This window comes from Chenopodium album, chromosome 21 (genome assembly GCF_948465745.1).
Source record: "Chenopodium album chromosome 21, dcCheAlbu1.1, whole genome shotgun sequence".
NCBI classification, from domain to species: Eukaryota; Viridiplantae; Streptophyta; class Magnoliopsida; order Caryophyllales; family Amaranthaceae; genus Chenopodium; species Chenopodium album.
In genome coordinates this window covers 12,574,804-12,718,982 of record NC_137854.1, presented here as the reverse complement: position 1 = coordinate 12,718,982, position 144,179 = coordinate 12,574,804, and the positions used below count along the sequence as shown (strand labels likewise).

Sequence of the window (144,179 nt, the reverse complement as noted above, 5' to 3'; positions counted from 1 at the left end):
CTTCCTATTTTTGCATTGTTCATTTTATGGCAAAGACAAAATCCCACTTTTACCTCCCTTACCCTATCAAAAGGGTATACTTACAATATCGCCAAATTTCCCATTCTAACCCCCCCCCCCCCCCCTCCCCAAAAAAAAAAAAAAACAAAAAAACAAAAAAAAAAACCTTACATAATTTGGTTTTTGTTGTTACTGGAAAGAGGAAGATATAAAAGTGGAGGAAATACAAGTAGTTTTGAGGATCATTTGTAATATAAGATCTCAGAAAACATACCAGGGGAAAAGCATTCCAATGATGTGTGTTGGTTGCTCAGAAACGGTTAGTACAAGTATCTGAGTTGAAAGGGTGATAACTGCAGACTGAACAGGTGAGAAACAATGAGAAGCATACAATAGAAGCCAGAAAATTCACAACATTGCTGATCGTTGCTTAGTGCCAAAGATTAGTTGGCTTAATCAGTTAATCTAAATCACAACAAATAGGGTCATACGGCTCATACCAAAAAAGGAAATGTTCAAAGTACAAGACAGTGAAAATGGGAAGTGTTCATGGGATGGAGGGAATAAAAATTCACATTTTAAAAATTAATATTGAACACTAACTGCTTTTTCATGATTAGAACTGATTTGCTTTCACTTGTATTAATTATTGCTTGAGATTATTGATTAACTAGTTCATACTTATTAAGATTTATTTTTCCAATTAAAATTTAGTCATACAGAAACTTATTCTTTAAGGTGAATTGAACAAGGTCTTACATTAAAGTGGCCCTATTGTAAACTACGAAGTAAGAGTTGCAAGTAGTTATTAAAAATAATTATAAACTACAACACCATAACTTTACTTGCTATAGACGAAGAGAGTAGACAACGCCATAACTTTAGGCAACACTGGTATTTATAGATTAGTGTTATTTTAGTTTAGCCAAACACAAAAAGCTACTCTAAAAAGGTAATACCAAACACACCTATAGTTCATTAATGAATTTTTTTGTCAGTTACCAACAATAAAATGCGTAGTATTCTGAGTGTAGATTCAAAGAAATTAACTTAAGCACATACTCATAATGCAAGTTACTACAAAGATAAAGACACCATAGTCTTGAATAACTTACAAGCTTTTTAGCAAGCATCATCCTGATAAAATCATGTGGATCCATCACATTGAAAACCAGAAGAACTGCTTTCCCAACACTGTACCTAGAATTGAGAAGAAACTACATTAAGCAAAAATTACCAGACAGATATTTAAGAAAAAGAAGGAACAAGTGAGACTGTGCTTGAAAAGTGTTTATAAGTAATTTGTAAAGGCATTACTCATGATTTACGCGAGCCTGTGTAATCAACCGAGTAATTGTTATGGAGTCCGGCCAACCAACAACAGCCCTGAAAAGCAAGAAAAAAAAACAACATTCACTATCATGATACATCAAAACTCTTTAAGATAGGATGGATTCTGTATAATAAGTCATCACAGTACAGCTCTCAAGGAGCAGCAGCAACAAAACAATATGTTTCTCGAAAAAAAAAAAAGAAGAACAAATGATAGATCACAAAAATTGATAGAAGTTTCTAGGCTTCAAAGAGACTTAACTCTCAGGCAAAAGTTCTCTCTTTGCAAGCTAGAGGCTAGACTCTAGAGCATAACAGCTGGTCTCAATGGTTAAATCCCACCACTAGCTTATCAGTAGCAAACCCACACAACAATATGAAGCCACTCTCATCATATGAGACATTTTGAATTGTCATATTTCCTATTTGTACAGGCCCGAGACAGAAGTATGAGACTGCATAAGTTTATATGTATTCGACTACTACTATGCTGTCTGAGAGAATTTCCATTCTGATATAGTTATAGCTTTGCCATTTTTTGTGTTTCTGAATTTTTCTAGTGTGGTTGTAACTTTTGGTTATGTATTGTAACCTGTTGGCTATAAACAGTATTAGGGTTTGTTTGGCATCGTTTTCTGTTTTCAGTTTTCTGTTTTTTTTTTAAAAAAAAACAAAAAGCCAAAAACAGGAAACAAGAAAAAGGTGTTTCCACTTTTCTATTGTCAATTTTCAAAATTATCATGATTTAATAAGTTTGACTAATTTTTGTTTCATTATATGACTTATATCATATGAGTTTGAAAACCAAAAAACCAATAAACTGAAAACCACAAAAATTCCAAACAAGTTAGTTCTTCCTAAGGAAGATGGCTTTTACTTATCCCAAGTCAATTGTCCAGTACTTTGTTAGGGAAAATCTTTCCATAGGGCTTCTGCCTTCTCCCATAACTGGGGCTTCCGCCTGCAAGACCTTATCAAAAAGCAAAGGTGCTGCAATTATATTTCTGCAAGCAAAACATTAAAATGCAGGCATAGAATCACCCTACACCAAGTAGCCAAGATACCCAACTTAATTGATCCCTTACCGATCTGATCAGTGAGCTAGTCCAACTCCCTTTAGGCAATAAATAGGTAATACACCTTTTAAGTTTGGCCTAATACTACCTCCGGTCCATATTACTCGCAACTTTGGAATATTTTATACCTCACGAATAATACCTCAAAGTTGCGAATAATTTGGACCGGAGGTAGTATAATCCTTGTTAAGTGAGATCCGTGAGTCTGTGACATTATGACTAAAGCAAGCTAACCTTAAGGTCTGTGCCAAGCCACTTTAGACCTATGTAGCATGGAGATGGCATTTAGGTGGCATACCATGTACCTAATATGGGATGGAGATAGGTACGCCTAAGTATGATCTCAGAATATGTTGGGAGGGGAAAAAGGCTGTACAATCTCTCACCAATATTACAAATTATAATTCATCTGCTGCAATCCCAGTAAAATTCCATCTCAGCTATAAGGTATGCACATTCAAATTTATGAAATACTGCTGCTCTGTTGTCACAACTATTTTTTATAGGCATTAAAAAGTAATCATTCAAAAAGAATAAAATAATTTGCTGATGTGAAAGAATACAAATGAAATTTTTACTTACGCTGCAACACCCGAATTAATGTACGCCTGCCAAAGAAAATGTGGGTATGAACTTTTAAAATGAGTGTCACCAGGAAATAACACCTTTCTACATTATATAAATAAGGGTTCTTTGTTGATGCATTAAAACATACCTTCAATCTAGTAATAAAGACAGGATTCCCAAATCTTAAACAGAACAAATTTCCCTGCAGTAATGGCACCTGTTAATATGCAGTATATACACTTCCATTGTACTTTTTTTTTAGCAATAAAGGATTACAATGACACAGAAATAGAGTAAGAAATCACTTCTACAAATGAGAAATACTAAAAATAGTGTGCACATAGTGATGAATTAAAATTGAATTATTTTTTTTTTTTCAAGGACAAGAAGCTTTCGCATTTAAGATGGCCATAAAGTTATCTAACAAGTAAATGTCAAAATACACGAGCCAATTAATATAAGCTTTTAAACCCAAATCAGACTGCAAGGGTAAAAAAGAAAGAAGACAAGAAACAGCTTTATAGCATACATTCTATATTATTACCAGATAAATGCTCATCAATGGTACCAACTACCAAAGCATGCAAAATAATTTTGAGCACATAAGTTCAACTTCACAGCAAAGTTAGATGCCACAAACCTCCCATGCCATTTTATATTTGGAATTATCCATCGAATAACCAGGAAATCCCTGAATAGTAGGAATGCTAGGTGCAGGCATTCCCAGCACGGAGGATTCAGAGCTAAATGCTACATCTGTTGAACTATGGTTCATTGTTGTAGCCAAATTCATACCCAAACTGCCTTCATGTTGAGCGTTTACTGGATTCATGTTAGAGTTCATCTGTCCCATTTCAATATTAGTATTTCCTTGAAGATTGCTTGAAGGTTGAAGAAGGTCAATAGAGGAGACATTGGTTTCAATTTCAGTTGCTAAACTTGAACTCACTTCAGTATCCTTGACATTTGAAGTCCCTGTTGGAAAGAAGAAGATAGTTCATCAATTTAAAAGATATTCACTAACCACACAAATACACTTTAATTGGACAGGAAGACAGGGAAAAAAAAAAGGGCGGGGGGGAAGAAAGGGAAGGGGAAGGTGGAGCTCCATATTTCCCTGAAATCTCTCCAATTTTGGAGTGATAGTGTTGATTAAAGAGGGGAGGGAAATGGATCCTTCCCTCTTGTTGGAATATGCCTTTGAATCTGTTTTCCCTTTATTGGCTACAATTTTCGGTTTAGGCCTATCCCCTTTCTATTTTAGGAGTACTGTATAAACTAAGTTTTAACCTAGCCTATAATCTGTAACTTACTTAAAATAAAACATCCTCTTGCCTGCCCATGGACATAAGCACATCAATCTGTGTGTTCTTATTGACTTTCGTTAATCAATCATGCATCTGTTACAGGCTTACAGCTTACAACAACTCTCTCTCCCCTTCCTTTCCCCAACCTCTTACCCAAACATGGAGTAAAGGAGTAGATTTTAGATATTATGTAGTCTCCACTATACAATTGAATCACATGCCAAATTAAAAAAAAGATCAAGGATCCATTATTTATCAAGAGTGTAAGAAACCACTTCAATTGGAATAAATTAAAAAAAGCAAAACCAAATAAACTCACCTTGATTACTTGATAGCAACACGATACCTAGCAAGAACAAATAGACTATAGCTATACTCATCAAGGAAGAAAAGAGAGAACTAGGCTGAGTAAAAAAAATAAAAAATAATAATTATTATTATTATTTTTTAAAAAATAATATAAGGGGAAAAGGGGTTTTGAGTGATACAGTTTAAATTGCCTTTTTTACCCTTCTTCCAATAGACTAAAATACCCTAAGGTAATGAATTTTTTTTTTTAACAATTTTTTTAAAAAGTTGATTACTGATTTAAATATTAATTATACAAACAAACAAACAAACAAAAAAAAAAAAAAAAAAAAACACTATCCGTTGTAAACTTCTGAAATAAGGATAAGTCATACACGTCCATCCCATGCAATCTTCCACCGTTTGTTATAAAATAATATCAGTTATCTAATTATCTTCCCTAAAACTATAAGTTAAAAAATAAAAACCCACGGCAGTTAACTTTCTATGTGAACGAAACTATGAGTATTGAGTACTCCACTTTCTAACTACCCTATTTTCACAAATATTTTTGTGTTTGGTACAGTTTGAGGAAAAATCGGAAGATTACTTGAGATATTGATGCCAATCTCTTGAATATTAAAGCATCACATTTGTGCTCTTATTTCCAAATGAGAATGATAGATCAAGGTTTGACGTGTGCAAAATTTATCCAAATTGTCACCATCGGCTAAACTGACTGATCATTAATGATATAACCAAAAAAAATGCCCAAAATTAAATTTAAGAAATAATAGCAATGCCACATCGCCCACATGAGAGGAGAAAATCAATTGAATCATAACAAAGGTTAGAAACACATCTGCCAATTGAGTAGATTAAATTGAAGTAAAGAACACAGCATCAAGAGTCACAAAATATAGTTCTAAATTAATAGATATACAAGATAACCAACAAATGCATCAAACTGAAATTAAAAGTAAGTTAGTAACAACCTGTTGGATTAGTAGTATATGCCCCTGCCTGAGAATGTGACATTGACAATGGTTCCTGTTTCACTAACAACATTGTCGAATTTAAAGCATCTTGAGCCTCTTTGAAATCCTCCGATATCAGAACAAGATAATTAGGATGCTGATGCTGAACAGGTGGGTCTTCTGAATTAGAGTTGCGTTTTCCCTAAATTAACAATTTGGACCACTTTAATATCATCAAAACAGTTACTCCAAGCAAATATTATAGTTGCATTGTTACAAAGTTCACAATCCCATTTTTGTAGGAGAATAAAAATACTACGCAGTGCCTCTATTTTTTGTTCTATTCACTTTTCGACATTTTGTTTAGGGATAAGGTTTTTTTTTTCCCCTTTTTTTTTCTTTTTTTTTTCCTCCTTTTCTCTACTCAATTTCTATTCAGTGTTGACAAACTTCCTTTATTATATTACCCCCACATACCTTAAAATAACTACACTCTCTTCTTTTCCACTCTCTTACTTTATTTACCTTTTTCTTACACCACTCACCTTTTTCAAATTTTCTTAAACAACCTTCCTTTCCTTTTTACTCCCTCCGTCCTCCCTTGGGTTGGTTCTGCTTAACATAATGTCGTTTTGAGTTTCCTCCATTTTTGTTTATTCATCCCCACTACTCTCCTAAAACTATATGCCTAAGAGAGATGGCAAGTTTAATGGATGAAAGGGGTACCTAACAACCCATTTCTAATTTTCCTCTGACATCTATTGAGTAAATTGTTTTACCAACCACTTCCTCCTTACTTTCAATAATCTATCCAAATAACAGCATTATGAATCATTTCTACATTGTACAAACAGCAACAACAATACCAAATTTTCCCTAGGCCAGGACATAAATACAAATATAACTATCATGTCACCAAGCTTATACAATAAAAAGATTAAATTCTTATAACAGTTATCAATTATAGCATTTATCAATCATCTACTTGATATCTACCAACAATTTCTTCCCATTAAAGCAGCTAAAAGTTTCAAAATTATGGAAAAAATGGTTTGGCGTTCCAATGTTAGTTTAGCTGTAAAAACCAAAATCTCACAAGTAATGAATTCTTATCAGGTTTAATTGTTTCCCTTTCTTAGTTTATAACTTTATACTACTCCCTTGTTCCTTCTTAATCTTTACATTTGGTATCATGCATGTTAATTCACAAATAATAAAAGTGGGGATTATTTTTGTTTGGACATAAAGGATTTGACCATGAGTGAGTGTTTTAAAAATCTTGGGTCAATCATCCATAAGAATGATGACATTGATCAAGACGGTGGATTAAATGGAGAGCATCCACGAGAGTGTTAAGGAGAAATTCTATAAGACTGCCATAAATTTATTGTTGCTCTATGGTACAGAATGTTGGGTTTCTAAGGAGCACATTATTAAGATGGAGGTTACAGAAATGAGCATGTTAAAATGGATGTGCAGGTACACTCTAAGAGATAGAATCAGAGTTGAAGTTAGTCATAAGAAACGTAAGAAAGTGGGTGTCACAGGCATTGCAGACAAACTATGGAGAAATCGTCTCTGTCGGTTCATGCATGTAAGACGGAGACCCAATAAACCAGTACGAAGAGTGGAAGAGTGGGATTATGGAGAGATTAAAAGAGGTTTGAAAGGAGTTAGGAAGGATATGAAGCATCTGGATTTTCATAAAAATGAAGTATTTGATCGTAAGAGATGGAAGAGGAAGATTTTTGTGGATGACTATACGGTATAATCACTTTTGCTTCATGTAGCCAACCCGCTTATGGGATTAAGACTTTGATTGATTAATTGACTTATTGATTGATACAAATGATATATCCACTTTTATGATTACTTTAATCAAATAGAACCCTTGAGAGATTCAAAAAAATATATTTAATGAATAGAAAAAAAATTTAAAAAAAAAAAAAGGAATGGACACATTTTATTTGAAGGACATATAATTAGAATATTATGCATACTATAAAAAAAAATGTAAAGAATAAAGGGGAACACCAAAACCGAACACATAAAGAATAATAAAGAGTAGAGGGAGTAGTTGTTAAGCCGGTTCTTATGGTAGAGGTTTGTAAAATGTAGTAATTTACTTGTAACTAATAAGGATTTTGATAACAACACGGTCGCAATGTTATATACCTAACCAACAGTCATACTTTAAATAGAAGTCTTCTTTTCTCAAATGTAAAAATAATGAATCAAATTTGTTCAATTTCACCTTCTAACCTATTTACTTTAACCTAACGAATAGATTACGAATTATAAAATGTGGCACTTAATATATTTCAAAAACATTTCCCCTATAGATGATGAAAATGAATTAATGAATGTACATTTAAATTTATTTTTTAACTTTCAAAGTTGTGTTGAATTTTTCACTTTTAATTTTTATCATTATCTTATTTTAAACCATTATGTTATATTCTAATACTAAAAAAATTATAAAAAAAAATAATAAAAAATAATAATAATAACAATTTTGCTTAGGAAAAATGGAAAAGAAAAATCCAACCTTTGCACTTTTTTCTCCGAAAACTCCAACCTCATTCCAAATTAGTTCACATGTTTCTTAAATCACGTTTGCTAATGCATAATTTCAATTGTAAATATCTCTAATTATCAATAAGTAAAAATTATAAAAATAAAATAAAAAAAATAAAAAAAAATTGCAAATACACATTGAGGGGAATCTAATAAGACCTTACAAAACTATCTATACTTATCTATAAATCACAAAAGCTAGTCAAAGTAGAATTTGTGAATAGTGTCAAAAGTAAAAAAAAAAAAAAACGTGTCAACTAATTTGGAACAAAGGAAGTATTTATTTTAGCTAGCCATCGTTAGATGTTTAACCTGTTTATCATTATATTTATCATTAATGCCATGCATGGTTAAGAATTTTAAAAAAAAAAATTTAAAAAAAAATAAAAAACAGGGTTATCTATGATATTTTAAAACTTATTCTATTGACAAAAGACAATCATAAAAAGTTAATTGGTTATCAAAGAGAATTTCCCTTAAATTTCTCAACTGGATTTGGTCCTCACTATGTTAGACTTGCCTGGTTGACCTTTCCATGATATGATTCTAGCTTTTATAACAAAAAACCAGCCTAGAAGGAGATCAAAGAAGACAATGGAAGCTTACTAATTACTTAAGGTCTAGATGTTATTATGGTACCAAATTGTTTGTACATTCACAAACTAACCTGATGTTCATATCCAACTCCAAACACATCAAGATTTCTAGTTTCTATAGGATAACTAAGGCTCTCTTAGTGTAGCAGAAGTTATTTTGTATTAAGCTCTAACTTATTCTAACTTACTGCCTGATATATCTTATACTAATCTTGTCTAAAGTTATCTTAACTTTGTCTAAAATAAGTCAAATAAGTAACATTAAGTCAAAACAAACTGACCTAATTCCAAAAGCCTACATTCTAACATTAAAATTATCCACCAAGTATAAAGTCATAACCCTGAACTTCCACATACTAGCCCAACCTCAAAGTTCACAGAAATTCATAAACAATGAAAGGTCCTGATAATCATGTAAAGTGTGCAATCAGTTGCCAGACCAAACTAAACAAGAGCTATATAACAAAAGTTGCAAAGCAATGACCAACATACCGCTTCATAGAGTGCCCTTATTTTAGGTAACTTCCGTGGACAAATGACAGAGAGAGAAACAGAACACTGCACATGAAACAGAAAGTTAGGCAGGTGCAAATGGGAGATCATAAGAATGATTTCTTTTCATTTCTAATTTCCTAATCTCCTATGTTAATAAAAGATGAAAAACAAGCAAAGCAACTTCATACTTTTCCAAACCACCCAGCAACCGTCTCAGCATCATGACAAGGTGAAGGATCCCCACAGTTATCAAAATTTGGTCTATGAACTGGTACTGGTAATGGAAAGGGATTTGAACCAGCAACAAGAATACAGTGTCTTTTTCCAACCAAGTTCTCCTCGGTCATGAATCCATTTGGTGGTACAGCAAACATCTGTGAAATAAATTAAAAGATAATATACACATAAGTGACGTAACTCACTTTTGATTTCCTCTGCCTTAGAAAGGTGAAATATGAACTATCTCAACAATGAACAAATTACAACTCCAAGAAACCAAAGCCAAAGGTTACAAGATCCAGACACTTTTAGTAGCAATAGTGTAATTGTAGGTGTCACAATAACAAATGATGAAAAAAGATGAAAAATCAAAGAGTGCCTCCTTACAGCGTTATAATGCCAGAGTAACTTTACTTAAAAGTCCAAAATACAATTACATTATTGAATAGATCAACCTAGTGTTTCACTATACAATACACGAAGATATAAAGGTAAATTTATCAAAACTTGCTCCCTCCCCCAACAAGGCCACCAATATAAAACTCAAACTATAAGTTGATCTACGAACGGAAATTTAGTTCAAAGTCTTACAAGGTTACAAGAAATATTACCATCCAAATACAATCTATTCAATTTAACTACCCAATGACCAAAAATTATGAAAATTTCTAAGGAGCATATAGTGTTATTCTATTATACAAGAAATGAACCCTAGGGCACAACAACTAAAGCTGGTACAAATCAACAAGTTAATCTGATAATTAAGGTTGAACACAAAACCCGGGTTCGAAACCTGTTGTGAATCAATTAGCCTTTGCTCTTTGTCCACCCCCATATCCCCTCTAAACCAAAAGGTATAATTAGAGCTCCATGAAGATAAAAATTGCTACACCATCAAGGGAATTCTTAATGTAAACACAAAATAAACTTCAATCAAAGGATAATTCCAATATTTTAGACAGTTAATAAGCAATATAACATCAAATTTCTCAGTCATTTTTTTACAAGTTATCATATACTTTCCTCAATTGTGAGAAGATGTATAAAAATCAAAGAAATTTAGGAATTGTGTTGTATGTTGAATATAAAAAGAACCCACAAAAGAACATAATATGAATTGCAGAAACCAGCAGTTTTCAATCAGAAAATTCAGATTTTACCTCGGTTATAAACCCTCAAAATATGGGTGTTGAAAGCCATTGTTGAAGAATAACGTAATAGTTAAAACAAAGTATATTCCTTTTTCCCATGATTTTGTAGGGCAAATCTTCTGGGACATGGTATGGGAAGATGAAAAGCATAGCACAAGGTTGAAGATAGAAGCCATGGAATACAGCGTGCGCATCAAAGGAGATGCCTTAATTGTTTTTTTTTTTTTTTTTATTATTAGAACTATTTTCACCAAAATAAAACTACAATAGTATTAGAGTGGCTAACGCGTGCGATGTGTGCGCATAATTAGCTACATTTAAATATCTCTTTTAGTTTGGTTTTGTGTCTTGCTAAATTGGCAACATTAATGAGGAAAAAATAGAAGAAAAAAATTTAAGGTATGTATATCTGCACATTATTTTTAAGAGCTCACTAAAAGCGTAAAATAACACAAATGAGGGAAATGGATAAAAAAATTTAATGAGTATAATGATTTAAACACTATTAATAATAATTATCTCAAATTTTATATAAGGTAAGGAAGAAAGGCAAAAAAAAAAAAAAAAAAAAACAAGAAAAAAATACGCCACACATGTGGTAAAAATAGGTAAGGAAAAGGAAAAAATGTCATACATGTAATTCGCATACATAAATAGGGGTATTTATGTAATAGACATTTTAAGGGATAAAGTTGGCATAACACTATTCATAAGCGTTTGGTTCAACTTTTAATAAGGTAAATATAGGTATAAAACTGAGAGTGAGGGATATCTCAAGTAGTTAAAGCTTCCCTTCCAATTTTAGGATATCTTGGGATCGATTTTTATTTCCGCCCTTGTGGCTCTCTGGGCAATTTCTGGTGTGCCTAAATAAGTTTTAAAAGTGTTGTTTGGTTAACATAGGAAGTTGAAATCCACCATGGGAATTATAAAAAACCCTAACCCCCTCTCTCCTCTTTACCCCCTCTAAAACCCTAGCCTCCATTATTAAATTTTATAGGGTCTTTCATTAGTTTTTTGTAATGGAAACCCAAATCTTTGTTTCTTGCATGCTTTTCTCTTTGTTAGTTTTTAGGTTTATAATAACTCTTCCTCAAAATATTGGGTTTAGATTATTTACTTCTTCAATTACAAGATTTTTCTTCTGCTCTTTTGATAAACGATGTACTTTTTTGCTTTGGTGGATTGTCGTTAAATTGTTTCATTGGCAAAGAATTATGCGGGATTTCAAAATTTATCAAATTCTCAAATACAGTTAAAAATCATCTTCACAACTACAATAAATCGTTATATTGTCTCTTCAAAAAGGTTATAATCCAATGATGTAAGCGAAAGATTTTCCACAGTGCAAGATCTGCTCGATGAACGAAGTTTATATGAAGGATTTATTTAATTGATTTAGTATGTTATATATTTGTAGAGGTTGTATGTTGTAAATTATATATATGGCCGGATTATGGGGTCATACCTCAAAAACAAATTTACAAACAAGAAACTAGTTCTTATAAACTACAAAAATATAAGTTTGATAGTAGTATAAGTAGATGATTTAAAAAAAACATGAATTCATTTAAAAACAAAAAGTACCATTAAAGCATCAGCAAGACCATCAGTAGTAGCAGCATCATCCAAACTTCCACCAACAAATTGCATAGATTTCAAGTTATCCAAAAAATTGTCCATATGTCTCGTCCACCCGCTTCTCATAGGACCTATTAAAGTGCGAAGACAAGTTATAAAGTACGTAATACCTTCTTTTTTTTTTTTAACCGCAATCCTTTATTGTAATTAGGCAAACAACATTTTAAAAATTCTCACATCTCTCTCTCTCTCTCTCTCTCTCTCTCTCTCTCTCTCTCTCTCTCTCTCTCTCTCTCTCTGGAGAATTAATGTACAACATTTAAGTTTCTAACTATTTTTTTTTAAAATAAAAAATATATGTATTGTGCGTATTTTGATTATTTTTACTAAATATTTTATATATAAGAGCTAGTCATTTGTAAATTTTCTTGTTTATCATAAAGGAGAAAATTTTTGGTATTAAATATTATAAATGAACAAAAACTTTAAATAACAGATAACAAAAATCTCACAACTATTGCTCATATTTGACAATATATCCCTACCTTATAAAAAGTAGGAGATTGTTCTATGAATAGTGCACGGACCATTATAACCCTCAAAATATTTGTTTACTTTCTTACCCCATGTGTAATTTTGTAATATTTCTTAAGACCCATTAATCAATTAGAAATAAATGGAGGATGGAATAATAAAGTTGAAGGTTATGGTTTAATTACATGACAACATTAGTCACTGGATAACGAAAGGTTGTTGCTTTATGTGGGCGTTATTTTAAAGTAGCTCAACTAAAGTTTAGAAATTATACAACTACACAACATCCACCACATTTATCGCCTATATGCAAATAGTTTTGATAAATTACACAAACTGGCATAGGACATAAAGAACATCGATAATAATTCTTCTAAAAGACTAGCTATATCGCGCGCTTTGGAAACCCTAGTTGAGTAAAAGGTTTGAACATTAGAAATCCACATTCATAGCTACAAAACTACTATCCTTTGCTTTGAAAATTCTAATACGAGTACATCTTTCTTTCTTTCATTACTATATATTCTAATAAATAAATCATTTAACTAGTATTTCTTTATTCAATCTCTGATCAAATTAATTTTGCATACATTAAATCAAAATTCTCACAGATTACCCAATAATTGGACCCTAATTAAGTTATCATTTATTTTCTATAATTGAAAATTTTTCTCTTTGTTAATGTAGGTTCAATAATTAAGTTCAAGTAAGTTACATTCAAGGTCAATAATTAAACATAACCAAGCTCCATATATTTCTCAAAGTACACTACATTAAGTGTAGCATACATAATAACAACGTAAAAGTGCATGTGCAAACAGAGGCATTTTAAAGGTAGGAATAATATGCATTTACAAATACATAACAATGACTAAATTATTCTAAAAACACAAGATAGAGAGAGAAAAGATGAGAGAGATAGGAATAGAGACATTTGTAGGTGGACCCCACCTTTTTTTAGGTCAGATTGTCTCACGACTCACGTGATGGTGGACCACATGTTGATTGTTCCACTATAAGTTTATAGAGTACCGTTGAATCTTCAGTGGTACTATTTATACATAATTTAGTACAACTAAATGCATATATAATATCACTATCAATAACTATATATTAAAATATTCGCTAGAATTGACATGTGTCATCTTCTGGTGTGTCCTTAAATTTTCATTTATTTTTTTGTACTTTTATATTTATAAATAAAATTGTAACTTTTAAGGCCCTCAATTTAATTTCTAAGGAAATATTAATATTATCATATAATATCTTTTTTATTATAAAATCCTTATATATTTAGCTATGGGTAATGTTTTTGTAAACTAAAATATACTTTGTATTAATTTTCAGTTTACAATAATATTTTTTTGGAAAAAAATAATGGTTAAGATAGTTTTTTTTTTCAAAAAAAAGAATCTCCTTTGCTATGACTTATGGAACAAGTTTAAGTATCTTATAATCTTATATTATATTATATTATATTATATTATATACACACACACGTAATATTAGCAATATCATTTTTTTTTATTGAGCAAGTGCTACTTCAATTGTGATTTTGACTTGTCAAAATTTTGTTTCTAATATTTCAAAATAACATAAAAATGTGATTATTTTTATGTACATGTTAATGGGTCATAATAATAATTTCTATGTTATTTACTTATGAATTTAAAGATTTTAATGGTCAGAGGCCTCAAAGTTGTGTATTGGCATATGTGGCCGTCAAAGTGATATGATGCACTTCAAAAATGAAGAGAATTGTGTTGTTATATGTTATTTTAACTAATTAAAATAGCTTTAAAATAATTGTGCATGGCATTGGGCTTAAACTAGTATGCATATGTAGTATGACCGTATGTTCAGTGGTATTATTTGATATCCAATGATACCACTCTCGTATATATATATGATATTACATGAATGCTCCTTGTTATGCACTCCTTGTTATGCATTTCTACATTCATAACATTCCTTTATTACTACTTCTCTGTGCAAACATGTGTGCACACTTGTTCACTACTATTTTAACCATTTTTTTTTAAAGAGCCACAAGAGCGGGCCGGGTGATGTAAATCGATTCTAAGATATCCTGGATTCGAGAAGGAAGCTCTAACCACTTGAGCTGTTAGAGTCCTACATAGTTGGGTGATGACACTTATGTTATATAGCTCTATAAACTTTTGTTCAATACAGGACTGGGTCGCACCCGCAAACCAAAAAGAGATAGTCCACTTCATTCACAAGTCCAAAGGAGGTTCCATCCCAAAACCATATGGGGATAGGATGAGTAGCTCCTTAGCCTTATAAAGTGATTAACTCTCTCTTTTTCAACCAATGTGGGATACTTACATGTGGTGATACTTGGGAGGTCTACTCTTCAACACTTTCCCTCACATGTAAGGTCCCTTTTAATTTTATCTCATGTGATTTTTTTGGGCTAGAGTGCTTCTTCACTCTCCCTTACACGGACCTACTCTTGGCCCAGTGAACTTTAGTCATTTAAGGTCCTGTATTGTGGGCCTAACTCTGATACCATGTTAAATATGGGGTCTGGGCCGCACCCATAAATCAAGAGAGAGAGTCCACTTCACAAGTTCAAAAGAGGTTTCATCCCAAAACTATATGGCGATAGGAGGAGTAACCCCTTAGCCTTATAAAGTGATTAACTCTCTCTCTTTCAACCAATGCGAACACTAACATGTGTTGATACTTGGGAGGTCTATTCTTCAATAACTTTAGATAGCTACATATTTTAACGCATGTTATATTCACAAATCATGAAGATTCACATAGCAGCTTGTTCATAATTTGAAGTAGGTGATCTATGAGTAATTTCAATAATATCCCTGACCTTTCTCCCAAAATTATATGAACTTCAAACCAACTATATACCTATAAACCATGACTACATACATAGAAATTTTCTAAAATTTAATAAACATTAGTTTTCAACAATTAATAAAAATAGGAAAATTCTATTTGGTGAACTCCAACTTTTTAATTTTCTAAGTGGTAAACATTCTTAAAATTTATTATCAATGGTAAACTCTCGTTATCTTTAATAATTCATTGGTAACCTTAATGATATAATTAATTGATTCCTTAACCATGGTTAGCTTTTAAAATAAAATAAAAAAAATCAAAATGACTAAGAAGCCCCTAATTACTACCCTCAACCATTTACATATAAAAAAAAAAAATTAAAAACCCAAACTCCTCCCTAACCCCCTAACCACCGGCAGACCTCTCCTTGCCGGCGTTTAGGCACCCCCTCCCGGCCGGAGACGCCCGGCCTTCCCCACCCCACTCGGCGACTAAGCCTCCCTCTCCCCTACTGAAAACCACCGGTAAACCCAAATCAAAACCCCCAAATCCCCAACCCGAAACCCCTAAAAAACCGCCCCCACCACTTTAAACTCCGAACCAGGCCTTCCCCCACCCTCCAAACTTCATCGCCTAGGGTTTTGAGGGTGGGAAAGGGCCGAATTTGGGTTTTAACATGGTGGGGGAGGGTTTATTGAGGTTTCGAATTGGGTATTTGGGGGTTTCAGGTGATGGGTTTAGTGGGTAAGGGGGAGGGGATCGGAGGGGAAGGGGAATGGATCACCGGCGCGGGAAGAGGTCGTCTGGGCGCCGGCGGGGGTAGGCTTCCGGAATGGTGGGACGCTTGGCCGCCGGTAGAGGGAGGAGCTGCTGGTGGCTAGGTGGGGTAAGGGAGGAGTTTGGTTTTTTATTTTTTTAAAAAATTTATTTAAATAATTTAGTTTTATAATCTATAAGGTTAGATTAGTCATTAGTGTTGTAGTTAACTAGGGTTAGACAAATATTTACATAAAATCATCAATAATGTTACCAATGCATTAGTAAAGCTAATTAAGGTTTACCATTGATAATAAATTTTAAGAATGTTTACCACTTAGAAAATTAAAAAGTTGGAGTTCACCAAAGAGAATTTCCCATAAAAATAACATATAAAAAAAAAATTTAAAAAAAGAAGAAAGAAAAAACAGTACAATGTACCAAGCTAAGTTAAATGTTATATGTACCATAAGATCCATGCGCAAGGAACATAACAAGTTGAAGCTCATAATTAACCTTATTTGCATTACAAGTCTTAACCTGTATGCATGATAAAAAATATTAGTTAGATGAAATTATTGGTTATTCAAATCATTAATAAAATTAGCCTAATTTTTTTTGAAGAAATCACTGAGCTTAATTAATTAAATAGCTTTTATTTCAAGTTTTAATGTATTTTAACTTAGTTTACATGATGAAGTAATATATATTTATACAACATGCTAGAAAATAAGAAACCTTATAGAAAAAACCCCCAAAGAAATATTATTGGCTAATTTATTGAAATAAGTCTAGAAAAAAGGAGCACAATAATTTATTTTAAATGTTAAAATAAAAAATAAATACCTGCTTCATGGACTCACGTCCACAAAATTCCCTACATAAAAAAAATAAATAAATAAAAACCCTCTAATTAGTAAAGCGAAATCGGATCATAAAATGAAATAATTGTAACAATATAGTTGGTTATTCATTTGAAATTGTATTTAGAGTGAAGTATACTGTCCATTATCTTAACCAAAAATTGACTCTTTTTTTTTAACTTAATTGAACGTAGCTTCACTATACTCAATTACTCCATATTGACCTTAATTATCAGAACTGATCTCCGAATTCGAATTAGACTAAAAGGTGAACCGGGTGAAACACCCAAAAAAAAATTATTGACCTTAATTTAAAGTTATTGGTTTTAAACAATTTAACTTATCAAAATAAATACTAAAAACAAAATAACCATATAAAATAATTTATCATAATAAACCTATTGATGCAATTTTTTGTAAGAAAAAATAAATCTTATAATTTTAATTTTTTTTATTTTTTTTTTGGGCAAGAATAACTTAATCGAAATTTTTTTGTTAAAGAAACCAATTCTCTAACTTTCCAATGTTGTTGACTACTTTATTTCCAGCGTTGACTAATGTGAACAACTCTACCGAACACCCCCTTTGAGTAACTTGTTAATAAGTGAAAATGAATTAACCTAAGCATAAAAACTATTTATGGCATGGTGTCATTAGACTTTATTATTAATATAAATTGACAAGTTTTATTGGATTATATGTGGCAGAATTGAAGGCTACGCCATTTTATAAAATAAAACTAGTGAGTAGCTCGGGCGTTGCCCTGAGTTACTACTTTCATAGTTGTGCAACTACTAATTTTTAAAAGTATCTAACACTTCTTCCGTTTTCTTTTACTTGCAACAATTCCCTAAAAAGGAAATGTCACAATACTTGCAACACACTATAAATGGAAAGTTACTTTAGGGAAAAGCTATACTATTTCCCTTATTTAAAGCACATGGCCCACTAAATTACACTTCTAACAACCACTCATCCCATTTTAAAGTGTATTAAATCACGTGAACGCCACATTTCTTAGATATCGTGAAAAAGTGTGTGTTGCATCTAAAAGAAAACGGAGGAAGTATTTTTTATGTAATATGTGTCTACAATACTTTGTAGTGAGTATAATATTATTTATTGTGCAAGATTAAAGCATAATTGACAATAAGCCTAGATGGTTAATATATATATATATATATATATATATATATATATATATATATATATATATATCACGCGCGATATATATGTGTGTGTGTGAATATATACACACACACATATATAGGATCGTACGATCCCATCGATCCTACCTGATCCTACAAATTAACTAATTGGTGAGAAATTTCAGCCCAAGTATGGTAGGATCGGATAGGATTGCATAAGATCTATCATACGATTCTACTTGATCCTATGTGATCCTACTAAATTTATTGATTATTTAGTATTCAAAATAATTTTTTAGATTGTATTGTCTTAAATATGGTTAATTATTTCAAAACTATTGGTTTAGCATTAATTTTACCCCAAATCACATATAATAAGTGTTATTATATTCTTTTATTACCCTTTTACGAGTTTTTGTTTGATCTTACAATCCTACGATCCGATTTTACTGATCCGATCCTACCACCCCTTTCCGATCCAAAGTAGGATCCCAGTCATGACTGGTGGATTCGTTTTGCTAACCGCCTTCTCTCTTTTTTTGGTTCCTTTCCACTATAGAACGACTTAATTTTTTATGTGAAGTGAGTCATGAATTGAATCCGGGTTTGCCCAAAAGGTGAAATAAGTGGAACAAAAAAAAAGTTAAATTAATTCTTAATTTTCACATAATAAGTCAAAAGCTAAGTTTACAAATGATAAATTTACAACATATTTTTTTTATGAACATAAAACACTTAATCTATTTTTGTAAGGAAAATAGAAAGTAGTGATTTTACAACTTTATTATACTGCGCAATATTTTCTCATTGTCAAGTATATTAGATACAAAGATTCACAAAATTTTTATTAATTTATAAAAAGAATGGCATTACCTAACAATTTTCTCAAGATAATCAGAAATAATGGTTGACCAATGCATTCCCAAGAGAGCAGTCCCCTCAACAACGATGATTAATTGCTTATCGGCGGCCATTACTCCTTCAATTTTCAATCGCACTTATCACTCTTTGGTGTTTTTTTTGAAATACAAATCCCTCTGTGTCTATCTCTCTCCCCTTCTTATAATAATATAATATATAGCTTAACTATTTGTTGTGTATCATACATAATTAATCATTTAGCTTTTTAGACGAATATTATTCCTTTTCTAGCATAATTTGTATAACAACATGATTTTCTACCTTTTAAAAATATTTCATCTTATAAGATTTTATACAATTTTGAATTATAATTTTATAATGAAACTGTTATGCAATAATGGTCAAAGGTGTAGACTATTATAAGCCTTAATTACGTTCATACATACAAAGCATTTGTACCAATAAATTTCAAAAAAAAAAAAAAAAATTGAAATGGAAAAACTATGAATTATACATTTAAGGAAAAATACATTAAGGGAGGAAAAAAGTGTAGCATTAATTAATGCCTACAGTTACTACAGAATTAACGTAAACATTTATTAGTAAAATGACGCTCATACCCTTGCGTATGTGTAGACACCAGTCCTAATTGTGTCTCCGTGATCCAAACTTAGTGATGAATGATCTTTTATCGCTAATTGGTCAAGTTGCGCAATGACACTAAGAGTTGCTCGAAAATCTACCCTTAGCCTAATCCATTTTGCAACGACACTAAGAATTGCTCGAAAATCTACCCTTAGCCCAATCCATTTTCCCTTAATTCATATCCCTTTTAGCCTAAATCATAATACAAGCCTTTCTTCCTCCCGTTTTGTTCCCAAACTCGCCTAAAACCTGTTTTCACAACCCTCATCAAGCCCAACCACCTAAGCCCTAACCTAACCCTAATCCGTTATACACATTTAGTGTTGTCGTCAAGGTAATTATCTTCACAATCTTACAAAATTAGCAAAATTAAACATTTCGTATAACTGCATGTGCACCGCGCAACAACGCAATGCACCACGTCACAAAACTTTCACCATGGCACAACAGTTTTTTATTCTTGGACGGTGTTTTTATTTCTTGCACAACACCTCTTTTTCGCATCCTAGCCTATTAATACGGCCTTAATCCTAGGTTTTCAAACAACAACACACCACAATACGAACATAAACAGTAGAATTCGATCACATTATCATCGCACGACTAATTTCAAAAACTGTTTTCAAACAATTTAAATTTATTTTGCAACTAACGGCCAAATTCTCAAATGTTGAAACAACCCCCACTTCGCCTCGTTGCTTTACATCTTCCGACAACATTTTATCTTTCTCCTAAAATGCGCATATCAACAATGATTCTAGAATTGAAACCTTAGGATGATGATTGGAAAAATTTTATAAGCTGAGAGAAATGAACATTATGGAGTTTTTCGGGGGGTTGATTTCAAGGGTAGGGGAAGGGATGGGGTGGTTTCGAGGGTTGTGGACTTGTGTTTAGGGGAAGGGCATTTTACGAGGTGGTAAGGGAGTTTTTGAGAGTGGGGGAGGACCGTCCAGCGTTTTTCGGGGACGAAAGAAGGTGTTTGCCATTGGGAGGAGGGGTGGGGGCTGGTGGTGGTTTAATTAATTTGTTTTCATTTTTTGGACCAATCAGGGCTTAATACGTGTCAAGTATCTGTTACAATAGTTAGGACGTCGACTTTTGTTGATTGGTCATGACCTGATAGAAGAAAACAGACCCCAAAGTTGGGATTATTAGGAAATAATCGGTAGTTGGGATTATTAATATAGATAAGTGTCCCAAAGTTGAGATTAATATTACCAAATTTTCCTAAAACTTATATGTGTCATGACACACAATAAGACCCTTTCTCTTCACTTTATTTTTGCTGAATTGAAATCAATTTTAATTATTTTAGCGGACAAAAATTGCTTTACTAAACCAAAATTTATTTTGCGTATTATAACCTATTATATTTGATATTTGAAATTATTGTTTTATATCGATTAAAAATTATTTATACTAAACTAAAATTATTGAATTGAGTAATTTTTTAAAGCTAAAGGTAGATATTAGAGAACGAACAAGACCTAAGTGTTAAAACTGAGTACATTATTATGTTTTACTAGATTAGGTCTCGTGCCATGCACCATAATTTTAGTTTAACACTATATTTAATTTTACAAAATTATCTAATTGCAAATTAAGATGAAAAATTTGTAATTACTAAAATTAAAATTTAATTATATCACACCAAAGGAAATAGTGGAGTATTACATGCACGACTAATAAAAATATTTATAGATTACGTCACAAAGTTATATGTAGAAAAATATATTGCATAGTATAAAAAGGAATAAAGTATTTCTAGATTGTAATATATAGAAAAAAAAAAACAATTTCAGCAAATAATATAAATATTAGTAATAAGACTTTTTTTTTTTACAATTTCTACTATAATATACCCGAAGTATAATTTAAATTAAATATATATAATTTGTTGTCTTAAATAAGTTGTTAATATAAAAGGTATAAAAACAAAATCAAGTTAGAATATTTTTATATTTAGAAAATAGTTTTTGGAGGGAAAAAATGACATCAGGAAGTGACATGTGTCATTCCCGGTGTCTGTTTTAGTATTAAGTTATTGATTGATGTCGTTTCTCATCGGCCCATCTTGGATATGGCTTGTTTGATTGTTAGTTAAATTATTTGAGTTATTTGGACTAATTTCGATCAAAATATGATAAAAATAAAATAAAAATTAAATGTCACAAAATTAATCAATAATTTTTTTTTTGAAGAATTCCCATAAATTTACCTTTTTTGTTTCTTCTTAGGTGGTACGTTAATTTGTCAATGCACAGATTCAACTATTAATATCTTTAATTACCGATAAATAAAAATTATAAAAGTTGATATTTTGAAATAATATATCGTGAATTAGTGACGAATCTAACAAGATCCCACATGATTCTTTTAAATTTTTCATAAAGTATAAATCACAAAACACAATAAAAAAAAAGTGTGTGAATACATGAGGTTTAAATCCTCTGTCCCATTTTTCATGTTCCATTTGTGTTCCACTTAATATAATTGGTTGTAATAATTACAAGGTCCCACTTCTCAAATTTTAAAAGGCAAATAAATATTTTAAGAACCAATCATATTTAGTGGAACACCAATGGAACACAAATTATGGGACAGATGATTTTCTCCCGAATACATGAACAATGATAAATTCAAAACGTGTCAATTAAAAAAACGGAGGATTTATGTTAGAGTTATGAGACAATCAATATAATCGGAAAATATACATGTGAAATATTTTTTGTAAGGTGTATAATTCAAACTAGTTTTGTGCCCGGGCACTAAACTTTTTAGCTTAAATGTTAAATACGATCATTTAACCCCTTTTGATATTGTAAAATATTTAGATATACGATATCTTATCGCTTACATTTATATAATAGTATATTTTTTTATTTGTAAATAGATAAAATGTAATTATTAACTTGATATTTTTTTATTGCACTTAAATTAAATCTAATGAATTGAAAGTATTTTTTTTTTGTGAAACAATGACTGAAAGTATTTTAACCAAACTAAGCTTATTTTTTCTAATTAAAACTTATTTTTACTGATTATTTTTTAAAATGAATTTTATGATGGAGACTGAGCTATAAGATATTGATTAAAAGTTATAATTAATTTTGTATATATGAAATATTAGAAGTATATCAATAATAAAAAATTATACAACATTTTTATCTTTAAAAAACTATCCAAAATTCGTTTATTTATCATCCTATATGTCACAACTCACAATCTAATCTAATATATATATATAAAGGGGAGTTTTTCCCGAGATTTTAGAGCGCCACGTAGGATTTTTATTTTTAAAAAATTATTAGAGCGCCACATAGGATTAATATTTTTAAAACGCTACAATTGAATTACGCCACCTAAGACTAGTTAACATGCCACGTAAGATTATAAATTATACGTAGGATTTTTATTTTTAAAAAATTATTAGAGCGCCACATAGGATTAATATTTTTAAAACGCTACAATTGGATTACGCCACCTAAGATTAGTTAACATGCCACGTAAGATTATAAATTATAGTTATATCCAATAAATAATTCAAGTGCCACATAAGCACAAATGACCAATGAGATTTTAATGGTTACATTAATTAAATACGAAATATTATCTTTTGAGATTAGAAATTTTATCTAATACTTTAAAACAAATACGGAGAAAATGATATATTACATACAACTAATAAATAACAAATGTAATCGCATAAATTAGAAATTAAAAAATATATTTTGAATTAATGATTTTATTTAACTATCCGATGAATGAGATAATATTTATTTCAATTAATAAATTCAAGTTCTATATACGTAAAATTTGAATAAGAATAATTTAAAACTTAACAAAATATTTTACCTTAAATTAATGTTAAAATAATAGAATAGAAAATAAAAACAAAAAATATTAAGAAATTACAAAAAAAATATACAAAATGATTTATTTTAAAACAGTGCATTGCACGGGCTTCATCTAGTAGTACCTATTTGTCGCCTACGTGACTCGACATTCGGCGAAAAACGAAAATATCAAGTGTTAATATCTCGTGGCCTGGCTGCGAGACGAGCTTTATATACTACCTCCATTTCTTATTAGGTAGTATTAATTAGGGCTGTGCACGGTGCGGTTTGGGTCTCAAACCGCACCAAACCGTAAAATTTCGGTTTGTGATTTTTTCAAACCGCACCAAACCGCAATTCTATACAAACCACACCAAACCGCACCGCAATATACGGTTTGGTGCGGTGCGGTTTGCGGTTTTTCCACAATTATCATCTTGTTTAGGTTATGTCATATCCTCTCTCTCAAGAAATTCTTCCTCATTAACATCTTCAGCAAGGGGAGTCCCCGTAGAACTTGGACTCCGTTGTATGTATGAGACGAACAAACTAGACCAAAAAAAAATTAATAAATTAGTTGCACAAAATTTAAAATTAAATAGACTATACACAGATTACTTACATAAAATCTATGACTATGTATAAAACGAACATGAATATGATAGATTTCTAAACAAAGATTTAATTTTTTTTTTAAAAAAAAAGTACTACTTACTTTAGATGTCTTTGTGAATCTTATAGTGGAGGCTGACAATTAGCAATATGATTGCATGTGGTGGTCGATTGTCTGAATTTATATGGTCTTGAATCTATTGATCTCTCAAAAATTAAGTTTTGAAGGAGAAAGAAAGTAGAAATTGATACAGAGACTTAGAGAGGAAGAAGAAAGAGGGAGTGGAGGGAGGAGATGAGAATTAGAGATAGATGTCGGCTACTAGAAACTTCATAATAAAATTAGTTACCCTAAAAAAATTTATGGTCTTTTATTTTTATATTTGTTTATAAAAATATATATTATAATATCGTAAAACGGTTTGCGGTGTGGTTTGGTTTGAAATTTTTTTGAAACCGCATCAAACCGCAAAACCGCGGTTTGGTCAAATTTGAAAACCGCACCGCAATTTTCAAACCGCACCAAACCGCAGCGGTTTGGTTTGCGGTTTAAACCGTACTCTGCACAGCCCTAGTATTAATGATATGATTTAATACTTGATAAGTGTGTCCTCAATAAGGTTTAACTCTAGCTGATTATGTGAAGAGGGTCCCCACTCAACGAAATTCCCTCCCGCCTTCCACAACAGATCTTCCTAACGAAGTTCGGACGAAATTTGGAACTTTATTTATTTATTAATTAAATAAATATATCATCACAAATTCTTCTTCTTTCTTTGTCTCCTGATTTGGGTAGATTATCATCAGTATTCTGCCAAATTCTATTCAGTTTTCACTCCTCTAACACCCAGATTCTCTTTCGTTTTTTTTCTGGGATTACATTCAAATTTAATTTAATTGAAATTTTGGATTTTTGGGAAGAAAGGATAGAGAAAGTGACAGCTACGCCAGTGGAGAACTAAAGATGACGCTGCAGTATAATGGGTTTTCAGGGCTTAAGACAAAAAGGGTATTTTTCCTTTTTTATTTTTTTGTTGGCATTTAATATCTGAAATTTCATGGTGAATTGGGGGTTTTAATTTCTGCAATACATTGATCATTTTAAGTTTTGGGTGATTAAATTTCTTGTGGGATTAGCTGATTTTTGTAGATTATTAGGAAACCAAGATTTAGATGCTCTTTGTTTATTGCCTGAAATAGATAGCTTTTTGATTGGATTATTTAAGGTTTTTTTGGCTGTCTAATTTGTGTTATTAAGTTGGCAATCTTTAGAACATTAGTGGGGGTTTAGTGGTTTATGCAATCGAAATCGATTTCGCCTGCTGAATCATCATAGTTGGCTGTATTGGGTTGTTAAAGTGAGGTATGGAATGAGCTGAGGTATTGGCTAACAACAATGAATTGCACCTTCTGTTTGTTGTTTCACTGGAAAAAAAAAACAAACCAAGAAAGAACAATTAAAGCAAACTAAAAGGTAAAAAACTGAATTATGGCAGTAATGAAGGAGATGGTACATTTTGGTAGTACTAGAAATGGGAATTTATGAGTATGGACTATAGAATAGTATTCCGTAATCGAGCATTTTTGTGATCATGACTTGTCTTGCTCCCTTATGACAATTGATGTCTATTCATACAGCATAGTGGGTAGCACTATGAGGTTCTACATAATTTTGACATAATCTTGGTTCAAATCCTGTTTTATGAAGTGAAGCTATTAATGTGGTTTAAACTCAAGTAACTTAGCTTACTGGTAATCTTTCTGCTAGGGAGAAGAAGAAAATGATTTTTTTTGACAAAAGAAGAAATGATTGATTCTGTTGTAATATATAATTGCTGTTTGCCTGCAGATTGTGTTCGAAGATGTTTTCAGTGTGCTTGATTCTGCGAGTCTTGAGCATCTGAAAGAACTAACTGCAAGGCGTAGAGTGATTGAGGAATCTGTAAATGCAACCAGCTTCATCACAGAAGCTACTGCAAGGGAGATGTCTGGAGGGCTGACTTCTCGTAGTCAACAGGTTAGTTATTCAATGTAATTGTCTTGCCTGGTATAGTGGTATGTAACGATCTCTATTGTGCTTTTTTCCCAAAATCTTCTCTTTTACCTTTAGATCTTGGCTTATCGATTGTTTATTAAGAAACTCAGCTAGTAATGTATATCGTCCATTCTATGTTCCACTTATAGCTTAATATGCAAACACATTGCTTCTGTCTTGATTCCCCATAAGAGAGGGTTTGTCTGTTGATAGTTTTAAACATTGTGCCTCCTAGTGCTTTCAAGCCACCTGCCTGTTGCTGTTTTTCTGGTAGACAACAGGTTTTTTGTTGGTATAACCTTCAACTTTCATTAACTTCCCTAAAGAGAAGATGCTTTTATTCTAATCAGAGAGGGGAAGGGTTTTTGGGGTGGGTGGAGGGAATTGAATTTGTTAGTTACCTTATGAGGCTTAAAACTGAACCAGGGCATGCAACACGTCCAGTTATCGCCTACGTCCTGGAGAGGCCTAGTATCTTCAAGTAGAGAACATCATATGTTAAGCCACTATCCTGTCAAAAACTAGTGCACCAACCTGCAGCTCTGAGCCTCTGACCTAGCTAACGCAAGCAACAGCAATACAACATTAACGAGCTAAGAATGAAAGACGTAGAGATATAAGCAAGTTTAATAGCTTACAGGCTTAAAGCAGCAGCTGCAAGCTGCAACATAACTCAAAAGGCAGCTAATTTCACCCTTCTGTCAAAATCAGCAACCTCCTTTATTTTTATTTTTTTTGGTCTGAAACCATATTTAATCTGAAGCACCTAATTACTTTTCTGATCCATCCCTACACAAAACTACAAAATAGCATCAAATATCCTTTGGTTCTGAATCCTGGTTGTTATCTTTTCTTGAAGGCAATCTGTCTTGCAATGAAATTTTCAGGCATTCTCCTTGTCTATAAATTCTTACATACCTAATACCTCTCTTCCTACTTGTCACGAACAAGTTCATTTGCTATCCGGCCTTTCTTTCCTCTACATTTCAACAACAGGTCAAGCCCAAGCCAGCTGGGAGATCCTAATCAGCACAAACACTACAAAAATACAAACTAAACTCATCTAACTAAAAAACATTTAAAGACTATGTGCTACAAGTCTTTGGTATATCCATGCATGGGACACACTCACTACCAGAAGCAAAATATATCCTCGGTAACCTATCTGCAGTATGCAGCTTCTGTAACAAAATAAATTAAGCTTTTCAATACATGAAGCAATGACTTCCCACCTTAAAACAATAAGAGCAATATTGTGGTTTCAGAATTTCTGCTTAAATCTCCTCCTTGAAGGATCTGTTCTACCTCAGAAGGAAGTGGTTGACTAAGCCTTTTTGTATAACAATAAACAAGGTTGAGAAATTCGTGCTTGCAATCCTACTCAATGTAATAGCAATCCTATGATCACAAACAAGCTTAAATATAACTTCAAAATAATTCCTAAATATTGCATCTTCAATATTAGATCAGGTGACAAACTGACAACCCGTATGGTAGCCCTAGGGTCTCAACTTAAACTACTTATATATACCTATGCTGCTATCAATAAAGATGCACAAATATGTAGAATACCTTTCACAGTAAAACTTCTATTCCATCTCTTGATAAATATCTTGCTTTTGATAGCAGAGCTCTCTTAATTATCTTTATTTACACAAACATAAATACAGAACCATGGCTTCAACAAGTCAAACACTTCCTTCAGCACTGCATTTTGGAGACATGTTTTCTCTTGTATAAAGACAAAGGCTTTGTGGCAGGTCCTAGATTTAAGTGAGGTTGTATATCAGGGGTATTATTACCTAAAAATGGCAAAAAATCTCTGTTGATCAAGATGAAGGAGAAGATGTGAAAAGATGCTATAGCAAGCACTGGCGGATCCACATTGATGCCCGGGGGGGCACGTGCTACCCCCACAAAAAAAGAAAAAAAAAATTGCTGAAAAAAGAGTCTTTATATCTATATAAATATTATAATCTGTAATTATAGTAAATACCTTCAGCATTGCTTCAGTGGTAAGGGATGGGTGAAGTGGGTTTAATTTGTTCCTGAAGTTCAAGGTTCGAGACCCCTCGACATCATTTTTTTTTTTTTTTTGCTTTTAACTCAAATGATTTTCCACTTTCCTCCTATTTAATTAAAACAAGGATAAACTATTACTATCTTTTCATGATAAATTTCTTTTTTCCGTTTTCACATTTTTTATAAACTGTCCTTATTAATATGAAATACTCTCTCCGTTATATTTTATGACATTCTTCTTATTTTCATTACATAATATTTATTTCATTTATTTGGCCATTATTAAATCTTGTTTATAAAAGTATGAAAATTTACACTGAAATGAATATAAAATATCATATTCCATCTGTGTTTAAATAAATGAAACGTTTTGACTTTTTGCACAATTCGTCTAATTCACTTTAGCTAATATTTGTGATTTATACATAACAATAAATATAGTCATGTGGGTACTTGTTGGAACCGTCAAATTTATTAATATTCAATTGTTATAAGTTTAATTATTAAAGTTATTTTCAGTCAAAGTTTTACGTTAGCATATGTGCACAAGGAAAAATTTATACCAAAGATTTCAGTATAACTTCATATGCAACTTTGACAAAAATAAAAAATACACAAGTGGAAAGTTTATAATAGTATAATCGATATCTACAATATAATTAAATAATTAGTTATAAAAAAAAACATTGTCAATATAAATGTTTAAATTTGATTGTTAATTATTATATGACTACACAATGCATTATATCCATATTTGGCTGATTATATTATGTTACGTTACAACAATGTTTTGCTTTTTCTTTTTCTTATTGTCTAGTGCTACCCCTAGTTCGGATTCCTGGATCCGCCACTGATAGCAAGTGCTTATATGCATATATGCATTTGAGCAGTTAGACACTTAGACTTATCCTTCAAATAATCAGTGAAGTCTCCTCAAAATAGAATTGGGTCACTCTCAAGGCTCAAGTCTTTATGAGTAATTTACTTGTATGGCAATATCCTGCAGAATATCTTCAAATGTTCTTTGTAAAATACAAATCACCATTCTGAATCGTACTTATCTTATCATCTGCTCCTTTTGAAACTTGCTTTTTCTGATGAGGAGAGGTAGGGAACTAGGGATAATTAATATAGGCTTGATGTTGGCTCTCTTGACACTTAAAACAACATTTTGAATTTTTCCAAAATTGGCATATCATTTCCTTTAGATGTTACAGAGATCAGCATAATGTTTTTATGTCCCTGTTACATAACAATTGAAACAATTTTAATTTAAATTAAAGGAAAATTGGCTTGTATGGCTTTTACTGGGATCTATTTGTTTGCACTTTGGCACAAGGTTTAAAAAATAATCAAGAGTCAAGACAAGATGCTATGGAAAATTGGATATTGATCTATGCTTTACTTGTTACCACCAAGTAAAAACTTTGCTTATTCATGAATAAACCTTGAAAGTCTTATTTATATTGAAGTGGCTAAGATTTTTGATAGTTGCTTGGTTTCTGTAGACATAGTCCATTTTCATGATAATTCGGTGACCATTCTTTACTTCCTGGTGTGGTGCTTGTCTCATTCTGATGGCTCTCTGATAATAACAAATTGCCTCTTAACAAAGAAATTTTTCAAATGTCTCAGGATATTCAGAAACTTGAACAGTATCTGCCACTGTTGGAGAACTTTATTGTCCAGGTTGATTCGATAAGTCGAAATAAGGATTTGTTGATCTTAGAGCTGAGAATACAGTGGAGTAGCACCCTTAGCTCTATGAAGTTTAGATTTGGCGGTCCCAAGTTTTTTCAAATAAATAGTTTGAAGTATGAACTTGGGATGGTTCTATTTCTTTATGGTTTGACTATCCGTGAGAGAGCCTTTGAAGTTTTTTCAGAAGGTTAGTACTTAATCAGCATAATCTTAATTCACCCGCTCATCAAAAAAATTTATTTATTCCCACATCTGAATAAAATTTGAGCTATATCATTATCATAGATATGCAGCAATCTGCCAGCCTTCTGAGAAAAGCAGCTGGAATCTACAAATATTTGAGTGCTGAAGTCCTGCCACTGTTGCAGTCTATCTTGCCTCCAGAGAAGCCACCAGAAACTACAACCAATGTCTCTTCTGCCATGAATAATATTTGCTTGGCAGAAGCTCAGGTATGTTCTATAGCCTCAGTGTATGTTAATTATTTCTGTCATCTTCATATGTATAATAGAGGAATTCACTTAGATATTACATTGTCAATACTTCTTCAGTCAGATGTGATTATAAAGTTTGATGATTTTTTTTTTTTTTTTTTCAATTTATAATCTATAGGCAATAGCCATAAGCATTGCAGAAAAGCAGGGATTGTCCAATGGTGCTCTAGCAAAATTGCACTATGGTGTTACACAGTTCTTAGATGAAGCAAGTTCTGTTCTGCAATCAGAACCTAAAGATATTTCTCGCAAATTTTTGGTAAGTGCATCATTTCATTTCTGCACCTACTAAGTAACCAAAGAGCTTAATTCTGAATGTATAACTGTGGCTTCTGTCCATATTGTATCCCGTTCTTCTTTCTTGAGCCATAGCTGCAATTTTGTTGTATGCAGGAGTTTATATATACTTGCAGTACTCTACATGAATTGAAAAGTTATAGACGCCTTGCTGAAAGCTACAAACAGTCTGAACAAATGGGAGTTGCCATTGGTCTTCTTAACTGTGGAATGAGTAAATCAAAGAACTTGCCTGGAGAACAGTCTTGGCGAGAAGCTTTTAAAAGTGAAGTTTACAAGATATCTGATATGCTAAAAAAGTACAATGATGAAAATGCATTTGTCTGGCAGCAAAAGATCCCACTAGATTATGAGCTGCCATCCTTGGAAGGTAGAACGGTAGTGACCACCACCCCTTACGAGCCTCAAAGATGGGAAAGAGAAATTGCTTTCAGCAGCTGAAAGCAAACCGAATTTACTTGTACAGTATCATTTATTGTGTAAAAAATATTGATTCACTTCGCTACTTGTGTATACCAGGCTTACCAGCTGAGCCTGGAGTTTTGTTTCAGAAAGGAGTTTTGTTCCTGTCTTGCTGAAGTCAATATTCATAAGGCTAGGACGGTAGGCTGTAAAGGCCAATGTAGGATTTGAGTGTAAATGATGATTTCAAAGCTGGAGCTGCTGTTCAGTGTCCATGCTGATTTTTTGTTGCATCTTGCAGGACTAAATACCAAGGCACAATTTAAACCTTTTCAAGAAAATTGCATCTTTCAGTTGTTAATTGATGTTTTAATTGCTTTGTTTACAAATTGATAATCCAACCAATCCATTTTTACTTAATTTGGTTTCCAATTTTAAGATTGAAAACAAATACAATAATGACATTAGCGAATAACCCCACAAGAGGATATTGTTCTTGTACTAGGATTACTTAACACTAAGATCAAAAGTTCCATTTTTTAAGCATTTGAACGTCAAGTTTTCAATATAGATAGGAGCAAGGGTCATTGAAATCCCATTGTATAATTTTACAGTACCTACTCGCCAAAATAACAAAGAAAGGAAAAAAAGCACCAAATCTTTTTATGTTTGTAGGTAAGGAGAATGCGCTCTATTAAATTGAAACCTCGCACAGGTCAATCCAACTCATATAACAATTCACTTGTAAAAGATCAACTACTTTGCTAATTTGTATAAAACCTATTTTTAATGTACAAAAATATAAAATAATCTTTATACACTACAAGATACAACCGGTTGTATGAAAAACACACGTGCTACCGCGAAACAGGATCCGAACGACGTAGTGCCAAGTGGATTTGTCAGCACCACCCTTTTCCTGAACAAGTCTCTCAAAATGAAGCCAGTCTATTACTCTCTTTACGCCTAATGATCCATCAATCATGGCTGCTCTTCGATGCACTTTCACACCATTCACTTCGTATCATCAAAAACCCTCTTTAACCCCTATACAATTCTCCTCCTTCATTCCCTTAACATCATCTTCATCTTCTTCAATATGCAATTACCCCAGAAATACGCTATTCAATCCATCTTCTCACAATCACAGGTATATTAATTTTCATCTTTTCTTAACATTCTAAAGTTGCCAGTTTTTAGGTTTTTATTGTTGCTCATAGAATTGCCATTTTTTATTTTGTTTAACTGTAAACAGGTTAGGAAGGGCTATATCTGCTCTTGTTTCAGAAGATAGTGCAACTGGGTCTTTATCTTCTTCAATTACTGATAATGGGTTCAAACTCACTTATCTTGAGGTGGGTTTTTCTATCTTTATTTATCTAATTAAGATTCAAATTAATTTTCTTTTAATTTATTTCCTAATTTATATTAAGCATCATAACTTTTAATTTTGTTTGAGATTGTAGAGGTATCACAACCACTTACCATAACCCAAGTTTGAGTAGTAGATTAAGGGGAAGAGTGATAATAAGCTTTCCATGAAATATACTATTGTATTTGTGTGTGACATTGATCATGGATATTTCTTTAGACTTTCTTCTATTTTCGTCATTCAATTTTAGTAAAGGTATAAGGGTATAATATGTCATAGATCATTACCGTTCTGTGAAATGTGATAACTTTTTCGGACATCCTGTTGTAGCGTATGTGACTATTGGGAGTAGTATACTTCGTATAGGGACTTTGGAGGGGAGATATACTACTTACCCCGTTTTATATTTGTTGACACAATTTGACTTCGGACACTATTTACATAACATACTTTGACTCCAATTTGTGATTTATACATGGGGAAAAAAAACTTAGTCATATATAGGGTCATATTAAATTTATTTTAATGTATATTGTTCCAGAGATAAACTTTATAATTCTATCCTTTAAATAATGGTAGAAATTGAAATTTAAAATTGCACATTGGCAAATGTGTCTAAAGAAATGTGTCAACTAGAATAAACGGAGGAAGATTTGTTATTGAATATTGTTGAGTAGAATTGTTGATTAAGGTCACCATTTAATTTTTTTATATTATTTGTGTTTGTTATATTTCTCCTATGTTCCCAGAATTCCATTATAGTGAATATAACGTGGTATTGATAACTATTTGAATGTATGGGATGTGGCAACTAGAAAGCTTATCCTATCCCTCTCTAGTGTTTTTATGGATAGTTTGATTTATTATTGTTTGGTGGGTTTTATAGGGAAATAGCTGGTTGTGGGAAGTAGGTAATGTGAAGCTATTGGTGGATCCAATTTTGGTGGGTAGTTTGGATTTTGGCATTCCATGGCTTTATGATGCTACTAAGAAATTCTTGAAGAACTTTCAGGTATTGTGCTTCTGGATCTTGTTATTCAACTGCTGATGCTTAATCAGTTTATAGTCAGAATTTGTTGTTTCTCCTCCTACCTCTGCAGCTTAGCTGTTTAATGACCTTGACTCTGTTCTGCAGCTTAGTGATATTCCTGAAGTGGACTGTCTAGTAATCACACAAAGTCTGGATGATCATTGCCATTTAAAGACCTTGAAGCCACTCTCTGCAAAGTTCCCTAATTTAAAAGTAGTTGCAACTCCTAATGCCAAGGCGATGCTGGATTCTCTTTTCAGCAAGGTATTTATGTGTATATTCTCTTTCCTGCTTTAGAAATGAGGGTTGTATGCTTTTCCTAATTGCATTGGCTAGGAGATATAGACAGTTAGACACATAGATATCAGGGACAATTGTAGAAACTGCTGACGAACCAAAGCCTCTTCATCTCTCAAGTATTGACTTAAATTATTTAATTTGGTCATTGGACAGCTTCAGTCAATAAGTATAGGCATGTGAAGCATACTACAAGATTAATAGATTTTTTTTTTTTTTTTTTTTTGAAAACACAAGATTAATAGATCACTATGGGTTATGACATACATAAACAAACTCTCAGACTGCTTAGACCTTTAGTGAGAACCAACTCAATTTATACTCCCATTGAAAGGCACATATACACTTTTAACTTCTTATTGTAAATACACTTTTAAATAGTATGAAGACCTCCTTGAAAATATATGCATTTTGCAATGAAAGTTACCTGCCTTGGTACTTTGGTAGTAAAAGCTCCTGTTTGGATGTTGTAGTCCATGTCCAATCTTGTAAAGTTACTGGCAGATTAAGCTTTGGATATTTTTGACCAATCCATGCTTACTTATTTTTCAAAGGTACAAAGTCTCCCAACTTGATAGCTCTCACTTTTGATTCAAATTTATAGGATGAAACAAGATTTGCCTGGCTGCTTGGCTCTAGGATAGTGTTCATTTAATGTAGTCCATGCTAAAATTTACCTCATCTTTGTAATTATATTTGAAGTTAGGCTTTGGGATAGGGACTTGTAAGAGTTGTAACAATTTCATTTTATTTTAATTATATGTAGTATTTCTAATAAAGTTTACAAGCCTACGAGCCAAATTCAGTTTTATGTTCATTTTAGTAATCGAACTCTATATCAAATACAATTCTGGTTCATTCACAAAACAAGTCTAGCCGGACCGAAATGAGTCCAAACTGTTTACAAGCTGCTGTGATTATACCCACCCCTACTTCCGAGCTTTAAAACAATGGTAACATTGAGATGCTTTACTTCCTAGATTCCCTCAAATGTATTCCCTCCACCCCATAATAGTGCCCTATTTTTTCGGCACATAGTATTCTGTGATAAGATATGGTGTGGTTATCAATTGCTATGTTGGTGAAATATTAGGTATGATGAAAGATAGTGGGGTAACCTTTCATTGAATACGAAAGAGTAGGACCTAACTTTTAGTTTTGGGAAAAAAGAAGTATCTGTAACATAGTAGGCCCTTGTCAAAAATATAAAGGGGTAATTTAACTCACCCTCCTTTGTTCTTCTTCCAGTTCTTGAAATTTCTAGTAACCTTGCTCTGGTCACAAAGTTTCTTGAAGTAACCAACAGCACTTTCTCAGGCCTGTAATTCTTAGGAATAGTAGAGTCCACTAGGTTAGCTTTAACAGAAAGTGTATTTTGAGAAGAGTTCTAATCATCTGATCATAACTTTCTTGACTTTCATGTTGATCTTCTAGGTCCTTACATTTGATATTTTAAGGTGATTAGCCTGACTTTTGTGTGCAGTGCTTCACATGTAAACGTACTAAGCTCATTTAGGAAGTGAACTTCTCGTATTCTTGAACTTGCTCCTGCATGATTTTTTGTCGCTCACCTTTTGGGTCTGTATCCAACTAGGCACCTTGTCTTCCCTGGATCATCATTGCATGCTCTGTCTCCCACAATAAATTGGCAGATTTGTTGATGGAAATAGATCAAACACAAGATTATTGATATGGCTGAATAGGTGACCTTTTCATCATCTTGATCTTTTCCTTGTACTTGTTTATTTTCTCAGCATTAGCAAAGCTGCCTCTAATGAAAGTGCAAACCATCGTAAGGGCAGGAGACCAGGAGTTGGATGTTAGATAAGTCCTTGAATAGTATATATAAAGTAGTTGATTGGCTAGATGGAAGTAATAATTACTAGGAAGTTTCAATGTCCGTAAAAATTATCTTCCTAGGAAATGGCAAGACTTGTTTGGTTGCATATGGGAATTTCCACTTCCAATGGAAAATTCACTTACCTTGGGGACTAGATAAGAAAATTCTCCATTTTGTTGGAAGTGGAAGTTCCAATCCTATGAAATTGCCAACCAAACAAGTTCACATAAATTTACTTCCTAGGAAAATCCACTTTCCATGCTTTGTGTGTCAACCAAACAAGTAGATAGTCCATCCCTAATAACTCATTCGAATAAGGTTAATAATTTGTGTGAGTAGTTGGTGTCATCAAGAGGCTCGAGTTTGGAAATATTAAGGTCTTGTAGATAGAAAGATTCACACCACACACCATAGCAACACATGAGACTACCCACCTCTATCCTAATCTACAGTAGGAGCACTTCAATATTATCATTTATATACGATTACATTTGATATAAGTTAAACTAAGTAAATTGGATTTTCTTCTTCCCTGTATGACAAATGTCTAAGAGGTGGAAAAGGGGTTACACGGATCAAGGTCAGATCAAATCTCTTCTGTATGTGTCATATGTGGGTGATGAGACATGAAGTTTGTTTCAGGTCGATTTAAGTCATATTCAGTTCGTGTACATAGTCAATTAGCTTGTTACATTGTTATGATAAATAAATTGATGTTAATCATGTTAGTTTTGGGGTTGAGTCAAGTAAGTATTTGCTTCATACTATAGTATCTTTGGTGTGTGTTCATCAACCAAGTTTTAGCTTCTTTTCATATGCTTCAGCTCTTAAGGTATGTCTCTTAAGGTATATCCTTTATCCTTGTCAATCCCCACAATTTTTTTTTTCTTGTGTCTTGATTTCAGGTGACATATCTCGAACCAGGTGAAAGCACAGAAATTGAGGGGAAGAATGGTTCAAAAGTTGGAATTTGTGCCACTGCAGGGCCAGTTCTTGGTCCACCTTGGCAGCGGCCTGAGAATGGGTATGGATCATACAGCATGCAACTGATTATACATTTCAAATAGAATAATGTTTAAGCTTTGAAATTTTCCGTTTCAGAATATTTGTATTTTCAACCTATCTTTAACAGTGCAAATAACTAAATTTCTGGCAGATACATTATATCTTCATCTGAAGGCCAGCTGACACTTTACTATGAACCTCACTGTGTCTACAATGAGGAATCCTTGAAGAATGGGCAGGCAGATATTGTCATTACACCAGTCATAAAGCAGCTTCTACCAAAATTTACACTTGTTTCTGGGCAAGAAGACGCAGTTAAACTTGCAAAGTTATTACGTGCCAAGTATATGCTTATTGACTTGTCTCTTCATCGGTTTATTGAATTTACTGTTTCATGCATTCTCAAATTTCCATTTGTTATGATTGAAGGTTTGTTGTTCCAATGAAGAATGGAGACCTTGAAAGCAAAGGGCTTCTTTCAAGTTTAATTCAATCTGAAGGAACCATGGAATCTTTTAAGGTTTGGGTTCTTCTCTTACTTTTCAGATTTTGTTGCTAATATGAAGCAGCACTTGTATTTGCTCTCAATTTTAAACTGAACGAATGTACTGCTTAGCTGCAATTGCTTTTCATAAGTCTTCTTTGTTTTAGTTTCCAGTAACTGTAACAAAGAGCCTTGCTTCAGAGTTACTTACATTCGATTTGCGTCAGAAAATTTTTGGCTCCCATACATGCATTTTCCATCAATTAGGTAGCACAAACAAAGGTGGTCTGAAATTATTATAAGGAATTTTGAATTTTTGTGAATAAATTCATAATTGGATTGAAAGGCATGCAACTCCTCTTGTGATGATGAATAACAATTAGTAGAATATCCTGCATGTCATCAATAATTTTTTTACTTTTGGTTGACATGATTTAGTTTTACTTGTAAGGTTATAGGACACGCTAAAGCACAGACTATCAGTTAATTATCTGTCTGGGCACTTATCAGAATTGAAATCAGCCTGGTCATTTTGGTTTCGGAGGAGAGGAGGAATTCTCGCTTCATAGACAAACCTTCACATTTAGTTTACTCAGTTTGTCACCTGTTGTGAAGTGGTACATTACAAGATGAAAAGTAGCTTTTCCTAGAGAAAGAATGTTGGTCTAGCTGTTGTGAGGATACTGATTTTAAAAAGTTATAATGTTATGATTGTCGTAGCCGAATTTTTGTCAAAATTCTAAACCTGAGGCCACAATTCTTTGATAAAAATGAAATCCAACTGATCAATTAGAAATTTTGATCTATATTATTGATAAACTGAAAGCCAAATACTTCGTATTCTGAAAGAACATGCGTTTAATTCATAATGTTTATCCACCTCTCTTGTTTGGGAAGTTTTGAAATGAATGTAATAATTTTAATTAATATTCATAATCTTTGTGAATGTTGTTGATTTTTTTTAGTCAATTAAGATAGACATAACTGGACAAAATAAGAGAGAAGGTATTTCCTTTCTCTTGTTAAGATATGTATTTCTTTGTTTTTCTATGACATAGTTATTCAACCCTAAAAAGTGGAGAAGGAGATAAAGTTAAAATGGGCTAATCTGCATATTTTGCAGTATGAAAATATATTTTATTTGATGCATTTTTTTAAGGGTTAAGAAACAAGATAACTGGTGGCACTTGTCAGTTAAACCTGAAATTGCTTTATGTGCCTAATCAAGTGATTCAAAGTTCAAACCTTCCATTATCCAAAGTTGTGGACCTAGTTTGACATTCATGAATTTGCAGCACATTAGATAAATAGAGGAGCTTTTTTTTTTTTTTTTTTTTGTTAATTCTGGGGTTTGTTTGGTGCATTAGTTAGAATCGCATTGTCTTCCTTCGGCTATTCAGTGTTATATTGATAGATTTAATTTTCAATTGCTACCTGCTTTTGTCAAAGAACTCCTCCAGGGTTCCTAACGTGGTATTAAATAATCTAATTCGAACAAAATCTAGATGTAACTACATAGTTGCTGTTTTTGTTGCAAATAGGTGCTTGTAAATTTAGTCAAATGCCCACACTTTGAGACTCGTGGATTGGCTGTACCATCAATTTAGCTACAATACTTTGTTTTCATTGCATATATTTTCTTAGTTTGTCTAATGACATGAGGATTTACTCCTCTCTATGTTTCCAGTCCATCAGTAAACTGGTATCTTTCCTGTTAATTTTGTACGTCTCGCATTTCATTTCAAACTATTCAATATATCTCAACATGATATTAAGTTGGGAATTTATGTGAAAACCACGAGTGTTGTTATTACATGTAAATACGTAGTCGGTAGTAGTGTAAAATTCGACAGTATAACTTAGCTTGTTATTCTGGCCCTTATGACTCAGAAGTACTGATAAATTCTTCCTATCAAGGCCTAGATCAGTTGATGTGCTATGTATAGCAGAAGACTAGATAGCATACCGTTTGAAAAAAATGTGACTTTATGAATGAAACAAAACTAAGTATATGCTTTGAGGTTCAATTTATTGAGCCTGTTCAGTGTTCATGCTGTTATCTTCAACGAGGAACTGATGGAATATTTTCTATTGAATCCAGGAGCTTTTATCAAAGGAGTTGCCTGATGCAAAGGTGCTCGAGCCAACTCCAGGTGTTCCATTAGAGATACCTGCAGTATGAGTATCTGCACACAGGGATACTGTAAATCAGTAGATTATACAGGAGAAAGGAATGCTGTAGAAAAATTTAGCTCATATTGTTATTTGTACATCATTACACATTTACATTACAAAGTAAGCCCCTGATTATTAAACTTGGGATCAAGAGCTAATAGGGGCAAACTAGATCTTAAACTCAGGAACATGATGTAAATTCTCTCAAAAGCACATAAAGTTCAGAGTAGATTTCAGTAACATCCAAGGATGCGAATACTTCCTCTCTCCCCCAAATATTGCATAGATCTAACAAGATTTCACGTAACTACATTTTTTTTCTTATATGTACAGCAAGTTACGATATGTTATTGAAGAAAAGTGAGTAAATAGTGTTAAAATCACAAATAGTGCAATATTTAGAGAACGAAAGAAGTATATCTTTTATACATAATCGGTAACATAATGCAAATCATGTCGTCAAAAGTCAATTGTATAACCTAGTTATCCAACCATTGTGTTTAATTTTGATATAGTCATTGGTAGACAAAGTAAAGAACAAAAAGATGTAATTATCATGGAGTATGAGGATAAAATCGTAAAATGAATCAAATAAAGCATATCTTATTTAAGTTAAAGTATGAAATGTTTAAACACTTTGTATGCAAACAATTGTAAGAGTATGAAATGTTTAGCTTATACAAAGAAGATACAAGTGCTATGATTATGGCTTGGTACAATATAACAAAATTAAATGCAATCTCTTACCTACACAATTACTGCTATGCATGTGAATCTACAACTACTACACCCTTATTTTGTAGCCATTTCAATTCAATCATTTAGGCAATGACCTATAATAATCATGTATTCATTTTTTTCAAAGGATGTATAGTAGACATGAACACATGAAGAGACATGATGCTTTCATTGCATCCATACCTCTTGACACAACCTTTTTCAATAGGGTCGATGTAATATCTCTTGTAATCTCGATCTTGCTTTAAAGTATCAGGGTTTTTAAGACAACAATCATAAAGAATTGAAATGAACACGATTCAAAACCTACAACTAATCCGTCAACAAAAGAAACGTGCCACAGTATGATTTGGGGAACAAAGTAAACCAAACTACAATTAATATCTAAAAAAATAGTGAAGTTAGAGTTTAATATCAACAAATACAGATGTTAGCTAATATAGTTTGTTACTCCACAAAATTTTAAAAGGTAACAAGTACTTATTCAGTACTTTGAAAATAAATCTCGTCTATATGTTCATTGTAGCTGTCTGAACAACAGCACGAAAATATATTGAGGCCAACCCCTGGAGCCAGCTCTTTTGAAGAGGTGGCTAGGGTTATTAATTTTAGAGACAACAAAAGAGGGTAGGCTTTCCCATTTAGATGGCTATACATACAAAATAATGGCATGGTTGACTGATTCTAAGGCACTAACTGCTGTTTATGCATTGCCTTTAATTCCATCTTAGATAGCCATATTAATGCCTCTTTTTTCATTACTTATTCATATTTTCAATACTTATCTAAAATATATTTAATCAAATTGCAGAGATTGATGGCTATGATTATTTAAAGAAGCCACTTAATTATATTGGCCCCCTGACATTTGGGATTACATATTAACATTAATAACATTATTAGACCATCACAAAATAATTAATTAAAACAAATCCAATTTTTAAGAGGGCAAATAATCTCATTGGTTTGACCCCATAAAAAAATTCATGAATCATAAAGCATATTCATCACGTCCCACAAATTCCTATATACTGCCTTTCCCAAATGTGAAATAGTACGATAATAAAACAAATGTATAAAGGAATCTTACCAATAATAATAATTTTTATTTTACTAAAATAAATTTATAAATATAAAAATAAAATAAAATATTATAATGTATACCATGATACTGACCATAGTATAAGTGATATTGGAGATCTTATAATATAAAAAAATTCTGAAAGACAAAAAATGTCCTAGTTAGGTCATATTTAGTAGGTTAGGTCATCTGGATATTCCCTTAGATTCTGAAATCAATTTTTTTAATTTTTGGTTTGAAAAACTGTACCATCTAAAAAGCCAAGAAAACTTTCATTTGACTCTAAAAAAACATAGGAATAGTATTTTGGTTTTTGGTGATCATTAAGGGTCATTTGACCTTTGAAGTGTTCCAAAGGTCCATTTTTACTCATCAGATTCTCTCTATCACTCCAGCAAATTTTTTATTTTTTGTTTAATTATTTTGGGATGGGAAATCAATGCTCAATTGCTCATCCATTTTTCAGGATCTATTAAATTAAATTAAAGCAAAGACCTTTCCAACCATAGACCATAGTACACATGGATGACTTGGAATAATTGAATCTTGTTGTTGTTGTGTGTTTACACACGTAACTGTTTAAATGTTTAATCTATCTGTCAATCTTGTTCTATCACGACTCTCTACCTTGTTAGATAAATTTTTATTTAACTAAGAAAAAGTAATTCAACTAAGAAATAAATTAATAAATCATTTGTATTGATTTGAGATTGGAATTTATTACAATTATATATTAAATTTTTTTTTGTAAATATCATTTATATCAATCCATAAATTTCTTCCTTAATTTTTTTAAAAGAAAATTTTCATTATGTACACTATCTCTTTTCCTGAAGTGCAAAAATAGTGGAATCTATCTTCATAACAATGACATTTTGATTGGAGTAGCACTGTAGCAATAGATTACCCTAATCCAATTAACTTGCATCAACTAATGTTTGTAAATGTATGCAAAGTTTTGAGTTAATTAAATCAGATCAATTGATCAGATAACATTTTGGCAACTCGGATTTTTGTTACACAAATGTTTAGTAGTGAGTTTAAAGTAATCACTTTAACTTCTTTCTTAGGATTTTATAGAGCGTAACTATATATTATGAGTAAAAAACAAGCAAGAAAAGGCAATAATAATATAGTGTTAAGCAAAAAAAACTAAAGATCATTACCCATCAACCAATAATTTTTACCGTTATAAAAATTCTGAACGTTAGAAGTAAATTAAGACGGAGAGAATAGGTAAAATAATTGAGTCTTTGTACAAGCCGAGATCCAAAAGAGTAGAATATCTTGAACAAGTAGATTCTTTCCAAAAAAGAAGATAATATAAAGAATCATGGAATATACTGACCATAGAATACTGCCAACTCTTTTGCACCAAAACACAACAAATTAACTAATGCAAAACTTTAGATGCACATTTTGCATTTTATAATTGAAAAATATGCCTTTTAACACACTAGAATATTCGAAGGTGGGCCATAATTTTGTAGAATCAATCAAAGTTTAATCTAGAATGTCCCTTTTAAAGCAGCATTTCCTTATTAATTTTATAGAGTTGACGTGACATAGAACGCTAATAATCGTTTGCGTTGTGATTCTTGGATTCTTTAAACTCCACGTTTTCATTAATTATTAAATATCAAAGTCACTACGCACTAAGCACTGATGAACATCGACTTATCACTGTTTGTGCAAAGGATATGCCAATTATATGCAAAATACACAAGCATCTTTAATATGTGGATGCCCGCTCAATTAAGTTCTTGTTTGATTGATAGTTGAAATCGTGAAAACTAATTGATTCACAAAAATATTAAAATTTGTACGTCATAAGAGATTTGATTTTCATGCTGCGGGTGAACTTGCTTGCCTAAATCTCGTTAGGTAAGTGATTAAAACTTCTCTAGAAAAATTTAATTATCATGTATTCATGTTCATTCAAATACATTTTGCTGTCTTAATAAAATTATTTTAAAACAATAAATTAAAAAAAAAAAAACTTTTTTATGTTACATGAAATGCTTCTTAAGTTCATATTACTTGGATGTTTAATCAAATGACTACTAGTAGAGTAATAGTACTAATTATAGGTAAAATTTTATGTATTAGGAAGGATATACATTATTATTCACAAATTTCACTCAATTACTTGATTTTTCTAATTTCAGTTAATATTTAATAATAAGAAAAATCTCAAATGTTTGTGGCATTTTTCGAATATATTTAATGTACTTTTTTTTTAACACAATAAATACCAAAAATGATACAACAAAGGTCTTGTTTGGTAAATGGCTTTTCATTGGCTTTTTGATTGGCTTTTGGCTTTTGGCTTTTTCATTTGGTCAAACATCCAAAATTCGTGTTTGGTAAATGGCTTTTTCAGCTAGCTGAAAAGCTGGCTTTTAAGCCAAAATGAAAAAGCTACTTGGAGTAGCTTTTGGCTTTTGGCTTTTGGCTTTCTAAGTTACTAATAACATTCAACAGCCAATTTTACCAAACATGTTTACAGACTAATAAAAAGTCAAACAGCCAACAAAAAAGCCAATACAAACAGCCAGTCAAACCAGCTAATCAAACCAGCTGACAGCCAATAGCCAATTGCCAAACAAGGCCAAAGTCAAGATAAATACTTTGTACTCCGTATTACTTTGATCCATTTAGAAATAGTCCCTAAAATAACGGATCAGTGTTTTAATTTAATAAATTTTGTTTTTAAATGATAAAAGGACACCATTAGTTATATATCCTCACAGGATCGCGGTAATAAGCAAAAATTAAATTTGTATGAAATTTTATGGTTTTTTTGTTTAGTAAAACCATGGGTCGATACTTGATAGAGTATATGAGTATATTATTGTTTCAATAAAATCTTTATGGTCTTTTACACTATGCATTTGGTTTTTAGTAAATAATACTTCGTACAACATATGAATAGGTGGAATTCTCTAACAACCTTCTAAAGGTTCTTCATACTTTGTAGTGGTGATTGCATGATAATTTGAAAAAAAATACTTTTTTTGTTGGAGTTTCTTGGCCAATTTGATAACTAATCATGACCTATTAAATATTAAATACATCTGATCATATTAAATTATCATCAATGAAGCCATCATGTTAGGTATCACAACGAAATTAAATTATTTTTTTTCTAAATTTATCTTGGCAATGATAATGATATTAAACTTATTTTTTCTAAATTTATCTTGGATAATGATATATAAGTACAAAACATAAAGTTATTAGAACTTAGAAATAAGGTGAACAAGATATAGGTTTAATTGTTTAATTAACTCTTAATTATTTGCAATTCGGTCACATAGACCAACATGAAGGCTAAAAGAAATTTTAACAATAGAAACGAGAAAAAATGATCAAGAACATGAGCAGGATGTATAGGTCATTCAACTTAAACATTGAATGACACTTGAACTGAAAGATTATTTTTAAATGTACGAATAAGAGTAAATTATACAAAGAATTAAACAACATTTTTTCTATAACTGTCAATTGGTCTAGTATTTATCTTCCTCATAATACAAAAAGAGTGTTCCACCGTTGTCTTGTTACAAAATCTCTACACCTTTCTATGAATTTGGAAACAAAAAGATACAAGACCAAGGAACACTCTAATGTGCATGAGAAGCCGTGGTTGTGTGTGTAGAAGACGACGTAGCAGGGGAGTTCGAATGAACACCTCCCTCGCTATGACTTCCCCTTTCTTCACAATGTGATTGACTCGATTGTTTTTGATGTTGCATATGTTGTGGAGATGTTTGTCGCAAGTGTGGTGGTGTTGCCACGGTTGCTATGGGGGCGTAGATGTTGCCTGGAGCAGCAACCGTGTTCGTGTCACCTGCTGTCGTTGCAGCGTACTCTGGAGGGACCCAAATGCCTCCTACGACTACGAATTGAGGAGTTTGTTGATTGGCATTGTTGTGAACACCTGAACTTGGTCTTCTTGTGTGCAGACGATATTTCTGTAAAATAAACATGTTGAAAGATATTTAGAATTCAGCAAATAGTTCTTTTTAATCATAATTAATCAATTAGTCAGTTGATTTTGCCTAATAGTTGGTCGAGAATGTTAAACATGCAATGATAAAAGCTTCTTAAGGTGAGATTGATTGAATGTAATGAAAAAGCAATCACATGGTGTAACAATACTAGAGGGAGAATGGAAAAGGACAATTTAAAAGGCTATTTTTTCCATAAAGTATATCACCCTTGACCAAGTAACAAATGTAAGAAATGATTCAAAGTTAAGATCTACCTTTGGTAAATTAGTTGAGTAAAAATTGACTTGGTTTGGTGGATGAAAATGAAAAAAAGTTCCGTCGTAATATAGAATTATGACGTGAAAGGATCATTTTATCGTAGACATTTAACCTTTGACAAGGTAGTAAAATTTGACAATTGAAGATACAAATCATTTTTATCAAAGGGAATCTCATATTGCACATGGGACCTCCAATTCGAAAATGAGATTTGGCGTTAATTTAGCATGTTTTGATCTATTTTAATATTATATAGGTAGATGAAATCGGAACAATTAATTTGAATTTCAGGTAATAAACAGAGTTTGCTATGAAATTAATAAAACTCCAAATTTGTAAATTTATACAGAGTAACGCACCACGACACAGAACAATACCAATAATTCAAAAAATTAGACAAAAATAATGTACAAACCTGTAAATGGCTTTTAACTTCATCATTGGTAAGTCCATCCACCTTCATCAAATCCCTTATTTGCTTTGGAGTAGCAACTGCAATTCAAATCCAATCATCAATCAACCAATCAATACTCAATTCTAAGCCCACATTTCACACATAAACAATTTAAATTCATATCACACTAAATCAATTGATTAATTAATTAATCAATCAATTAATTTAATGCATATGTTACATAGTAATAGCTACATTAGAACATAACAATAATATAATGTAAGATGAAAATCTTACCATGTGATCCACCAAGTTGTTGAAGAGCATGCACAAACCTCCTATGCAACTCAGGAGACCAACACCTCCTTGCCTTCCTTTGTGATTGTGCATCCTTTTCCTTCTTGCTACCACCACCACTGCCGCCGCTTCCGCCATTACTCGGTCCCATCTCTGCCTCCTGTGCGCTCGAGCAAGCGGAAGCGGCCGGTGTCGAAGCCGGTTGTTGTTTATTATTATTATTATTGCTAAAGTTGTTGTCATTACTTTCTTTTCCATTGATATTCTTTTCCTTTTGAAATGGTTGAAATGCACCACCTCCACCATTCCTCTTCACCTCAACAACCGTCACTTTCTTTGGCTGATGATCCTGCAATATTATTCCAAAATTACATAAAATTAGCTAAAACTAAAGTAAACCCAGAAAAATACACAAAAAACCCATTTCAAAAATCTATATAAACAACATAAAATTTTGTAAAATTTTGAAAAATTAAACCAACCTCTTGAGTGGTAGGTGGATCTGGGGTTTGGTTCCATAACTGAACAGATCTAAGCCAGTCTGATTTCTTCCCAGATTTTTCATTGTTATTGTTATTATTATTAAGATTATTGTTCAAATTAATATTGTTAATTTGGGGTTTTTCTGATTCAAGCTCATCTTCTTCATCATCATCTGTAGAATTACTCCTTTTTAATGGCATAAATTCCTCCAAAATTGGACCGTCGCTTGTTGTTTGTTCTGAACACTCTGAATGACCATTTAAACACTCTGTTGTAGTAGTTGTCCTATTTCCACACAATTGTTGCTTACATGCTTCAATTGCTGTAATAAAAAAATATATACACATACATCAATTTCATAACACAAAAATTATACCACAACATAACATACAGTTTAAATGTGTAACACGTCACACACTCAATTGATGATATGATATGATATGATATGATACGATACGATATAGATAATTACATACCTTGAGTAACAAGCTCTAAACATAGAGGAAGTTCACGCTGAAAAACTTGAATCTTCTTCTTTTCATCTTCTAACGCATGAACATATTCCTGACATTTCTGCATATTATTTCTAAAATCCATCATTTTTATTTGTTTTTGGGTTTTATCACCTAAGAAAATGAAATATTATCAACTTTTGAGGAACTAAAAATGGAGAAAAGTTGTGATTTATGAAGGTTGATTTTATGGCAAGCTTAAAAAAATAATGGTGGGGTTGATTAATAAAGAACAAAGGGATCTGAGTAGAATCACAAAAGAATAAACTTGACACCTAAGTTTTTATAATTTTTTTTTTCTTGGGTTTATTTTTAGGAAAAAATGTAGAAATAAGATTAGAACAAAGGTATCAAAGTCGGCCCGTCGCGTAACACTAACGAATCTTTTTCAAAATTTTTCTCTTTCTTATTTTTCCTTGTTTCTAGTGAATGAGAAAAAAAGGTAGCTTTATAAAGAGTTGGATGAATATTCGAGGTTTTGATTCCTTTTCATTCTTTTTTAAAAAATAAAAAATAAACTCCTAGCTAGGAGTAGTAGTTGTTTATGACTTTACTTATTTTATTATTGATGTCAATGTATTATTTGACAAATTTTTGGGAGTTTGTCAAAAACATTTTGAGATAAAAAAATTATAATCGGCTCGAATAATGAATATTGTGTGTTAGGCTATGTCTATTGAGAACTAGACGGGGTAAAGGTAGAGATGGAATATTCCTTTCACTAAAAAGTTGTATACCATCTCAAGATGTATCGTGCTTATGTAAGGCTTTATTTGAAATGTGAATTGAAATATAGTGCTTCTGTTTTATTCGTTCATCATTTTTAAGACTAGCATAATATGTGACTAAATACATGTAAAAATGTAAGAATGATTAGCATTATATGTGACTAAATACATGTAATAATGAATAGCATAATATGTGACTAAATACATACATAGTATTAGGCTAAACATTAGTTAGACTATTTATCTAAAATTATTATTATCGTTGCCCTTAATGCATGGAAGTATTAGCATAAGTAGTGATGTGCATAACCTGTATTATAATTTAAAAATATGAATAAATTATCGTATTCTCATCATAGGCTAGTACTTATTAATATGCTAGTACTATTTTACTTGGTAAGTCAATTAAATTCTAATACCATCCTATTCTCCTCATATACATATATGATCAAATAATTTCGTCTCTCTATTTTCTTCTACCTACTTGATAATTATTTAATTTATCCTACTATTACTATAGTTTTTAAATTTGAGTGTGTTATGTGACAACTAGCAAATAGTATTAAGTGCTAATTGGCCAAATTGGGTATAAGTTAGGAGGCATTATTCATTTCATAAAGAATATACTCTAATTAATTTCATTATTATTAATTATAATAATTATTTTTCGAAATAAAAAAGTGAAAAAAGTGTTGAAGAATCACGTACGAAGCCGTGCCGCTAAGGCAGGAGAATCTTGCAAGCATGCTTTCACTTGCTCACGCCGCGTATGATTAGGTCTTATCTTCCCATATTTTTTGGGAAACTTACATTATTTAGAATAGAAGTGATAAAATTAGGATTCTTTGTTTTAATTTGGTACCTTAATTATTTGACCCTTGCCCTTAACTAAGAGGCAATCTATTTTTAAAAAAAAAACTATGCCCCTTTAATAATTATTTTATTTGAGCTTGGATTTATATGTTTTCCAGGCTATACTATTAATCTTACAATTTAATAAAATAAACATAGTTTCATGCATAAATTATTTGTTATAGTGAATCTTAAAATTGTAGTCTTAATGTGAGCAATTTCTGGTTAGACGTAATATAGTACAAATAAGCACATGATAGACAATTCACTACTATTTTGTTAGCTTCAATAATTCTTTCTTTGAAAAGTCATTTGACATTAAGTTTATGTTGGCCCTTCAAAAAAATTTTTAGATGTTCGCTTCTTCAAATGTCTTTAATTAGTACTGGGATAAGGCCAATTAAACATAAATTCTTACAAGAGATAAGCTTGTATATAACGAGTGTTTTATATGCAATAATAGACGTAATCACTTCACATTATAATCTCTAATTGACATCACATAAATCACAAATATCTTCCGGTTGTGACATCATGTTATTATAGTAAAGAAGGTCAAGAATTTGATTAAAAATTTGCAATTACCATATGGTTACGTATGTAGTCATCTAGTAATACTACAATATAGCTCCAACAATCTTGTAGAGCCACTTAATAAAACTCACTCTTTTGCATTAAAATTGGAATTAATCCTAATTGTCATTAGGTGGAATTACTAATAATAATCTAGCTGGATAACACTAACCAATCAAAGCTTACAAAAGCATGATATTTGTAATTTGTCCTTATCCATTACTGCTGTCAGATATTTCCCATGAAATTTTCTTTTTCAAAGTTTGAAAAAACAGGTGAATTCTTTGATTGCTATTAATGTACGTATTTTCCATGATATTTTGAACCAATCTTCTACAACTTTCCTATGGATAAGACTATACTGTAGTATTTTGATTATATCACATAAAAATAATTTTATATACACCTAATTTAAAGAAAAGCCGTTTTGATATTTTTGCATGCATACTAAGAACTAAGAAGGGATCGGATAAGAAAATTTCATAATATGTCAATGTGTGACCCTTTGGAATTACGTTAATTTAATTCAAGTGTTATTAATCTAATCACTTTAAGCATTTTTATCCATTTAAAGTACTATTTTTATTCTTTTTGTTTTTAATATAGAAAAGGTGTTTATTCTTATTTGATATTCACACGTATTATTATAATTAGAAATGAAGATTAGCATAAAATTAATTAGATATTTTTCTATTAATAGCATATGTTGTTGATACCATTTTATTAATTGACATTGACTAAGAAAATTTTATGTGATAAAGAATAAAAACACTTAAAAAAACTAAAACTATTATTAGGAGCAATAGAGCTTTGTAGCATTATAGATAAGAGTCATTATACTTAAATTAACACTTGTAAGTTATTACAACCAAATTTAATTCTGTATAATTGGATAGAATAGGATAAGGATGATCTCTAATTGATGGTTGGATACAATTTTGAGAACCGAGTAAAAGGAAAAAGAAGATAAAATTGAAGAGTAGGTTTTATCAAAATGTCCACCAATTTTAGGATAAGAAGGGAGCAAAAATGGAAATGGTTAATTAATTGGGAATTTCATTATCTCACAATTTTTTTAGGAGAAGAAAATCAAGTTCCACTAATTACATTACTAACACACTAAACAAACATTGTGTAGACAAGATTGTGCTATTTGTTCACCATTTTATTGCCTAATAAAATTAGTAGTATTATTGATTGTAAATTACATGCATTGATGCAATTGTGATATATATCCTTCCTACTTTTTGTATGAGCACATATGCAATACCTGAATATGATGATTGTGTGACACTTTCAAACCTTTCTATAAAAAGAAGAATATCCACAATACTCTATAAATGTCCTGCTTCACATTGGTTAATGATGTCATATATTTGTAGTTTTCTTTAATTAATAAAGTAAAATTTTATGGTTATTGAAAAAGAGGAAAGGAAAATGTTTACTTGAAAATTCTAACTTTGCCCTCTTGTTCTCCACCCCCTCTTTTTTATGCTCTCCCATCTTAAAAAAATCTAATTAAAATAAACTTTTTTAAAAAATTTGTCCAATTAAAATAATAAGACTTTTTTAAAAGATTTGTCCAATTAAATTTTAGTGTGTGCAGGGATACAAATTTAAAAGATTCGTCTTGTAAATTTGTGGAATTGTGCGTCTGAATTATCTAGGAGCATTTAAAAAGCGATGCCATTAGTTTAGGGGTATTTAATTCTTGTATTGAGAATGTTTAGGTGACACGTGGCGCTCTCCTCATTCAATCAAGTTTTTCATTCCATATGTTCAAAAATATGGTTCTTACAAGATTTGAACCCACAACCTTCAGCTTAAACTTTAACATGTTAGCCACTAAGCTATTACCATATTACTTGTGATTCTATCAAATTTAAATATTAATAAAGATTTTTATCATAGAAATAATGCAATAACCCGGGGCATCGCCCGGGCATAAAAACTAGTTATTTAATGAAATTACCCCTCCCTATTCAATTAAAAAAAATGATAAGACTTGGTCAATATTACATGTACATTTTTGTCTAGTTTATGCATGCACACTACGTAACTCCTATACATATTATAAATTGAAATGAATTAAATAAAATCACTCATGATCACTAACTTTTTTTTTTCCCTAATACAATGGGAATAATGTAGAAAATTCCCTCAAAATGTTAATAACTGCAAGATTCTTATTGAATAGGAAGCAATATATTAAAGATCAATGAAGTATTACAATTTGTGTACCAATTTTAAGTTTAACGATAAAACCTCATCTTATCAAAGAAATTAACATTGGAAAAAAGAAAGTTGTATAAGAGCAACGAACTTCCAATAATGGTTGTAATTTGGCACTTGCTTGCAATTTTCAAAAGTCGTTTCTAACTAATAACTTGATCATTGGAGCTAAAATATGCAATTAGCTTGGTCAAGCAAATTTGCTTGTGTAAAAAAAAATCAAAAAGATGAGAGTTTGGTAATTAGTAGCATAAAATTTTAAAAAATAATTTAAAAGGCAAGGCTCATTTAATTAACAACCTAGTGCTAACCATTGCGAACAAGCTAGCTCCAAAGGAAATTAGCTAGAAATCTCATGTGGTATGAAAAGCTATTTTGACAATTAGGCTGTCATAGCAGATGTACTAACAATTCATATCATGATTATTAATAATCATAACCGAGCATTGACATCTATGTTAAATGATATGTTTATCTTCGTTCCATTGTCATGAGGACTAAAGTTAATCTAGTGGATATATATGTGCAAAGTATTGTACTATTAAGTGACTTAGGGTTAAAATCCTACCAAAAGACATTCTAAATACTCGGTATATGTTTTGAAAAATAAGACTTTTAACTTAAACCATCAAGCCAATCAAGGCGTCAATGGTTTGATGTTAAATGTTACTCCATACATATGTATACTATTCATCAAAATATTTTATTATTCACCTTTTATTTTGCGAGCATGCACCTACATCTTGCACCCGGCCGGTGCACTTAGGGCTACTTGCACCTATGACTGACTTGCTGCTCATTTGATGAAATTTGCTTATTTTGGACTTTCAGTACTCTGAAGTTTACTTCCCATAATTTTAACAGCATGCACCATGCATGCACTCATGCACGATGTTAAGCAGAATCAATCTCTACAAAATAACACAAATCTGTATATTTTAACTTCTGTTCTCTTGGTCCAACAAGTGAATCATCAATCATGCAACGAATTTGTCTTTTTTATAAAAATAAATAAAATCATATTAATACATCTAATAATTTTTTTTTTTTTTTTTACAAAAATAAATTAACAGGCCATAAATTATGCACTAAAAATCCTTATTCTTTTCTTATAAATGGAATATCCTCTGAGTAACAGAGAATCTGCACTTAAAGTCAAAGATGAGAATCTTCCCTATGGCAAAATTGATGCTAAGTATTCTATCATAAAACAAAGAAGTTGTTTATGCTTGGGGACCATTTTTTAGGGACCTTTTAATATAAATGATTAATTGATTTTTGTAAATATTGTGCTACTAGAAACTACGAGTGCATGTATTAAAATGTGGACTTATAATGCCCCAAGTTTAGTTTACTCCAAGGCATCAATTCATCAAAATATAATGTCATGTATTTTTCTTACACATTGTTCCACAAGAATCACAAGTGGAGATGAAGTGCCAATAATTCACTTCAATAATGTTATAAGAAGTTTATGTACTAAGAATATTCTACTCATATACCTGCCCATTTTGGTAAAGGTGTCCATACCACATTCATTTTGTGGATTACGACTTATTTGATTGATAAAATCTCATGGACTGATATCAAGCATTTAAAATCAAATTTTGTCTATATTATTGGTTACTTGGTATTAGCAGCTTCATTTTTAATAAAACCTCTTTTAGAATAAGATAATAGTACGATGAAAATGAAAGTAATCTGTGAGTTCATGACTAGATAAATAAAGAGAACAACATCTTCATATTGTGACTTGAAAAAAGAAAAACATTTCATATTTCAATGAAACATTAGCGGTTTATTCATAAAAAAAAACCTTTTAATCCTACAAGCTTAGGAAAGTGTGTGCATAATTATTTTTGATACTAATGCAATAAGAAGTTAGTTTGCGATATAACATTTATCTACACAAATCGCTCTTGGTAAAATTATAAAAATTCAATTTTGTATAAAGTACAATTGAGACAAAGATAATAAGATTTATACGATTATATTTTTTCTTAAATATTATTCACAGGATGTAATTAAAGTATATGTACACTACAAATAATATACATGTTGCAATTAAAAAAAGACGGAAAAAGTATACTACGTATAACGTACTACAATATTTGAAGTAATCCATGTTTGGGTATTTTAATTTCTGAAATCTTTTTGAAGTTTGATAGCTTTGCTGTAGCTCCATCCGGATTGCAGAGCACACTCCAAAATTGCCATACATCATGGCCCACTTGGTTGCCCTTATACATTGGAAAGATAAGGCCCAGCAAAAGATTTCTGCATACTGGGCTCTACAAAACACAAATTACGTCTTTAGTTTCAAAATACTTGCCCTATTGTTTATCAAAAAGTTAGCCAATCCAATAAACCAATTAAACCAAGCTAAATCCGACTCGATTATTATATCCAAGGCCACCAAGGGTTGGGGTCCGAAATCAACCCGAATTAATATGATGTTAATCAAGTTCCAATATAACAAGAGAATTCAAGATACGAACTAGATGAAGAATCTCGAGTATTAGTAAAGATTCGATATCTTTAATCCAAACTTAATTCACATTCCACATAAAACAATCTAAAGCCCGATTTGCCTTATAACAACTGTAGTCGACCTGAATCCAAAAAAGTTGACATCCGTATGCTCCATTATTGTTCAATTTGATTCAACTCGACCTAATATAACCCAAACTCAATTCAACTTAGGAAAAAACTTGTGTGGACCAGGTTCACAAATAGATTATTGTGCACCTGATTACCTAAGGTTCATACGCATGTAATCGACGTTATATTAAACATAATACCATAATTTTAACATAGTGAATCTTGAAAACTCTTATAACCTTTAATATTATTGTATCTTACGCATGTAATTGACATTATATTGAACATAATACCATGATTTTATGCTAATAAGGTAGGGAAAATTCTATTCTTTTTTTCTTTTGCTTTATTATCTACATTTGTGAGAGTCTTCTTCCCATTTTTTAGGTTTATTATCTCAAATTTTGGGTTTACAATTCTCATATATGGTTTGAATTTTTATTTTCATGGTTTTAATAACCGAAAAGGTGATCTAGATTTGGAATGCAGAGGTGCCTCAAAGAGTTAAAAACCTAGTCTGGAGGACTGTGGCTAATGGCTTCCCAACCATGGTTGTTCTATCTTCTCGTGGAGTAAACGTGGACAAAGTTTGCCCCCGTTATGGTGAAGAATTTGAAACAACCCTTCACCTCTTTTTTGATTGTGCTGAAAGTGTTGGAAGTTCTTGAAGTAAAACCAAGAAAGTTACGGTGTTTATTCTTTTGACTGTTGGGATTTAATGGCTATTGGAATCCCTTAATTTTAGCTTCCTCTTATTGCTAATTTAATGGGCATTATTGCTGATTAATGTTGTTACTTAAAGACTAGCCGTTACCCTTTTAATGTTGATTAAAGCTAGCTCTTATTGGGGATTAATGGGTGGATGTTACACCACTTGATTGATGACCATTTCCCCTTAATTGCTGGTTGTTTTTACTCCCTCAATTGCCTTATAAATCAACATTATTCACCTCCGAATTATATGACAATAAAACCATCCATCTTTAACTTCTTACCTTCTCTTAAAATATATCCCTTCGGTTTTTGGGCAAGTATTCTGAATTCCAGTCGGGTTTGTGAGTGCACACAAATTCCGGCGCCGTGCTTATCCTGGAGGGCGACCACTTGATGTCTACTGCACCGGGGTAGCGCGGAATCGTCTTTTAGGTCAGTGGTTTACCACGACGCGGCAATTGTCAATTGGTCTACACAACATTGAGATAAGTACTTTCGTTTAATTTGCTTATCTACTAACAATCTAAAAGACGATTGATTGACCTCTAAATATTTGAATTTTTTATGTCAAGTTTACATAATGTTGTGATTCGGTTTTATTTAGACCATATTTTGTTGCGATTGTGAGTTTGTGACGATGCTGATGAATTGTATTGAAATGAGAATTATACTTTTGTTATCGGTTATCATGTGCTTTACATTGTTTGCTCAATTTATATTTTTTGTCTGATTTAGAGTATATTCCTCCAATCTCTAATTGCTAGGGGTAATGCTACTGATTGCAGAGAATATTGCTTATAACTATAATGTTGCATGCTTTTTTGATTTATTGTTTCTTTGGTAGGCCATTTGTAAATTTGACTACCTAATATGTTATGGACTTATGGTCAACTGTAGTATATATGTATGTTTATGGAATTATGGCCACTTCTTTATGTTATGTTATTTTATTTGTAATTGATATTCTTGACATATTTGAGTGGTTGCTATATACTGTGTAGAAGAATAGCTTTGAGTTTGCTTTGTTTAAAAATTGATTGGCTTGGTTATAGCTTTCTTTGGTCATTATCCTTCTACACATGCATGTTAGTCACGAAAAAAGGTGAGACTAATTTAAGCCATAATTACCCATTTAGTTAGTTTCTTTTTTTATGGCTTATTAATGTTGTACATTACTCGTTGCATGGCCGGTGGATTTTGATTTCCTCTTCATTTGCTTGATTCTGCCTACTGCTAGTTTATTTTCAATGACTAATAGTGAAATTATAATTGGATGCACTTATATTTGTAACAGTTTGCAATCTTAAAGGAGTTGTACAATGTTTTTTAATTATACGTCGTAATTTTTTGGGATTTAGTGTTTCCCAAATCTCATTGTTTTGTGGAGTTTTTGTTGACATTTTCTAATTCCTGTAATATACTATATTTTTTTGAGGACTAGTTCGTTATTCGCGGATTGTCGGGAGCAGTCCCAAAGATGACCCCCGATCAAAGGTCATCCTTGGTCGGTTTGGGCTGAAATTTTGGGAGTATGTTTGGGACACATGAGGCTTATTATTCAACGGTTGGATTCTCACTAGCTGCTCAGATTAGTAAGTTATGTTGACATCTTGAGGCCCTTATTTACAATGAGGACGGTTGGGCATCTCATAGAGCTCTTACACATGTTACTTGATTTAGTTCAAGGGAGGTTCACTCTAAACCAAGTCTCATGTTATTATGTTTACAATTTGTTTTAATTCCTAGTAATCATCTTAACAAATATATGCTTTTGTGGTTGTTGACAAAGTATGTTGAATGTTGAATTTGTCAAGTAAATATTTGTTAAATGATTAATAGAAATTAAAGTTATAATGTCGATTTTATGAGTATGACATTTAAATGCATATAATCAGTTACCATTAATTTGTTGGTTCTACATTTTGGATTAACTTGCTATTCAGTAGGATGTTTTGAGCAATATTGTTTAACATGTTTTTGAGGTACATGTATATATGTACTCCAAGTACTACTTTTATCATGATTCATGTATGTGCTGAGCATGGAATTGAGATGTATTATGTCAATTTCTCGAATCCATGATATGCAATACTCGTATTGAGAAGCTTTGAGCATGGAATTGAGATGTATTATGTCAATCTCCACTAACTATACTTTACTTCGTATACTATAAAATTCACCCTATAACCTATACCCTGTAAATTTCTTGAAATTTATACAAGCTCTACTATTGCAATTATAACGAAACGGAGAGAGTAATGAAATTGTTCTTCATTCCCTGCTAAAAAAACAAACTATGCAACTGACAAATGAGACTTTTATCCAAGGATTAGCGCTTTAGGGGGGACTAAACCTGGCAAACCGGTCGTTCGGGTCGGGTTAATTTGGGTTTCGTGTCAAATTCAGGTCATCACTTCGGGTCAGCAAATATTCGGGTCGGGTTAATTCGGGTTTCGGGTCAAATTCGGCTCATCACTTCGGGTCGGGTTGGGTCAATTTCGGGTAAGCAAATATTTGGGTTGGGTCAGTTTGGGTATCGGGTCAAATTCGGATTCGGGTCAGGTTAGTTCAGATTCAAGTCATTTGTGGGTCAAATTCAGGTCATGGGTCGAGTCATTCGGATCGGGCGTTCGGGTGGTTCAGGATTGCCAGAGGTCTAGGGGGGGACTATGGAGAGTTGAAGAGCTTCCGTTTTTATATAGGGTGGGATCAGCCCACCCGTGTGAAAAACTTTAAACTCCTTAATGGCGCATATACTTAGGTGCATGCTTGTGTATGTAGAGGTAGATGCAACAACCCAAAACGCATGTTTTATTGAATGAAACGCAGCAAAACACAGCCTGTTCTTCCGAATTCGATCAACAATTTTCGCGCCAAGTTTTCCTAATTCTCATCAAAATTCGATCAACATTCTTCTGAATTCGATCAACGTTCTTTCCTAATTCTCATCAAAATTTTCGATCAAAAATATCATTTTGTTTTTCTTTTCCTCTGCTTTTTCTCCTATCTTCTTTAATTTATCTCTCCTCTGTTTTTTTTTCCCTCTTTTGTTTCAGTTTTTCGATTCAATTTTTCAATTGAGTTTATTATGTGGTGAATTTGTGCTTAATTTCGATTGATTAAGTTTATCTAACTTTTGAATTCATATGAATTGATTTTTTTTTTTTTTTTTTTTTTTTTTTTAGCTTCGATCAATTTTATTTGTGTATGAATTTCATCTGATATTTTTGCATTTTTTTAACTATGAACATAAGTATGCAAAAAATGAACATATGCATAGGTTCTCTTAAATGTGAACATTAGCTTTTCATAAAGTGAACATAGGCATAAAAATATGAACATATACATTTCAGAAAGTAAACATAACAATTTAAAATATGAACGTAAGCATTGTTTTCCTTAAAGTGAACATAAGCATTTAAAAGGTGAACATGTGCGTAAAAAATATGAACATATGCATTCAAAAAAGAGAACATATGCATAAACAAGCTTAATGAGAATATTTCATGTACAACAAATATTTACTATGAATATTTACATTATGAACATATGCATAGGTTCCTTTAAATGTGAACATTAACTTTTTAGAAAGTGAACATAGGCATAAAAAATATGAACTTATGCATTTCAGAAAGTGAACAAAACATTTCAAATATGAACGTAAGCATTGGTTTTCTTAAAGTGAATATAAGCATTTAAAATGTGAACATATACGTAAAAAAATATGAACATAGACATTTAAGAAAGACAACATATGCATAAACAGATTTAATCAATATTTCATGAACAACACATATTTACATTATGAATATTTTTAATTATAATATAATATTATTATGAATATGATGCATTTAATTATGAACATAAAAATTTGAAGAAATAAAAAATAATATGATTATGAAACATATGCATTATAAGTATTAAATGTTCATTTTTTTACGTGTTCATTTTTAATTATTAAATGTTCATTTTTTTTTCATGTTCATATTTTTTTTACTAAATGTTCATTTTGTAGAGCGTATGGTTGATTTTAATGGATCGCGAATTTGTTGTCTGAGTTATTAATTGGACCGCGTGTTTTAGACCTTCCCTTGTTGCACCTATCTTAGGTGCATGAGGATGCACCCAAGACCAATTGCCTTAATGGGTTGGTTTACAGCTTAGCGTTGCTGGCCCATTACCCAAAGTCGGAGCAATAAAAGCGAAACTTCCGCGTTAAGAGATCTCCTTCTCATACTAATCTCCAGATTTTAGAGAGATAAACACAGAGGCTTCAGGAGAGAGAAAGTCGCCCATCTTCTGCTACGCTCGACGTTCATCCTTTCGTTTTGCTTCGTTGATTCTGTGGTATGGTTTCGAGTCTTTCGCTGTTTGTTTTCTAGTTGAATTTTGATTGATTTTTTTTTTTTTTTTTTTGTTTGTTTTTCATGATTTTGTTGTTTTTTAGGGTTGATTTTATTGTTTTTGAGTTTAATTTTCTGTGTTTGATGATGATTTGTGTTTTTTTAGGTTGATTTTGTTGTGTTTTGGTCTAATTTGTTGATTTGAAGCAGATTTTCTTTAGGGTTTGTTTTTGAATCCCGTGTAATTGAGACCTGATTTATCCTGTGCAATTGAGTCTTATTGTTTCTTAATTTGTCTGAAGATTCTGCTACCTCAATTATTTTAATCTATTATGATTCGTATGCGATCTGATTTATCCTGTGCAATTGAGTCTTATTGTTTCTTAATTTGTCTGAAGATTCTGCTACCTCAATTATTTTAATCTATTATGATTCGTATGTTTGGAAATTAAACATAAATTTGAAAGTAGTATCTTTAATGGTATTCGAAAATTTAATGTATAGTTGTAAATCTGAACTTATGGAAGCCTTTATTGTCAAATATGATTCTGGAAATTAGGAAAAATAAGTTCTCAACGCGATGACCTTACCCATTTATTAAGAAGATAAGACTAGGGGACTTTGTACACAGCAAAAGGGGATTTGTACCAATTTCCGTTGTTTATTGATTTAGCCTCAGTAACTTAATGTTTTGATTTGATCTTCCGGAAATTTACATTCGCAAAAAAAAAAAAAAAAAAACAGTAGGAAAAATCGTAGGTAGGATACAATATCCTCAAGTTGGTTGTTGGTTTTTTAAAGGAAGAAAAGGGGATGATTTAGAATTTTGGGAGGTGGAGTTGGGGTTGTTAATATAAAGCTCATGAATCGATGCTGTTTCCCTTGCTTGGCTTTGTCCGTGCTGGCTGTATGCATTGTAGTATTTCTTTGCTGTACGATAAATCAATGTAGTCTCCCAGTTTAATGGGAATTTGTTAGAATTTGACCAGGACAAGTTTTGTAATGCAGTTCAATGTTCTGTTGTAGTTGATTGTGGATATTATCATTCTTATGTGATTCAGACTTAGATATGGGATTTATAACAATTCATGTTATTTAGTATGATTTTATGAATGGGTTTTATGATAATTCATATGTACTATTAGTGAATTAAATTTCTGTTTTTGTGGATTTTCAGATTTAATCACCCCACTTGAGGAAGCATCTGTTTCTCTTAAATATTTGTCCTTATGGATAAGGCTTTGGATATGTCTTTGGATGATATCATAAAGAGCAAGAAAAGTGCTGGCAGGGGTAAAGGACGAGGTGGTGCCCCTCGAGGGCGTGCAGCTAGAGGAGCTGTTAGTGGTGGAAGAATGAGAGGGATAGGTAGAGGGGCAGGCCGTCAGGGTCCTCTTGGAGTAAATACTCGACCTTCATCTTTCGCTATAGCCAAGGCAAGCCCAAACTTCGGATGTTTTATGCATTCTTTTTAAGTGTGGCATGTGGTTTAGGGAGCTGTGCTGAATGGTGATCATAAGTATAGAAATTGAAACAAGCAATGACTCATAGCCTAATTTCACATATGGAGAAGGCTTCTGATGTATTCAGCGCATCATTAGTGCTATCCCATGTTTCCATATCATGGTTCATGTAATTTCTTCCGGAAAGTGTTATTACATCGTTCTGAGGGACATCTGATGATTTTAATAACGGAATTCCTTTGCTGCCTCTTGTTAAATCTTGCTATCATCATGGTCAATGAGGATTGTTGCTAGTCAGCCATTTGAACCAGATCAATCATTAGTTCATATTTGAAACTTGATAGTGCTTCCATCTTTTTGTTTCTTTTGCCGATTTGTATATAGACAAAGTGGGATGGTGAACTATTTTGCTATGTCTGGGATTTTTCTATGCAAGTTACTGTCCTACTTCGACATCCTTTGCTGAGCAAAAATTAGTTCGCTTCAGAAAAGAGATCTCTTTAGCTTATTACTGATGTTACACATTGCTTCATTCCTACAGTTTCTTTCTACATTCTATCTCACCCTTTTGTTAATCTTGAATTCACTTACTTCTGGTCATGATGATGGCTTGTCTGGTCTCCTCAGTGGCTTATCTGGGCTTTCAATATATTTGGATTGATCATTAGTTGTTTCATTTACATTTTATGATATGAAAATATCTCATTGACACCTCAAGAATGGCGACTCGCTGTTTTTCTAGTATGCTGACATCGACTTTTCCTCCATCTGGGTTCTGTTTCCCAATGGTATCGCCAGTCTTTTCGCAGAACCAAGAACTTCCCATGGCAGCAAGATTTGTTTGAAGACAGCCTTGCAGCTGCAGGACTACCCGCTATGGAAAATGGTACAAAGTTACATATTACAAATCTGGACCGTGCAGTTAGCAATGATGATATAAGGGTACAGCCTGATTTCATTAATTTTCAATTAAAGACATTGCGACTGGTTTCTTTTAGCCCTGAAATTTGAGCTTGGAATCAGGAGCTTTTTTCTGAGATCGGGGAGCTGAAACGTTATGCTATCCACTTTGACAAAAATGGTCAACCCAGTGTAAGTCAATGGTCTTTGCCTTATTTTTCTCCCTTTTGATGCCAAGTTTATTGGAATTTGCATGTTAGGCTTTTGTACTATTATCTATACATCTTTTTTCTCTTCTGAATTTACCAGTTTAAGTATATTTTCTGTGGTACCCCATAAAAGATTCATTTTATTCCGCTTGTATCTGATGTAGAAATTCATGCATTCTTAACACAGTGATTGTTGTGCTTTTTTTTTTTTTTTTTCTTTTCCTTTTCTTCTCTTGTCAGTGGTAGAGATGATTGTATCTAATTAGAACATACATATCTGCTACTTAATTTATCATATGAAAGCAATCAAGTGGTCCTCGGTCATTCATTATGTTATATGGCATCTTAAACTGTTGGTTTTTAATTCAGAAGTATGTGCATTTGTATATTTGCTTGGTGTTCAGTCTGTCTTATTTTCTAGGCATGTTATTCTCATCCTAAATATTTTTTGCTCCTTTATGTTCACTGCGCTGTCAATGTGTGCTATATCTTTTACACCATCATGCAGTTCTTTTGTGTCTTGGTTGCTTGTGTGGGTTTTACCCTAGAATACTGATCTAGCTTTTGCTGATGAATTTAAATTGCAGGGATCAGCTGAAGTCGTCTATGCAAAAAGGAGTGATGCTTTTGCCGCCCACAAGAGATACAACAATGTTCAGCTTGACGGAAGACCTATGCGGATTGAAGTTGCAAGCCCTAACTCAGGAGGGCCTGTGTCTGCTCGTGTAAACATCGTCGGAGGCACTAATGGAAAGGCATCAAGAAGAGTTGTTATGACGTATGTTCATATATCTAGAGCTTATATATTCATATCTTCTGTGTGTCTCAGCAATTATCTTGTCTGCCTGATTTGTTTGTTTTCATGATGACATAGCATCTCTTGCAGAGTCACCTGCCAAGTGTTTAATCCCACCTTAAATTATTGTTTTGTATTATCAGTCTTTGCTAGATTGTGTCTTGATCATAAGTTGGATTAACATTAAACAACATTCAACAGTGTGACCATACTATAAGATACTTGCATGTTATGGGAAACTTAGATTAGAGGAATGTGTCGTAAATATGGCTGTTTTGTTAGATTTGTTTTGTATAAGAACATAGGTTGTGGAATGAAACAATTCAATAACGTTGGCCATAGGTAATTTGTGAGATACAAGATTAGTTTGGGTGTATATGATTAAGGCAAAGTGATGCTCTAATAAGGAGATGTTTTGAGATTCTCCTTGCATCGGTGCCACAGGAAAAAAGGAAGGATTAATATTAGTTGGAGTAGGAGTTATAGTAGGAATTGTTGGACACTTGGGACTTGAAGCTTATGGAAGACATTGCCCCATGCAGGAAATAGTTGCATGATAGGATTTTTGTGGGTTTTTTTAGATTGAATTTAATTTATGTGTGCGTCTTTGCTGCCATATACTATCTATTGTTCGTTCTTTTCTTCTTTTTTTTCTTTTCTTTTCCTTTTTTTCTTTTTTTTTTAAGGAATACAATCTATGTTTCTTAAAGCTTTCAAATATGGATGAGGTATTGGATCGTAAGGGTTGAAGGAGGAAGATTTTTGTGGGTGGCCGGCCACACGGAATAATCATATTTGGTTCATGTAGCCGACCCCACTTATGGGATTAAGGCTTTGATTTGACCGACTATCTTTGTTTCTTAAAGCTCTCAAAATATGTTGTTTCCACAAAAATTAAGGCAATTGGCGAGGGAGGGAGAGAGTGCTGAACTGCTGATATTATGAGTGGGCGTAAGGAAAAAGTGGATAAAGTAGAGAGTGTTAAAAGATGGGTTGTAAGAAAAAAGGGTAGATAAAGTAAAAGTGAGTTTGTGGAAATGTGTAAATATTGCGGGTTAAGAGGGGTAAGTTAGTAAAAGAGGTTTACGAAAAATGAAATACAGTGAAAGTGGTGGACGTTCTAGCACACTAGAATCACTAACAATCTATTTGTCAAATCTCCCCTTATAATCACCAACATAACTGCCCAAAAAACAAAATAATCTGCTCAACATCAAGTTAAAGACGTACAAACAGATAACATTCCATCTGGAGCATTTGGTTGCATAAAAACAACAATTACGTGGCTATCAAGTTCATTGTTTATTATGCTCAGAATGGACATAAACTTTAGGATCAATATTTTCTATGTACTATGGTGACATGATATGAGTGGAAAGTGGATTTTAGTGATGGGGAGAGGGATTAGATTGAATGGATCAATTGAATTTTTTTAATGTGAAGGACAGAGTAAAGAGTAGATGAGTTTGATTTAAGAAGGGTTTGAGGTATGGGTCTCTCATATCAACCATTTGAAACATTGCATGATACTGATATATTCCCGATAACAAATGATAAAGATGCATAGATGTGATATCCTTTTTGTGTGGAATATTGGTGCAATTTATTGGGGCAATGTGTGTGAATTTTGGTTTCTTATACTTGTCTAGGTAAATGAATGTTGCTAATGTTTTCTCAGTAAAGAGTTTGCAGCTGTTAATTTCCAACCCCCTTCCACCCTTGGGTGCTCTGTATAATAATTTGTTTCATAATTATCTTTTTATATCTCATGCAGGCAAAGAGGTGGCCGTACAGCTTCATCGGCTCAGACAAATCGTGGTGTTGGGTGAGTCATTTTCTGTTTCTAGAGCTATGATACACATCGAATTGTTGTGTTTTTTAGGTCAACAGATTCTTTTGTTCTAGTGATATCTCTGGCCAACATATTGTGATTGTGTGGCTGGACTAACTATCATATCTATTATCCAATACCTTGCAGACAAGGTTATGGATCAAGAAGGGAGGAAAGTTAATAGCCGTATATAACTGTTTTTGTTTCCACCTCTCCATTTTTTGAGAACTGAGGGTTCTAGTGCTCATACATTTTAGTGTTTAACTTGGAAATTTATGTACACTTTAGTCCTCCAACTTCTCTTTTATATAAAATTTGGTGGCTAAGCAAAAAGTGGATTGATAGTTGTTATCTATTCTGCAAAAAGCTCACCCCAGAATTTATAAATAGTACTACAGGATGGTCTTTCGTCCAAAAAACTCCTGTATTTAATTTTCAAGATGCCCTCATTTCTGTTTCTTATGAGAATAAGCTTCAACAAATATTTGTAAACATTGCTTTAAAATTCAAATTAATGTGGTGTTGAATTCATTATATAAGTCTCTAATAATATACTACCTCCGTCCTATTTTAGTTGCCCCATTTGACTTAAATTGTTTTTTTAGGTCAAATGGGGCAAGTAAAATGGGACGGAGGTAGTATATATATATATTAGAGCATTATGTAGTTTAAGTTCAATGTCGAATAGTTTGGTTGCTGTATAAATAAGAGAGATAATAATCTTGCCTTTATGTCAACTCTGAACTTACACTTTGTTTGGTTAGCAATTGTGGAGAAATGGAGGGATAGAAAGGTTGTGAGGGGAGGTGAATAGTGTGGGCTATCATTTTCCTACCAAATCATTTCAACAATGGAGTGATTTGATTATTAAGAGGAGAATGAAAATGGATCTGCAAATTTCCCTCCCTTGTCATTCAAATTAGTTGATGTCCTTACATTCTCATCCCTCCCTTTCTTTTCCAAATATTCCTATCCTAACTTTAGAAATTAGATTAGCCAAGGAAAAAAAATAATTAATGTGTGAACTTTATAAATTAAGATGAGTAACTTCAGCATTAAAAAAAAAAGGTTGGATCTTTGGATATGATTTTTGGTAATTTGGTTATTAGATTTGAAATTTTGGATATTTTGATTTTTTTTCAAATCAGATATGGTTTTGAATTCATTGGTTCTACTTGATAGTTTTCTCATACTTTTGACTTTTATAGTTTGCCACATTTCTTTTTTATTGCATGTGATACCCTTTGTGCTTTTGACTTCTTCTGTTGCTATACAAACTTTTACTCTTGCCTTAAATTAATTGTCACATACCTTTATGGGGAGTTTTATCTGATGATTTTCTGCCTTACCTATTATAATTAATATAAAAAAAATGTGATGGATAGTGGAATGAATGAATGATAGAGGATATGAGATGCTGAGATCCTAACTTTTGGTAGTTGGAAGAGAAATAATAAAATACTTCATGCCTTGATAGAAAGTGTGCCGATTAGATTGGATGGACATTTTGACGGTTAATTTAAATAGATCGAGTATATCATATCACGTGGTACCATTGTACTTTTGACTTTTATTTTAGTGCTCTCACTTGTACAAGTAAAGTAATACTTCCTCCGTTCTTTATTACTTGACCTGTATTCCTTTTTGGGAAGTTTCTTTTTACTTGACCTGTTTCCTTTTATGGCAAATACAATACTACACTTTTACTCATTTACCCTCACAACCATTTCAACATAATAAGAAACTCACCTTCCACCTTTATCTCTTCCTCTCTTACCTCAGTCCACACATCCCCCTCATTCTTCCACACCACCACATCCTCCCTCTTTCCTCTACTTTATCCATGGCAGCCACCACAACCACCACCTCAATTTTTTTTTTTTTTTTTGAAACACCACAGCAACATCTATCACTGCCCTTATATATCCTCTTCACCGGTGATGTCTGTGTCATTGCCACCACTTGCCCTTTTCCTATCACACACACTCTCTCTTCACCGCAGCGTCGTTACCACCACCGTCAAAGTACTCAAAGTTTACCAAGAGTCCAAAATCGAGGCTACGATCGTTGAATTTGGCCGTCAAATCCAGATCTAAAACAAAGATAACCGAATTCAACCTTCATAGCCTGGATTTTTGATCTCAATTTCTTAGTGCTTGGTTGGAGTATTAATATTTTCTTTCTCTTTATCTTTTCTTGTCTTTATTATGGTAGTGCTATGTACGATCTATACCACCCACAACCAAATTGAGTTTCAATCTTTCAATTTCTCATGTATGTGACGGTGTGACGGTGGGGTAGTATGGTGGGGGCGGCCTGAACAGCGGTGGTGTCCGTGGTGAAGTGGTGGTTGTGGTGCGGCGTAGGCGGTTATCTGGTGAAGTAATGTTTGAGGTGCGGCGGTGTAGGTAGCTCTGGTGGTGTCCGGTGAGATGTACTGTATGTGTGGGTGAAAGGAAAGGGTAGGAGTAAAGGGGTAATTTGGTCTTTCTCCTTTTTTACCAGCTCTGCCTTAAAACTTGTGCCTATTTACAATAGGTCAAGTAATAAAAAACAGAGGAAGTAGAAGAATACTGTCATGTAATAAATATAAATTCTCTACCAATTTATTTATGAGCTCACTTGATGTATTACAGTTACATTATGTGGTCAAATTTTCCAATGGTAAAAGTTAATAGGTACAAGAGTACTTTTCCATGAATTTCCCAAACATTAACATTGCCCTCTTCCCTTGTTAAAATTCAGGCGGGTACTCTATAAATATAAAATCATGTATTCCAATTTCCAAGGGTAAATTTCAAAGCGCTAGGGCTTTTTGTCACTAACAAGTAAGTTGTAGTACAAGGGTACTATCAAAAACATCGACCCCTTTTTCAATGTCACCATGCCACATTTTGTCCTAGATAGTTCCATGTCATATGACAGCAGTCTCTTGAACAATAAGTAGATCAATCCAATTCCTTTTTTTGTTTAAATCCCTCCCCCCGTGCAGTTTTCACTTGTTGCTTCTTATGTAGCTGTGTTGTTATTTTTATTTATTTTATTTTATTTTATTTTTAAATTTAAAATATCCATATAATCAGAAAGTAGTTTAATATTCCTTATAGACTATTGCTTTATTGATAATTATTGGTTTAATTGATTAGGAGATTTTCGATAAGCCATGTTGGATGCTTCTTGTATCTTCCAGCACAAATATATATGTTTTACAAATTACTTGTTAGTAAATTAGTTGCTAGATGTCATCAACATGTTGATATTGCCTGAGTATAACTCGTGTGTGTTCTGAGAGTTTGAAATGTGTGGCTCTGATTTTGTTTTTGTTATTAATTGTGATTTTGCTGACACATGTAGGCAACAAAGAACAAGAGGTGGATTTAGAAATGGCCCAGCACGTGCACAAACGCAAACCCGAGGCGGAGGCCGTGGTCAATCTCGGGGAAGAGGACGGGGTCGTGGAAAGAAGCAGCTAGACAAATCTGCCGAAGATCTTGACAAGGAGCTGGAGACCTATCATGCTGAAGGGATGCAGATCTCGTAGAAAGTTGCATCATCACTGACACTGGAGTTATGTGATTTACTGCAGTGTGCTGTGTGCAGATACTAAATTCTGTGTTTCTGGGATGTGGATGTGTGGCTTGCATGGGAACTTGCTTTTTGGCTTTTTGCTGCACTTGAGTTTTAATTGTTTAAACAGATCTGATTTAGCATCTCTTTTTATAACTCTATTAGTAGTTTTATGTTATCATGATTATAATTTTTTTTTTAAATTATTTGCTGCTCATGGGTTATCCTTCTTCTGGAGAAGACGGAAGAAATTAGGTGTCGGGGAAAAGCTTCGACAACTGCATGTCTTTCCGTTGACACTTGATGTCTTCTCGGTGACCTGGTTATTGGGGTTAATGACATGCTCCACTTTTTCTTATGGCAAGAGTAGCGATCAATGCAAAATCAGCCGGAGAATGGATTTTATAGATTCTCGTTTGATAGTAGTTATTGATGTCTTTAGATTAGAGTAACCTAATGTAGAATTTTGATAGGACAATTGTAGTAGCAGAGGTAGCTTTCATAAAGTATAAAAGTGTTTGTTTTTTTTTTTTTTTTTTTCATTATTGTTCAATCTGTATTGTGCTCTTCAAATTGTTCGAAGCTCAATATATATGGTTTCCAAAAAAAAAAAAAAAAGTTCTATATATATATACACACACCTTTGACAAACGCCACACCCTATGAATAATGTCAACCAGCAACACTATGACAATTAAGGAGGAAGTCTATGTCAATAATTACTCGTCTTGAATACATATAACAAGTGCTTGTTGAAATATTTATACCTCATGTTAGTAACTGTACCAGCAAAAACTCTAAAGATATCAACAATCTTGTTAGTATGTTTAGACTTCATTGGCGTAGTAATTATATCAATATGAGATCTAAATATTTTGTTATTGTCATTGAAAACTAGCGTAGTTATTGTTTCATACAACCTCACAAATAATGTGCATATGTAGGTATATGGTTAGATTTTGCTGACAAACGCCACACCTTTTTGTGGGATGGAATACTAACGATAACTTTATATATATCTTCTCTAAAGCATTCTAACTTTTGTGGACCTTGATTTGCACTAACAATTTTGTTTTACATTTACGAAAATTTACTTTGTATTTTGCTTCGTTGTTCTGATTATAGAGTGTTACAATTTTGGTCTCACTGTTACAGTAGTCTCACTCGCTCACATGTCGACATGCAACGTGCAACATGCTATCCACTTCAAACTTACCAAATTACTCATTTTAAAAACCAGCAAAATGCCACATGCTATATATTCACCAATATTTATTTATAATGACTTCTAAGAGTTTACTTTTTGTAATTTCGTCAGTTGCCATGTTCGAAACACTTAACATCGTTGGATTTTAGTTAGCAATAATTAATCACATAACATGATTAATCGACGACTATTAGCGACTAAACTCTAAACATATGCTTAATTTATCACTTTTAATCAAATTATATCGATGGTTGGTGAGTTGTGGACACCACTACACCCGTGACGTTTACTACACACATAGTCACACTACATAACAAAATATTACGAGAATTAATGTATTACTCGTTTATTATTCTATTTCTTTGGTCGTATTGAGCTAATTATTTATTGACTTTATTCGCTGTTAATTGTTTTCTACATAAACGTTCCTGCACATATCTTTAGGTAAAATTATATTATAATGAAGCTAAGTTTAATTGATAAAATTAAAGATGAATAATGAAATAATAAGGTTTTATTTATTTGATGATAGGTGAATATTAAGTAAAGTATAAATAAGAAAGTCAGTCATGTTAGTAGACTAAATGAGAATATAGTTATAACGTATAGACCACAATATGACGGAATTCGGTTGATTAAAAGTAAATAAAAATGAATCATAAATACAAGTACATCTTTAAAGAGTATAGAACGTAAATTTTTTTTATCCTATACGTTTTAACTTTACATGGTTTTCAAGACTTACAATTAACTATTCATACTTCGTACCTTTAAAAAATCAAAGCAGGAAAAACAAAATAAACGAAGGGAGTATCATTTGTACACGTATAGAGGAAAGGAACACACACATGGGAAGAAACTAGATGGAAAGAGCATCTAAACATTAAACATAACAAATTGACTTTCATGTTCTATATAAGATCAACAAAATTTCTAACTAGCTCCACTAAACTATTCATAATTCTCTACATTTTCCTTTTGAGTTCTTAAAAAATAATGGCTTATTCCTCATCATCAATGGCATCCATGAAAGCTTTATCATCATATCTCAAATATAATCCCTCAAAAATAAAAACATCATCTTTACTTCCCCAAAACCTTAAGATTTGCCACTCTTTTTCATCTCAATCTCTGAACACTAATAACAACAATATATTTGCAAGGCATGATCAACATGAACACCGAAAGAAGCCTTCGGTAGACACTAGTTTTTACCTCAACCGCGACAAGTCTGACTTTCAGCCGCAGCCTGAGCCTGCTGTTATTGATTCACGACCAAGTATGTCATCGGTCTTCTTCCTTTTTAGATTAGTTGATCTGTTGTCTCATCTTAATTTTTTTTTTTTTTTTTTTCCCTAAACTAATGTTATGTATGCATGTTTTTTTGTTAGATTTCCTTGTTTAATGTTGGAAGTGCTTATGATGTCTACATATTTATTCAAGTTTTGAGTAAGGTTGATCTAGATCCAGGCAATATGCTAAATGTTCGGGAATGTCTATTATACATCCAGTTGTATTTAATTAATAATAATTGATACAGTCAAACTTGACGCATTTGCTAATAATATATATAATAGTTTAACTCTAATAAAAATAAAATCTAAGTTTATCATCTTGATTAACCAATTCTGTTTACTCCGTATCAAGTAGCAAGATTGCAAGTAAATCAACAACTTTTATTTAATTCACAATTGTTGATATAATTAAGAAAATATCATGTTGCTTGTTCTTTTGAGAGTTGGTGATATAAGTTATCAAGTACAAGTGTATCAATTATTTTTGAAACGTGAAGTATGTTTTTTTTAGAGAGTTATCTGCCAATTTGATTACTAATGATGTAATTGATGTTGCATAAATGGAAAAGAAGATTAAAATAGAGAAAACATAAATCAAAATTAAATTTGAATGAGACTAGGACTAATGTGGTTCAACCTTTAACTGCTTTACGGTCAACACTGTACCTTGACTTCAATAAAATCCACTAACACACAATAATTTCGATAATGATTTGAGCCAACTTTCATTATACATCACCATCAAGGTACATTTTAGTATCTTACATAGTGGAGGATCTTTGTTGATGTTTGTAAGAACCAAAGGCCAATCCTCTCTATTTTTTTTTTTTTTAAAAAAATTTACAGATCTCTTTTGGCTCCTTTGTCAGTGTATAATTTCAAATTAGATATCCTCAATTATAGATTAAAAAATTATGAAAATTGTATGTTTGGAAAAATCCTACGTGTAAAAATTCTATGTTTTGACTCATTGGTCTCCCCCAATGAGAACCTTTTAATGCATATGACAATAATGTTAATCAAATTACGCACATGAAATACTTAGAATTTTTCGAGTCTCATCCGCTCATTCTAAATAATTGCCAAAATAAATTTTAGGAATATAAATAGAAATCCTCCCCAGTGGAGTCGCCAAAAACTGTAGGGAATATTTCAAGCATTATGACCCCAAACTTGAACCCCACTGTGATCATAACTTGAACCCCACTGTTATGACTCACTAGTTAAGTACTTATAGAGTATACTTCTAACTAGCTATTTAAAGTTCAAATCTAACCCCTTTATTTTTGTCCAAAATCCACCACTGATAGTAAACCCAAGACATTTTTTTTATTCATTTGCTTTTTTTTGGAGAGCTCTAATTAGTTTAATAATAAACCAAATAATGAATACTGAATATATCGTGTGCATGGTACATTACTACACGCACGCATAATGTACAAACATATTCTTAACATGTCTAATTGAATAATGTATGTGTATTCAGGTAAGGTACAAGAGTTGTGTGTGTACGAGATAAACGAGAGAGACAGAGGAAGTCCAGCATTCCTAAAACTAAGTCAGACAAAGATTAACTCACTTGGAGACCTCGTACCATTCACCAACAAGATTTACACCGCTGACCTGCAGAAACGGTTAGGAATGACAGCAGGTTTATGCATTCTAATCCAACATGTACCTGAAAAAAAAGGTGACAGATATGAAGCAATCTACAGCTTCTACTTTGGGGACTACGGACACCTGTCAGTTCAAGGGCCGTATTTAACGTACGAGGACACGTGTTTGACTGTTACTGGTGGTACTGGAGTTTTTGAAGGAGTTTATGGGACAGTAAAATTACAGCAGTTAATTTTCCCATTTAAGTTGTTTTACACATTTAAGTTGAAAGGTATTAAGGATTTACCTAAAGAATTGGTGACTAAAGCTGTTACTCCTTCTGCTGCTGTTGAGCCTTCTCCTGCTGCTAAGGCTTGTAAGCCACATGCTGTTGCTCCTAATTACACTAATTAAGGGCTTAATTAGAGTGATTAGTGTTAGATGGTCAATAAAAGACAAAGTGAATGAGCTGTGTTTTTTTTCAAATTATACTTTGTGATGAGATTAATGAGGTACTAATTATGTCATTTATTTTAATGGAGGTTGTACTATAACGGTTTTGTTATTTGTTAGGGGAAAAATTGATTCCAATAATTCCACTTTGGCCATGCGGTTAATAATTCTACCTTTGGATTATTACCTAATAATCCCACCTTTATAGGGCATTCTCTTCTATTGGTCCCTCACATGTTAATAATCCTACCTTTGAATTATTATCTTAGCAATTTTGTTCTAAACCCCCCAAAAAATTTTATCTTTAAAGAGAATGATGTGAACAGTATAAAGGGAATTTTGACAAGAAGAAGCGTTATTGTGGAATTTTAATTTCTTTTAGCAATTTCCATTGTAATTACTCCAAAAACTATTCCTTCAAAATGATTATTTGCATACAGCAGGATCACAATAAGGTACAGAATATGCAATCTGAGTCATGATAACAAAATAAATAACATTTTATTTGCCTATCACCACTCTATCAGATTGACAGGACCCAGAGGGCTCCCAACCTAGCTGAGACTTGACACTTGAACTTTCGAGGGAAAGGAGTTACAGGAAACCATAGCCAAGAGGACTAAAGGGGTTTGATCCCACGATCACTAGGTCACAGCTTATCACCAAACTAACCTTTGCTTGGTTCATAAACATATGGACTTGGAGCATAGCGCAAAATTATATACAGCATAAATACAGTTAATGTATACATGCAACAGCTCCGGTTAAAATACATAACTCTGGCATTTAGTTCAACACTTGGTTAAAATTTCAGCACCAGTCTTTGTAATCAAGATACTATGCTCAAACTGTGCAGCGGGACTGCCATCATCTGTAACTGCCGTCCAGTTATCACCCCATGTAATACAATCAATGCTTCCCATCGTAAGAATCGGTTCTGCATATAAAAAGGGTGATATTAAGATTCACTGAGAAACATATTGAGGTGTTCTCTGGCATGAATAATAATGATTTTGGAGCTAGGCTCATAGTGTAGATAGATAAATGTAAGCTCAATAAGCAAAGTAATGCAAACCATAGCACCATATCAATGCAAAAGAACAGAAGCATACTCCTAATTTCTTTCTTAAAAATTAAAAACAAATTCAAAACTTAAACCAATTGGAGAAATGTAAAATTAACATTCTTCTTGTGGGTGCAACTGTGCAAGATGGGGAAGCATTGTGAGTGCTTGGTTGTATCACTAGTTAAATTCAGACACCAGGTTTAGATGTCCATATTGAAATAGATCAGATACCCTTACCGATTGTAAACGTTTGACCTTCAACCATTTCACCTCGATGATTATTTCCTGTCAATTTAACATGCAGAATAAATTTAGAGAGAGGCAATGAAGCATCAAAGCAAGATAATAATTTTTAGTGATCAAACTGATTGTGTGAGTGAAACATTTAGGTATGAAGAGTTACCATACTGCATACAGTTTCTTGCATACTTTTCGCTATATGAATCACAAAAAGATACATATATATAAATAAAACGTTACTACACACCGTTGATACATGCACTGAACAACAAAAATACAACAGGATATGTGACAATTGACAAGTGCTACATTTGCCCATTTACAAAAAATGTACTCGTAGGCCTTAATATATAAAGCCAGATGCTCATACCCACATTGGAACTTCGTGTCTGATATAGCCATAGTGACACAGCCTAAAAGAGTGCAAGTATAAGTTACAAAATCTAGAATTCCTTTATAACTTATCCTTAATTCACCTTAAGTTGTTGCAACTTTATACAAGAAAAATTAACTAACAATATTAGAACCATAGAAACACCCATGGTACTGATGGACTCCTCAATATATAGAGAGCTGCTGTTGCTAAGCTTTAATTTCCAAAGCATATGATAGAAGACAGTTCAATTGCTGTCTTCTAGAAGCTCAATAAAGCACTATAATTTGAGAAAGTAGCCTCATTTGCTGTCTTCTAGAGGCTCAATAAAGCTCTTAAAAGCCTGATACCGCAATGACATTCTTTGATATCTCTATCTTTAAGTCTCTCCAGGTTCCTTAAGCAACACTTTAACCTCAAAGTTAGCCAAGTTAGACACAGTCAATTGAGGCACCCTAAGATAAGACACAAAAAACCTGCTGCATTCTAAAAGTACCAATAAAGGGAGGGGCTGCCAAGTGATACAGCTGAGACAGTAAAACATTAGATATTCATTTCTCAATGATTTAACTCTATCAATCACAGATGGTGTATATATAATCTATAAACTCTGATAAGAGTGAGCAAAAAGCATCATCTCCATGGTTTTGGTAGTTGATTATGAAGAGAGTATACAAAGTACTCACTATGATGGTAAATAATTGGCTCGGAATGAAACACAGTTCCAACACCATGGCCAACAAAACGATCCACCACACCAAAATTATGCTTCTCTGCATGCTCACTGTTAAGCATATTTGAAAACAACATTAGACAGAACAATCAGAAACATTTTGGACTAAATTTCTAGCATAAATCACAGGAAAATAAGACAAGATTGCACAAATTACACCATTCCCATCAGCCGGCTAAAACATGTGATGCAAGTGGCCATTACTTATTAGATGCAAACAACTGAAATATGGCGAAAAAAAAAGTTATAAACATGCACTAACATTTTATATGCGGTTTTTAATCACTTCATATATATATATATATATATATATATATATATATATATATATATATATATATATATATATAGTGAAAAAAATTATGAAAATTACATATTAATAAAATACACATTATTACGAATCTAATAAGACCCCACTTGATTTTTTTTTTTTCTTCATAGAGTAGCTTACACATATGTCCAAAGTTAGGTCAAATTAGACAATCAAATCTAAAAAATTAAGTTCAGATCAGATTAATAAGGTGAACTAAACAAGGCCTAAATATGAGGTCTGATATGTCGTCAAGAAAAAAGCAAACCTCCTTTAATTCAGGAATCAGATTATGAACACTTGAAAGTTTACAATACACACTTTAGCCAATCCATGATAGATTTAGCCAATCCATTATGTTGGTCCAAATTAAAACCCAATTGATATAAATGTAACATCATATCTCTGTTGGGTGATCATAACTCTAACAAGATATCACAATTCTAACCATGGGCCACACTACACTATTTAAAACTTCAGCTGAAGACCAGGGAATAATAAATAATCCATTAAACTGAAATATGATGATCATATGACACATAAAACTATATTGTCCACTAGATCAATAAAAGCCAGATACACAAAAAGTTTAGACACATCACTGCCTCGCCTTTTGTCGTAAGGTAAAACATTGTAGCGATCAACCCATGGTAATTATTTCCTTGTAATACCTTAGGAATTTGTTTCCAAAAGATTTAAGTTAAAATCCTCACAGAATAAAAAGGTAAGAAAATAAAAAAAAGAGGGTTTTTTTTTTTTTGACGAAGAAGCTTTCAATTACTGAAGTAAGAGAATGTTACGTTGCTGCTACTGAAAGTCTGAAAGGTGTTCCGAAAGTACCGTACAGTTCTATTAATACATATACACTGCAGAGTGCAGGCAATAACATATATATTCCAAAATCCACATTTTTCATACAGTAGTTGACTAAGCACTAAAATTTTCCAAGCAGGTACCTGATAACCTTTCCAATTTTCCTGAAGCTAGCACCATCTTTGCATACAGCTATTCCTTTCTCTAAACATTCTTGTGTTACCTGAGAGTAGATCATGTAACAACTATAATAAGGCCAATTTAGAAGCACAAGAAACAAGACATTTGCCACAGCTACTACGATAATCAGCAAAAACAAGCACTAACATCAACATTTTTTTTAAAGTGTATTCCAAAGGAATAACGATCTCAAGCATATGAAAACATGTAAACCTTAAAGAATTCATCCAAGACAAGACTATACCTTCACAAGCCGTTTCATTGCATCATTGACATTACCACATAAATATGTCTTTGATGTGTCTCCATGATAACCCTAGTAAAAAATAATACACAAAGGATTAAACACTCATTGTCTCATTGACCTGGAAAACACGAATATTACGATTCACAAACAGCAAGCCTTCGGTGACTCTGATGAAAAAGAGGTCAATTTTAACCAAACAATTCTACGATCATACCATAATATAGCTTATAAGTCTATAAACTAACAAAAAAAAAAGGTATGAGATCAAATACAGTGTAGTCTATTATTTACAGACGAACGTAAGACAAACAATTTTAGGTAAGCACCAGATAAAGGGGACATAGCAACATAGACCTTGCATTACTAAAAAGCACTGAAGAGGCTTAGAAGTATGTACACAGTCATAGGCTTTAAGACAGCCCAGAAATCAAAATCTATGAACACGAGAGGAAGAGAAGGTACATTTAAGTAAACTGTCACATCAATGTTTATTATGTCTCCATCCTGCATTTGAAAGGAAAAAAAAATCAGGATAAGTCGAAAGTCAGAATGGTTAGTGAATCCGGAAAAAGGTAATTACCACAATCAATGAACCTGTAGCTGCCGAGAATCAGGTATGCCATGACACATGCACTCATTGACGGAAGTACATACGCTCTTTGGAAACCCACCATAGCCTAGAGGTGAAGGATAAGCTCCAGCATCAATGATCATCTGGTGTACAGCTTTATCAATTTCATCTGTAGTCACTGATGGCTGATAAAATGCATAGGTAACAGTAAGTTACATGACCAAGAATTTAGGTAGCTGCGTAGCGCTGTAAAGTCAATAACAAGTCACTCTATATATTTGAACCTAGAATAAACTACAAATCTCACAAAGGCATGGTTTATGGAGGTGAAAGTATACAATCATACCTTTATACACTATACAGTCAAAGATATTATTTTAAGAGGCAATTTCTGACTCAAACTTCCATCAAAAAAATAAGAATATCTTCTCCTTTGGCCATTTTCTTTTTTTTTTACATTATCTTAATGGAGAGTATGTATATTTATGGAAATATTGGCTTTAGGATCACCTCTACAGAAACTACTAATTCTAATGGTGCTTTTGCTCCCCATGAAAGCCCTTTCTACAATTCAAGTACAAGTCTAGTTTGCTTTCCAATAGTGAATATTACACAATCTTGTTTAGGATTATCAATAGTAAGCAATCCATGTAACATGTTTTCAATTGTATTAGGATTAGGCCACTAAAATGCAAATACCAAATAATACGTGTTATTTATTTATATTAGGCACATACTCCCTCTGTGGACATGCTTTACTTGTAGAGTTGTCCCTATGTAGTGGACACACGTCCATTTTTTCAGTCAATAGAATGATCCTCATTTGACTCTCTAATTAAATGTCAAATCGATACTCCATGTACTCATTTTCTAAAACTTATTCAAAATCATCAAGGTTCTAACTTGTGCCTCCATCCTTATTCAATATCTACACTCCTCTTTTAAATCAATTGAAGGTACATAAAACACCCACTAATGGACAATCTATACATCTAATGTTGCTACATACTCATTTGACTCGCTAATTTGACAAAACTCACTTTAGATCATAAAAAATCTAACATTTTCCTCCAACGCTGTAATTTATAATAAACTCTATTGCTAGTCTTATCCACCAAAATATAATTCCTTTAAAACTATTGCAAAGAAGGACTAAATGTAGCCTAGTCCAATCAAAAGGAAAATCATAAGTTACTACTACACAAGTCCTTGCATTTGTTTTATTGTTTTAATACCACAATACATATTTCTAGCCAAGTAAAATTATTAAGGGACCTCCTCATAGGCTCATAGGCCTTTTATAGGTTAATGAAAATCATGTGCATACTTCTTCCTCACCCAAAAATAGTCCACTACCTGCCTCCTTAGCTTATACGGTAGATCATCCCACCATGAACTGAATTGGTTCTCTGGTACATATACATGTTCCCTTTTTCTTTCTCTTCATCACAAAGTCGTCGTTCAATTGGTCTACACCCTTCGACATTAACTTTCTTGTGTGGATTATATGAAAGTTATTATAGGTTGTTGGAATATTTGCTTCAAATTGTTAGTGGGTAGTTAACTCCTACTGTATAGGAATATGCTCTACTAAGTATTAGTTTGTGTTAGTGGAGTGATAATAGTAGTGGGTTAGTTTAGTGGGGGTTAATATTAGCATGATCAATGATCATGGGATTATGTTCCTTATTTTTAGTTTTATTTTGCAGTATATATATGTTGCAATGTAGTACAATTATAAATGGATTGAATACTACTTTTATTATTCTTTTCCTTCTCTCATCTCTATTTTATTATTTCAACATGGTATCAAGAGTTTCAGGTTAGATCCGGGGAAAAGGGAAGGGAAAGAGATGAAGAAAAAGAAGAAAAGTGAGAGAGAGAGAGATAGAGAGTATTAAAAAAAAATATCGAGTAAGGAGACAAGCAACGCAGCTTGATCTCATTGTTAGAGAGCAATATTTTTTTCGAGTGAAATATTTTTGTGAGTATTTTTTTGTGTGTTTAACCATGGAAGTAATGGTTAGTGTGGTGTGTTGATGGATCCCTTTTAGCCCATGAAAAGGGATCGATTTTATCCTGTGAAAAAGAGGGCAAAAATGTGTTTGAGGTAAAGATCGCATAATCTTTACGGGTGTGGAAGTCGTAATTAATGCGGAGATGGTTTCCAAGATAATACCAAAGATGTTTGGTATGATGCAAGGTGACATGGTCAATTGGAGGACAATGTCAAAGAGAGTTAATGGAGAGATGTGCTCCATTGAATGTAAGTTGATGATAATGTGCATCAACAAGATCGAGTAATTGATGAGAAGTGCATCAATAAAAAAAATGTCGAGGATTAGTTGTGCGGAGAGAAGTGCTCCGAGAATATCATGTTGGCGATAATGTGCACCATCAAAATTGTGTGGGTGATGAGATGTGCATCACAAAGTGCTATAAAAGCAAAAGTAAATTTTGTGAGGTCAAGCGTGAAAATTGAATAATCATTGTAACCCAATTTGAAGCAAGGGGGTGTGTTGGAATATTTGCTTCAAATTGTTAGTGGTTAGTTAACTCCTACTGTATAGGAATATGCTCTACTAAGTATTAGTTTGTGTTAGTGGAGTGATAATAGTAGTGGGTTAGTTTAGTGGGGGTTAATATTAGCATGATCAATGATCATGGGATTATGTTCCTTATTTTTAGTTTTATTTTGCAGTATATATATGTTGCAATGTAGTACAATTATAAATGGATTGAATACAACTTTTATTATTCTTTTCCTTCTCTCATCTCTATTTTATTATTTCAACATAGGTTAGGTTTCATTCTAGTAATTAATAATTTAAGTGTGCTGCAACATTGGAGCTTTATCTCCATAGGAGAAAACTACTTAAATAAATTAAACTAGAAGCTTGAAAAAAAAAAAAAAAAAAAAGAAAAAAAATCTACTTGACAAAATCTCATAAGAAAATCACTCATCAGTACACATGTGTTTATCTTAGGTTTCAGTAAAGTATAACGACACAATAATTTGGAGCTTGAGCTTTAAGAAAAGGATAGGTTTACCCCATAAATAATACTCTAGATTAGGACCCCTTGCCACAATAATAAAAAATTAAAAAAAGCATCAAACTCCAAATAGCAGGAACATAAGCCAAAAAAATGATAAGGTATGCCGTGTGCGCCTCTACTTTTGCTAATTTTAGTACCCTAGAATTCTAAATGATGAAGCAGGTTGAGAGGACAAAAGACTTTATTCCAGAGGTTATTAAAAGTTTAAAACCTACCAAGTGTAGGACAAGCAAATATATTTTCCTACTTAGAAGTTTTACAAGAATAATTTTGATATGTTTCCAGTTGCATGCAAAACCCAAAGGCAAACATGACTGCATAATCAGGCATCCAGAATTGAAAAATTGGCATAAATGAGAACAATAATAAGTAACTAAAAGCAGTAAACATGTTAACAGCACGACAACATGTATAGGTTTACCGCATTTTGATACAATGCAAGAAAAAAAAAATGCAACAAGGAATCAACTATGCCAATATTGATCTCTCAAGAGTCTCACCCTAACCAAAGTTCCTGCATAATCCAGAACACGAGCAGCAAGTTCACCTGCTGCTCTCATACGAGAGATACCTTCAGAATCATGAATCTGATATTCACTTGAAAGTTCAGGCAATTTATTGGAGCCAACATAAGGGGGTCTCTGTATGTGATCAGGCACAGGAAGTCGAGGCGATACTTTTCCTCGCCTCAACGGGGACCGTTTTACTGGCTTTTTATCTTGGAGTTCTTTTTCCCTGCACATTTACTAGTCAGTTAGGAGTACAATAGTTTATAGAACTAATCAATATCTACTATCCAGAAACAGCAATAGGATCATTCCCACTGTCCCACTTCACTCTAATCTCAGCCCCTTCACCACCATTAGTGTAAACTGTAAAGTATATCGAGAGATGATATACATAGTCATAGTTTATGTGTACCCCACATAGACTTCCAATACTATTGTGACATCACAACAATAGTGAAGATAAAAGGGAGAAAAGATCGAAGGAATGTTTTTTGAGTATTTGCCAATGTTGGAAATTGTGAGTGAAGGGTAAAAAACTTTTGGCGCCCATATATAGCAATATTAAGTAAAATTACACAAAACAATAAATTTTGTGCTCATTATACTAGCTACTCTCTCCATGCATTGTCCAACATTGGCGAAATAATACACAAAATAGTCCCCATAAATTTACCCCTTATATTTTCCACTACATATCACTAAGATAAAGAAAGTCTATGTAGAACTCACATAGACTATGTTCGTGGGCATCATCTTCCATACCCTCAAACAGTATTCATTCATTTCAACTCAATGAAGAACTAGCGCAAGACAAAATCTATTGAAAAATATTTTCACTATGACACAATAATATTAAGGGAATTTAAATTTGATTGATATATACATAATTGTATAATCAATAGAAAACTTGCAATTTTTTGTTTTTTTGTTTTTTTTTTTTTTTTCTTTTAAGTCTTTTGGATGTTCATATACCACACTAGATGTAAGATGCACGGTGTTTAATTATTGTGATCTCTAGATCACTAAATTTTTTGTTTAATCACATTAGCTTTTTACCTACAAAAATCAAAGCTTTAATCCCATAAGTGGGTCGGCTACATGAACCAAAAGTGATTATTCCGTATAGTCATCCACAAAAATCTTCCTCCGCCATCCCTTACAAAATATATATATTAGATTTTTTTTTGGAAAAAGGAAACTAATAATCTCACCTTTGGGTTTTCAGCTCAAAACAATCCCACCTTTTCAAAATCCGAAAACAATCCCACCTTTGACTCCATATGCTCAAAACAAGCCTTTTAACCTACAACCTGTTTAAACAGTTAAATTTTAATTTTTTAAAAAATTATTTTTTTTTATCAACCACTCATCTTCCACCTTAGCAAACTCTACCATGGTTACCCACCATAACCACCACAACCCTTCCATAAGCACCACCACATCACCACCTAACCGCCACCCCCACCACCTTCTTTCTCTCTCCTAACCTCAACCACACCAGCCTAGTCAGCCACGAACTCGCCCCCTAAACACGACCAACCCAGCCAAGTCAGCCACGAACTCGCCCCCTAAACACGACCAACCCAGCCAAGTCAGCCACGAACTCCCCCTCCACAGCCACTAGCGTACTACCCCATTCTATAATTCCCACCCGAATTAGCCCCCCTCCCCTTCTCAAGCTACAAAACACGTTCGCGGTGATGACTTAAATTGTACTTTAATTATAGACAATTAAAAAAATCCATATCAAAGTTTTCTAATTTCCTTTATGCAATTATGCTTACCATTTACCAAACACTTTCTCCATGAAGTTGTTAAACAATTAGTAGCAGGTAATATTTTTGAGGCATGTATTTTCAAATTAGGGGAAGGCAACTTAATCAAATCTCAATTTGATGAGTTTTTCTAAAATCCTATAGGTCTACAAGATACTTGGCATTGCTTTTGCATCCTCCACTAGCAAGTTAGCTGTTTTAAGGTGGGGCGTTTTCCAGTGGGTTAGGCTGGGATACTTCGTTTCTGGGGAGGATGTCGCTGGGGTAGGGTGTTTTGGGGATGAGGTGGCTGGTTGTGGGTGTTTTGGGGCGGTGGTGGTCGGTTTTCAGGGAATAGTGGGGTGGCTGCCTCTTGGCTGGAATCAATGGACGAAGGAGGGGAAGGGGTAAAGGATAAGGAAGGAAGGAAGGTGATGGAGTTGGCTCCGGCAAGGGGAGGGATCGGAGAAGTAGGAATGGGGTTTTAATTTTTTTTAATTATCCATTTTTTAGGAAAATTATAAAAAAACGAAAACCAATTAGAAGGTGATACATGTCAAGTCACCTTCTTTAACAGGTTATTAATTTGACAAACCAGTAAAAGGCTTGTTTTGAGCAGATAGGGGTCAAAGGTGGGATTGTTTTCAGATTTCGAAAAGGTGGGATTGTTTTGAGCAGAAAACCCAAAGGTGGATTATTAGTTTTCATTTTTCCTTTTTTTTTTTATTAATGCTCCCTCTGGTTTATTAAGTGACACACTAGTTTTCATGTTGAGTTTTAGAAGAAATATATAGGGCGTTTAAGAGTGGTTGTTGAAAAATTAAATATTAGGATGTGAGATGAAAAAATAATTAAGAATGTTGATGTAGTGACTAGGAGGAGAGAGAAGTATTTTAAATTTTAGGAGGACCAAATTAGAGTGAAATATGATTTAAAATGGTACAATGTTTTCGAAAAGGAAAAATGCCACTTAAAATAAATGGATGTTTAAGAAAAATGTATACCTTAAAAAAAAAAAAAACAAAGGGAGTGTAAAACAATTATACTAGTATGAATACTGATATGTATCCGAGCACATATACATGGAAAGGAAACACTATTAGAAGTTATAGAAAGTTATGGGAAGTTATTTTGGTATCTAATATAATAATTTAGGAAATGGTTTTTCCAACTTTTGACCACAACCTTTCAAACTTCAAATACTCAAATTCTACACACTTCGTCTTTTTTTTAATCCCCAATAACCTAGCTATCCATCCCCCAATCGCTAATAACTCTCCCATAAATTTTTCCAATAACCATGTAAGATTGGTTTTCTTTACAAATGTTATATTATCTTGTGTATGCGGTACATTCTAAGGTTTAACGATTTAGAGGATTAAAGATTTAGAGGATTAAAGATTTAGAGGGTTATGGTTATAAATTAAATAATAAAATTCTTCTACATATATAGATAGATTTGGTTTTGTAACATAGAACATTTTAAGCTCTAGACTAATACACCCTTGAATATTCAACAAATTTAACCAAGATACATTGTGATATGCCTTTGTTTTTACGAATTATGCGGTATATACCATTATGGATCGCCTAGTTGAGATGAATAGGAAGAGGAAAAGTAAAGGGTTAAAAATCTCTAGAAATTTTGAGATGGTGGAATAAGAGAGACAACTATATGAAGTAACTCAATACCCTCAAAACGAGGATATCATACCCACCCTCCCCAAGATAACTTTTCCACCCGTTAGGCCGTTATCTTGGACCTCTATTCACCTCAAATCTTCTAGTATCACTTCTTCAATTTTCATTGCCATAAATCTCTTGCTAGCTAAGAGATCAAGACTCAAACCACTTTTAATAGCAATCGACTGCTTTGTGTGGGGGAATTAGAATGAAGGTAGGAGAAAGATAAAGTGGGGTTGGAAAAATGGATTTCAATTTTTGAGAAAAGTGAAAGGATTTGTAACTAGATTCCCAAACCTGTAAATAGTAATTTTTCATCTATTAATGAATCTCCTTGGAACTTCCCCTAATTTTATACCCCTAATTATTACTCAAATTCGACATGGCCTTAGTGTAATGTAGGGGCGGAGCCAAAGGGGGGGCTTGTGGAGGCCCGACCCGGTGACCAAGCTCGACAACCTTTATAATTTGCTTTTGGCCTCTACGAATGCTTGAATATAAATAAATCTTTGCAGCTACGAGTATACAACACATTGTTGTATTGGCCACAGCGGTACCAAGCATGTGTGATAAAAGCATCTAACTTAATGGATCTTAGATTCCATGATCGATTCACCTAAGCACATCATTTTACCATTTTTTTGATTATTTTTTTTACATGAATTATTGGTAATTATTGTTGTTTTTGTTGGATTGTATGATGAAATAAATTAACTAGATTCTTTTATAAAAAGCTTAATAGTCAGCAACAAAAGAATATTACGTTAATTATTGATATTAAACTTTGATTTCAAGACTAATTTCATTAATAATAAAAAGAGCTAACCCAAATTCATAGAGGTACAAATAGATATACTTCAACATTTGAAATTAATCAACCCCAAAAGATTTAATTATGTGATAAAAATACTCCATGAGCTCATACTGCATAATTTTTTTTTACGATAATTATTAGAATGAGCAAGAAAATATAAGAAGATACTTCGTAATATGTTAGACGTTAGGAATTCAATATATAAATTAAATTCATAATTAATTATTTTGCTATATTGAAAGACCCAAAGTACATTTTAATTAAATTTTCCTTTGTAACACTAACCAATTTTAGGTTTATATTATAGTATTAACTAACCCCTTCGACTTTAATATCCTGACTTCGCCCCTAGTGTAATGGGGTGCCCTCATAATAATAACTAGCCCCATAAAATTCAAAATTTGATTACTTCAACTTCATCTGACTCTATAACTAAACAATGACCCCAAATGCTAAAAATTGACATGATAAAAGAATATGCATTAAAACTTGAAATTGATAATCATGCTGACACCAAACATAGAAATGCACCCCTTGAGCATCTCCAAAATGTAAATAGAAAAGGAAATACTAAAGTAATTGAAAAGAAATTCAAATTTCCTTCTCAATTGTCATTTAGGCTTATAGTGTTTATTTACTTGGTATAGATCATTTTTCTAAATAACTTCAAGTATTACTTCGCTTGAACCGAAGTCCGAAGAACATTTCATTGTATTTATTTTTATTTTATTTTTTGTTCTGTTCAACTTATTTTCACTAATTCAAGTGTAATATGTTCACATAAGCTCAGTTCAAGAAAACCAAGTTTAATGGATTACTCGAGTACAAATTACAACTAAAATAAGTTTCAATAAGATCTTATTAGTTCAGATAAGCTCAGATAAGTTATTTTCAGATAAGCTCAGATAAGATTTGCATAGAATACTCCCTGTTAATTACCTCCAAAACTAATTTCTTTCCCTTAAATCCAAATGTATCAAGTTTTTGTAATGTTGGCTTTTATAACTAATTAATATAAGAGTAAGATATAAACTAAAGTAATAATGAAATTAGAAGAAATTAGATAATATCTTTAATTTGTTTATATAATAAAGATATAAATAGTAGCAGAAAAATGAATAAGTTGTACCTCTGAATTCGCATGGCTTCCTCCAACCCAAATAACCTCCTTGCAAAAACAACCGACCTTTTTCTGGAAATCGAACCACCTAACAATCAACACCATAATTTAGTTAATATAATTGAAATTTTATTATTTATTCACAATTCTAAATTTAACCCAAAAAAAATTTTTAAAAAAAAAAAATGGAAGCAAGAAAATAACCAGAAAGAGGGGAAATTGAAGATAAAGAGGTTGGAAAAACATCTCTGCAAAAGGAGGAAGAAAGATGAAGTGAAGAATTTGCAGAAATCGCCATTTTTTTTTTGGTGAGTTTGAGAGGATGAAAATACTGAGATTTTGAGGTTTAGCCACAGTTTCAAGCAAATATCTGGCTTAGACAATTTGGGCTTTAGGATTTGGGATTTTGGGCTTGGTATTTGGGTTGGGCCTTTTTATTCAACGTGTATGGCAATGGTAGTAAACTCCTTTTTTTTCTTTTTTCTTTTTTCTTTGTGAACTAGAGGGGCAAGCCCCGAGACAAAAACAAACAACTAAGGGCTTGTTCAGTTGTTTGGCATCATTTTTGCTTTTTAGTTTTCTATTTTTTTAAAACTAAAAACCAAAAACAGGAAACAAGAAAACTGTGTTTCCACTTTTCTGTTATCAGTTTTCAAAATTATCATGATTTTAATAAGTCTAAATAACTTTTGGTTTATTATGTGACATGTATAATATATTTTTTTTAAAAAAAATCAAAAAATAGAATACCACAATGATACCAAACGAACCCTAAATTAAAGCAAACAGAGCAAAAATTAACGCGATGAAACAAACAAAAAGAACACTAAGTCCTACTTGAAGGAATAAGACGCGCACTAGCCACTCCATTTAAATCCTCTAATAAAACGGCTTGAAGATCCCTCTATACCGCTTCAAATATGACCATTCTTCTACTTAGCATTGACACCATAATTAGTTGATCAGTTAGCCCTTAGTAGCTTGATTCGCTTCCCTATAGCAATGACTAATAGCCAACTTTCAATTTTGAGGCGAGATAATGGACTTACATTTACGAATAGTATGAATTAAAGGGGAGGTCAAAGCGCACTCTTCAACTAACAAACGAACTACTATTGCCGAGTCATTAGACAAATATGTTTGGTTATTAGGAACATATGGAGTGCGGAGTAATACATAAATGATAACATGAACTCTATGATTGTATAGTGAGATTATAATTTTCATCCGCATAATTAAAAATCACTTGAAAATTATAAATTTTAAGCAAAATATTTAAAATTGAATTATGAAACAGACGAAATATTAGGTTAAATGGTCTGATTGGATGCCAAATGAGCAGACCATTGTTCAATTTTTTAAAAACTCTCATTAAGTCATATTCTACATTTTGTTTTCTCCCAGCTACATGAATTATAACTTAACAAGAACTAGTGAAACATAGAGTTAAAAAGACCATTTACAATACTATCATCAGAAGCTATTAGGAAAGCAATCAAAGCTTCATGGAACACATCTAAGAACTGCATAAAATAATAGTCACACTAACAACGCCTCTTACATCAATTGTATTGTGGGCTTGTGGCCTTTTTATGTGAGGATAAAAAAAAGCACCAAATTAAAATCCTTTGTAGGGAAATTTATATAATTACAAATTAAACTCGTTTATAAAAATCAAAGTAATTTTAGTTCTACCTTTATACAATTATTTTTAATTTCACGTTATTATTAAAAGGATTTTTTGATATTTGCTACCACTAAAAACGCCTCTCTTCAGATTCGGTACCAATTTTTTAAAAAAATTTTACTTTGCTACCATCAAAATCAGATTTTGTTAAAAACAACTACCACTTAACGGAATCCGTTAGGATTTCCGTTAAGTTTATTAAAAAAAAAAATTAAAAAAAAATATTTTTTTTAAAAAAAAGTAAAAACCCAGCCACCCCATTGCCACCCCCTCCCCTAAACTGCCACCCACCCCTCCCCCTCCCACCTACCGGCAGCCGGCGCCAAAAGAGTTGGCCGGCGCCGGTGACCTCACCCACGACCCACCACGACACCACCCTAACCCCCAAACCCAGACCACCACCACCGACAACCCTATACCCAAAACCCACGAACCCAGATCTCACCACCACCACGACACCACCCTAACCCCAAACCCAGACCACCACCACCGACAACCCTATACCCACGAACCCAGCCCCACCACCACCGACAACCCTATACCCACGAACCCAGACCACCGAAACCTCTAAACTCAAACTGTGGAATCGGGTATCGAGGGGAAGGGGCTTGGATCGGGTTTTCAAGGGGAGGGGGGGTTGGGAACGAGGTTGGGATCGGGGTTGGAAAGGCGTTTTTAGGGGAGGGCCGCGACGCCGGCGCCAAACACGGGGCCGAGGCTAGGTGGCCGGATTCGCAGGCAGAGGGCTCCTAGGCGACGGTGGAGGTGGTTTGGGTAGCTGGTGGGTCCGTGGGTGAGGAAGGGGTGGTGGTTGCGTGACAGGGTAAAGTCGTATCCCCTAATCAAAAGTAATACCTAAGTCCTCTAACTAAAGTAGATAGGGAAGTAGGGTCGAATCCACAGGGAAACTGGTCTTTCTACTCCTAATTAATTAATATAATCTAAAGTATTAAGGTAACCAATTTGTTGTGTTTAATATGAAACTATACTACGGAGATTAAGTTTAGGGAGAAAATCAAAAGAAGGCCTAGGGTCACAGGTTCACCAATAATTAATATTCCGGGATAAAACATAACAATCAATAATTAACATTGCACAAATAACATGATTAACAGGCTCTCGCAATTTATTAACCAACATAGATCTAACAGGCTCTCGCAATTTACTAGATTTAAGTTCCTATTGAAAATAGCCTTTAATATCAAATTAACATCTGCTCGATTCATCAATTCAATATTGCTAAACATTCACAATCAAATTACATCTGCTCGATTCATAATCTAATTGCAAAGAATTAAAACAATTCAATAAGAAATTATCATGCAATATCAATAATCAATAATAACAAATTATCCCTTCATATTAATTATGGATCCCCATAAACCCTAGAATTAAACTACTCACGCATAATTAAATCTAAAACATGCAAAGTAATAAAGTAAGCCATAAGGAATTGAAAGGAAGAAATTACTGAAATTAATTGAAATAGAATTCGTACCAAGACGGCGGAATTACAAAGTAGTCAAGAACAAGAGTAAGGTAGAGAGAAAAGTCTAGAGAGAGAAAGTATTAAGTAGAGAGAGAAAGTAAAAGGAAAGAGTAAGTCATAATTTACAATCCTAAACATACTTAAACGAAAATAATTAACGATCCTAATTAGAAACTAAGTGCCTCAACATCTCAGCTCCTCAGAAACACTCGCCCGATCGGGCTAAGGGCCGCCCGATCGGGCGCGCCTTTATGCTCGTGCTCCTTGCTGCGCACCTCGCCCGATCGTGCTAGGCCTCGCACGATCGGGCACGCCTAGCACACGAGGCTTGGTGCCTTGCCTTGCCTTTCCCGATCGAGGCTATGCTTGCCTGATCGGGCCCTTGTGGCTCCTCGAGGTTTTGGACTTGCGATTGGGCTCGACTCCTCGGCCCAATCCGGATCTCCTCTTCGGGTCTTGAATACTCGGTCCAAACCTCGGTATTCCAAATACCGAGCCCTTAATCACCGGCTCGATGGCTCTAGCCGGCCTTGGGCTTCAACGAAGGTCATGCTCCTCCAATGCTTGTAGTTGCTTCATAAAATCCCGAGAAAATGCTTCAAAGGTGCAATTCCCTACAAAACTCAACCAAAACTATGAAAACACTAGAAAACGCATATTAGTAACAAAAGTGGCTCTAAAGAGCCAAAAACACTACTAATTATGACCAAGGGACGGGGGTAAAATACTATATAAAATGGACATATCATTGCGGTGGGTTTGATGTTGAATAGTGGCGGTGGATTAGGCAGTGGGTGGGAAGGAGTGGTGGCTGGACGGTGGTTGGGTGGTGGTAACGGAAATACTAACGGTTGAAGACAAGTGGTAGTGATTTTTAACAAACTCTTATTTTGGTGGTAGCAAAGTAAAATTTAAAAAAAAATTGATACCGAATCTGAAGAGAGGTGTTTTTAGTGGTAGCAAATGTCAAAAAATCCTTATTAAAATGTATTAAAAAAAATATTTTAAAACCGGCCATGTTCGGGTTCGAAGCGATTTTTCGAGTTTGGTCTTCATCCAGTCGTATCTTAACTAATCCGGTCTAATCTGCTCTTGGACTTGAATGACACAACACAGTGTATATTAAAATTAAAAAGTATAAATATGTTAAAATGTGCACCAAAATTTGAAAGAGTAAAACATTTCAATTAACCCGTAGTTGAACATTTTAGGCCATGATAAAGTATTTTCGACTCGTGATAGGCCATGACATAAGTATTTTCGACTCGTGATTGAAAAAAAATATCATGTTCAAAAGTTACTCAACCCAAAATCAACCCCACAAACTATTTTAACGTGTGGAAAAACCAAGCACACAAGTACTACACTACTACGTACTGTACTTTATTACAACTTACCTACCGAATAATCTGATAACCTAGACTTAGCTCGTACATGCATCGTTGACCAAGGACCTAAGGTTCAAGACTTCGTGTACATTACTTAGCCATAAATCTTAAGAGATAAGACCGTTAATACTTAATTATTGGCCAATACCTAAGCACGTAGTATGCGTTAATTTAAGCATTAACTACTTAAATCACTCAAAATATAACCCATAATTCAAGCATAATTAAGGGCTACTAGTCATTAGTCAAACATTATATTGGTTGGACCCTTGAATATCTGCAACAAGTACGACCAATCATATATTTTAAAAATAATATAAGATGAAATGTTTTATGTGTCTTTTCCTAATACGTACATATAACATGTGGAGCGTAGTTATGAATTTCTGAATTAGTATTAATATAAACACAACTATGTAATTAAATTATTATTAACCATATTCAGATGTGCTACAAAACAAAATCCAACTGGCCACAGATTATTTAGTTTATTTAATTAAATGCGAGAGATTATATAATATGTTGTGGTCTACCTTAAATTAATTAAGATTAATATCTATTAATCTTACTATAATTGGATATCGTACCAAGTTGCTGTGATGTAGACTCTGACTAGGCCCTTTGCTGGCACCTTGCGATCATGATAATTGTTGTAGACAAATTTCGTTTCCAACTAGTGTGTTAATTATACTCTTTTGTAACTGAAATTACATTATTATCCTCTGATAATTAAATTACGTATTTTGGATTTGTTGTATTCAATTTATTTTGACTTGTTTTAGTTATAATAATGTTTATGTTGTTATAAATATAAGGTATGGCTAATATAATTTGGACAAATTTGAAAAAAAACTACTCTGTCCTTTAATTTAATTGATTGTATGGGAGATACAATAATCGAATACGTACTTGTACTATTATATGAGCTATTTGATGTAAGTTGAGGCATACTAAGCACGTAATGCATCAATATTTTGACAAAAGCTACTTATTCTTTGATTAGATTTGTCCAAAAACAATTAACTAATCCATCGTATAATATTTATTATTTTTTAAACCACATTCAACTTAAAATGACGAGTAGATAACTTATTTTTTCACTTGTACTAGAACCGACAGCCAAAAGATTAATACAACTTATATTGGTTTAATAAAGTTACGAGAAATTTAAATTCAATAAATATGAAAATGACTAGCTTAACTAGCTTGATTCAAATTAAATTGATCACAACCATTCATAAGCCAAATTGAAAACCTAATTTAACTAAGTCAAACTAAAGTCTCCATTAATGATATCTCTATCTTATAGAATGTGATTATCAACATAAATATATTTCGCAAGAAGTTTCTAGGAAGTTGGTTAGTCTATATTATTTACGATCCTCACAATACTTATATTCTATCCAATAATATCATAAAACTATAACTATTTCAGCCACTTTAATACATCTTATAATCTACGAGTACTAATTAAATTGTTTTCAGATAATATTTGAGGATGAGATGATTCCACATTTAGAGAAAAAAAAAGAAGGGTTTAAAGTAACCTTAAGCTTGATAAAAACGTTATAATAATAAGAAAAAAATTAATAAAATAAAAAAAAGACAGTTGAATAGCTGTACGTGGTGGTTGTCTAATCAACTGTAGCATCTAATATTATCATGATATTATTCATGTGACAGTTCACAGTACACAATGCCGACATATTTTGACTGTAATCGTTGACATCATCTAAGTCGTCTTTTTTTTTTTTTTTTTTTTTTTTCTTCTTCTTAATTTGCGGCCAATTGTATTTTTTTTTTCAAACAATTTGATATTCCGATGGCTCAAGTTTCCTAGGCTTTTACTCCGTAATTAAAATTGATATTCGGACTCCTTTTCGTCTCCAAGCATTTGCTGTGTCTTTCACACGTATGCAGAGTACTTAATACTTATGAAGGTGATTGGATAATATTCGGATGGAAACGGGACGGATTATGTAAAATTTGATCCGACTAAAGTTGTCGATTATTTTTTTGCCCCCATTCCAAATCTGATAATTAGACTTTGATCCGATTAATAATCTTAGCATCTGGCTTTGACCCCCCGACTTTTAATTTATTTTCGAACTAATAATCAATAGCAATCAAATCTATAATCAATGTTAAAGACCTGGCCTAATCGAATTGAATAGTGAAAATATGACTTCGATTCTCCTCTGACTCGAAGTTGTTATTTTAAGATAGAGTTAGATTTAGATTAATTTTTCTCAGAATTGGCTCAGATTCTTTTCGTCCAATCGACTGGACAAAGTCGTATCCGAATTAGAGTGTCATCTAGTCATTCCTAGATAAGATAGTAGAATTTAGTTGTTGAAAAAATAATAGTAGTAGTAAAAAAATTGCGAGGTTTTAGTTGAATAATACTAAATGATAAAAGCGAATAAATGCAGTGTAAAAGTTAAATTGTACCGTTGATAACACAATCTGATTTAAACAAACAAAACATGGCTCATGGCTCATGGCTCATGGCTCATGGGCTCATGGCTCATGCATGCCTCGCTACAATTTCCCTCTAGAAGCCTTTATTACGTACTTCCGTACATGAGTGATACCCCCATGGCCCCATGCATGCATGATAAATTAAAAACATCCTCTTTTTTCCCCCTTCTTTTAAAGAAAAATATGCATATTGTTCTAGTTCAGTAGTTAGTTATAAGTTAATTTTATTTTGCTTCTAAAAAAAATTAATTTTTATTTATACTTATTCAGTTTAAAACTTTTTTTTATTTTACTAACAATTTTAAACTATACCCCTCTTTTTTTAATTGCGATACATAAATTAGAATAAAATTTTATGCAGTAAAAATTAGACCGAAAGTTAACTGCCGACTGGAACTTGAGTTGAATTTGTTAAATTATTGTGTAAGTGGGTAAGTATGTTGGGAATTAGTTATGAATAAAAATAAAGTAAGGAATGTGAGAAAAGAATAATTAATATTTAGAAAAAGTGTGAGTGGAGTAAGAATGAGGATTAAGGACCATATGAGGAGATAGATATATAGACATATTAAAATAGCGTAAGGTATTTCCATATTTCTATTTACGAAAGTGTTATAATCTTTTTTTTTCTAAAAAAAAGGCCATATATAAAGAGTGTTGCAATAAATAAAAAAAAAACAAAGGGAAGGATTTTCGAAATACATTGGATGATTGTATTGACCTAGCACATTTATAAGCAAATTTTTTTTGATAATTTAATTTACTTAGGCCCTGTTCAATTCACCTTAAAAAAAATAACATTCAGTAAAATTAATTTCAGTTCAGTAAAATAAGTTCAGCTCAGTAAAAATAATTTCAGTTCAGTAAAATTAAATTCAGTTCAGTAAAAATTAGTAACTGTAAAAGAAATATAATAGAGAATCAGTAAAAATAATTTCAATTCAGCAAAAATAATTTCAGTTCAGTAAAATTTATTTTAACTCAGTAAAAATAATTTAAGTTCAGCAAAAATAATTTCAGTTCAGTAAAATTAACTTTAGTTCAGCAAAAATAAGGTGAAGTGAACGGGACCTTAAACTCAGTTATTATTGCATCAATATGTATAAAATGAAAAATAAAATAAAATAAAATAAAATTCAAGCAAAACTTAACCTATGTGATAATTTTCAATATATTCAGAGCTAGCTAGAGAGAGAATAAGTCAGAATATAGATGAATTCATGAATATAAAAAGGAAGTACGAGTATAATTTGTAAAGGAAGCTAATATTAGTAAAATGGTGATATTTTAAAACACTATGAGAATTTGAGATAATCGCTTATGATACAAGCAATACAACTCAAATTTTGGGGAAGAATATCTATCTAAAATCTCGAATTGACTTTAAACAGATTTGGAATTAGGACTATAGAATATAGAATTTGTTTGTAAGTTTTGCAAATTAAGGAAAACTTACAGCTAGCTTAGCTACAACTACAAATAGGTTTTACATTGTTTATGGACAAACGACAATTTTGTTGAGGCCATTGCTAATCTAAGATGTAATTTACTCCGTAGAACACAAGTTTCAGCAATAAAATAATCAATAGTGAGTGACCCCGGGCGTTGCCCCGAGTTGTTACTGTTGTAGACATACAATCAATAAATTTTTTAGAAAGCTTTTCAAAACTGCAATCGTCATTGTCAAATCAAAATTGAGTTATTCTTTAAATATAGTTTTTTTATTTTTTAATTGAACCTTGTGGTTTGCACATATATGAATTTTTTTCTATACAAATAACATAGTTGATATTGGCTTAGATGGTTAAATAATAATATGTGTAATAAGAGGTTTAGAAACACTTTTTAATATGTGGCATACGAAGTAGGGAATAAAGAGTGAAGTAGGAAATAAATATGTGTTTTTTTTTTTTTTTTTGTAATAATTAAACCATATGGTTTAAAGTTTTATATATTTCTTTTTCATAATTATAACGTGTTTGATAATTAGCTTAGATGGCTAAAGAGTCAATTTTGTTGTATGTGGTTTGGGGTTCAATTCAAATCCTCTTATCATCATTTTTTTTTAATTAAGTGATGGTGTGGTATGTGGAGATGTTGGGTAGGTGACATGACGCCGTCAAATGTTTGTGAAGTGACGTGGCGTCACGAATTGTTGGTGAAGTGACGTGGCGTAATTTGAAAGAGGTTACGTGGTGCATAGACGTTTTTATAAACACCTTTTAATATATTAGTATAGATACTTGACTATAAAACGTTTTTAAAAGGTTGAATTTAGGCTAAAATAAGGCGACAAGAGAGTGCATTAAATAAGTTGTAGTACATGAATATTAATTTTCAAATTAATTGAGTTTTGAGTGAATAATACTTTGTAATTATTTGTACAAGTTCAATTTATTATTGGAGATTTAATTTTATTTGAGATTGTCAATTGTCTTAGTTATAGGCATTGTACTCTGTGTTGATGTTTAAGAGTTTGTATAAACACCAAGGCTTTGTTGTCCTTATTAACTTTATTTTATCAAATACAATTTATTTGGTTTGAAACACAATTTAATTATTATATTTACCGAAATTAACTTATTTTTAATGAATCAGACCCCGCTCACTTCACCTTATTTTTGCTGAACTGAAATTATTTTTACTAAAATAAAATTATATTTGCTGAACATAAATTATTTTTTACTGAACTTAAATTAATTTTACTGAACTGAAATTACTTTTTCTGAACTGATATTATTTTTACTGATTTTCTATTATAATTCTTCTTTAAGAAAATGAATTTTTTTTTTACAGAAACTGAACTTATTTTTACTGAGCTGAAATTATTATACTGAAGTAAAATTAATTTTACTGAACTGAAATTATTTTTACTTAATATTATTTTTTTACTCGTGCTTAACGGGTTTTGTTAAACCAAAATACATACAAGTAATTTTTTTTTAACTTCTTTTAGTAATATTACTAAAAGTTGTTTAGATAAGTTAAGAATCAAGACGATACTCATAATTGTCCGTACGAAAGAAAAAGAAAGTTTGGTTTAATTATTAATTGAATATAGCTAATGTCCTGTATAAAATTCGGCTAGATCAAAATAAAGATAAATCAAACGCACGCTGAAAGTATGTTAAAGCAATAATTTGAGATGAAGTAGTCGTTATCTTGTAATTATGCTTGTTAAAATGTTTACATCTGGCTGATAACCATGTTATTAACAGTAAGTCTTCGAAAGACAATGACACTTTCCTTGGCAACCAGATTCTTTTTGTTTTCCTTCAATTCTCTTCATAATGTATATCTTCATCTACCTATCTTACTCATTAATTACCACTTGTTCTCTTAGTACATACCGTCTACAACATTATTTATCCTCTATTCCGTCTACATCATTTATCATATTATTTATCGTACGATGAACTACTCTCTCTATACTTAATAAAAATAAAAATTATATTGGAAAATCTCGATCTTATATATTGATCAAATCATCAAGTTAGTTGTAGAGTTTTTAGTGTGTATGGTGTTTTATACTTCTCCGTTCAAATTAAGTTGTCAGCTTGTTACATTATTATAGTTTAAATTATACGCACCCTTTACATGATTATTAATTCTCAACGAAGAGTTATATAAGAAAGAATCTTTATCACAAAAATTTTTATTAGACAATAATCATACAAATATAGGATTATACAGTTATACTCATAGCAAAAAATATTCCAAAGAGCCATTTATTCATTTATTGCACAATGGCAATAATTGAGATAGTTTTATCAAATACCCTCAAGCACAACACAACATAAAACCCAAAAAAGAATAATTCCAATTGCTTCTTAATTAGCTTTAATTGTTCATTATGATATGCCATAAGAAAAAAATACCATGATACAATGAACTCAAGTTGTTTTCAACTTTTATTCTATTTCTCCTTTCAACTTTTCTTTTGTCAAGAATCTAATGAAACAAATTTGATGATATTCTGTTATATTTTGTTCATAGACTAGGTTAGAAGGAGGTTGTTTCTTTTAATACTTCGTATTATACACAACCAATAGCAGAAGAAAAAGGCATGCATTTTAAATTAGCAATAACCCAAAAATTCATGTTAATTGTGATTGTTTATTATTTTTGGTTTTTCTTACTCCCTCCGTATTTTTTTAAGTGATATACTTTGACCGGCACATAGTTTTAGGCAATTTAATTAACTTAAATAAAATAAGAGGTAAGTGGGGTAGTGGAGTATTAAAAAATTGTTAAAGAAAGATAGAGGGGTTAATAGTTTATTGAAAAGTAATGAATGTGAGAGGAAAGATACAATGAAAAAGTAGTAGTGGGTTTGGGTGGGGACCATGAGAGAAGAGAGATATAATATTTTAATGTATTTTTTTGCTAAAAAAGGAAGTGTATCACTTAAAAAAACACGGCCGAAAATAAAAAGTGTATCACTTAAAAAAACACGGAGGGAGTATTTATAATAAGTCTTATGAGCGGACATCTCTATGAAAATCAAGTGAGAATTCAGTGTTAGCGCTCCCATCTTTAATTTCTTAAGGGTTTTAATATAATTTTCAACTTGATGGACTATTGTGTGATTGTAAGCTAATTAATCATCAATTTAATGGTTGAGATCATCTTTTTATGTGAAAGGAAAGATTAGTGCTACTATTAATTTCGGACAAGTTGTCCATTAGAAATAAGGAAAAATCTCCTGGGATAATAATTCTCCTAAACTTGTTCAATAACAAATGATACTAATTTAACAAGATAGGTAATAAACAACGACATTTTCATCTCTTTTTACATGAGATCGACTTGGAAACAAAAAAATTAAAGAACGAATGAACTAAATAATAAAATGTCTTTAAAAATGGAGCCCAAATCTATGAAGAAAGTAGCAGCATTTATGAGACGAGAGACAATTATGGATTGGCATTTGAAATTTGGCAAATTTGGCTAATATATTACTGATAGTATTATTATTCAACAAAATCTAGCTAACTTTAATTGACTAATTTATAGGACAACATGAACCCACGAAGGTGAACAATATGTCTGAATTCTACCATTTAGGTCAAGTTTCATTATTCACATTATATATACTGAATATAAATTATTTTTGCTACATTTAAATTGTTGTTACATAATCACAAATATAATTATTTTTTAAGATAAATGACTGATATTTACCGATTAAAATTATTTTTGCCCGAGTTAACTTATCTCTACTAAGCTTTAGCTTATTTTATAGAATATCAATTTTGCAAGATGAAGAGAACATGCTTTATTTTTTCACTTCAACTTGGTATATAGAGTCAAATATCTATAACTACTAAAATATGAATAGTAAATAGTAATGTTATATTTAGATTATTCAGAAATGTAAACTCTAGGGTAATCCTAATTTAACATTTGTTTTTCTTATATGCTTATAACTTTATTTATTTTTGGCAAAATTTTTTGCTTTCAAAAGTTTCATTTCAGTACACAAATCTTCTAAACCGCAAGCCCTTTTTCGAGACATACTCAGTCAAAAAAAAAAAAAAAAAAGAAGAGACATATTCAGAGGTCCTATTATCGCATCACAAACTTTTTTCTCACTTAACTTATTTTTGCTGAATTTAAATACTTCATAATTAGCTCATTTTTGCACTATAACTTATTATTTAAACAATTCGAGACTAAGTTCTTAATTATATCACCTTCTCTTTGATTTCCTAAACACGTTTAATCACGCTTCCAAGGATTTGCTAATCACATAATTAACAAAAGCTCTGCAATCCAGACCACTAGGCAATTAATTAGTAGTAGTAATACTACTAAATTAGTGATGATATCTACAAATGATGCATAGCTGGCTGCCAACAACTCTTTCTCATTTCTGATTTAATCACATGATTCAAACTTTAGATTAGAATAATCATTCAACTAACAAATAAACCTATACAATAATATAAATAATTTAGCTTAATACAATGTATAGTTCTATAAATGGGTCACCTTTGTCAAGAATTTATATAGCCATCAGAAAATGTCCAATGGCTTCTTGTAGTACAGACAAAATTAGAAATGTACCTTGTATTTTAATTTTATTTAATTATATATGTTTCTTGAATAAATTCATGTATAATAATTCATATTATAAGGTTAGAGATTCAATAAGATTTTATAACAGCCAAATATCTCTATGTTTCGTCATGCATGTATCTAGACGTTTGCGTCCACTTTACATATAAATTGTATGTACAAAAGTACGAATTTTATGTACAAATATAGTAATATTAATGTCATGATTTTATGATATGAATGATCATTTTGTACCATGCAATGTATACAACGAGAATTGCACTAAGAATAGTGAGAAAGTTTTCTGACAATGTTGGATTAAAATCAGAATTAGTTTGTTGGATTCGATGTCATGTTCATAAATAATGTTTAACGTTATTGTTTGTTCTTGGTACAATGTTGGAACTAGTCTTGAGGGCTTCACACAATAATTGACTTGGCCTTTTATTTGTATGGTCCTTTCATGGCCTCATCTCTTGGCAAGGAGGAAACTAATTTGCACCATATTTAGGTCAATTTTCTTAGGCTATAGGGTGTACAAAACCTGATCGGAATTAGGACCGGAAATGGACTAGACTAAAACCTTGATTTTGGGTTTTTGGTCCGTTTTAGTTCAAATTTGTTTAAATTCGATTTAGGTTGGTGAGTCGATTTCTTAAAGAATAAATATTGAAAGTTATGTTAAACTGATGCATCAATAATACTTTTTTTTAGGTTTTTGAAATGACAATATTTCATGTTAATATACTAGCTTCGTACTATCACTTGAATGATAAATCTTCAACGGGGTAAACTATACCAAAACCATGTTTTTTGGAGAAGGGCTTAATAATAATCAACAAACATATCAAAATTCTATCCCATAACTAATTAATAGGTGGCCAGATTGAGTAACCTATAAAACTTATATGTTAGTCATTATTCTATTATATTTTCTTAGGACGGAGATGGAAAGAGGCTTAATAATAATTGCAAAGAAAAAAAACAATAATTTACATTAAGTCGTAATAAAAGTAATATTATCGTGATAAATTTAATTGATTGATTATTATTACTCCATATTATAAATAATCCGATATCAATTCTACCCCAACCTATATAATTTGAACCGGAAGCAATTGACCTAACCTTATATGTAGTGTTTTTCTAGCTAAGTAATTTGTTTGTTTTTTTAAAACAAAATAATAAGGAAAAAATAACATTTAAGCTGCTATTTTCTTTTTCCTTTTGTTAGAATAGGAAAAAAAAAGGGAGGGGGGGAAGAGGAACAAATCATCTACTTGTGAAGATATATAAGCTAAACACATTAATGTATTATTGTATTAATCAATCATGATGTATGAATGTCAATGAATATTTAGCCAACCCCTCTCATTAAAACTTCAAATTAACATATATATATTGGAATGAATTGTTGACATTTTGATACAATATAATTCCTTTGTATACTAATTTTGATTAAGATTTGGCTGTCTTTTTCAAGGTTGTAATCGATATGAAATTGACTTTTCTCTATTAGTTTTCTAAGGGGTGACTTTTCTTTTAGGGTTGTAATTAATATGAAGTGTGCTTTAAGTTTCTTTGTGATTATTTTCTATATGCTTTTATAAGTTCCAGTGAAATTATATGTTGTATGAAAGACAGAGTTTAATTTCGAAGAGAAAGGAAAATACATGTTAATTAATTTTTATTTAAATTAATAGAATTTAAATATAGTGTTTAGTATAATTTTATCACTTTACGTGTTGATATTTGATAATTGAAAGTTATAGTAACAAGCTAATTGTGATACAGTCGATACATCATGTGCATTCTTCTACAAAGTCAAGTCTATTTGAATTTCGAAAAGCTTATTAAAAATTATCAACAGAAAAAATATTTGGCGTAATACATTTGTTTAAACTTTAAAGATAATACTGTAATAATTATAATAGTAGCAAGTGGGAGTACGGTTTTGTATTAAACCATTTCTGTTGGATATTAAAGTCATTTCAATATATGCAAGTTGCATGGTGAGATTGGAATATTTGACACCTTAACAACTCCACAACACTATTCCCTAATTTCAAACTATTATCAAGGAAAGATGAAGAAATAAAGCTAAAGTTGGGTGAAAACCTAACATTGTATATAAATTGGGTTACCTTAACAAAAAACATAGCTTAACAAAATGGTGAAACTTGAAACTTTTTTTTTTTAATTTTTTTTTATATATATATATATACAAATATCTATAGTATTGAGTGCGGTTATTTTCTTTGCAATTTACCTGAATTATTGTACTTATAAAAGTCAAATATCATGTGTTTAAATGTTGCTTATACAGACTGTCATCACTTAGTTTATAAAATGATGTTTTTCAATCACTAGTCTCTTTCAAATTAAATTTAAAATAAGATAATTCAGCAGATCTTGTTTTGATTAAGTGCTTACAGATCTTGAGAGGAAAAAAAAAAAAAAAAACCTAATTTATACTCATAATTATTCCCTCCATTGTTGCTCCATAAATTAACAACACATTTTCATTATTATTAAACAATCCATCGACCTTTCTCCATCTTGTAATTCCACTCAAGATTACTATTTTAATTTTGTTGTTGATAACATATTTCCATTTTAAGTTCTACCTTTGATGCAAAAGGAGTAGCAATCTCTCTTTTTTGCATAGCATATCAATGGTGCTTTATTACTTATTATGCACCAAAAAGATCTCATTTATTTAATTAACCACATGAGGAACATATCCAAACTAATTAATTAAATTGGGATATTATTTAATCAAAAAGTTTTTTTTTTTTTTTTTCTAAATTACAAAAAATAAAAAAATTGATTAACATATCATGTACATAAAGAAGGATGGACAGTTTTCCCATTGCTTTTGAACTTTCGTTCCTTTCATACTATTTTTTTTGTAATTTTTTTTTTCAAAGTTTACATAAAAACATAACCAGCTCTCTTCAGCTGTGTTTTTTCTTTCTTGTTCTTACTTTTTTTTTTTTTGGGTTGTTATACTAATTTACATATTGCAACTTGCACCACCTGCATCCTACACCTATCTCCACATTAAACAATTAATCAACTAGAATAATTAAAAAAAAAAAAAAACAAAATCAATTAATTAGATGTCACAAGGCAGCAACCACCATCTGCTTCTTGCTACTTGACTCCATGGTCAACAACTCCACCTCCCTCAACCTCTTTCCATTGCCACATCCATTCCCGGCCGCCGCTTCGGCCACCACATTAGCACTAATCGCAATTGGAGCCTTACAAATATTCACCCCAAACAATCGTAGCATTGGCCCAGTTGATCGTACCTCCACTACTGGGTACTGGACAACAGCGCGGTTGTCCAGTACCTCAGCAGACTCAGACTCAGGGCCGTTTCTGACATTTCGTTGTTTGTAGTCAATGTAGAGCTGCTTATCCGGCCCAGTGGATCTCTGGAAGCTTACAATATCCCCGGCCTTAAGGCACTTCTCCTTAACAAATCGACTCCACCCCTTGGTCAAGACGTAGCTCTGGCTGCTATTCCAGTACGAGTACCGGAACCTCCAGACCTTCTCGTTTACATCCTCGAAGTTTAGCAGCACGCCTTTGGACGAGGAGGAGCACGTCCCGCTCCCACCTTGGAGCGGGAAGTGCTTCTCGGCGTGCTGCTTAGGTATAACCAACCTATTCAACTTCCCTACATCACTAGGAGTCACTACTTTCTCAAACAATTGCTCCCTCCCAAATCCTCCGTTGCTTCCGTCAATCGGCTTAGCTTTATCACCAGATAAATTCGATCCAACTCCTCCTACTTTTTCGATATCCACCTTAAAGTTACGCCTGCTTTGCTGCAACTCATCGATGTAAGTATGTTTTCGAAGCATGTCGACAACCTCGGCTTTCGACCTCGAGTTCAAGAACCTAAGCTCACCAGCACCCAGCTCGTCCTCCGGCGAAAGCGGCTTGAAATTGGTAACAGCGTCACGGCCACGGAATCGTTGAGCGGCTACGTCGTAAGCACGAGCAGCTTCATCTTCTTCATTGAAAGTACCAAGCCAAACCCTCTGATGCTTCTCATAGATTTGAGCCCCCCACCGGCCATTAGGCTGTGGGACCACTCCCTTGTATTTCGACGATGGGAGCTTCCTCGACTCGGCCTCGATTCCGTTTTCGGAATCGATAACCACACTCGTACCGCTCCCCATCCGGCATAGACTGCCCGCCATGGCGGACGCCTTGCCGGGTAAGGGAGCGGGTTTGATAACATTACGAACCATTATTGTAGGTTGCTGTGGGGTGGTACTAATGAGAGATTCACTCGTTGAAGAACTCTCATCCATACTACTTATATCCATTTTTCTTGGGTTCAAAATATCAAAATTAACTTTTATCAACGAATATTTCTTTTAGAGAGAGAAAATTAGAAAAAAAAAATGATGAGTTCTAGAGAGAGATAGGGAAGGTGAGAACTTGGGTTATGTTATGTGGGGTTTGAATGAGGTTGGGAAGGTTGAAGAGGGGTATATATAAGAAGTTTTCTACTAAAGGAAATAAATAAATAAGTAAGAAAATAACATAATTATCAAAGTATAACTAAATAAACATAGAAATTAATTTTTTTTAATTATTTTTATAATTTATAAAAAAAAAGGAGGAAAATGTAAGTTTGGGGAGTGGGTCAACAGAAAGGAAGATTCAAGGATAGAGTGGGGGGAGTGATAAAGGGCGAGAGTATGTATGTGTTGTGGGCTATGTATGGGAAGGGGAAGTGGGGCCCACAAGAAAATAAGCAAGTTGATGGGATTCACATGAGTATTGAAACAGCCAATAGGAAGAGGAGAGAGAAAAAGAGTGTGGGTAAAGTGTAGAAATCGTAATAGTAGTAGTAAGTGCATCCCCCCTGAAATATGTCGTCGAGTATCGTCTCTGCTGCATTACAATAGGATAAACTTGCCTTTGATTCGTCTGCATGGCCCTCCCCTCCTTCCTTACTCTTTTTTTTTTTTTCTTTTATTTCCATAAACAATAATAACCATATTTTATACATCTACCAATTTAGTAAATATTTCGTTTTTATAATTTGGACAAGTATTCAATTATGAGATAAAATAATAAAAATATTGATTATCACTGTTCACTTCACCTTAAAAAAAAAATATTAAGTAAAAATTATTTCAGTTTAGTAAAAATAATTTCAGTTATCTTAAAGAAGAATTATACTCCCTCTGTTTTTAAATACTTGATTCACTCTCTTTTTTCAGCCGTTTTTAAATACTTGCTCCATTTCCTTATTTGGAAAACTTTTACAATATTTGATTCATTTATCTACGTAGTGACCCAACATAAATTATATTTTTATTAATTTCATATCATCTCTCCTCTAATTCCCTCCACTACTTTTGCTTTTTACAATTTTTTTATTCTTTCACCAACCCCACAACCTCCATATTCTATTACTTTCTCCGATTTCTCTTAAAACTCCGCGCATGGAGAAACGGAGCAAGTATTTAAAAACGGAGGGAGTAATAGAAAATCAGTAAAAATAATTTTAATTCAGCAAAAATAAGGTGAAGTGAACGGAGCCTTATTCGATATAAACAAAGATTAAGGCCCCGTTCTTTAGAGCAGCTCTGCTTTGCACTACTTTGCTCTGCTCTGCTGAAATCTGCTCTACTTTGCTATGCTCTGCTTAAAATTAATACTTAATATTGAATTATTATAATAATAATTATTAATATTTAATAATAATAATAAATAAATAATATTTAATAATAATAAATAAATAATATTTAATAATAAAAATATTTAATATTTAATAATAATGAATAAATAATATTTATTAATAAAAATATTTAATAATAATAATAATTAATATTTAATATTTAATAATAATAATTAATATTTAATAATAATACTAATAATAATTAATATTTAGTAATAATTAATTTTTAATAATAATAATAATTAATATTTAATAATAATAATAATAAATAAACAATATATAATAATAATTAATTTTTAATAATAATAATAATTAATATTTAATAATAATATTTAATATTTAATAGTAATAATAATTATTATTAATATTTAATAATAATAATAATAATTAATCTTTAATAATGATAATAAACAATTAATATTTAATAATAATAATAAATAATTAATATTTAATAATAATAATTAATAAAAATATTATAATAATTAATATTTAATAATAATAGTAATTATAATAATGATAATAATAGTAATAATAATAATAATAATCATAATAATAATAATGAAATCTGCTCGGCTCTGCTCTGCTGAAATCTGCTCTGCTTTGCTTTGCTCTGCTCTGCTGAAATCTGCTCTACTCTACTCTGCTCTACCCAGAAGCTCAAAAGAACAGGGCCTAAGACTAGAATAAGTGATACATGTAAATAAAATCTTACTATAGTTAGTTATTTCGTCATTTATTCTTGTCCGATCCTAATACCCCTCCTCTCCCAATTATTATTATTATTATTATTATTATTATTATTATTATTATTATTATTATTATTATTATTATTATTATTATTATTTTGTGCCATAAGTAGATTTTTTTATTATCCCTTTTCAATTTTTCATAATTCCGTAGTTATCCCAATGCATCCATCAAAACATACAAATTATTATTTTTCCTATCGGTATTATATAACTTTTTCCCTATACTTATCGAGTATGTTAGTCTCTCCATCCCATCTTGTTTCCATATATTAGGAAGTAAATTGACAAATATATACAAGTTGCATTTATGAATTATACCTACTTCATTAATGTATAATTCTACAACTTGGATTGTCATAAGGTTTACACACTTTCCTTTGGGGACGACCATATATATAAAGATTTATTATGTAATGCTCCGTAATATTTACTTTTTACAGTACATTTTTTTACCAGAACGTTTTGCGTGAGACCGGACTCACGTGAGTCCGGGCTCATTAATTAAAAAGGCGCGGGCCTGACCAACCCGACCAAAGCCCGCGCGCCATTTTATAAATTGTCTTAATTTTGTCGTTTTCATCATTTTAATCTTTTTCATAAAATTTCGAGCGCCGTCATTCATTGAAATTCAACCACTTCATTTTCCCAAAATTTCATAAAATTCAAATCTGCAAAATTCATATAATTCAAAACTGCAAATTCCAGAAAAACATGGAGAAATCAAACAATAGGATGATGATTGAAGGAGATTCTGATTCACCTATAGAATCAATTTGCAGCTCAATTACTGCTGAAAAAGGTACAATCTAATTCATAATTTTCTTTACATGTAATTTCAAATTCCATATAATATTGATTTCGATTTATAATTCGCATGATTTCAGATTGTATTATACCGATTTTGAAATATGAATTTCGACTTATAATTCGCATGCAAGCCAAATTGAATTTCAGATCGTATTAAATTTCAATTTAATATCAGATCATATTTAAATTGGAGTTAATTTCTACTTATTATTACCAATTAATGCCAATCGAATTTCAGATCGTAGTTAATTTCGACTTATAATTTGAAATCAGGCCTAATTTATTTTCAGATACTCAGTTTACTATAGTATTCGATCGAATTCAATTTCAACTTATGATTTGCATGCAAAACTATTTTTGATAATTTCAGATTGAAATTCAAATATACTAACACTAATGATGAATGCAGCAGATAATGTTATTCTAGAAGAAAATATAAATGAAGAAAGAGATGATGCAGAAAGAGATGAAGATACTGCAAGTATAATAGGTATACAGATAATTCTATTTTCTGACTAATATTATCTTAAACCTAACTAAGTTATAATACATGAGAATATTATTATCCTAAAACTGACTATCCATATCTGTTTTCTGACAATAATTATCTAATTCCTGACTAATATATACTAATTTCTGACTAATGTTATAAATCTTAAAACATTAAATTACTCTATTTAAATATTCATATTATTATTCCTGAATATTATTATCTTTTTTCTGACTAATATTATGTTAAACCTGACGAGTTGTAATGTATCAAAATATTATTATTTTTAAACTGACCATACATATCTTTTTTCTGACAAGAACTATCTAATTCCTGACTAACATGATGTAATTACTCTATTTAAATATAGATATTATTATTCCTGAATATTATTATTTTTAAACTGACCATACATATCTTTTTTCTGACAAGAACTATCTAATTCCTGACTAACATGATGTAATTACTCTATTTAAATATAGATATTATTATTCCTGAATATTATTATTTATTTTCTGACTAATATTATATTAAACCTGACGAGTTATAATGTATCAAAATATTATTATTTTTAAACTGACTATACATATCTAATTCCTGACTAACATCATGTGATTCCTGACAAGAACTATTTAATTCCTGACTAACATAATGTAATTCCTTGGTATAATAAATTTTCAAACATTTAATTACTGACTATTATTATCTGTTTCCTGACTAATTTTATCTTAAACCTGACTGAGTTAATTTTATTTCTGAATTTAATTCCTGTTTAAGATATGCTAATTCCTGAGTATAAGCTACTGATATCATCAACTAAAACAAAAAAGAAAATAACATCAACCAAATTTCCAAAAATAAAATAACATCAACCAAATTCCCAAAAATAAAATACATAAACTAAATTTCAAAAAATAAAATACATAAACTAAATTTCCAAATTATATATTACTGAAATGTTATTTAATTATGATAAAGTACAAAACATTGAAAATAAACTACAAAGATAATCTTCCTCAATTTTAATTCTTTTTGCCTCTCTGCATGGATGATTTGCCTCTTCTCTTTTTCTCTTTAATTTGCTGGCTTCTTCTTCAGCAAAAACAAAACGTAATCCATTCAGAAATTCAGCCCAGTCTTGCACCATGCCATTATGAAACCCATAACCCTTATGCCTCATAATGTCATATGCAACCCACCATTCATTTGAATTTTGATTTCTTCTTACTGTTTCTGGAATCCAATATTTATAATACCATAATTCATTATAATATCTACATGTACAGTTAATCATTGCCTGGGCTTTGAATGTGCACCTAGGGAAAATATGCATGCAAAGTATTTCTTCAACAGCCATTGCTGGATGTGCATCTTCTAAGGCGTCAATTGGGTGTGGGATTTGATTAGCCATCTAAACAAAACAAAATGAAAACATAAATCATAACAAAACTCAATAAAACAACAGTAACAAAGGTATAATCATAATACGAAAAAAATATACCTTTTGTAATAGCAGTAGTTAAATTCTTATGAGATTAATTAAAATTTCTAACTGAAGCAGTTTATACGAATTTTTGTTTTTGTTTTTCTGAATACAGTTTGTTAACAATATGGTTACTTATATATAATGTTAAGAATGTGAATAGATGCAGTATTTTGGAAGAGGGAGAGTCATACCTTTTCAATTATGTCTTTTCATTTATAATTAACCTCTTTTCTAGTAAATTCATTTCATTTTTATTCAATTAATTTTATGTCTGGTAAATGATTTTACGTGTTTTTTGAAAAGAGAAGAGGGAAGGTCATAAGTTATTAAATTCTAATTTCCTGACTATATTTATCTTAAACCTGACCATATCATTTATGTCCTAAATAATTATTATCTATTTTCCTGACTAATATAACTTTATTCCTGAATATTATAATCTAATTTCTGATTCGAACATTATTTTGATATTTTGACTATTTTTTGTTACTGAAATTAAATTAATATTATTCCTGATTGAAACAAGTTTATTCCTGAAGCATACAATTTAATTTCTGATATATTCAAATTAATTCCTGATGTACATATTTTATTTCCTGACCAAAGAAATCTTAAAGCTGACAAACGTAATCTTATTTCTGATTGAAACAATTTTATTCCTGATATATAATCTAATTTCTGATATCATAATATTTTAATACCTGACATACAAAATTTAATTCCTGACAAAACAAAACTAATAAGTGACATAAATAATCTAATTTCTGAAAAAATAATCAACAACATATTATAATCAGATACAAATATTATTATTTCTAACTTATATTATCTATTTCCTGATTAAATGTAAACATAATCCTGACTGAGATATTTTATTTCCTGACTAGTATTTAATAATTCCTAATTTAAATAATGTAATTCCTGACGACATGATAATTCTTAAGTATCATAAATTTAAAGAACATTTATTTACTGTGTATAATATTTTATTTCCTGACAAAAATAAATTATGATATGTTTCATATATACTTTTCTTGCAGATTATTACAAATATGAGAAGGATGAAAACATAAGTAAATGTCTAGCAGGTTATACTGTATCAGACTACAATGAGGGATTTGTTTTATACAAAGCTCATTCAAGGACTGTTGGTTTCAGTGTCAGAAAATCAACAAAGAGAAGAGATAATAATAATCAATTGTATGAGTTTTATTTTAGGTGTTCTAAAGAAGGGCATACAAAGGGTAAAATGAAGATGGCAGCTGAACAACATTCAGCGGAAATACCCATATTGGGTAAAACTGATGAAAAAAAGAGAAAAGATAGGGAGGTAAATGAGACAAGAACTGGTTGCAAAGCTCATATTCGTTTCAAGAAAACCAAAGAAGGAAATTTCGAAGCTGTTACACATGAGTTGGAACATAATCATGAATTGGTTATAGCAGTTCAACGTAATCATCTAAGATCAGAAAGGCAAATATCAGCACCAATGGGTGAACTAATTGAAAGCATGGTTGAAAGTGGTATCAAACCAATGGATGCTTACAATTATATCACCAATGAAGCTGGAGGAGAAGAATGTGTAGGTCATACTAAAAGAGATCACCTAAACTATGTATCAAGGGTGAAAATGAGTATGGTTGAAGGTGGAGACATGCAGAATGTATTGGATACCCTTCAAGAGAGAGCAGATAATGATCCTTCATTCTTTTACAGACTGAAATTTGGAGAAGAAAACAATGTCGTGAGCTATTTTTGGCGAGATTCTCAAATGCTTGAAGATTTCAAAGCCTATGGTGATGTTTTAATCTTTGACACAACATACAGAACAAACAAATATGGGTTGATATGTGCACCATTTGTTGGTATAAACTGTCACTGGAGAACAACAATGTTTGGATGTGCATTCATAAGTGACGAAAAGACTGACACATTTGTTTGGCTTCTTAAAATTTTCAAAAAGTCGATGTGTGGAATCGAACCAAAATCAATCTTCACTGATCAGGATCTTGCAATGAGTAACGCCATACCAGAGGTAAGAATTTTATTCTTCATAATATTTTGTTCCTGGATTAGAATAACTTAATAACTGATAAAAACAGATCAATACTTGACAGAAATTATATAATTCCTGATAAATATCTGTTTAATTCTTGACTAATAATATATATTTCATGTTCATAATTTAATGTAATATAATTCCTGATTAAAAATATTTAATTCTTGACTAAAATAATATAATTCCTGACGAAAAATTATTAATACTAAAAAAAATAATCAATATATGAATAAAAACCAACAAAACCACATCATTTTAAACCATTACTAAATAAATCTTTTGATAATAAAAACAGGAAATACAGAAACATAAACAAAATAGCATATCATATTTTCCATATATTTTAATGATATTGATGGTGACTATAAATTAACAGAAAATAAAAATAAAGAAAAAAACCCTAAAATCTTAATCTTCTTTATGTTCTTCCTCAGATATTAACCTTGTTTTTTCTTTTGATCTTCTTTTTATTCTTTCTCTTCCTTCTTGTGTTGATCTTCTTCTTTCTGCTTTTTGTTCTGAGTTTCCTGCCATATCTCTTGTGCTCTCTTTCTCTTGCTTAGTTCTTCGATTTCATTCTTTTCAACCTTTTCATAGAGCTTCATCAATCCATTCTTCATTCTATCTCTTCTATCCAACAGTTCATTTAACTTTTTTTCAAAGTTATCAATTGCATTTTCTTCTGAATCGTTTGTTGAGGTAGAAGACTGAGAATTGTTTTGCATATTTGACAAATATTGAGGATCGTTTGATGAAGTAGAAGACTGAGAATTGTTTTCCATTTTTGAGGAATATTGCAAAAAAAGTTTGTTGTAGGAGAGAGAATATACCAAAGTACAAAAACATGCAAAATGTATGAGTAAATAATACTTTTATAGACAAAGAAAAAATATTAAAAAAAAAAAGATAATTTTTAAATATATTCCTTTTTATTATTATTACATTGTTTTACCTATGTTATCTAATTCCTGAGGAAAAGTATGTAATTCCTGACAAAATAGTTTTAATTCCTGATTATACAAATAATCAAATTGCTAATTTCTAACTCTGTTATGCCTGAGAAAAATATACTAATATCTTACATAATTTATGTAATTTCTAACTAAATGTTTCTAATTTCTGATTATAATAATCATATTACTGACTACAGTAATTTTAATTTTGTTGCAGGTTTATCCAAACTCAAGACATAGGCTATGTCTATGGCATTTGCAAAAGAATTTTGTCTCACACTTTGGTACTCTAAAAACAAATCCTGAATTCAAAAATATGTTTCACAAATGCTTAAGTGGATGTGATTCTGAATCTGACTTTGAAGATTGTTGGCACAAGATGGTTCAAAAACATGGGCTAGAGAAAAAAGAATGGTTTGATAGGTTATATGGTCTACGAGATAAATGGTGCACAGCATTGAGCAAGGATATTTTCTCAGCTGGAATTCTTTCATCTCAAAGGGTAGAAGTAACAAACAGAGCAATTTCATTTAAGGCCAACAAAACCACAAAGCTTTTGGAGTTCTTTCATATTTTTGAGGCTACTGTGAAAAGATGGAGAAGCACTGAAAAGAGTGACAACTTCAGATGTACTACTGAGAGACCAAGAACAACAACAAAGATATTAAAACATGCAGCTGAAGTTTATACTCTAAACATATACAAGGATTTTAGGCTGGAATTTGAAACAAGTCTTGGAGCATATGCAAGAGAAAAAGCCACTTCAATGCAATATGTCAAATTCTTTGATGTTTCTCTTGATGAAGATTATATGCACACCTATCAAGTCATATATTACACTCAAAACAATGAGTTTATGTGTTCTTGTATGTGCTTCACAGAGACTGGATTGCTGTGCTTTCACATTATCAAGATAATGCAAATGTACAGCATACATGCTATACCAGAGAGATACATTCTGAAACGTTGGACCAAGCTTGCTAAATCAAACATTTGGGATGGCAGTGAATTAGGTACGTACATACTTTGTTATTTTAAAATTAATTTCATGTTTATTTAGTATAAAAAAAATATCTTTATTCCTGAGATAAACATTTTAACTACTGTCATAAATAATTTGCTGACATAGATTTTCTTAATGTATAATACATGAAAAAGATAATAATATTACTGATTGAAACAAGTATATTCCTGAAACATACAATTTAATTCCTGATATATTCAGATTAATTCCTGAATAAAATTTAAAATACCTGACATACATATTTTAATTCCTGACCAAAGAAATCTTAAAACTGAAAAAATATACCTTATTCCTGATCCTCTCTAATTTATAATAACTAATTTCTGATTGAAAATTTTTTATTCCTGAAACAATCTAATTCCCATGTAGTCAAAAAATTTTAATACCTGACAAACATAATTTAATTCCTGACAAAACAACTCTAATAAATGAAAAAAACAATCTAATTCCTGAACATAATGAACATTGAACAACATATTATAATATTATTATTCATGAACAAAATATTATAATAACTGATACATTTATTATTATTTCTGATATAAAATCAGATTTATTTTACACATAAAATGATATAAATATTTAAAAACTTATACATTGGTACCACTTCCTCCTTCATTAGGAAGCCTTTCAGTACCATCAGCATTAAAAATTCTAATATAAATGTTATAATGATCATGATAAACATCAAGTCTGTCTCCAACAACTATGTTGTTTGCAGCTACAAAGTTTTCCCATTCACGATCAATCAACATACCACCACAACCTGTATTTTCTGGTATGCTTAAGACTCTTACTTCCCAATGTCTATCTTCTCTGCCATTCTTCCCAGCAAAGACTCTAACAAAGTTCTTGAATTTCAGAAGAAAAAATTTCCAATCATCAGGAAGACCCTGAAAGAAAAAAAAATCAATTTTAATATCATTTAATCTTTACTAAAAACACAAAACAAATTTATAAATTTAAAAGTTAATGTAATATATTTACCATACTAATGCGATCAATTGGTTTAACAATAATTGTACACTTCTCCTTATTTTCATAGAAATCAGCCATTATTTTGATGATAGATTAGATGAAGAAAAATATTAGTTATTTTTACAAGAATGCACCTTTTATAGAACACAATAGATGTTGTTATAATATAACTCTTTTAATAGAAAAAACTTAATTTAGAACAGCCTTTAAATAGAAAAGAGTTATGTATGAACAGTAATAATTAATCTGTAATTTAACAGAAAAATTTATTAACTTAGTCAAATTAGAATCACTTTTTAATGATGCAATAAATGACTTTTTCTACATTATAATGAATTTTCAATGAGGCAATAAATTACTTTATTCTGTTTTGTAAGACTTTTTGCAATAATTTGACATTTCTACTGACAATTAAAATTTATCAGGAATAATATCAATTTTGTCAGAAAATTTATGGCTGAAACAGAAAATAAAAATATTATCACATAGCTCGTTGCTGACTTTTATTTTCATAATATAAATAATTATATTTTTGATATTATAATATTATTATTCTTATTACTAACAAAAATGTAGTAATCTTTTTTTTTTTTTTTTTTATTAGGAAATTCAACCACAGATTATTCATTAATAAACACTCCTTGGAGGCAATCAATAACAAAGAATTTTTACAACCTTGTGACAGTATGCCAAGGGAATGAAGAAGCATCAAAAATATGTGATGATGCTTTGGAACAAATGTACAAATCTGTAAGGAAAGTGTTCCAAACAAATGAAGAAAAAATTCGTGAACTTGATGAAGAAGAAGAAAGAAGAAATACAGTTAAAGATCCAAAACGACCAAAAACAAAGGGAAGGCCAAAGAAGAACAAAAGAATTAGAGGACATTTTGAAAGAAGAAGAACAACAACAAGAGATCCAAATGAGTTTGGAACAATAACTCCTAATCCACAACTCATTTAATTTATCCCTATTGCTGCCTTCTCCTATCATAAAGTCAATCTTCAAATTTTTTATTTTATTATTCAAGATAATTGTAAACAATACTATATTTTGCCATTTTGGGGTTTGATTACTCCTGATTAAACTAATTTTTGATAACTCAATTTTATTACTGACTATTACATTTTAATTTCTGATAAACGAGTTTTAATTCCTGAGTTAGTTCTTGACTTCTAGAATCTTATTCTTAAATAAACTAATTGTATCACAGACTAACTCATTTTAATTCCTGATTATAAACATCTTATTCCTGACTAACTCAAGTTTATTCCTGACTGACTCAACTCTATTCCTGATTAAAAAAATCTTAATCCTGATTAACTTAAGTTTATTCCTGACTAATTCAAGTTTGAGGTTTGATTTTACTTCTGAAAAATCTTATTGCTGAGTAACTGAAGTTTATCCCTGACTTTAAAAATCTAATTTTATTCCTGACTAAACTAATTTTAATCCTGATTTACACAATTTCATGCCTGATTTAATTTGTGATAACTCAATTTTATTACTGACTATTACATTTTAATTTCTGATAATCGAAATTTAATTCCTGACTTAATTCTTGACTTCTAGAATATTATTCTTAAGTAAACTAATTGTATTACTGGCTAACACAATATCATTCCTGACTTTAAAAATCTTATGCCTGACTAACCCAAGTTTTTTTCTGACATATTGAACTCTATTCCTGATTTAAAAAATCTATTTCCTGATTAACTCAAAATTATTCCTGACAGACTCAACTCTATTCCTGATTTAAAAAAACTAAATTCTGATTAACTCAAGTTTATTCCTGAGTAACTCAACTTAATTCCTGTCTAAATGAAGTTTATTGCTGACTGACTCAAATTTATTCCTGACCAACAAAATTTTATTCTTAACCAAAAGAAATTTATTGCTAAAATAAATAAAGTAATTTCTGAGAAGAGTAATTTAATTTATGACAAACATTTTATTCATTTTAAGTTTGATATTTAAAATTTTTAAAATTAAAATTTGATATTAATTTCTGACACAAGTAGTTTAATATATGACTAATATATAGATGTATGATTAACAGAAAACGGATTTAATAGAAAATATATACATATATAAGTATCTATACAAAAGAAAAATAATGCCTAACTACAAAAAAAAAAAAAAAAAAAAAAAAATATGTACATGTATGATTAATTGTTTAAAAAAAAAAAAAAATCTAATCTTCCTCTTCCTCTTCCTCTTCTTCTTCATTTTTCTGAAGTTGTTGATCAATTTCCAATTGCTGCTTCTCTTTTTCATCTTTTTCTTTTTGTTTTTGCATCAACTTCCACTGCCTCTCTTTTTCCCTTTCAATGGCTTCCTTTTCTTTTTGATATTTGGCCTCTAGCTTCTTTCTTGCAGGTTGAGCTTTCCAAATTTTAAGCTTGTTAATTGAAAACTCAATGCAATCATTCCACAATTTCTTCCGCAAAATATTCTCTTCTCTTGTAGCCATTTGATAAGCAAGTTGGCATCTATATATCTTCCGATTTTGCTTCTATAAATTTATATAAAAAACAATATAAGAACACTAAAAAACAGTAGTTATAAATCCAAAAACAAAGGAGAAAAAATACTTACATATTTCAAATCGACAAGACCTCCAGATACACCATTGTACTTTTTCATACACATTAATGTAAAAAGGCCACAATCCTCATTTTCATGGCTTGTTTGCCATGTAAACTTAGGTTCATGCCAATCCAATTCTTCCAAGTTTATTTCACCATGTCGATGTTCATGCTTTTTCAGAAAGATACCAACAGCTCTAATCTGTAATTATAAATATATAAATTATAAAATTTAAAAGCATCTAAAAATATAATTTTCACAAATTTAATTTAAAATTAGCTTACCAGCACTCTGTCTATTCCATTTAATCTATCTCGATCAATATCAGTCCTGTTATTTATCCAATCTATTCTTGGACCAATACCATCAATGAAATTGAAAACCAGCAGAGTATGATGATTATCGAACGCGATGGGAAAGAATAGCTGCAAAATAAATAAAACATAATTTTCACAATAAGTAATACATTTGTTAACTGAATAAAAGAACCAAATAACAGATTAAAAGATCATATTATCTGAGTAAAACATTTATATTCCTGACTTACAAAATTTTATAACTGACTAACACAATTTTTTTCCTGACTAAAACAATTTTATTCCTGGCTAAAACAATATTATTCCTGACTAAAACAATTTAATTCCTAACTATATAATATTTTTTCCTTACTAACATAGTTTAATTACTAACATAAATAAATTGTTTCCTGATTATAGTAATATAATTCCTGACTTAAAATAATATAAAATCTGACTAATAAAAGCTTGAATCATACTAGGTTTAGCTTATTCCTGAATATACAGTATATAAAGAAGAAATAAAGTTAAAAATTTACCAAATCGGCTTCGGCTATGTTGAATGAAGGAAAACGCCTAACCCAGTTGCTAATGCAGTCATAAATGTCCTCACCTCTATGCATATTCAATGTACAATCCATCTCCATTTTTAACAATTTCTCTTTAAACTTATTATACTCCACTGGGTTTTTCAAAGTTTTCAAAACTGCCTCCTTTTCCTTTATGTTAGCAACTTCTTTTCTGTAAACTGCCCTTTTTTCTAAGTACCTCCAGGTAACATTCTACAAAACAAAAAATTATATTAAGTACAGAATATAATAAATAAAATTGGTTTCTGAATGAAGTAAAGAAAGGAAAAAAAAACTTACAGCAACTTCAGTTTGAAAAACAAATCTTTTATACTGAAAAACTCCTCTGTCAGTTATTTTACACTCTTCAATGTTGAGCACAGTAGCCCAAGTATCATGAATAGCAGAATTAACCCACTCAGACGGACGAAGGGAACAGAACTCCTCCTTTACCAAAATAAGATCACTCTGTCCAGGATCTTCAGTGGGAAACTGACAGATAACAGTACCTGTATCCTTTACGTAAAGACTGTCGTTACGCCTCTTAACTCCCTCATCCTCACCAGTAGGATCTAACTCAAGCTCCTCAAAATAGTGCATAAAAAACAAGTAATCACACATGTATAATTCATGTTCAGTCAATCTTTTTAGATACAATGGCTTGTTTTCTTGCAAATTCCTACACACAATCTTGTCTTTCATCTGAATTGGAATCTTGTGAATAGGTGGTAGAACCCAATCTAAACCACCAGCTGCTGCTACCAATCTCTCCTCCTGCCTTTCCTTTATTTCATGAATTCTATCAACATCAATTAAATCAATGTATGTATCATCAATACTCGGAGGAGCAGGAGTTTTATCTATCTGAATAATGTCACCAGTAGCAACAGTAGGAGAGTCCAAAGGTATAGAAACAATGGGAATAGGAATAGATTCAACAGCAACAGTTTTATTCCTCAGCAATTCTAAAACAGCACATGCATCCCTAGGCTGAGGTTGTTCTTCCTACAAGAAAAAAATATATATATATATCAAACAAAAGTCTTTTAAACCATGACAATAATAATCTATACTACATAATATTAATCATAATAAAAGTAATTTAATTTCCTGACTATGACAAGTTTAACAAAAACTATTTCCTGACAATGACAAGTTAATTCCTGACCAAGGTTAGTTTATTCCTGAATAATAAAATCTAATTCCTGACATCTACAAGTTTATTCCTGACTAACACAATTTAATTCCTGACTACCACAACAATAGTGACTATGACAAGTTTATTCCTGACTAACAAAAACTATTTCCTGACAATGACAAGTTAATTCCTGACCAAGGTTAGTTTATTCCTGAATAATACAATCTAATTCCTGACATCCACAAGTTTATTCCTGACTAACACAATTTAATTCCTGACTACCACAATAATAGTGACTATGATAAGTTTATTCCTGACTAACAAAAACTATTTCCTGACAATGACAAGTTAATTCCTGACCAAGGTTAGTTTATTCCTGAATAATACAATCTAATTCCTGACTTCCACAAGTTTATTCCTGACTAACACAATTTAATTCCTGACTACCACAATAATAGTGACTAGTTTATTCCTGATGAACTCAATTTAATTTCTGATTAACTCAACATAATTCCTGAATACAACAAGTTTATTCCTGACTAACTCAATCAAATTCCTAACATAAACAATGTAATTCCTGATATAAGTAATTTAATTCCTGAAAAAGACAATTTTATTCCTGGCTTACTCAATCTTATTCTAATTCAATCAGTATTCCTGACTAACACAATTTAATTCCTGACTACCACAATAATAGTGACTAGTTTATTCCTGATGAACTCAATTTAATTTCTGATTAACTCAACATAATTCCTGAATACAACAAGTTTATTCTTGACTAACTCAATCAAATTCCTAACATAAACAATGTAATTCCTGATATAAGTAATTTAATTCCTGAAAAAGACAATCTTATTCCTGACTTACTCAATCTTATTCTAATTCAATCAGTATTCCTTAAAAAAATATATAATTTTTGACATAAACCATTACCTGATGACCTTGATAAATAGCTAAAGCAAGTTCCTCTGTAGCTTTAGACTGAATAACATCATCAGATTTAGAAAAAACCTGAAAGCATATGAATAATACAAATAAAAATAAATACAATAATATAGAATAATAAACACATTTATTTATATAAAATATGTTAGTTAAATACAATAACTATTAAAATAAATTATTGAGTTAAAATACAAATATTACACCTTAGATGTGCTGTCATCTTCTTTGTTTTTATCATTTTCTTTTTCAGAAGTTTCTTGAACTTCTTCTTTTTCAGTAACTTGTGCATTTTCTTCTTGGGATACTGGTGTATCTTGAGAAGTAGGAGGAGTAGGAGTAATTAAATTAAATTTAGGCAAAGAAGTATCTCCCTTGATAAAACTCCTCCCTTCTTGTACAAGCCTAGCCTGATTCTCATTCATAGCAGATGTATAAAATTCATTGAGTCCTTTGGCTTTCTTTGGTGTTCTTGGAGGTGATGTGGAACTAAATAGACCTTCATTACTAACTGAATGCACCTCTTTTTCTGATGGTGTTGTGCCTTCAGCTAATTCGGGTTCTGTGATTGTGATTTCAACATCACTTCCTTGAACATTATTCAAACCAAGATCTTCTGCTTCTTTTTCTGGCTCCATAATTCCTTGGTTTGCATACTCTAAATTCTGCTCTGCATCTTCAATTAGATCTTCTTGCAAACCAAGATCAGAAATAACATCATTCACCTATACAAAATAAAGAATAATATCAGATATATATCTAATATGATTTTACTAAGTATAAAAAAATGATAATAAATATAATCAAACTTACAATTGCATCAGATTTAAGTTTTGTTTTATCAAACTGATCCAAATCAGTAGCTAAAGTTTTAGTCTGCATTGCAGCTTCAACTATTGCATCAATTTTTGCTAAAAATTCAGGATTTGAATAGTAATCATCCTCTCCTTGAGATTGAGATTCTTGTGAATATGATTTTGCTTCATCCTTCAAATCAATAGCGAAATCTATTTGATTCTCTGATACAATCTTCAAATCTCGACCGAATTTCATCATTTTCTTCTTCACAGGCTAATCAACAAATAAAATAAAATATAAATAAGTAAAATGTATAAAAGGAACATAATTGTTATTCCTGACTAATAGTTTCTTATTAGTAAAATGTAAAAAAATAACATAATTCTTATTGCTGATAATAGTAATCTAATTTCTGAGAGGGGTTTATGTTATTCCTGACTATAGTTTTTATTTTTGACAAACAACTTAATTTCTGATGAAAGGAAATTAAATCCTGGCAAACTGATACTAATCAAAATAAATCAATAAATTTAAGTATAATATTAGATAATGCTAATTTCTGATAGAAAGTATATATAATTCCTGATAGTATGTGATAGAAAATCCTGGCAATAATAATGTATTGCCAAATTACAACAAAGTAAATAAATCAACAATAAACTTAATATATTAATTTCATTTCCTGACCAAATTTACAATATTCCTGACTGATAGTTTCTTATTACTGACTAATAGTTTCTTATTGCTGACAAATACAACTTAATTTCTGATGAAAAGAATTTAAATCCTAAAAAACATATACTAAAATCAAAATAAAATATCAGAAAATGCTAATTTCTGATACAAAGTACATAATTCCTGATAATATAATGTTAAATCCTGACAATAATTATACATTATCAAATCAACAACTTTAATATATTAATTTAATTTCCTGACAAAAGTTACCATATTCTTGACTAACAATTTATTATTCCTGATAAAAGTATTCTACTTTCTAACTGAAATTATTAATGTTGAATAGTCTGATAACAGTTTATTATTCATGATATAAGTATTCTAATTTCTAATTAAAGAGAGCAAATAATAAAAAATCTAAAAATGTAATAAAAGATGGCAGTTTAAACTTACATCGATATCCATATTATCAATTTCAGCATCAGTAGGAAACTCTTTGGGAATCTTGTACATTACATATCTAGCTTTGTCATCTTCATTCAATTCAAAGCTAGTTGATTGTACAATCTGATCTTCCTTCTTTTTTTCCTTATTTTGATCCAAATATTCATCTTCATCACTGTCTTCAATCTTAAACTCAATACTGTCAAGCATTAAAGTTTTAAGAAGAGCCTGTTCAGATTTGCCAGCATATTGTTTTGGTGAAGCAGCAGGGTACAGTCTCACAGTACCATAATCCATATTTTCAGCAACAGACTTAATCCTCTGGTTCAAAGTTTCACAGGTCCAATTCGAAATAAACGGCTTGCGATGAAAAGTTGTCCCAAACTCAAACTTTTGTAAAAATGCAATTACAAAAGCAACTAGACAGCCATTTACTTGTTTAGATTTTGTCTTCAACTCCGTCCCTTGCTTTTTTTTCAAAACAAAGGCTTGAAAATCTGTTATTGACGCACATAAGAAGTCCATAACATAACCAGACCAGTTGAAAGCCTTAATGAAACGTACATCTTCTAAAGACTTGATGATATTAAAATTAGGAGACTTATCAGCAATTGGAGCCAAAAATGTAGACACAGCAAACATAACAAATAGCTTTTTAAAATCAGCACCACCATCTCTATATCTCTCAAACATCATCTTATAAGTAATAATATTGACATATGTCTTCTTCTTCTTCCTACCCTGAACAGCTTTTTCTTCTGTTTTCCTCTTCTTTTGATTCTGTGCTTCAGATTCATTTCCCTGTTCAGAGTCATCCTCTAAATCCAAACCCAAGAACCTCCTCCACTCTATCTTCAAATATTCATCAGGATTGATTGATTTCTTCATTTTAGAAATCTCTTTCACAGGTATATCAGTAAAAGGAATACCCAACACATCAGCAATATCAGAACTATCAATATGAATTGCATGTTCCTTTTTACCAACAATAAGATTTCTAGCATGAGGATTAAAATGAGTTACTATATAGTTGTACAACTGATGACTGATATTGTCCTGCAAATTCATTTGAAGCAATCCACCAAAACCAATGTCTATAACATCCTTCTTTTGCTCATCACTAAAATCTTCCATAATTGTACAAAGATAACCAGGACCAGATTTAGCACCAATTTCAAGGTCTGAAATATCATCTTCAGTAAGAGCACTGAAAAATAAAAAACATGAATAAGACACACATATTCCTGAAAAAAATTATGATATTTTCTTAGCATAATTATCTTTTAAAACATTTAATTCCTGACTATTATAAAATTTAAAATATATAATTACTGTATGTAATGCTGATATTATAATTCCTGACTCTAATTATCTATTTCCTGACTAATATTATCTTAAACCTGACTGACTATTATTATGTGAATATTATTATCCTAAAACTGACTATCCATATCTATTTTCTGACAATAACTATCTAATTCCTGACTAATATATGTTAATTCCTGAGTGTTATAAATTTTAAAACTTTTAATTACTCTATATAAATACTGATATTACAATTCCTGAGAATAATTATCTATTTTCTGACTAATATTATCTTAAACCTGACTGAGTTATAATAGATGTGAATATTATTATTTGTAAACTGACTATTCATATCTATTTACTGACAAGAACTATCTAATTCCTGACTAATGTTATAAATATAAATACATTTAATTACTCTATTTAAATATTGATATTATTATTCCTGACTATTATTATCTATATTCTGACTAGTATTATCTTAAAACTGACTAAGTTATAATACATATGAATATTTTTATCCTAAAACTGACAATCCATATCTATTTTCTGTTAATAATTATCTAATTCCTGACTAATATATGCTAAATACTGAATAATGTTATAAATTGTAAAAATTTAATTACTCTATTTAAATATTGAAATTATTATTCCTGAATATTATTATCTATATTCTGACAAATATTATCTAAAACCTGACGAGTTATAATGTATCTAAATATTATTATTTTTAAACTGACTATCCATATCTATTTTCTGACAAAAACTATCTAATTCCTGACTAACATAATGTAATTCCTGGGTATAATAAATTGTCAAATATTTAATTACTGCAAATTTTATTGGTATAACAACTCCTGACTATTATAATCTATTTCCTGACTAATTTTATCTTAAACCTGGCCGTGTTAATTTTATTTCTGAATAATATATCATAATACCTGATCTATAAAATCTAATTCCTGATATGCTAATTCCTGAGTAAGATAAATTTGAATACAGACAACAACAACTTAATTTCTGATGAAAAATATCTAAATACTGAAAAACATATACTATTAGCAAAATAAAATAATACAATTAAAGATAATATAATAAAATGCTTATTTCTGATATAAATAATATAATTCCTGACTATATAATAGTCAATCCTCAAAATAATCAAAATTACAACTAATATAATTACATCAAAAATAACAAAATCCTACACAAGAATATTCAAAGTAAAAAGAACAATTTACATTTCATCGAACACCTGGCGTGCATCTGAATATACAAAACAATATTTTTCCGAATTTAAAAGAATTTATTTCGAATATCACACCTCACAGATCGACTTCTTTTAGAACCTTGTTTAGGACCACGCTTCTTAGAATGCTGTGAATCATCCCTACAAAACAAGAACAAGAATAAAAAAAAAATTACTGACAATTGTTTTCATAAAAAACGAATGAGCAAATAATAACTAAAAAATTTATTAACCTTTCTGGCATTTCAACTATCTTCGGAGGCTGTTTTGATGATCGTTTAGTTTGTTTCATATAAACTTTTAAAGGAGAATCATCAGTAGGAGGAAGGCCAGCCATTAATGTAGGTGAGGAAGACGGAAATTAGGGTTTATGTAAAAAAAAAATGAAAATTAAGTACATGCAAATATAAGCTAGAAAATGAAGAAGTGATGCGAAATTTTAGAGAAAATGTAGTTAAGTTGAGAGTAATGGAGTGTAACTGCAGAAAACGTGGGGAAGAAGAAGGAGGAGAAAGGCGGAACGTTGGAAGCGTTTTTTTTTTTAAAAAAAAAAATCAAAAAATGATTGATAATTAATAGTCGGGCCGCGCGCGGGCCGAACTATTAAAAGACGGGCCGCGCGCGGGCCGGTAAGTAGAACGGACTCACATGAGTCCGTTCTACACAATATTTTTCGTTTTTTTACACGTGTGTACCCATGAGCATATATCTAGCTACAAAATAAATTTATTTTGGTTTCCCTAAATAAAAAAAATGTATTTTGGTAGGCTTAGCTTCGATTTATTGCCGAATTAATTGAGTAATTGTTGAAAAAGGAGTGAAAGCCCCCTTGATGATTTAAAATATTTATCTTGAAATAAAAATAATGTATTAACAAGCATGAATTTTAGATGATGGGAGTAAAAAGAATAAATGTTGTACTTAATTAGTTTTGCATAAAACATTATTTTAATATAAATTTGTGTCCAACTCTATTGAAATTATTTATTTGATGTATTGATTAGTTTGATTATTATATTCCAGTTTTAGCTAAATTTGGTGATAAATTAAATAAATTTATTTGATTAAAAGTAGTATAACATTTTTGACGTGGTTTGATTCATAACAAAAATAAGCAATAATAAGCCTTTGAAATAAAGTGATAGAAAAGATCCTTAGTAGGAGCATATGTCAATAACATTTTATTAAAAAGAAAAAAAAGTTTCATGCATTACTGCAACTATATACGTAGTACTTCGTATAAGCTATGTGAAATCCCAAAAATTATTTTAAATTTTATCCGAATAAGTCATTTATGTAAGAGTATTACGATTGAACCAGTTGAATATTTGACCTATGGTATACAAATCCTTAGCCTTTAACCATCAGATCAACACCTCATTAATTGAGTAACATGTATTAGGAAGTACTTTGTACAATCTTAGGTAGTTAGCTTGCCCACCTGGCCTAAATAATGTATCCTCTCAATCACTTGTGTCTTGTTAGTTTGAAATGTATGTCAATAATTTGATGTTAGTTTTGAAATCCAATGGTTTATTTTCCTATTTCTTAAATCGTACTATAGATACTTAAAGTAGATTATTTAATATATATGTCTATGATGCAAGGAGTCATACATTTATTATTGAATAATTCAACTTGTTAATAATTACTTGCATACACTAAGTATAGTATTTCAAACTATATGGCCCAATGCAACCTTATGGTCAAAGCTAAGTTTTTGGTCTTATTAGCTCGAAAATTTAAATTAGGTTATTACAAAGATTAGTAAATTAATGATAAATGCAACTCTTAGAGCAACATTTAAGAAAATTAAAATAACGGAACATTAAACATTTTAAATATATGATTAGTACATTTAGTTCTTATAAGCAACTCTTGAGATGTGTATATCATATATATCCAAAAGATTAAATAAATAATATACTCCGTATCATATTTTAATTTTCTTTCAAGATTTAGAGGCCCTTAACTAACGACAAGCTAGTTCTAAGAAGCAATCATAATAACTACTCGTATATACAATCATAATCAATTAGCTACCATATCTTAATTAAAATCACAAATGTTGTATACATAGTGAATCATATTATACATTTATATGTATGTAGTATATTAATTAAGCAAAAGGTACATGCTTGTATAAATTTATTATTACCAATTAAATTTTTTAAATGATTAATTTTTTGGCTTCTATTATATTCCTTATTTGTTTTGGTAAGGTAGCTAGAGTATCATAAATGGAATTCAATTATTATTCAAAAAATTGATTGATCATGCAGAATATTTTATGAGTGTACCTAATTATGTATCCTAATGGAAATTGAGGTATAATTTAGGATTGAATTGTGTATGTGTATGTTACACACAAAGACTAACCAAGTAGCTAAGTGAACTTGATTTTGCACATGTTAACTCTTTAAATGCACTAACATAATATTGCATATTAGCAACCAATATGCATCAAACAATTCTCTTTGAGACGGTTTTTTTTAATATTTTGGTTGATTTTGTCCTTAACATGTTCGTGAATGGTCTCGATAATACGATGGACATTATCGTGAGAGTACTATACAATACGGAGTATTCGATGGTGTATATGTATTTCCCACACCTGGGCCCTATGGAAATCTTATCTGATTATAAAACCACAACCCCACCAAAATGGAAACTTGCTCGATAATTTGGTGCAGCAGCCTTAAAATCAATACTACTACTAGTTGTATAATAATAATAATACTTGTATATGATATGATATTAATATAAATAATAAAAGTAGTACATATAAATTCACCCCAGCTGCAGGCCAGATGAACATGAAAGTGAGAGTTTTACAACAATACTCGTAGTATGTAGAAGAAACAGCTGACCTGAATAATGTTGGATGGGTTAAAGGGTCCCACACTACTCGATCTATATTTGTAACTAGACATATACAATATGATAGGATAATAAACGATATCATAGACTTTATAAAAACGAGCAAAACCATGGGTAACGATGCTATCTCATTGCCCACTCTCTTTATTGTCTACCTTCTACGCTTTTTTTTAAATTTATTTATTTAAATTCATTTATATATTTATTTATTCATATTTATTATTATTGTTGTTGTTATTTATTATTTGGGCAAAATATGTATGCAATGTATTGTATTTCAATATTTGTATATCAAAGGCTCCTAACAAGTGGATTGTGGGCATGCATTAGATGCATGTACCCATGTACGATATGATATCAAGTAGCCAACCGTGTTTGGTGGGGAATTCACTTTAATTTCTAACATTAAGCTTATAAGTTCAAACCCTACCAATTATACAATATTTGTTTAGGAGTAGTGAGATTCCCTTACCCCCCTTCACTCTCAAGTGTTGACTTGCAGAGCTAGGCTAGTTTAATCTGTAATATATGCTGATAATTAATAGAGTCTTTTATCTTAAAAAAATTTGTCCTTTATATCAATTAACCTCGCTCTTTTGTCATTTCTTTTCATATCTATATGACTAATTCAAGTATTGTATTATGGAGAATATGGTAGTATTAGCATTTAACAAGAGTCCATATATATGTCACATTATGCTCCCCTTATTCAAGAATTCTTTCATTTGAAGTACAGAGATATATCGGATACACGTATACCAAAAAAAAAAAGTTTGTACATAAACATGCAACCTTAAGTTTAAACATTAAAGTATAAACCTCTATGTTTATTTAATACTTTGTATTACCTCTTTGTCCTTTCAAACTCAAATTTATGAAATAAAAATGATTCAACCATGATATTTATATATGCATGCAATCATGCATTATTGATTAGAGTACTGATATTTACGCTAACGCTAAACGCCTATATCCAAAAACTAAATTGTTGATTTCAACATACTTTTGCCATCAAATTTCATATACAGCTACTTATTTGGATTTTATATGTTGATCAACTATTGGTCAATAAAACGAAAATTTTTGTTTAATTTGTCTTAATATGTAGGCATCCAAGAATCAAGTTGCTGCGGTCCAATAATTATTATTGTGGTAGTGGGAGAAATATGTTTTTGTTTGTTGACGTCTTGATTAGTTTGTAGAAAAGATGTACGTACAGTATACAAAAAAGTTTTAAATTGTAAATTATTGATGTTTCTTATAACCTATAATATTCTACTTATAGAAAAATATCTTATATACAATCGGTAATAATTCATGTTGTGACTTGTGAGTTAGGATCTCTTCCAAATGTTCAATACTAATAATTCACAAAATCGAATTAAATATTGAAATAATTGAAGATAAAACTCAATTCATGTAGACCAAAAAAAAAAAAAAGGTACAATTTTTTTCTTTAAAATAATACACAGAGAAACTAAAATTAAAAGCACATTCCCTCAAAAAAAAAAAAAAAAAATAAAATAAAATAAAAGCACATTATCATGTAATAATCATGTTACTTCTTTTTTTTCTTTTTTTTTTTCTTAAACATTGTAATCATGTTACATTAAAGTGAATTATCACCTATTATAATCAAAATTATTTACTTCAACAGTAATAATATAAGGAATATTTGATTTCCGAAAAAAAAATTAAATAAAATAAAAGGCACGAGATGAAGTTGTAGTTTATTAGTTTTTTTTTTTTTTTTTTTTTTTTTTTTTCTCCTTATTTGATAAAGTAATTTTAGAATATGCCTCGAATTAGTAGCTTTTTTTGGACAATAATCATGCATGGGGTCATGTTACATTTTTTTGCTTAGATTGATAACAAATTAACAATAAGCTTAATTCTTTTAGGAATAGACATAATTAACAAGATAAGGTACTTTGATCAAATTTAGCATATATTGTGTATTTGTGATCAGATACGATTAGATGATAGGAGAGCATCCTTATCTTTGATACAAATACCTATTACTATATTTACTACATAAACTAACATCATTCGTCCATTTTTTTTTAAACACCTACTTTATATTTTTATCTTAAAATTTAATTATTGTGCATGCTTTACTAATCACCATATTATTTAATTTTATTCGTTTAGATCATATGATATGCTTTAATTATATCCTGGAAAGGAGGAAAAAGGTTTGTCAATGCAAGTTCCATCTTGTATTTTATGGCGTATCAAATTAAAAATATCTGTCTCTTTCTTATTAAAATGAAAAGAAGAACTTCTTTATTACGCTTAAATCAATTATTAGCTCACCTATCTTTCAGTTTATAGATATTATTGTTCAGTTTTTCTTCAATCAATGTTGATACGCAAGCTAATTTTAAGAAGCTAGATTACCAATTCAATTGTTTCTTATTTATAATCAATTTATTAACTAATTTACAGAGTATTTCAATCGGATTATATAAGGGATGAGAGAATGTAAAATAAAAATTACTTTATAAATTTTGAGTGGAATGTAAGGGAAGGGAATAACCAAACCCTCTACCCATACATAGATAGAGAGCTAGCAAACGTATCATGTATATTAAATTGTTTTGACAAAATCATGTATGTTAAATTTGATTGGGGTTGTATTAAAAAGGATTTTTTTGTAAGACACTACCTTATAAAGTTGAAATTTTGTTAAAAAAAACTACTTAATAAAAAAATTGTAATTAACTACCTTATAAATCCAAAATGTTGTAAGTTTCTACAATTCTCTAGTTGACCTTTTTTTTCCCGGATTGAACTACCCACGTGCTTCTTACGTGACCTAAAATTACCCCATTTTCCCGAGTTAAGATCCTCATTTTCTATGTGTGCTTAAAATACTCAATAACTTTATCTATTTATGTAAGGGTAGGGTTTGGATATTCCCTTCCCATACATAGATAGAGAGTTAACAAATGTACCATGTATGCTAAAAATACTAAATAAATTTATCTCAACTTGAAAAATAATATCCTAATTTTCTATTTTGGAGAATTGACGACAACTTATAGTCATTTTTTTTAGCCAATATCAATAATGATGGCTAAAACTAAGTCATTTAATTTTAGACATTTTATGTATGACATGGGTTGTTTAATGTCGGCTAATATAATATTATTTTTGTTAATCCTGCTCATAAACAATATATGAAGACAAAAGACCTAAATAGTCAATCTGTCCCTAATCCTCGAAAACTTAGAAACGTAAAACGAATTCTATGGATCGAAACTATCTATAATATATCCCATTAGTATGACTATATGAATAGTACCTTTCTTAAATTATAAAACCAACCAACACCAAGAAAATAAACATTGCACGGGTTCATTCAAATTCATGATATGATTTATAAACCATGCCATGCATTACAATTTTTATGTATATTTTTTTTAAAAATTTTTTTTATAAAATTTGTCCAAAATGAAAAATCAACAAAAAATATTACTTGTGGAAAAATGTACGGATGGGGGTCCTTAAAATGTTGATAAAATAGACAAAGACAATTGGACAACCCATCTCATCTCATCTCATCTCTTCATGCAACTTGACAATACCACGCGCATTATGAATGGGCGGATTCAGTAAATACTGTTGTGCTGCCTAATTATTGGTCAATTCACTTGTTTCGTTTTTTTTTTTTTTTTTTTTTTTTCTCTTTCCTATTGGCTAACTTAACTATAACATTGTCACGTTTTGTCAATTTTAACTAATTTTATTTAAATAATAATTTGAATAATAAGATATTTGTCACGTACAATAAGAGTATAAAGGTACGGTTTACGGTTGTATAATCTTGACTGTTTGTGTATTTATTGCATTTTTCCATACAAGTGGGAATTACTTGCACCCTTTTCCGGGGTTTTGCATGTGACCCTTCTTTTTAATTTTCTTTTTAGGGAATATTTATAATGTAATCGTAGGATTTATATATACCACAGCCATCATGTGACTCTGGTACAAAACATAGTAGACCAGTAGTACGAATTTCCTATTGTACCATTTCTAGAAGTTATAAACATATTTACTTTAGTACCCAAAAAAAAAAAAAAAAAAAAAAAAAAATTATAGTCAACAAGTTATTTACTAGTATAAAATTTTAAATTAACATAAATTCAAATAAAATACGGAGTAAATAGGTCTTTTTTTTGTTTTTTGGTTTTTGGTTTTTTTTTTTCTTTTTTTTGAGGCAATATAAATAAGTATTGATAATACGAGTATAAATTTGTTCAGATAAAATATTACCCAAATATACAATGAGTTTAGATAAACTAATTTTAGACAAAAGCAAATGAACAAACAAAGCCTAAATCTTATATATCTAAATTCTGAAATAGTTTAATACCATCATATATTCTGTATCATCTAGAACTTTAACAAATCAAATAAATGTATTAAAAGGGTTCTTTTTTTTTTAATTTTTTTTTTTATTTTTTAGAAATGTATTATATGTTTATAATACATTGTGTATTAGAATTACTACTTTATTTATACAAATGTAAAGATGTTCATATAATCATATATATTATGCAATGTTATCGTTATCTCCTCATGAATTTACTTACAAAAATTAAACCTGTTTCTTCTTTGCTAAGGAAAAAGAGAATTATGCAACTTAGTATAACATATCTCCAAGAAACTCCTTTATTTTTCTAGACATGAAAAAAGAAATAGGCTGGATTTAGTTTAGTTTGATGACATCAACATGGAATTTATTCGTTAAGATCTTCCCATTATAATACAGGTGTTGTGAGGACTAAACACGTAGATAAATCATCCACCACTTTTATAAGTGACAAAGCAATGTGAACTTGAATAGATTGTACCAATATCACGATGATTATCTTTTCTTAATTAGGCATCATTTTGTATATGTTTAAGTCATCTATTTCTTGGTTGGTTGGTACCCCTTAAATGAAACTCATCAGAATGCTTTTGCAGTATGCATCATTATGACATTGGGGTGTTTGGCAATTAGTTTTTTGCTTAATTTTTGGCTTTATAGTTTGGTCAAACAGCCAAAAAATATATTTGGTAGTTGGCTTTTCCGCCAAAAGCTAATAGGAATAGCTTTTTTTATTGACTTTTGGCTTGTTGGCTCACTTTATCACTAATAAGCAGCTAACAACCATAAATAATTTTACCATACACTTTTGTAAACAGCTGACTTAAACAACTAATTTAAAAAGCCAATCCATACAGCTAATACTTTCAGCTAGTCAAACAAGCCAACTATTAACCGCCAACCGCCGATTGCCAAACAACCCAATCATCTACTCGATGTTATTGCCAATATATATATATATTGCCATTGATAAAAGCAATACACCAAATTTTATGATAGATGTTAATTAGCGCAGTTAATTAAAATCTGTAGAGTGGCCTATATAAGATCAAATATCGTTTGCATTAATACTTTTAGTTAAAATATCTTTAAAATTATATATATGCTTGTATAATTTGATGATATATCCTTGACACATAGAATATCAAGCTTAATCTTAGAATAAATTATCCTAAGTATGTGATATATATCGTACAAGATTTTTAGACTAACCATAACACAATGTAATATACGTTGCATCTTTTAATATCTCATTTCATGTTGCTTTTGGTGGCATTTCACTTTTTCACTTTTCACTTTTCACTTTACTTAAATCCAATAAGCTATATATATCGATACTTTTGTTCTTTAATTCATAAAAACAATTACTACTTTACATTATCTAGCCTACCTATCGGTATCACTAACTAGCTTGATCCAATAGTAACGAGACTAAAGACTCAATTTATTGGTGGTAATTTTATCCAAACCTAAAATTGTCCAAGTGGGATTAGTGCTAAGTTTAGCAAAGCCAATGAGTTAAGAATTAGTAGATTTTAAGGATTTGGTGTTAGTGCAACAATGCGGTCATTTGCTCCCACTTATTTTTTAGATATTTATAAGTAATTCGAACTTAGAATTTTTGAAAATTTACTCTTACCCTTGACTATTCGCTCTAAATAAGTTTTTAATACAAAGTTTTGCAACGCGTAATGAAATATTTTTTTTTTCTTCTGAATTTGCCACTTGATCGTATTGTACAACTGTACTCATTCCTTTAACTACTCGTAATCATCATCATCCAATTAGGTTAGACTTTCTTATGTGGCCGGTTTATAGCACTAATGAAGCCACTAAGATAGAGTAGGAAACCCTTTTTTTCTCTCTAATCCACATAATTAATATGTATCTTTTTAAGTCCTCTTAACTAAATTTGAGTGGTTGTGATGTCATTTTCAAAAACTAAAAAGTATATTGGAATTTCATTTAATTTTTGACGTGTTGTTCCACCGTTTAACAACACAAGAAAATGATAAAATACAGCAGCCTCTTTTTTGGAAGCATTCGTTTACTAGTTTTTTTAGTGCTTATTTATGCCTCAAAAAGCCATAAAGCATGAGTTTATCTCTAGCTATCTCTAGATTTGTTTGTTTGCACTTAAACTTATCTTAAGCAAATTATACTACTATATAATCTAATTAATTAATAATTAATGCGTGTGATTAAAATTGTAACTCCTTCTAACTCCAAAGAGACTATTTCTGTTGGTTGTGACGCAATATAATTTGATTTGAGATTACGATGACACCTCATAGTTTTTTTTAATTTTGCGCTTTTATTTTTTTTTTTTTTAATTTTTTTTTTTTTTGAACAATTATATTTTGTGAGACGACTAGTAGGAATAACTTTTATTTTCCAAAGGTGATTGCCAAAGAAGATCTCCACAATGAATGAAAGAGCAAAAACAATAAAAAAATAAAGGAACTTTTTTTTTTTTTTTTTTTTTTAAATTTGTTTTGGATTTGCTTACCAATGGGCGGCTATAAGACATACGCAATAAGGGCAAGGTGACTATTCTAATTCCTACATTCGGATATAAAATTACAACATGTTTCATTCTATGTTGTTATGTGATTTGGGTTAAATTCAAGGTTCACAAATTGTGCAATAATCAACAATATAGTAATACGAAATTTATTGACATATAACAATAACAAAAATCAGAATAACAATAATGAACCTATAAAACTATTCAAAAAAAAAATAAAAAAATAATGAACCTATATAAAAAAATAAAATTCATACAGAAAATTGCCTCTTCAATTCTCCAATCTCTATGTGTTGTACATGATCACTCGAGGGTGTGGCATTACTTCTTGATTGTAGCCTCTAGATGAAATTTGTAGTAGGTGTGGTTTCTTTGTCCAAAGTACTTATTTGAGCGTTTTTTATCTGAAATATTGGGTCTTAATAGCACTACAATATTTTAAAATTGTTTTTATACAATAATATGAAAATTTGAAGGTACATGCGACTGTACCATGATTGGTACATACAGTAAACGCGGAATGAACATGTACTGTTTTGTAAACAACATGTAGCAGTTTTGTAAAGAACATCCAGTTTATGTTTTTTTTTTTTAATCTAAAAAACATCTGTAATATTAATAAAGAACATGATAATATTATGTAATGAACATTATTTATATTTACCCACCATAATTTGAAGCATAAATTCAAAGAACATTTAACAATAAACAATAAGTATTATATCACAAATAAAAGCACATTATACTGATAAAAGTGATAATCAAATAACATGAACATATATTCTTTTCACTATCTTTTTGGTGTAAATATAATCTTTTCACTCTGGGTATATGTTCATCACATTTTCATAGTATGTTCATCACATTTTCATAGTATGTTCTATTCACTCTATGTATATGTTCATTACATTTTAATAGTATGTTCTTTTCATTAAAGTTATATGTTCTTCACTTTTCTATATTATGTTCTTTGACAAATTAATAGAGAAGAGTGAATAGAATAGCTTGATCATTATTCATCAATAGGCAGAGTATTTATACAAAACCTAGGAATATAAGATAGGAAATAATCTTCCTAAAAAATATACTAGCCTAATCATAAACCCTAAAGGTATATTCTCAAAATAATATCTTAACATAAGATAATACTAAATATATTATTCTCATAACAATATCTATACGGAAAATATATCACATATATTTTCCGATATATCTATCTCTAACACCCTCCTGCAATCGTAATGGCAGTAACACGAACGTTGCGATTGGAAATCCTTCAATTTGTTGAAACCGAGATGCACATTCTTGTGATGTCGCCTTCAAATTTTTGTTTTTCTTTTTCAACGATGAGAACGTTCATCTTTTCAAACCCATCAGTCATCAATCAAGCAGGAACGTCATTCTTTTCGAACCTGCAAATATAACAATTTTTGGTTTTTCCAGAGCAAAACCGAGCTCCAATCAAATTTTGGTTTTTCAGAGTAAACCACACCCAAATTTCTTATTGGTTTCTCAGAGTAAACCACACTCAAATCTTTTTGGTCTTTCAGAGTAAACCAAACTCAAATCTTTTTGGTCTTTCAAAGTAAACCACACTCAAATCTCTTTTTGGTCTTTCAGAGTAAACCACACTCAAATCTCTTATTGGTTTTTCTGAGTAAAACCAAACTCATATCCAAAGGAGCAAAATCATGCTCGAATCAACTCACAAAAAAGAAAAAAAAAATTGCACAGTGGAATTTTTGGGTAAAATTTATGAATCTCGCCGGTGAGTTTAATTTTCTAACCCACCGGCAGGGGGGAATTTTTGTGAAGTATCCCAAGATCTAACCTGCTCTTGATACCATGACAAATTAATAGAGAAGAGTGAATAGAATAGCTTGATCATTATTCATCAATAGGCAGAGTATTTATACAAAATCTAGGAATATAAGATAGGAAATAATCTTCCTAAAAAATATACTAGCCTAATCATAAACCCTAAAGGTATATTCTCAAAATAATATCTTAACATAAGATAATACTAAATATATTATTCTCATAACAATATCTATACGGAAAATATATCACATATATTTTCCGATATATCTATCTCTAACATTCTTTCAAGCAAAACGGCTATACCATGCAGCGTACTAGCACTTGCAGGAACCAATGGTTGCAAAAATATTTATCTTGTAATATTTGGATCGAAAATGAACATTAATTATTGAACTTTAATTTTACCTGTTGAAATTGGCTTTGCTAAATTATCTCTAAACTCTAATGTTCTCCATAACTAACTCTTTAAGTTGAAGCCATAGAGAGCATGATATTTTATTATTCCTAATTTTACCGGTCGTATTGAATTGGCTTTTGCTAACCATCATGTTATTTGTATTGAATTGGCTTTTGCTAGCCATTATGTTATTTGTTTTAATTTATAACTAGCCTTCTAGCCCGTGTAATGCACGGATTATTTATAGGTATATAATATAATTTTTAATTTTATAATATGTTTTTATTTAAAAATGAATAGCTTATAAAGGAGAAAAAGGGGTGAAATTGAATGTAATTGTAGAAGACATTAAGTTGGGGGAAAGTGAACCAAACATTCATTCATGTATTGAATTAAAGGTAGTGAATTTTTTTTTAATATGAGAAAAGTTAAATGAGATGACATGTGGCATGGGTGAAAAATATAATTTACATGTGGCATTATGAGGATGATGGTTTGTGTTTTTAAATACTAATAATAAATAAAGTATAGATAACATACTATCAATTCAATTCAATTCAATATGTAGCCTATGTTAACTTTTATGATAATTTCATAGACGCATAATATAAGGTGATCCCGGTTGCACAATACGATAATTCTCTCCGTGAATCTCTATTTATCTTCCTTCTGTGTCCCTCAGCTGGTTCTTCCCTCCACAAATGCTAAATTCATTCATGCATTTTTTTTAAACATATTACTGTATTTTTTTATTTTTTTTTTTGGTAAAGTGACCTCTAGAACAATGATACGAAAAGCCGCCAACTAATATTTGATTGTGTGCGCCATTTCATCATTAGTGGATCCACATTTGACTGATTGTATAGGATTTGATTTTGATCCAATGTGCTGGCAAATGTGATTTACTTTTATCATCATTATTATAAACTGTAAAGCATAGTTGCACAAGGTTAATTACATAGTTTTTTAACCAATACTTCGTATTTAATAAGTTGCTACTTGATAGACCTTTTGATTTCTTTCCGGTACATAATCTTTTTGGTTTATTTTTTTCTTAGTCATTTGGTGTTTTTTTAACCTCGAAGTCTTTTGGGTGTCTTTTGTTTCAACTTTCATAAGCCTCTTAAAGCTATTGTATACAATTTGACAAGAATGAGTACAATGTAGTACGGATTTAAAGTAGATAATCTATTTATTACGGAGCAATCATTTAGGTAATTATGAGCATGATGTATTTCTATGTATTAAATAATGTGAAACTAAGTGAATATTTAAGTTTTATGGAGTGAGGACATACCTCCATTCCATGGATAAGTTAATTGATTAGTTTTGGTAACTATTTTGACACCCAAGTCATTACATCGGCATTTGACAATAAAATTCCTTTGCTTTGTATGTGTAATTTTGAGTTTAGCGAGTGTGAAAAAAATTGACAATTTATTTTAATTCCTTTGTAAATAGTTATGAGTTAGTTACTTTAGACAATAGATATTCTAGCAGTCTAGCTAGGGCTTGAATTGAGAGAAATGCATACATGCAACTATGCAAATCAATAGAGAAGGTTTTTTGTGTCTTGCACTCTTGCATCACATTAAATTAGTTAGGTACAAATTCTAGCACTCTATTTTGTGCCTTTTCTCATGTTTTTAATTTTCTTTTTAATAACTATTAACTATTATTGTTATTTTCCAACTTTATTTTCTTGTGTTACCATTAATCATTGTTCAAACTAAGAAGCTAGTCGGACATGACACATGAGAAATTAACTAACAAAAAATCTAAATAATTCTAGATACTTATTATTCTAAGAGACAACATGGTTTGGGGCAGCAGTACCTAGGACACCTACCTAACATGCACAAGACTTTGCTTATCATGTTCTCACTTCTTCAATAAACCTACATTCAAAATTAAACTTGTTGATTTTATACTTAGGCAATATTATTTAATTTTGCAGTAATATTCTATAACTTCGTATTATTTTCATCTCAAGGTACTAAGGGTCTATTCACATTTACTGAAATGAGTTGAACTGAACTGATTGGAGCTGAACTGAAATAAAATGAATATTTTATGAGAGAAGGAAATTGGGAGCTGAACTGAATTGAACTGAACTAATTGGAGCTGAACTGAACTGAACTGAAATTAAGTAAATGTGAACAGGCCCTTAATTGTATAATTTTTTTATTTGATGTATGTCACCTTACTTGTATCAATTTCATTTAAAGACATTTTTTCTCTCTACTTTTTTTCTTAAGTTGAGTCTCATTCTCACCAGCTCAATTTTTTCCTATACTTTTTGTTTTACTTTTTCTTATAATTTATGTGTACATAATGCTTATAAGACAAGTAAATTGAGACGGAACAAATTCTATAAGTCTAGTAGATAAACCCAAGAAGATGAAAAATACCCTAATTGTGCAAGCAATTGGCTATTAAATTATAAAGCTGCCTAAAACAATTAAACAACACCATCGACTAGTCAAAAAGAATGGATCTCTCATTCTCATCTATCTTTAAACAATAGTCTATAGTTCTATTCTATATGTATGTAGCATATATATGTGGTAAAGTGCTATAGTAGTATAGTGATTGGAGTACATTTTAAGAAGAAGATTCCAATTGGGAATATCTATATATTACATGGAAGAGTAATGATAATTGATTTGGCCTTAATACAGCCACTAGCTACACATCTAGGCTTCTATATAAGTGGGGTCCTTTTTACCCTATATTGGGCTCAAGTTGCTTTTGTTGACTATAATAATATCTCTTCTATGTTCTTTCGTCAATGGTATTCTTGTAGAAGTGGTCTTCTTTCTTTGTGTGCAATCTTGAAAGGATTTCTATATGTTTTAATATTAATTAGTTTTATTTGGGGCGGTTTTGAAGTAATAAGAGTGTGTTCCTTTTATCTGAATTTATTTGATTTGAATTTATTAGATTTTATATTACCAACTCTACTTTTTTACTTACACCTAATTAATTATAGTTAATTATGAAACCTTTTATAAATTAGCATAGAGAACAAACCACCTCTTCAATATTTTTTTACGCCCGTGTTATATAATTAATTTATTTGGTTGTGATAATCAAAACATCTTATTTGTAGTTGTAAATTATGTGCTCCGTAGTAGTTGAACAATTTTATGTTTTTCTTACTAAAGCTATTTCATTTATTGATACCATATCTATTTCATTCTCACCATCAAACAACAAAAATGTTTTTTTAATAGTTGATTTATAATATCTTTTTAAATAAAATAAAATTAAGGTGTAGGTTTCACTAGAATCTTGCTAGTAAAACATCATAAAACTTATTATCAAATATCAATACATAAATGTCTGCAATAGTGCAAGATTGCCATTGGTTGACATAGGAATATTATAAAAATTGATCGTGAGACCCAAGGTACCTTCAATTTTCTAAGGACAAGTGTTTAGAAAAAAAAGAGTGCACTAGTACAATTTTAATATTTCACGTACAACTTGTCTTGCATTAAGTCTTCTATCTGTACGTCAAAGTAAACCTTACGGCTTGGAGTAATAAACTTGAGAATTTTTACCTTTATTTTCACTCTTTCTTAATTAGTTTGCCTAAATTTTTTGTGCTATATTACAAGTCAACTACTTATAGTTTTAGTTTGGATTTCACATATTTCAAGGTACTTCATAAGTAAACTCTAATACTTCATATATTATTTAACACATTCTATTATACTACATGCTATGTAATTCTTAAATTAAAATGGATTAGCTTTGTTTTCTTGCCACAATAAAATAGAAACACTTCGCATATGGAAATTTAAGGGAACCATATGATTCATAGCCTGAACATATTATAGATATTGTGAAAAGGCTAATTTGAGTGTTCGGTAAACAAATAAGAGTTTCATTAAGTATATATTGCATATTTAGTTTTTTTTTTTTTGTTATTTTATTCACTATAACAACTAAAATTAATATCTATTTACCAATACTGTAATACAATCAATTATTTAAATTAGCTTAGCTAGTCAAACCAGTTGATACAACTAGTTATATCAATTTGCTAGGAGTTAATTACCAAATAGGGCCTAAATTATAAATATTAACGTTTTTCATAAAGTTAGTAGAAGTAGTTAAGGTTGTATGCTTGTATCTATTATATGTACATTGCCAACATTGGTATTGATTAAATAACTCTGTTTTAACTACAAAATTATAGATACAATAATATGTGATAATGTTGATTGAACTAGATACTCTAAAAAAATTCCAAATTTTTAGCTAATGATTCTTATTAAAAATAAAATTGACAACTTAATTGAAATTTCTTTTTCTTTTTTGTTTTTTATTTTTTTTTGGAATTTTCTCCATACTTCTAGAATTTCAATTTTTTTTTTTTTTTTTAATGGCACAATATCAATCTAAGTCTCTTTAAAGTGACTAATAAGTGGGCCTAAATGTCCTCGGTCAAGTGTCATATTTGAAACTTTGAATACATTGTTCATTGTCCAAGTAAGAATGTAAGATACTCACATAGAAATAGAATAGAATAGAATAGAATAAGCACTTTGACAAATTAGATGGTGAACAAATGGAGTAATACATCAAAGAACTACAATATCAGTTATGCTAAAGTAGAGTTCGAAGAAATTAGATTCGAATTGAAGTGTATTTTATGTACAACCTTAGAAAACATTACTCCATACTTACTCCATACTTATTTTGTAATACATATAGTTATATATGATTGACATTGATATAAAAGCTTGTCTTTGGTCACAAATAATACTATTGACCTGAGTTTTCTAAGTCAATATTTCCAACACATGAACGCAATAGTCATTCATCCTTTTTGTTGTCGATGTACCACAAAATCCATCATAATTTCAATAAAAATCAGTCGATTTTTAGGGCCATTGATAAATAAATTTAGTCCACATAACATAGTTCATACACAGTACTAATTAGAAGAAAACTTAATTAATTTGCTTGTATATATATATATATATATATATATATATATATATATATATAATTAATAATGGGTTTAATAGGTAAATAGTTCTTGAAAAATATGATTTTTTTTTTTATAATTTCTCTAACAAAAACCATTCCACAATAGTAGAATTGTACATAGAGAGATACGAAGTATATACGAGTAATAAAGAATATCACTTTTTTTTTATAATCATAAATTAAAATAATTATAGATAATAATAATAATAATAATAATAATAATAATAATAATAATAATAGCAACAACAATAATGCTAATAATAGTTGTAATTTGATAAGAAGACAAAAAAATTGGGAAACACAATGCATATGCATGATGAAAAATGTAACATAGAAGTAAGCAAATGAAAAGTAATCAAAGTTTGTTAATGCAAACAACAAAAAGTTCCAAGTGGATAATAAAATATGATGCACATGGAAAATTAAAAAAATCATGTTATATAACCTATAGTTATGGGAGTATCTTTTTATTGATATAAGATTATTAATACAAGTAATAAACTAAATAAAAATTGATCCATACACGTGAAATAAGGACATAATTTGCTTTGTAAGCATCATCATCTATCTTATTAGTCAATTGGGTCATCATCCAATTATTAATTAAATTGATTTATTTAATTTTATTTATTTTAATTAATTTTAAAAAAAGTACATCGGGTTATGTTGTTGACATGGCACGCACCAAAGTAAGGGAAGAAAAGTCAAAATTGGGTTGGGCCACTTGGATCAGTTTTTTGTTGTTGCTGGGTTGGCAGTTGGACCTGATAGGTCTGTTTTTCGTCTGTTGCAGATAAACCTGTTTTTTTTAAATTAATTATTTTTTAATAATTATATTTGTATTTTTATTGGGTTAAAAAATAAAATAATGGTGATAAAAAGTAGTACATCATCATCTTTTTTTTCTTATTCTTTAGTCAATGTCCATCTGATTTTTTTGGCTTACATATGATTATGTTAATGTTTTATGTTATGTGTGTGACATGTAACTATCCTGGCATTACTTTGAAAATTCTCATTTAAACCAATTTTTCCACAATTTTGATGGTTTCATACTAGGGCATATGAGGAGAGGAGTGAAGTGTACTAGTTAATGCTTTTGTTGACTGGTTATTTGAGCTATCTAAGGAAGGTGAAACGTCGGTGGGGAAGGATCCAAGGAGGGGGTAATTAGGACTTTGGAGGAAATTATTTCTGCAAGGTTTAGAATGATTCGAATCAAATTCGAACATAGAAAGTCAAATATCTAAGCACGTATTTGACTAAGTATTCTTTTAACTTTGTTTGATTTCACTCATCACATCTGTACATAAAACATATCTCATATATCATATACGAACTAAAAATTAAAAGCAAGATAGACCACAGATCTTGACTCGGATCAAATTACCATGGCTAGTTTGCTTCCTTTGCTTATAAACGACATTGAAGTGGTAACATGGTTTGTTTGTATGTCCCTGAATATTTCAATATCTTCGACACAAAACCTTTCAATGAAATAAAATCTTTCTGACCAGCTATGTCTTAAAGTTCATAAGGAAAAATCAATATAAATATAATAAACATTATAATATGTCGTAGACCCCAAGTTTTTGAGTTTTTAGATTAAAAGGTGCAATATTTTCCACTAAACCAAGCATAACTTGGTCTCTAAAATCATATTGACTAATATAATAATGTTTTGTTTTGTGTTGCTCACTTGCCGCACCTAGGTTAAACTGTGGTTTGTTTTGAAAAAAAAAGAGAGAATAGTTGCAAACTTTTAACAACTCACACATTTGACATTCCTATGTTGTTTGTGATAACAATACAAATATCGACACTATAGACATCAATGGCATCTTCTTTACAGCAACTTGCTCCTTCAATCCTTTTACTCTATATAGTCTATATAGGAAAGCATTGTCAACTTTTCATTTCCATACTAGTCCAATGTATTTGGCTATACAAGTATACATGCCCACTACTCAGATCTTTATCCTTAAATTGCATTGACTTCCATGTCATAATTAAATCAACTGTTGCATAGCCTTTCACATACAGTACGCAATGAACATAATATCTTACATACACTCGAGTATATAATAAACATGTTGATACTTTTAACAATTCACGAAGATTAGGTTGGTTTTATCAAGAAATGTAAATGTCATCCAACTTAGTTGGAGATTGGAGAATTTTTTGAGGATGGTATTCCTGTATTCCAGACCTAAGATCAAAACTTGTCTACTTCAATTGTCCTTTGAGACTCGCTCTGTACCCCATAACCAGCCGAAGAGGCTATCCCGTACATTGTGAAGAGTTGTTTCATATCATATTGAAAGTAAGTCATGCATGTGTAGATTAGACCATTAACTTAGAAAAGAGAAAATAAGGTTATCAGAAGTCTCATACAGTCTACTTAGATACCACGAGAAGCAATTATTATATCACAAGAAGAAACTTTAAGTGGACTAAGTCAATCAAGAAAAGAGCAAAATCAAAGCCATACAACAATGGATGTAACAATTAAGTCATAAGTACATAAATGAAGTAATAAGTTCAAAATATATTCACAGTATGCTTCTATGAGATAATTTAAGCAGAATGTTACAGTGGTTCAATTGCTTTGTTACAGATTTGCAGAGGTTATTTTGGCCGCAAAAAACTACTTTATAAATTCCTTTTAGACTACATAAAAACACCCAGGATCATATTCGACCAAACGAATACTCGTACATGTTATTAGTTGATAGTAACACAAAGAATATACAATAACTAGATATAATAAGGGGAAAAAAGAACTGAATTGCTAAGATGATCAACAGCGTCAGATCAATGATGATAAACAAGTTGATTTGGGACCAGCAGCTACAAGTTGATCGTGTGTTGGAATTTTTAACCATTTCAGCAGTGGATGTCAATATCATACATACAACAATCTTTCCTCGAAACTGGGTATGATACTTACAGTTTTCAAGGGCATTCGCCTTTTCTGCCATTTCCAAAGAATAAATACGATGCACTGTATTTCTCAAGGAATAGGTTGTGTTGTGACCACATTTTGCACCAAATTGTTGGAAGATGCCAAACCTGTCAGGATCTTAATCATACTGAGCTCTCTGCAATCATATCTCAACAATTTCATAAGACCTTTTTCTATTAACTATTGGTTAGCCACAAATAGTGTTGCTGCAAAACTTTGTTCCTGCCAAAAATGTCTCGTGTTATTGAGGTTTTGATGGCGGTATTAAACCTTTGGCATGCTGGCTTTCCATTTCAAGGACCATCAAGGACTTCTGTCTATGATATCGGTTTCTCTTTGCCGCCATTGCTGTAAATAGACACACAGGATGGGAGATGATTAGCCAATCGCCCAATGTACAATGATATAACCACATAAGAGCACTGCTTAGCCTTAGAATACTATTCCAGTTAAAAATATAATCACATGAATACTCCGCTATCTGTTCTGCTATGGCATTTTCACAAGAGGCACTGTATAAATTAATAAAAGCTCCACGAGACTGATAAAATTATCTCACCATCCTCACAACTTAAATATAACAGCTGTTAAAATTTGATTCTATACTGCATTTTTTCAGTGCTATCAGCATCAGACTTATGTTGTAACGCTCACTAAATCATTGTCCACATTGCAACATTAATAAACATCAATTTTTGGTTCTGAATTTCCAATAGTTATTCTAGGCTGTCCTTTTTTACTTTATGGGTATCTTATTCCAACAAAGATGGATTCATTATGCTCAGGAGCTCCTTGAACATACAAATTGTGCACGACAATCCCACC

The 144,179-nt window shown here is 31.2% G+C and overlaps 10 protein-coding genes across 11 annotated transcripts in view; 5 read left to right on the top strand and 5 right to left on the bottom strand.

Moving 5' to 3' along the window:
* LOC145600424 (mediator of RNA polymerase II transcription subunit 25-like) overlaps positions 1-10,871 on the bottom strand; it is an 11,340-nt gene extending 469 nt beyond the window's left edge. Inside the window, exons 1-10 of the mRNA XM_081656324.1 lie at positions 10,595-10,871; positions 9,404-9,589; positions 9,213-9,278; positions 5,566-5,749; positions 3,616-3,950; positions 3,124-3,177; positions 2,991-3,016; positions 1,318-1,386; positions 1,116-1,200; positions 275-360 (exon numbers count right to left, since the gene is read on the bottom strand). Coding sequence (XP_081512450.1) covers positions 275-360; positions 1,116-1,200; positions 1,318-1,386; positions 2,991-3,016; positions 3,124-3,177; positions 3,616-3,950; positions 5,566-5,749; positions 9,213-9,278; positions 9,404-9,589 — 1,091 coding nt within the window. The 5' untranslated portion in view covers positions 10,595-10,871. The remainder of the gene's footprint in view (positions 1-274; positions 361-1,115; positions 1,201-1,317; positions 1,387-2,990; positions 3,017-3,123; positions 3,178-3,615; positions 3,951-5,565; positions 5,750-9,212; positions 9,279-9,403; positions 9,590-10,594) is intronic.
* A 14,140-nt stretch (positions 10,872-25,011) lies between these two features.
* Positions 25,012-31,539, top strand: LOC145601996 (uncharacterized). 2 transcript variants are annotated; one of them, XM_081658103.1, is made up of 6 exons: positions 25,012-25,256; positions 26,097-26,264; positions 29,940-30,192; positions 30,291-30,457; positions 30,618-30,758; positions 30,893-31,539. In XM_081658103.1, the coding sequence occupies exons 1-6, from the start codon at positions 25,212-25,214 to the stop codon at positions 31,235-31,237; spliced, it is 1,119 nt and encodes a 372-aa protein (XP_081514229.1). In that variant the 5' UTR covers positions 25,012-25,211; the 3' UTR covers positions 31,238-31,539. The 2 variants fall into 2 exon arrangements, with proteins under 2 accessions (XP_081514229.1, XP_081514231.1); XM_081658105.1 differs by lacking the exon at positions 25,012-25,256 and adding an exon at positions 25,562-25,627.
* A 612-nt stretch (positions 31,540-32,151) lies between these two features.
* LOC145602377 (uncharacterized) lies at positions 32,152-39,659 on the top strand. The gene is made up of 8 exons (XM_081658572.1): positions 32,152-32,348; positions 32,454-32,553; positions 33,457-33,582; positions 33,706-33,864; positions 36,643-36,761; positions 36,894-37,085; positions 37,172-37,262; positions 39,328-39,659. Exons 1-8 carry the CDS (start codon positions 32,182-32,184, stop codon positions 39,406-39,408), a joined length of 1,035 nt encoding a protein of 344 aa, XP_081514698.1. The 5' UTR covers positions 32,152-32,181; the 3' UTR covers positions 39,409-39,659.
* A 4,967-nt stretch (positions 39,660-44,626) lies between these two features.
* LOC145601791 (transcription factor HHO3-like) lies at positions 44,627-47,590 on the bottom strand. The gene is made up of 5 exons (XM_081657864.1): positions 47,145-47,590; positions 46,668-46,990; positions 46,186-46,534; positions 45,910-45,986; positions 44,627-45,197 (listed from the first exon to the last, which is right to left on the bottom strand). Exons 1-5 carry the CDS (start codon positions 47,266-47,268, stop codon positions 44,847-44,849), a joined length of 1,224 nt encoding a protein of 407 aa, XP_081513990.1. The 5' UTR covers positions 47,269-47,590; the 3' UTR covers positions 44,627-44,846.
* Positions 47,591-59,105: 11,515 nt separating this feature from the next.
* LOC145601390 (THO complex subunit 4C-like) lies at positions 59,106-68,192 on the top strand. The gene is made up of 7 exons (XM_081657402.1): positions 59,106-59,227; positions 60,401-60,659; positions 61,485-61,628; positions 61,710-61,778; positions 62,383-62,573; positions 64,366-64,416; positions 67,777-68,192. The coding sequence occupies exons 2-7, from the start codon at positions 60,453-60,455 to the stop codon at positions 67,961-67,963; spliced, it is 849 nt and encodes a 282-aa protein (XP_081513528.1). The 5' UTR covers positions 59,106-59,227; positions 60,401-60,452; the 3' UTR covers positions 67,964-68,192.
* Positions 68,193-70,090: 1,898 nt separating this feature from the next.
* LOC145600896 (allene oxide cyclase, chloroplastic-like) lies at positions 70,091-72,806 on the top strand. Its single transcript, XM_081656755.1, has 2 exons — positions 70,091-70,475; positions 71,978-72,806. The coding sequence occupies exons 1-2, from the start codon at positions 70,193-70,195 to the stop codon at positions 72,499-72,501; spliced, it is 807 nt and encodes a 268-aa protein (XP_081512881.1). The 5' UTR covers positions 70,091-70,192; the 3' UTR covers positions 72,502-72,806.
* A 131-nt stretch (positions 72,807-72,937) lies between these two features.
* On the bottom strand, positions 72,938-86,369 carry LOC145600895 (methionine aminopeptidase 1B, chloroplastic-like). The gene is made up of 10 exons (XM_081656754.1): positions 86,215-86,369; positions 86,020-86,098; positions 80,631-80,865; positions 77,097-77,258; positions 76,965-77,006; positions 76,500-76,571; positions 76,219-76,298; positions 74,906-75,003; positions 73,844-73,891; positions 72,938-73,477 (listed from the first exon to the last, which is right to left on the bottom strand). The coding sequence occupies exons 1-10, from the start codon at positions 86,306-86,308 to the stop codon at positions 73,332-73,334; spliced, it is 1,056 nt and encodes a 351-aa protein (XP_081512880.1). The 5' UTR covers positions 86,309-86,369; the 3' UTR covers positions 72,938-73,331.
* A 15,618-nt stretch (positions 86,370-101,987) lies between these two features.
* LOC145601245 (AP2/ERF and B3 domain-containing transcription factor RAV1-like) lies at positions 101,988-103,615 on the bottom strand. Its single transcript, XM_081657218.1, has one exon. It carries the CDS (start codon positions 103,459-103,461, stop codon positions 102,241-102,243), a length of 1,221 nt encoding a protein of 406 aa, XP_081513344.1. The 5' UTR covers positions 103,462-103,615; the 3' UTR covers positions 101,988-102,240.
* A 3,165-nt stretch (positions 103,616-106,780) lies between these two features.
* LOC145600423 (protein FAR1-RELATED SEQUENCE 5-like) lies at positions 106,781-114,609 on the top strand. Its single transcript, XM_081656323.1, has 5 exons — positions 106,781-106,874; positions 109,401-110,395; positions 111,590-112,385; positions 113,979-114,231; positions 114,588-114,609. Exons 1-5 carry the CDS (start codon positions 106,781-106,783, stop codon positions 114,607-114,609), a joined length of 2,160 nt encoding a protein of 719 aa, XP_081512449.1.
* Positions 114,610-142,917: 28,308 nt separating this feature from the next.
* The window catches only part of LOC145601537 (receptor-like protein 4), a 13,650-nt gene continuing 12,388 nt past the window's right edge, over positions 142,918-144,179 (bottom strand). The window contains exon 9 of the mRNA XM_081657575.1: positions 142,918-143,702. Within this exon, the coding sequence (XP_081513701.1) occupies positions 143,596-143,702 (107 nt within the window). The 3' untranslated portion in view covers positions 142,918-143,595. The remainder of the gene's footprint in view (positions 143,703-144,179) is intronic.

Excerpts from the sequence above, each read along its gene's own strand:
- LOC145601996 (XM_081658103.1), top strand. The coding sequence starts at position 25,212 with ATGACGCTGCAGTATAATGGGTTTTCAGGGCTTAAGACAAAAAGG. Across the intron at positions 26,265-29,939 it reads TGACTTCTCGTAGTCAACAG|GATATTCAGAAACTTGAACA; the intron begins GTTAGTTATTCA and ends CAAATGTCTCAG. Across the intron at positions 30,759-30,892 it reads ATATTTCTCGCAAATTTTTG|GAGTTTATATATACTTGCAG; the intron begins GTAAGTGCATCA and ends TGTTGTATGCAG.
- LOC145602377 (XM_081658572.1), top strand. The coding sequence starts at position 32,182 with ATGGCTGCTCTTCGATGCACTTTCACACCATTCACTTCGTATCATCAA. Across the intron at positions 32,349-32,453 it reads CCATCTTCTCACAATCACAG|GTTAGGAAGGGCTATATCTG; the intron begins GTATATTAATTT and ends AACTGTAAACAG. Across the intron at positions 33,583-33,705 it reads AATTCTTGAAGAACTTTCAG|CTTAGTGATATTCCTGAAGT; the intron begins GTATTGTGCTTC and ends TCTGTTCTGCAG.
- LOC145601791 (XM_081657864.1), bottom strand. The coding sequence starts at position 47,268 with ATGATGGATTTTAGAAATAATATGCAGAAATGTCAGGAATATGTTCAT. Across the intron at positions 45,987-46,185 it reads ACAACTTGGTGGATCACATG|TTGCTACTCCAAAGCAAATA; the intron begins GTAAGATTTTCA and ends TTTGAATTGCAG. Across the intron at positions 45,198-45,909 it reads AAGTTAAAAGCCATTTACAG|AAATATCGTCTGCACACAAG; the intron begins GTTTGTACATTA and ends TTTATTTTACAG.
- LOC145601390 (XM_081657402.1), top strand. The coding sequence starts at position 60,453 with ATGGATAAGGCTTTGGATATGTCTTTGGATGATATCATAAAGAGCAAG. Across the intron at positions 62,574-64,365 it reads TCAAGAAGAGTTGTTATGAC|GCAAAGAGGTGGCCGTACAG; the intron begins GTATGTTCATAT and ends TATCTCATGCAG. Across the intron at positions 64,417-67,776 it reads CAGACAAATCGTGGTGTTGG|GCAACAAAGAACAAGAGGTG; the intron begins GTGAGTCATTTT and ends TGACACATGTAG.
- LOC145600896 (XM_081656755.1), top strand. The coding sequence starts at position 70,193 with ATGGCTTATTCCTCATCATCAATGGCATCCATGAAAGCTTTATCATCA. Across the intron at positions 70,476-71,977 it reads TGTTATTGATTCACGACCAA|GTAAGGTACAAGAGTTGTGT; the intron begins GTATGTCATCGG and ends ATGTGTATTCAG.
- LOC145600895 (XM_081656754.1), bottom strand. The coding sequence starts at position 86,308 with ATGGCGATTTCTGCAAATTCTTCACTTCATCTTTCTTCCTCCTTTTGC. Across the intron at positions 77,259-80,630 it reads ATGCAGGAACTTTGGTTAGG|CCATCAGTGACTACAGATGA; the intron begins GTGAGACTCTTG and ends GCATTTTATCAG. Across the intron at positions 75,004-76,218 it reads AAAATTGGAAAGGTTATCAG|TGAGCATGCAGAGAAGCATA; the intron begins GTACCTGCTTGG and ends TATGCTTAACAG.
- LOC145601245 (XM_081657218.1), bottom strand. The coding sequence starts at position 103,461 with ATGGATATAAGTAGTATGGATGAGAGTTCTTCAACGAGTGAATCTCTC.
- LOC145600423 (XM_081656323.1), top strand. The coding sequence starts at position 106,781 with ATGATGAATGCAGCAGATAATGTTATTCTAGAAGAAAATATAAATGAA. Across the intron at positions 106,875-109,400 it reads AGATACTGCAAGTATAATAG|ATTATTACAAATATGAGAAG; the intron begins GTATACAGATAA and ends CTTTTCTTGCAG. Across the intron at positions 114,232-114,587 it reads CGACCAAAAACAAAGGGAAG|ACTAACTCATTTTAATTCCT; the intron begins GCCAAAGAAGAA and ends ATTGTATCACAG.